This window comes from Saimiri boliviensis, chromosome 4 (assembly GCF_048565385.1).
Source record: "Saimiri boliviensis isolate mSaiBol1 chromosome 4, mSaiBol1.pri, whole genome shotgun sequence".
Classification (NCBI taxonomy): Eukaryota; Metazoa; Chordata; class Mammalia; order Primates; family Cebidae; genus Saimiri; species Saimiri boliviensis.
The window spans coordinates 102,115,145-102,258,467 of NC_133452.1; the positions used below are offsets into that span (position 1 = coordinate 102,115,145).

The 143,323-nt window shown below is 50.5% G+C and overlaps 1 protein-coding gene across 5 annotated transcripts; it reads right to left on the minus strand.

Annotated features, from left to right (window-relative positions):
- Positions 1–13,408: 13,408 nt before the first annotated feature.
- Positions 13,409–77,621, minus strand: MDGA1 (MAM domain containing glycosylphosphatidylinositol anchor 1). Of its 5 annotated transcripts, none has more exons than XM_010334109.3 (17): positions 76,452–77,621; positions 44,365–44,504; positions 39,687–39,861; positions 37,076–37,272; positions 36,258–36,390; positions 35,737–36,006; positions 33,485–33,814; positions 31,291–31,587; positions 30,171–30,452; positions 28,385–28,536; positions 27,432–27,609; positions 27,163–27,186; positions 25,732–25,884; positions 25,070–25,204; positions 19,430–19,560; positions 19,101–19,209; positions 13,409–17,863 (listed from the first exon to the last, which is right to left on the minus strand). In XM_010334109.3, the coding sequence occupies exons 1-17, from the start codon at positions 76,516–76,518 to the stop codon at positions 17,718–17,720; spliced, it is 2,919 nt and encodes a 972-aa protein (XP_010332411.1). In that variant the 5' UTR covers positions 76,519–77,621; the 3' UTR covers positions 13,409–17,717. The 5 variants fall into 5 exon arrangements, with proteins under 5 accessions (XP_010332411.1, XP_074254090.1, XP_003923278.1 ...); XM_003923229.4 differs by having other exon boundaries at positions 17,770–18,354; XM_074397989.1 differs by lacking the exon at positions 27,163–27,186.
- Positions 77,622–143,323: the final 65,702 nt, after the last annotated feature.

Here is a 143,323-nt window from a genome sequence, read left to right on the forward strand (position 1 = left end):
ACATGAGAGGTTTATAACCTCCTCCATCGCAGCCTGAGTCTAGGGTGGTGAGCAGCTGCCTTCCAAAAGTGATGTGGAGACCCTGGCTCCTTCCATCTTGTGCCTCCATCATCCCCCTAGGGTGAAGGACAGCCCACTGTCCTACAAGCTCTGGACTGAAGGAGCCTCTATAATTTCTTTTCATTTGTGGTTGGAGAGAGCTGGGAAGCACGGCGCAGCTGGGCAGCCATGAGCACCTGGCCTGCAGTTCCATCAGCTTGAGGAAGGGAGAATGAATCTGCTTTGTCAGCTAGCAATCTACTCCAGGGTGAGCCTTGATTCGCCAGGCAATCAGGTCTTGGAGGATGAGAATCTTGTCTTCTACTATGCCCATCCCCACACCTGGCACAGCCCCAGGCACTCAAAATACCTCTTGGTTCATAGGTTGATTGGGAAATAGGGAGTTGATATGATCACTTATCTATTGATGTGTACTAAGCAAAGTGGCTTAAGGCAAGAACCATTTTATTTACTCCCAATTTGGTGATCAGTGGTCTGGACTGGGCTCTTCCTGGGATCACTCATCCGTCTGCAGCCAGTAGCTTGACTGGGGCAGGATGGTTAATGTGAACCCACTCACATATCAGGAGGTTGGTGCTGGCTGTTGGCTGGACTTTGATCCAGCAGGATAGCTTGGCTCTTTCACATGGCAGTCCCAGGGCAGCAAGAAAGTGAAAACAGAAGTTGCACAACATCACTGCAGGTGTATTCTATGGGTCAAAGCCAGTCCAGATTCAAGAGGTAGGGGAATAGACTCCATCTCTTGGTGGGAGAAGCTGCAAAGAATGTGTGACCACTTGAAATCTACCACACTGTTCTGCAGAGCAAACCCCTACAAAAACTTAGTGGCTAAAACAACAGCAACATTTCTTTTGCTCAAGATTCTTCAATTTGGGCAGGATTTGGTGGGGAAAGATCTGGCATCATCCGGGCTGGCTGGAAGAATCATCATCTGGGCTGGGTGGAAGGATGGGGGCCTGAAATGATCTCAAACTCATCCATTCACATATCTGGGGGCTGATGCTGGTTATGGGCTGAGACTTTATTTGGGCTTTATCTAACATGTCTACATGTGGTCTCTCCATACAACCTGTGCTTTCTCCAGCATGGTGACTGGGGCGTCCTGAAAGACCGACAGGCAGTACCAGGCAGAGCTATGTGACTTTTATGACCTGCCCTCCAAATTTGTTCAGTGTCACTTCTGCAAAAGCATTCTATGGATGAAGGCAGTCACAAATCTGCCCAATTTTCAAGAGAAGAGAAAACAGATCTGCTTTTTTTTTTGACAGAGTCTTGCTCTGTTACCAGGCTGGAGTGCAGTGGTGCAATCTCAGCTCACCGCAACCTCCGCCTCCCAGATTCAAGCAATTCTCCTGCCTCAGCCTCCTGAGTAGCTGGGACTACAGATGCACACCACCACGCCCAGCTAATTTTTGTATTTTTAGTAGAGACAGGGTTTCACCATGTTGGCCAGGATGGTCTCGATCTCCTGACCTCGTGATCCACCCACCTCGGCCTCCCAAAGTTCTGGGATTACAGGCATGAGCCACCGTGCCCAGCCCAGATCGACCTTTTGAGGAGGAGTTGCCAGATCATGGAAGAGCTAACATAGGACCAGAAATATTTCTGAGGTCCGCATTGAAAAATACAATCTACCTACCATGCATTCACTGATTCTTCATTCACCCATTTATCAAACTCCCATGGTGCACTCACTGTGTGCCAGGCATGCAGTAGGGACCCTTCTCACTGACTCTCTGCTTCCCACAGACACTGAGCCACCACAGTACCCCAAGGGTGGGAAACTGACAGCCTTTCTTTGGCAGGCAGGATCCCTGCTAGGAGGTCGGTGTCTTCTCCACCACCCCACACTGCTAGCATCTGGAGTCCCCAAGGCAGAGGCCAGTTCCAATGCCCGTCATACCCAAGAACAAAACGTGAGAGCACATCTCAGCAAGCAGGATGCTAGTCAGGAACCAAGAAGGATTCTTCTCAGCACATATTTGTTCTGAGGGGCATGCTCTCACTTGCTCTTGTCACTGTCCTCCCTTCCTGGGCTCAGTCAGGGAGAGGGGACACGAGAGGGCAGGTAGTCAAAGGGGACAGTGACTGATCTAAAATGTAATGTCACTGGTGCTTTTTGCTTTTCAGGTTGGATGTATGTCTGGGCAGAGCAGGTGCTCACAAAATTTGTTGGATTCGAATGTCTAGACTTGCCTTATCCTCCCACTAAATCATGAGGAACCTGAAATCTGGGACCCTGGCTTCTAACCCAGTGCTTTTGACATAGTATATATTCAATATGTTTGTTGAATGAATGAATGAATTAATGGTGTGAATGAAAAATAGTAGTAAGTCTGCCAATTGCCCTCCTCCCCCTACCAGTATCTGTTTTCACCTTCTTTTTTTTTTTTTAGGATATAAAATAAAAATATGGAACGCTTCACGACGGACAGCAACCTAGACTAGAATATGTATTTCCCAGCCTCCTTCGTAGCTAGGAGTGGCCATACAACTAAGTTTTGGTCAATGAGATGCGAGTGACATGTGGAATATTTAACTTCTGGGTCATATCTTTAAAAAAGAACCAGGCTCTCCCTTTACCTTTCCCTCTTCCCTCCAGTTGAACTGTGACATGGTGGTGAAACATGTTGGATCATATGAACAAGAGAACACCCCAGGGATGTTGGAGCAATGAGCTAGACATGTCCTGGGTCCCCGATATCTTGGAGCTGACATCGTGGCCCTTGATTGCTTACAGCCAGACTGTTATGTAAGATAGAACTACATTTATATTTAATTTGCCACTGCTATTCAGAGATCTCTGTTAGGGCATCTGAACCTCTATCCTAGTCAATACAACAAGAAGGTGAATACATGTGTGAGTGAGTTCATACGTAACTGAATGGCCAATTGAGTGAATGTTTAAATTTTTGCTTTTATAGTGATAGCAAAAGACCACAATACTTCATTTATGAAGCTTTAACTGTATGACATTTGCGTACTCAGCAGGAAGTGTGGAGGGGCATGGTTTCAGGGTTTGTTTGATAGCAAAATCAGTCATCAAGGACCCCAGGCTCAGCTTAGCTTAGCTCCTGGGCTGGGGCGCTTTCAGGCTGCTCGGTGCCAGGGGGCTGCCTGGGACCCCAGGCTCATTCCACCTTTTTACTTCACCATCTTCAGAGTGTGGATTTTTATTCCTGAGCTTGATGCATCATGGTCACAGGTCGGCTAGCACTGTTTCAGGCATGACGTTTCACACAGTCATGCCCATGGGCAGGAAGCTGGGGGAGGGCCGGAGGGACAAGATACGATTATCCTCCCGAGCCTCCTCATGAGTGCAACCAACAGTGGCTGCCACAGTGACTAAGTGAGTGACTGCATGAACAAACCCCATGTAGTGAAAAATGCAACTACGTCCTCCCCCGCCCCAGTAGGAAGGAGAACTCCCAGAGTTAGGTTCCAGGAAGGGAAAAGCAGACAGTGGAGAGAAAGGAGGTGTCCCTAGGGTTTAGAGGCAAGAAGGAGGCCAGAGTTCCTGGAGTCAGAATGAGGGTGGGATCCAGGGCGCACAGCGCACCTGGGAGATGGGCTGGGGTGACTCATGGGACAGTAGGAGAGTGAGAAATCCACCATGGCTTGAGGAGGATGCAATTCCTGGAAGAAAGAACATGACTTAAACAAGCCTAAGAACCTGGACAAAGCCTATGGGGACAGGCAAAGGTGCTGTGTCCCACATGCAGACAGTGACCCTGGGATTAAATGTGTGTTGCAGAAATCCATCTCTGCTAACCAAGAAATACAGACAAAAAAAAAAAAAAAAAAAAAAGATACAAAACTATTTGGGGCTATTGGTGATGATTTCTTATGCCTGATCCTTTACCCAAATAGCAAATAAAACACAGAACACTGGAAGTCGGGACTTTGAAGGCTCTAAGGAAATCATTCAATCCTAACTCCTCCCATTTTGCATGTGGCAAGATTGAGGCCCAGAGACAAGAAGTAAATCTGTGGCAGGGTCCAGACCAGAACCCAGATCCCAGGATCCCAGTCTCACCTCTCCCGCTGGGCATTACACTATCTCTCAAGACAGAGTGAGAGCCCCCATGGAGTGACTCAAGGGCAACAGCCTGGGGTTCCTGAGTGCATCCCGGAACACTGAGGGGTGCAGAGCAGGGCTCCTGCCTCCGCTCTTCTGTGCCCTTTCCCCTAACATGGCCCAGGATATCGAGGGTCGGGAGGGGAAAGTCCTCACTGCTTACTGGCTGACAGTGAGGAAGCAGCCTGGCAAAGCGCTGAGCTCCTGGTCACTGGCAGAATTCAAGTGAGGCTGGAAGGCTATTGTAAGGGGGAATCTGGCGGGCCTTTGGTGGGGGTGACTGCGGATTCCTTCCACTCCTTATTACCTTAGCAGGGTCTCGAAACTGACTCAATTCTCACCAGCCAGGAAAGGCCAGACCCTGCTCAGGTCTGAGGGCCACAGACTTCAGTCACCTCTGCCAGACCTGGAGGCTGTTCCCATGGAGACAGGTGAGTAAGAGAGACAAGGAAAACGATGTGTGGGAACCTCCGAAGCTGTGGCCCTGAGTCAGACAGGTCCTGGGGGCAAGCTGTGGCCAAGGCTGGCAGAAGAGGAAGAACAAATTCCTCAGAGCCGGGCCTGCTCACCAAAGATGGAGATCTGGACCCTTCCTCCCTCCAAGCCAGAGGCCAGAAGTCACCTGGATGCCGCATCCTCCCCAAACTCCCCTAATACCACTTCCACCGGAGCCCCCAGGGGGGTCGTGTCCTGAAGGAGGGTAGTGGCAGGGAGAGACTGGTCCATCCAGAACCTTCTCCAATCTTCAAGTTTTAGATAAATAAAGGACCTCAAATTCCACCCTAGGGAGAGTGACAGTGGGACTTTCCATCCCCCAACCCACATCCTGTCCTTATCTCTGGACTCAGGGTGATGGGATTGAAGGGACAGGCTCTACTCTTCTCCAACCTCCACCCTCACTCCTCCTTCCAAGACAGGGTGTCCAGGGCAAGGCCAGTGACCTCCTGGGAACCTCCTGGATGTACTGTGCCATGCCTGCCACCAGGGTAGAGGGTCCTGTCAGGACATGGCTTTTCTGATGCCCTGGGGCTTCAAGGAGGGCAGGAGTCTTCCTCCATGCCCCAATTCTAGCAGCCCCCAGCCCAGGTCCACCTACAGCCTCCCACACCCTGCGGCTGTCCTCCCTGTAGCTCTGTCCTTCCTAAGTTTGGCTCGGCTCTCCACTGCTCCTGACACCCCACCACCTCGCCAAGACCTGGCTGCCTCAGGATGCAGCCAGGCCCCGCTCATCTCCGACCTGACACCTCTGGCGCCGAGCAGGCTGCCCCCCACCCCCCACCCCCCCGGGCATGCAGCCTGAAGCCCAGAGTCCGAAGCCTGCTCTGCCCACGCCCCCTCTGCCGGCCGCAGGGCACTCGGTGCCCACACCCCACCGGGATCCCAGCCACGATGTCGGTCTCGCAGCTCTTGCCACCTGCCTGCATCTTGGCGGGTGTGGGTCCTGGTTCAGGGATTTCGGTGGCAAGCAGAAGAAAGTTAAGGACCTTCCACTTAGGCCTGGGTAACGTGGGTCCCCAGTGTTGGAGTGGGGACAGTTAGATGCTCAGGATGACGAACAGAAGCAGGGCTGTGTCCTGTTTTCCATTTACCCTTTTGTGGGGGTCCCCTTTCTCTGGATTGCTTAGAAACTCACACTACTTCATGTCACTGAATCCCAGAGCTGAAGGAACCTTCAGCTTCAAGCCTCCCTAGTCTTCTCCCAATTTACCAGGACATTCACACCCAGGAGGGCTGGCTTATTCAAGTCACAAGCCAGAATGCGGGTCCAGGCACTCCTCACATGTGGTGTTGTTCCCAATCTGGGCTCAGCCTCTGTTTCTATTCACCTCTTCTCCAGCTTCTCTCCCTCTTCCCTCCCTCTTTCTGTGGAAACAGGACCCAGCCTCTAGCTCTCGTCTTCAGGTAGAGATCAGCAGATGCTTGCAACCCTCGAACCTGCTATGCACAGAGCCCAGTGCTGGGCTCCACAGGGGATGTGGGACTCACTCAGGCAGCCAAGCCTGCAGCCCCCTCCCCATGGGCAGGTCAGCCATGGGGGATTCTGGAGGGATGGAGTAGCTTGGTGTGATAGCATTTGGCCAGGCTGCTACAGAAAAGATCAAATTAGATTTTAAAAAGAAAAAATTTCCTATGAGGAGTGATACAACAAAACAAATGAGTGTGGGACCCTGGAAAGCCCTGGAAATCTCCTCATCTCCTCTTGAGAACCTTTAACGTCAAGAAAAGCCCTGGCTGGGCACGGTGGCTCACATCTGGAATCCCAGCACTTTGGGAGGCTGAGGCGGGTGGATCATGAGGTCAAGAGTTCAAGACCATCCTGGCCAACATGGTGAAACTGTCTCTACTAAAAACACTAAAATTAGCCGGGCATGGTGGCACACGCCTGTAGTCTCAGCTACTTGGGAGGCTGAGGCGGAAGAATTCCTTGAACCTGGGTGGTAGAGGTTGCAGTGAGCCAAGACTGTGTCACTGCACTCCAGCCTGGTGACAGAGTGAGACTCAAGGAAAGGAAAGGAAGAAAGAAAGAGAGAAAGAGGGAGGGAGGGAGGCAGGGAAGGAGGGAAGGAGGGAAGGAGGGAAGGAGGGAAGGCAAAGCCCTGGACATTGCTAATCAAGGCCCTGAGCGTTTCCAAGGGAACTTTCTGCCTGTTGGGTGGAAGAGGAGTCTAGGAAAGGGGTGGCCCCAATTCTTGCCCCCTCCCCTCCTCCCTGCAGGCCCTCCTCAGGTTGTACAGGCTAGCCCATCCTGCCCTCTCACTGTGGGGTGAGTTTGCCCACACACTCAGCTTCTGTGGAGCGAGGCCTCACGAGACGGCTCACATTCATGAGAGGGAGGGAGATGCCAATGCTGCCTGGGGCTGCCAATGCCCCGAGTGTCCTAAAGAGGAAGATGGGGAGCGAGAGGCTCCTCTAGACCCTTGGTTGTCTCCAAGGCCCCTGGTCTCCCTCCAAGTCAAGCAGTTGCCTCCCTGCATCTGTGTTCCTGGCCTTTGTCTATCTAAACCTTGAGGAGGACCTCCTTCAGGCAGCCTTGGGGAACTGGCCTAGCCATGGGGGAGGGGGAGTTTCCTCCCACTCCAGTCCGTGGATACCCACCCAGTTTTTCACATCTGTGGACATGCTGCAGTGGCTCCTATGTGCTTTAAATGTCGCCCTTCCAACAGGACGACGGTGACGATGATGATGACAATGACGATGAGTTAACACTTGCTAATCACCTATTCTGTGCCAGCTACTGTGCCAAGTGTTTTAAACAAGCTATCTCATTTCATCCTCACTCTTATTCTCACATTACAGATGGAGAAAAACACTTAGGCTCAGAGAGGTTCAGTAGCTTTTCCATGGTCACCCACACAGCCAGTCAGTGGAGGAAGGGCTTGGATTCAGATCTGGGTCTGCAGGGCTCTGAGGCCTGTGCCATTAACCAGGCTACTCTTTCCCAACCTCTGTCTCTATATGGCCTCTGCAGAACCCACCTGCTGCCTCCAGCACCCCTTTCTGGACTAGCTCCAGGAAAAAGTCAGCCCGGGGCGCTGCCAATGGGAGCACCATTCCTTCTGGCCTCCCCCATCACATGCCCCGCCTCCCACACTCAGGAGCCCCCAAACTTCATCTGAAAGCATTGTAATTTTCATTTTTCTTCCCTTAGGGGTTATCCCCCTAATGAACACATGGTGCTTGGGTGATAATACTTCTGAAACATGTTTTTTAAGACATAAAGGTAGCTATGGAAAGCTCACAAGGCAGTCAGCTAAGAGACATCTCCTGGTCCCAGCTCTAGCCTTTGCAGCTGTGTGACTCTAGGCAAGTTTCTCCTCCTCTCTAAGCCTCAGTTTCCCCACCTATAAAGTCGGCATTATTGACATCTTCTCAAGAATAGTGTGAGGGTGAGGAAAAATCAATATAAACTTGGAAGTGCTGTGCATATTATTATATTTTATTCTTTTATTTTTAAATGCAGGTAGGGATTATTCTTTTATTTTTAAATGCATATTCAGGTTTACTAACTAGTAGTCCAGAATATTGATCCTCAGTTGACTGATTCTTCCCTCTCTCTCTCCTGCTTTTGGGGAGTTCCAGTGACCTGAGATTCTTGAGTCAAAAGAGGGAGAGGGTAAAAGGGAGGCCTGGGATAGAGTCACAGAACACAGGAGTTCTAGCTGACCAGATCCTCTTCCCTGCTCCTTCCCTCACTCTATGCCTCAGTTTCCCCTCCTGAGCCCTGAGTCTAGGTGAGGACAAGAGAGGCTGAGGAGGAAGGTGAGGAGTTGGGCAGGCAGAGAAGCTGTAGTTTTGTTTTGTTCCGTTTTGTTTGAGATGTAGTCTCTCTCTATTGCCAGGCTGGAGAGCAGTGGCACCATCTCAGTTCACTGCAACCTCCAACTCTCTGGTTCAAGTGATTCTCCTGCCTCAGCCTCCTGAGTAGCTGGAATTATAGGCACGCACTACCACGCCCAGCTAATTTTTGTATTTTTAGTAGAAACGGGGTTTCACCATATTGGCCAGGATGGTCTGGATCTCCTGATCCACCTGCCATGGCCTCCCAAAGTGCTGGGATTACAGGCATGAAAGTGTAGTTTTTACACTTTCTTGGGCCCTTTCCATTCTGACGACAGCAACCACTGACCTTGAGCATCTCAATTAAGGCTTACACATGTGGGCATGTACACACACTCACACGTGTGCAAGCATGCATGCATCCTCATGCACACACAGTTGCACACACTGCATGAGCATCAGTTGTCACACTAAATGTTAATGTTTGTTGCAGAAGGTCCTGTTATTTTCTTTAGAATTTCTCTTATTCAAAGCTTGGCTCAACATCCCCTCCTTCTTGCCCCTGGTAAATCCAACCCAATTCTTCTCCCTCACCTACCCCATTGCATGAGCGTCTTTATTTGAATAAATCAGCAGGAAAAGATTTCAAGTTCAAAGCCCTTTCCCAAACTCTGTGGTGTACAGTTATAAAAATAATGCTAAGAACAGAAAATGACCTTTATTTCTAATCTATAGTCCTTGATGACTTCTGGCTTTTCTTTTCACGAGAAAATAGATTTTTTCCCCTGGTTATTAAAAATAATACATGTTCATGTAAAAATATTCAGACAATACAGAAGGCCTAAAGATGTGAGTTAGAAGCATCTGAAATTTCACTACTGAGATAACTACTATTCACATTCCAGTGAATAGCCTTTCAGACAAAAAAAAATGCATACACTCATATATACACAGACATTATTACATAAAAAAGATAGTAACAGCCATGTGCTTTCTAATCTGCCATTCTCTCTCAACAATATATTATGGACATCTTTAAATGGCAGCAGAGACTCCCACTGTGTGGACGTTGGGCACTTTCGGCCTCTCTGACTCACGTTTTACTCTGCTTCTCACCGCCTCTCAGATGAGAGTGAAGTGGCAGGTGGTTCTGGGGGAACGGCAGGGGGGTGACAGAAAGGGAGGGCAGCGTATATAGATGGAATGAGGCCTCACAGAGTGCTGAGTCTGAGTTGCGGCTGGCCCCAGGGGACCTGAGAGAAATGGGCAATTCAAAACATCTTAAGAGAAGACCAAACAGCTAACAAGACAGGGTGATGGGTACGGTGGATTTGTGATCGGGGGCCCTGCCAAGCGGACCTCAGAGCAGGAAGCCACGCTGGGTGCTGACAGGACCACATGCCCAGGAAAGATGAATTTGGGAGTGGGGGTTCAATAAGCAGTATGGAAGGATGCCTTCACCGGGTTTGGGATGACTTCAAGGAGAAGAGTTTCGACTTTTTTCTTGGATTTATTTATACCCAACCTCCTTCTAAAAAGGTGTTACAGTAGCTTTCAACAAAGGACATTCAAAAAGGTCAGGCAGCTAGAAATAGAAAAGCAGGAACAGGGACGGTCTCCATCTGAAGCAAAGGACTGAAGCCTGCATCTCACAGGAAAGGGCCCTGCTTCTCCCAGCCCCTGGGGAAGAGCTGCTGAGAACAGCAGAGTGATCCCCAAGGAGAGGAAGAAGAGAAGAGACTCTGGCTGATGTGAACACACATCTCACCAGAAGTCAAAAACCTAGATCTGCCTCTAGGTTCTTCCTCTTCTGAATTTTCTGAGCTAGGGTAACCACATCACCTTTCTGAGCCTCTTTGCTCATCTGTAAAATGAAAATAAAATAGAGTCCTGGCCAGGCACAGTAGCTCACACCAGTAATCCCAGTACTTTGGGAGGCCAAGGTGAACAGATCACTTGAGGCCAGGAGTTTGAGACCAGCCTGGCCAACATGGCAAAAACCCATCTCTACTAAAAATACGAAGATCAGCTTGGTATGGTGGCACATGCCTCTAATACTGGCTACTTGGGAGGCTGAGGCACGAGAATCACTTGAACCTGGGAGGTGGGGGTTGCAGTGAACCGAGATTGTGTCACTGCACTTCACCCTGGGTGACAGAGTGAGACCTTGTCTTAAAAACTAAATAAATAGGTTGGGTGCAGTGGCTCACTCCTGTAATCCCAGCACTTTGAAAGGCCAAGGCGGGTGGATCACCTGAGATCAGGAGTTCAAGACCAGCCTGGCCAAAATAGTGAAACTCTAGCTCTACTAAAAATACAAAAATTAGCTGGGCATGGTGGCACGTGCCTGTAGTCCCAGCTACCCAGGAAGTTAAGGCAGAATTGCTTAAACCCAGGAGGTGGAGGTTGCAGTGAGCCAAGATAGCACCACTTCACTCCAGCCTGGGCGACACAGTGAGATTCTGTCTCAAAAATATAAGTAAAAATAAGCTAAATAAATTGGCTATGTTCTTTAAAAATATATTATATGTCAAAGTCCTGATAACACAGGACTTAATTCCTGTAAGTTACCTGACCTACCTCTAGAGTTTGCATTGGGACCTGCCCTTGGACAGAGTCACTTGGAGGATTTTCATGGTGCATAAATTGCATTACTGTGCCTTGAGAATGAATGGACACTAAAGGAGGGGAGAAAGAGGGAAGATGCAAGAAGGTGCATTCACGGCGCTTGCCAGCCGCCTGTCCCTCCTAAGTGGGTCCACCCACAAGCTGCCTAGAAATGGCAGCCCTCAGGTAGCCTTGTTTTATGTCCGTGACCCCTTCCTCCAGCTCAGCTGGTCGGATCAGGGTGGCATCTGATCAAGGGCAGCCAACCCACAGATTGCCCGATGATGTATATGTGGCTGGACCTGAAATGGGGGCCTGTCCAATCAGCCCATTATCCTGAGCGGCTGAGTCAGTGAATGCAGGCAGTTGCTACCGGAAGGCCATGAAGGAGAGTTGAACTGGAGAGGTCGTAATGCCTGGAAAGCTGAAGTTATGAGGAAGCAGACACCATGAGTCAGGAGAGGAACTGCGTGGACAAAAAGCAGCAGATGCTGGGGAGTGACTGAGTCATGCCAGGGTGGTCATCTATTGCTGTTGTCACAAACTACTCCCAACCTCAGGGGCTTACAACCATAACTATTTTATTATATGATATGATTATGGGTCAGGAATTTGGACAGAGCTTGGCTGGGCAATTCTGTTCCATACACCCACAGAGGTATTCAGGTGGCAGACGGGCTGGTCTGGAGGGTCTGGGGCAGCTGCACGCCCACATCTTCTGGTGCCTATGGTGGGGATGGCTGGAAGGCTGGACTCAGCTGGGATGGTCAGCCGGAGCCGCTCCAGCATGGTGGTCTCAGAGCAACTGGACATTCTGTGTGGTGGTTCAGGGCTCCCAGAGAGAATATTCCAAGAGGCCTGAGCTGAAGCTCCAAGGTATCTTCAACTCAGCGTGTCACACTCTATTGCACAAACAAGGCACTAAGGGCAACCCAGATTCCAGAGGAAGGGAGTTAGACTCCGCCTCTCTGCAGGAAGGATAACAAAGGATTGGCAGCCGTCTTTACCACAGGTGAGGCACCATGAACTTCTGTAGATGATGATCCTAGAGCTACCTTGAATCCAAAATGCCCATCTTGTTCAGGAAAAGCCTTGTTCCAACTCCCATTTGGATTTCTGAGTGCTCGTCCCGTCACTGTGTATGTTGTCACCATAACGCTCCTGTACTTGAGTGAGCTTGACCGAGTGTCTCTTCCTGTATTCAAGGATCCAACTTACAGCGGTGGTCAGTCCCTTAGACCCGTTCTCTTCCATTAGAAGAGAAAGCCCAGGTGTGGCAGCAAGAGGTTACCCAACGTGAGAGCCAATAAAACCTAGGCAGGAGAGGGAGCCCTTGGTCTCGTCACCTGAGCCTCAGTTTCCCCATCTGGAACATGGAAGCAAAACTACCCAACCCCCTGCTGAATCATTGTAACCAAGTAACCTGAAAGACTCCCTTCCTGTCATTTGCCCGATATAATGTAGTCTGTATCATGACACCCATGCCCTTGATTTGGGGTCACTTTGCAAATGCTCATCACTGCCTCTCCCCATGACCTTGGCAAGTTCATCTCTCCTATAATATAGGAGTCAATGGTTGAAATAAGTGACCTTTAAGGACCTCTTAGCTCTGAAATTCTAGAATTCTGAGAAGTCTGGGGTAAAGGGAAAAGCTGGCCTAACATGATTTTGGGGCAAGGATGCAGCCAGCTGTGCTAAATAAGGGAGGCAGCCCCAAGTAGGGTACAGGATGGGGTCTATGGAACCAGAATAGAGATTAAGAGGGAAGGAACTCTGAGCGTGTAGGAGGGACGGTAGGGTTGGGTGCTGAGAAGAGAAAAGGGCATTTTAACCATCATGCTAGCTTTATTCCTCCTCCTTTGCCCTTCCTCCCCTTCCTTCAGACTTCTAAGTTTTTGGCCTCTCTTGGCCTTTGCATATTCTGTTCCCTCTGCTCAGAAGCCTCTCCCAGCCCCAGCAGGCTAACCCCAATCATTCTTTCTGTCTCTCCTAAATGTCTCTTAGAGAAGTCTTCCCCGAAGCCCCAACTCAAATAAGAACCCTCCTCTTACCTTCTTTCATAGCACCAATTTCCCTTCACAGCCCTAACTAGACACATAATTATGTATGCCCTGGTGTCATTATTAGCTTACTGTCCATCTCTCCCATTGAATAGGAGCTCCCACAAAGGCAGTTTTTGGTTGGTATTTGTTGAATGAACAAATGAATGAGGACACAAGTTCACCAGGAGCAGAACAGGATGCAGGTCCTCACCACCCAGGCCGCAGAGCAGGATTCCTGTCGACAGGTGCCAAAGAGAAGAAAGGCTGCCCCCAGGGAGCTGAGAGGAGCCCCCAGTGCCCCGGCCCCCACCCTGGCCCAGTCTGCCCAGCCAACACACACGGCTGACGCTGAGCGCTAGAACACTGCAGCTTTATTGATACAACAACCGCGTCTGCAACTGGAGGTTACATTTGGGGGCCTGGAGGTGAAAGAGAGGCAAAGGGGGAACAGAGGCTGGGGTGGAGACAGACGGCAAGGCAAAGGGGTGAGGACGGGGTCGTGTGGCTAAAAAACAACCCCAGTACATTTCACCCATTAATAAGGGGTCTCCTGTTGTGCTTTTACCTTGGTGGTGGGGTGGGCTGGGGTGGTCAGACATGTAGGCCTGGGCATGAGTTCTGGCTTTTTTCCCGAGTCTTTGAGGCCTCAGGGCTGGAGCAGCCCCTTCCCTCCCTGCCCCTTCTCCTGGGCTGGGGCTAAAGTCTAAAGGCCTTGGTGAACTGGCTACTCTGGGGTAGGAAGGATGCATGGAGAGCACTGGGGCCTAGAGGGTCACCGGAGTCGGGCTGAGATGGTGATTACGTGGGTGGCTCGGAGGAGGGTGAGGGAGGGCTCAGAAGGAGGGCATTTCTAGGAGGGTCCCTGGAAATTGAGAGCAGACAACAATAGGGCGAGGGGTGGGGTGGGCAGATGCCATCCCTCTGGACCTTGCCTGTACAATGGGGCCACCAGATTGGATGCCCCCTAATGTCCCTTCTAACTATAAGGGTCAAGGAATCCCCAGGAAAGAGTGGTCCTTCTGCCCCAACACACACACACACACACACACACACACGTCACACACCACAGTCTCAGACACAACACTGACTCGACAGAGAGGCAGGTGCTTCCTGAACCCAAAACCCAGACTCAGCCAGTGGCTCTACAGGGACTCTCCAGAGCAGAGGCCAGACCCTGGGAATACTCCCCAGCCCCTCCAGCTGCCCAGCGAGAAAAAAAAACAAGGATTCTACAAGCCCCACTGGAGGCCCTCCTGGTCTTTGGGGAAGTCAGGAGGATGAGGACATGAGGACCTGCTGACCTCATTCCCAGCCCAAGCTCTTGTGAAGTCACAGGGGAGGGGAGGGGAAACAGGGTCTCTTATCTGGGGGCCTGGGAGAGGGGCGGCAGCTACAGACACTGTGGTCAGAGGCTGGCCGCCTCCGTGTGGCACCCAGGCCTGCCGTGGGGCAGAAGGGTCTGCAGCCTGGGATGAGAGGCCAGAATTTGGAGCAGAGAGATAGCACTTGCCCCAAGGCAGGATCCCAGCAATATCTGTAACATCCCCACCAGCACCCTGGAGACAGGACTGTCAGCCAAACTCCCTGCAGCTGTCTGGCAGGAGACCTCAGGGGCAGTGACAAGCAGTGTGACAGCCCTGGGGCTATAGTACTTGGCTCTCCCAAGACTGGCTCCACTCAAACTGGCTGTGTGACCTTGTGCCACTCCCTTCCCCACTCCGGGCTTCAGCTTCTTCATCTGCATCTTGAGGGGTTTGAACTTTAGAAGTCCGTCCTTGCTCTGACAGCCTGAGCCAGGGGTTTTCCCAGAGCACAGGTAAAAGGAGAATGGATGAGAAAAAGGTGTCAGGCCTATCTCTGAGAGGACAGAGGTGGAAGGAGCATTCCAGGAGGAGGGGACTTGGTCTTCAGGCTTCACTAAGCACCCTAGGAAACCAACTCTGGTCCCAAGGGCAGGTCAGCCAAGCTGAGGCTTCCATAAGCTGCTATATAGCACCTGGCCCCAGGAGTCCTTTTCACCATCCTAAAAGGGACAAGGGATGGAAGGGCCCCAGCACCCTGAGGGCTGACCTTGAACACCCCATTTTAAGGCCACAAAATGCCTCAGTCACCCTCAGTCACCCAGAGGGCGAGGCTGCCACTGGGGAGATGTGCTGGATGCAGCAACTTGGTCTCCCCTGGCGGGGGTCACTCATGGGCCACCCATCAACACAGACACTGACACACCATGGCACATAAAGAACACAGCATGAGCAACACTGATACAGAGATGCTGGCTGCCAGGCACACACACACAAACCCTGACATGCAAGTCACCTAGTGATACACAAAGACACTCATTCCCACTGAGGAACATGCACACACATAGATCACACGTGCCTAGACACTCACAGCGCCCGCTGGCATACACTGACACCCACATCCCCCCACCCGCCTGCTGGCATTCACAGACACACAGATCAGCCTCACCCATTCACACAGGGGACCTCAGCGTTCCAGCAGACACACTTTGTCAATTCCAGGTCAAGCCACCCCCAAGGCAGGGCCGTCTGCACCCACTGAGAGCTCCAGCAGCATCCCCCTGCCTATCCCCCCACCTTGTGCCATCCGTCCATAAAGACCAGGAACTTTGGGGCCACATGTATGCAGTTCAGCTCAGCCAACATGTACTGAGCACCTTCACTGTGGCAGGCTCTGGGTCCTGAGGTGAACAGGGGAGACAAGTCCCCTGGTGGAGCAGCTAGGGTTTGGGTCGGTGGGCAGATGGGACTGGAAGGTCCTCTGAGGGAGGCACGCATAGGGTGCCTCAGGAACCCCAAAGAGGAAGCACTTGGGGCTATTCATCTGTGGTGCTTTAATGCCTACCCCAGCAAGGCACAGAGGAAGCACACACTAGGTGAAAGGCCAGTGGTTCCTACCGTCAGGCGATCCCAAGGAGCTTTTCAACATTTCTGATGCCTGACTGCGCTCCAGTCCAATTAAATCAGAACCTCTAGGTGGGACCCAAGCAGCAACGCTTTTTAAAGGACTCTGGTGGTTCTATTCTGCAGCCAAGGCGGGGAACTGCTGATGACAGAATCCATTCTACTGGGCAATGGAGTGGTTTCCGCACCAGGCTCACTTGTGCTGGGCATGAGCGGGAGGTGGCGGAGGTGGAGGGAGGACTTGGAAGGCTCGGAGGAGGAGCTCACAGTCTAGTTGGGGCAACAGACTCTGCACAGATGGGACGATTAAGGAACAATACCCGACAGACGCGACGGAAGTGTACACTGAGAACCCGGAGCGACTCATTTCGGACGGAGGCCTTGACTCGGCCAGGAAGGCAGCCATGCTGATCAGGCATCAGAAGGCCCCGCCGCATCCTGGCCCGGCCACTCACCAGCTGTTGGTGATGATGATAACACAGGCCTGGCAGAGGGAAGAGATGAGCAGCCTTTGCCTCGGTTCCCAGCCTGCCTCCTGGCGCTGCAGTGCTGCCCGAGTTCCAGGCCTCTTCTCTGCAGCTGTCCCCACCAAATGCTCCAGGAGGAGCCCTATGATGCCCCCCACCAAAGGTGCTTGCATTCAATCAGTCATCTGTAAGCTCTTTGTCATCCATAGGGGATAAAAGGTGAAATTTCAGGCCATCGCAGGCAGCTTGAGACTATGGTACAGGGCTGGACGTAGTCTATTCAGCCAGCACCCAACAAGCAAACACATCACTAAGGAAGATGGACCACATACTGATGTACATGGACACTCACAGAAAGGTGTATCAGTACAGCCTCACAGGCAGATATGGGCAATTGCACACATGGACCTGTATTTGTGCACACTCCTGCCCAATGATGTACCCACAGTAGTACCCAGACACAGACGGGGACACACACACACACACACACACACACACATATGCATAAAGACTCATTCTAGAAGGGGCTGGGCCTCCTCTGTCCCATGGATGGCTGGGTGGGGGCTCAGGGGTGATGTCAAGGAGGAAAGATCTAGATCCCATCATGTCGACCTCAGGCTCCTAACCCAGGACCCAAGGACAGGGAGCCCTTTCACAGCTCCCAGGGAGTGAGGGGATGGACGCCTACTCCCTCCACCAACCCCAGCTCTGTAAGCCCCTCCTCCTTCACTGCCCCTGGGTGGGGAAGGGAACTTTCAACTAGACAGTGCTTTGTGGCACTCTGCCCTGCACACAGCCTCCTGTCTAGGGCACCCTTTCATGCCAAGTGGATAAGAAATGGAGGCTCCTCTCCAATTCCAAATTCAGTGTCTGATATGGGGGCGTCACATCACAGGAGCAGGACTTCTCTTCTGCCTTTCTCAAAGTCAAGCCTCACCCCAGAAAATGGCCTGGGCACCACCACTCCCCCAGCCTCTCTGACACCCAGCTGGGGGCTGAGGCAAGGAGGGAACCGTGTTCTCAGGAGTCCCACTGCTTGTGGGGCCGAGTGGGGAAAGTGTCAGTCTTCAGACCGTCCAGGCCCAAGACCCTGTGCTGGGTCCCTTCAAAGGGTGCACACTGAGGAGGGAAATATGGTGCCCCAGAAACGGGTCAGGGGATCTGGGGTGACCTAGGGTCTCCACCATCCGGCGCTCACTCTGGACAGAGTTGCATACAGCAAATGCCCTACCTTCCTTGTTGTCCCCTGGACGTGGGACAGTCACAGAGCTTGCAAAGTCCCACCTGGTCCTCCTCTGATCCCTGCATCTCCCATCCCAGGAGTCCCAGAGACTGACCGAGGGAGGGGCTCCATGTCTGTCCCACTTCTGGCTCCCTTCTGGCAAAGCCGCCGGGCTGGAGTTCGGCCTTGAGTTAGGGGACAGGAGAAAGTCAGAAGCACACCACGAGTGCAGCCAGGACAAGGCATACGTTGTGCCGAGGTCCCTGGGTTGGTGGATGCCGTTCAGGCAAGTCCCCTGTCTTTGCAGTAAAGAAGGTGCTTGCAGGTCGGATAGAAACTTGTGCTTTAATATATCTCCGTGTATGTGAGCATGAGTGTGTGCGTGTGTGCGTGTGAACTGCCTCCGGGGCCTCAGTGCCCGGCCTCAGTCCTTGTTCTCTGCTCATCCTTGCAGCCAGCGCAGGCCCCCTCCCTGGTGGGCCGGCCCTGCCCCTGGGCACCCCGGCAGGCGGGGGTCAGTCTTTGGTACAATGTGGACACTTTGGTGTGCCAGGGGGCAAGGTAGGGGGGCCACGCAGCTCTCATCATCTCTGCAACGCCAAGAGGAAGATGGCCATGGGCCCCCACAGCTGGGGGCTGGACTGGCAGGGGGCTCCACTGCCCGGCATCACCACCACTGCGACAGGAGAGAAAGAGGAGACGGGCCAGGGTTCTGGTCAGCTCTGGCAGGGGCATGAAGTGGCAGGCAGGTTGGCAGTGTCAGGGTGCTGTTACTCTGCCCACCTCTTTGAAGGGCCTGAGGGTGGGCACTGGCCTCAGTGCACACAGACATACTCACAGCACAGACATGAGGTGGTGTGGGGTGGGGTGCGGGTTAGCTTAGCCTGCTAGGGTTCAGGTTCACTGAGACTCAGAACAATTTACTTGACCTCAGTGGGCCTCAGTTTACTCATCTGTAAAATAGGTCCAACGGTGTGTGCTACCCCGAAGGACTGTTGTGAGGATTAAGTGGAACATGCATATACAAGTTTGTGTGCCTTGCCTGGTACACATAATTGCTCAGTAAGTGGGAGTTGTTAGTACTGGAAACATCTGGCCCTGGAAGGCGCACGTTCACTCTGGAGCCAGAGGTACACATAGGTGTATTCAGACACAGGCACAGGAGGCGCTCTGATACTGTAAACAGGTCATCACGCTAACCACCAGGGTGGGGGCTGGGCTTCTTATTGTTTACATATGTCCCACAGCCTGAGTGAGGGTGGGGCACATCTTTACACAGTCAGAGCCACGTGATTCTCATCACTCAGCCATTCTGAACTCCTATTCAGATACAAACACCCTCCCCCAACAGACAGGAACCACCCCCCCGCCACACACAGCTGCCCCTAGATTCAGCTCCCCCGCCTCCTTCCCGTCTTGCACCTTTATTGGGATCCATCTGCTTCCGGGGACACTCTCCCTTCTTCAGTGTGACGTCATCTATGGCAATATCCCCCAGGTAGCCTGAGCCTCGAACCCCCTCAAAAATAATCTGGGGTGGGGTCAGAAAGCAGGGAGCAAGGGTTGAAGAGGTTCTGCTGGGCACCAGAGTGCACCCCCATCCCATCTTTCCCCTTCTTCTACCTGGAAGTTCCCCTACCCTGTCTCTTTCCATCCTTAGCCCCAGGAAGAAGGACGAGGCTTTCTGAAGTACTTCCTGGCCACAGCAACCACCGATGCCTGGCAGGGTCCTCTGGGCCTTGCAGACTCACCTGGAAGGGCCCACTGGGGTTGATGGGCACATGGGCCTGCTGCCACACATTGCCCTTATTGCCACTGAGGGACCAGGCGTGCGTGTCCAGAGCCCCTTTGTTCCGGGACCGCACCAGGAGGTTGAGGGAGCCTGTGAAGACAGCAGGCAGTAAGCTCTGATCAGGGCACCCTCACCTTTCCACACTTACCAAACCCTCCTCTCCCACCACAGCCTGCAGCCCTGTCCCTGTTGGCAGGACCTCCTCCCCATGCCCAGATGGATGCAATGTCCCATTCCTGCAGGGACACCCTCAATGTGGGAAAGAGAAGACTTCAGCAGGATTTCAGTACATCAGGATGACTTGCAAATTCTTTCCTTTCTTTCCTGCCCTGCTAATCAGCTAATCTCCCCACTCCCAAACACAGACAAGTGCACACACCCCACTCTTCCCCTCTAGATAGGGGAGTGAGACCTCTCTCCAGGGCAGTGAGACCTCTGTCTGGGCACAGAGCAGGATTTCCAAAGAGCACAGTGTGTCCCTGCTGGCAGTATATGACTTGCAAAGGTAGATGAAGGGGGTTAATACTCATTAAATATTTAGAATATTTAATACCCAGTCGATGTGCCCTCTGCCTGGCTTTGCCATGGGGGAGAGGATGCTTCTTGCTATCCTAGGAGTATGTTGGGTCCAGTAAGGCCCTGGAGAGAGAAGGCCAGAGGGGACCGTCTGTGCTCTGCATTCCTCATGGGACAGAATAAACACCAGCAAGTGAAAGCTGGCATGAGGCAGATTTGAATTCCACCTAAGGAAGAGCCTGGATGCACTGGATCTGCCCAGCAAAAGGGTGGGCTGTCTTGGGGAAGCATCCTGTCCCTTGACAGGAGGACTATCCAGCAGGGGTGCTGTGGAGGGGCCCCTTGTCTCCGATCATGTTACCCCCAGCTCAGTCCCCTCTGAAGCTTCCCACCGCTGTCCTCTCCTGGCCTTGCACACCTGATCTGCGCCCTGTCAGCTTCTCTGGCCTCATTTGCTGCTCCCACTCGGCTCTAGTGAACTTGTCTCCTTGCTTTTCTTTAAATACCTGAGGCCAGTTCCGGCCTTAGGGCCTTTGTGATGTTCCCCCAGCCTCGAACATTCTCTCCCTCAAGGAAGTCCCTGATGGCCCCATGTAAAATAGCCCTGTTCTTTTTTTTGCATTATTTTCTTTATAAGGCTTGGCACAAGTAGAATATAAGCTCCTCAAGGGCAGGGGTCTTTGTCTTGTTCTAGTGTCCTAGAACAGTGCGGGGCATATAATGCTGCTCAATTAGTTAAGTGAATAAATAGAAGGATGAATAAATGAATGATAGGATTTGGGCTTCATGAACCCTGAGGTCTTTCCAACTCTGAGATTCTGTGAAAGTCCTTGATGATAGCTATGGAAAGTTCATTCAGAATGTAACTATTGGGAACTGATAAGAATTTGACACAGACCTTCCTATAAGGAATAAATAGGAAAAGAAGATGTGAATCCCAGGGACTGACTGCCATACTGTAGAGCAGAGTGGTCTGGGCCTGGGGAGCTGTAGGTTAAGGATTCAGAGTTCACAGGAGTGACAGACAGCTTCCAGTTCAAACCCAGGAAGACTTCTGAAGGAGGTGGCATTTTAGAGAGGCTTTGAGGAATGGGAAGGATTTGGCCAGGGGAATGTGGTAAGAGAGGGCATGTTAAACAGAGGGGACAGCCTGAACAAAAGCCCAGACACTGGAGAGCTGGAGTCTATCAGCCTGAGTGAGGGTGTGGCACATCTTTACACAGTCAGAGCCCCGTGATTCTCATCACTCAGCCATACAGTTCTGTTTGGGGTTAGATGTGGCAAGAAAGATATGGAAGAGTGTAGTGAGCAAAGTTCTTTTCTTTTTTTTTTCTTTGAGACAGGGTCTTGGTGGTACAATAATCGCTCACTGCAACCTCAAACTTCTGGGCTCAAGTAATCCTCCCACTTCAGCCTCCCAAGAAGCTAGGACTGCAGGCATGCACCATCACACTCAGCTAATTTTTAAAGTTGTTTTGTAGAGATGGTGTCTTGCTATGTTGCCCAGGCTGGTCTGGAACTCCCGGCCACCCAAAGCGCTGGGATTATAAGTATGAGCCATTTAGCCTGAGCAGGCCATTTTCAAAAGGGAGGTTGAGGGTCTTGGGCCCCAGATGTCCTCTGTATTAGGAAGCCTCTGAGCAGGGGGGACATTGGAGCTGATGGGGTGCTGAAGGAAGGCGATGGTGAAAAAGCAGGCTTCCCCATCGGGGCCCTTGGGGCAGGGCAGTGGAGGAGGAAGAAATGGTATGGGGATTGAGGCTAGATCCCAGCAGGATGGGGGCAAGGGCCACATCTCCAGGAGGGAGAAGAGAGAGGCTGGTGAGGATCCTGGCCTCTCTCTTCTTCACCCCAATATCTTGGTGAAGATATTGGGGCTTGAGCCTTGCGAAAGCCAGGGTGAATGCCTCCTGTTCTACCAGGTGCTGGCGCAGCCTCTCAAGGTTCCATCCCCTACTGGCGAGGGTGTCCCCACATGCCTGGAAACTTCGAGGTACCCTCTGCCTGGCTTTGCCATGGGGGAGGGGGTGCTTCTTGCTATCCTAGTCCCTCCTCCCTCCTCCCTCCCACCTTGCCTGGCAGCTCTGGGCTCCAGCTGTCCCCAGACCTTGTGTCTCGCTGGCTCTCCTTGGTCCAAGCCAACTCCTTTCATCCCAGGCAGGTAACATTTGGTGGCTCTGTCCCACCAGGGAGGTCTGTCTATCTGGTGTCACAGATGGTACAGCTTTGTCTGTGGGAAGTGCCATGGAAATGCCAGCCAATAGGCACCATATAAGATTGATTCCCCTTCCTCAGAGCCAGGTATTTCATATCAGCGGGGGCTGGAGGTAAGCTGGAAAGGACAGGGAGGGGCCACTGATTCGGCCTGGGCACTCTTAACCAAGTCATGGTCGCCTCCTTCTCCTCCAGCACCCTTCAATAACCACAGAATTCCAAGTCCCCATGGCTGTGGGCAAATGGGCTGAGCACCCCCAGGCTAATGCCTCCAAAAATCTCCCCCTCACTATCTTGACCAAGTTATGTAATGCATGTGCCAATATCTTTCTTTAAACTCAGTCACTTTTTCTTTCTTTTTTGAGCTTTGTCCTAAGCATCACTATTAGAGAAATCCTGAGTTTGAAGTGCTAGCTTTATTCACCACATAAAATATACCTAGTGCTAAAACTGGGGAAGACTGGGGTAAACCTGAATGAATTGGTTGCCCTACCTGGGGAAGCCAAATGGAAATGAGAGGACTGGGCAGGGTGGGGAAGTCCTGGTCATCCACCCTCACCCACCCCAGAAGAAGCTTCTTATGAAGTCTAGACCCAGCCGTGGACAAAATGATTTGCGCAGATGGTTTGGGGGCCCCAATGGATGCAGAACCTTCTATCCCACACCATTCTCGTTCATGAGCTCAGCCTGAACCATCACCCTAGCTGTGGAAACTTCTCCGTGACGAGCCTTTAGATCTACATTTGCTTAAAGTCACTCTACCATCACAGCTGAGGAAAACAATGAAGACGCTTTCTGCAGACTGACAAGGAATGATTGCCAAGATGATGTACAATTCAGAGGGAAAAAGGAAGCATGGACCCGTATGTGTAGAATGGGAGGAAATAGAGTGTGTGTGTGTGTGTGTGTGTGTGTGTGTGTGTGTGTGGTGTGGTGTGTGTGTGTGTGGCGTGCGTGTGTGGTGTGTGTGTGGTGTGTGTGTGTGGTGTGTGGTGTGTGTGTGTCTGTGGTGTGTGTGTGTGGTATGGTGTGTGTGTGTGGTGTGTGGTGTGTGTGTGTGTGGTGTGTGTGTGGTGTGGGGTGTGTGTGGCGTGTGTGTGGTGTGTGTGTGTGGTGTGTGGTGTGTGTGTGTCTGTGGTGTGGTGTGTGTGTGGTATGTGTGTGTGGTGTGGTGTGTGGGTGTGTGTGTGTGGTGTGTGTGTGTGTGTGTGTGTGTGTGTGTGTGGTGTGTTGGTTTCTTTTCTTTTTTCTTTCTTTTTTTTTTGAGAAGAAGTCTTGCTCTGTCATCCAGGCTGGAGTGCAGTGGTGGGATCTTGCTCTCCACCCCCTGGGTTCAAGCAATTCTCCTGCCTCAGCCTCCTGAGTGGCTGGATTACAGGCATCCACCACCACGCCTGGCTATTTTTTGTATTTTTAGTAGAGACAAGGTTTTGCCATGTTGGCCAGGCTGGTCTCCAACTCCTGACCTCAGGTGATCTGCCCACCTCAGCCTCCCAAAGTGCTGGGATTAGAGGCACGAGCCACCGCGCCCAGCCATAGGTACTGGTTTCTATTAAAGTATCTCAGAAAATTTGCCCTAAAACCTAAAAATTTGTCTATTGATCACCTCTGGCAGGAGGACTGGGATGGGAGGGTATATGCATTATGTACCCTTTTGTACCTTTTGACCTTTGTGGAATGTATTACCCTTCCTATAACAAGTAACAAAAACGATTTTTAAAATCATCATGTCCTCAGCAGAGACTTTCATGACCATGCCATGGGGTCAGGCAGGTCTCCCTATTACCACTAGTCTCGGTCCCTGTCCTCCCCCTGCCGCAGGGCTCACTAACTCCTAGCTGGTACCATGGGTTGTTTAATACCTGCCTCTCCCACTTGCCTGTAAATGTCAAGAGGATGGGGAACTCGTCCACATGGTTCACTGCAGCACCTGCTACCTGGACTGAGCAAGAGCTCTGGAAGTGATGACTGACAGATGAGTTCACTGTTATGTGATATTCCTACCAGTGCCATCACTTCCCAAAGGGCATTCCTTATGTTCACTCCCACACTTGGAAAGCAGCTCCCTTCCCATCTCATGTTTAGGACTTGGAGAAGTCACACAGACCTGGCTTCCTGTGTGGTCTTGGGCAAATGCTTGACTTCTCTGAGTTGTATGGTAACACCTCTCTCATCTGGTGGCCGTAAGGGTTAATGCAACCAAGGATGTGGCACACCCAGGACATCACCTGGCACCTAGCAGGCACCCCACATTTGCATCCTCTTAGTGGCCTTCTCCAACTCCTTCACTTCCATCTTACCCTGCTGGAGTCTTTTTTTTTTTTTTTTTTTTTTTTTTTTTTTTTGAGATAGAGTTTCACTCTTGTTGCCCAGGCAGGAGTGTAATGGTGCAATCTTGACTCACTGCAACTTCCACCTCCTGGGTTCAAGTGATTCTCCTGCCTCAGTCTCCTGGGTAGCTGGGATTACAGGCACCTGCCACCACACCCGGCTAATTTTGTACTTTTAGTAAAGATGGGGTTTCACCATGTTGGCTGGGCTGGTCTTGAATTCCTGACCTCAGGGGATCCACCCTCCTTGGCCTCCCAAGGTGCGGGTATTACAGGTGTGAGCCACTGCACCCGGCCCCTGCTGGAGTCTTTTCTACCTGCAGGCTCAGGACTCCTTGATCATCTCAAAACCTCTGACAAGCTGGCTTTCAACTTCTCCTCTTGCCAATTTTCCATGCAGACCCCCTCCAAGGACCTCTCGTTTAGCCAAGTGGGGAAGCTCAGGCCTCACCTGGGCCAGCCCACAGCCTCCTGTGGACCCCGCTCCCCTCCCATCCCCCAGCACACACTCGGTCAGACTACCTGACCCCCAAACTCACCAATGTGTTTCCCGTACATGTGGTAGAAGAAGGAGACACAGTAGAACTTCGCGCTGGCATTGTAGAGGGGACTCACCAACCTTGCACGGTCCCCCAGCTCCCGAGGCCTCGATGTCTCGATGAACATGTAGTAGCCTGTGGGGAAGGGGGAGATGCACTAGCAGCCCCCGAGACACCCGGGCCTCTTCCTACCTGATTCCCTCTCTGCCTGAGCCTCTGCTGGCTGAACCTGAGGTGCCTCACCCCACACACCCTGCCTCACAGCATAGCACAGGAGTCTGGTCAGCATTCATGAGTCCTTGGCTCCACTGTAATTCCTCTTCTTGATCCTCTATCAGGACGGGGCTGTGTCTCCCCTCAGACTGGGGCTCCCTGAGGATAGGGCTGCATCTCCCCTCAGACCAGGGCTCCCTGAGGATGGGGCTGTGTCTCCCCTTGGACTGGGGCTCCCGCTCCCTGAAACTGGAGCTGTACTACCTCCCCTCAGACCAGGAATCCCTGAGGATGGGGCTGCGTCTCCCCTCAGACTGGGGCTCCCTGAGGACGGGGTTGTGCCTCCCTCTGACTGGGGGCCATCTCCCTTCATCCCCAGTCTGGGGTGCCCTGGGCCTGGACACCCCCCGAAGCAATCCTCCATTTCTGGCAGTAGGCCAGGTCCTCACCCTCAGGGGTGCCACTTATGTCAGTGGGGGGACCAGTGTTGGGGGAGCGTTTGGGGTTCTGGGTGAGGGCGTTCTGCCGAGTCCAGTCAAAGTTGTCTGTCTGGTCCTGGGTGTAGCCACAGATCTTTTCATCCTCAAAGTGGCAGGTGTTGTCTGCATTTTATAGGGTGAGTGAGACAAAGAGTCAGCCTTCTCAGCCCCTCAGGTCCAGCCTTGCCCCCATCACTACCCCGAGGCATCGCCCATGCATCCGAGCAAGGCACCCAGGATTCCAGGGTTCAAAAGACCAGGCATGGGGCTCACAATGAATTTGTTGCCGTAACAAGAGTTCTTAACCCTTTTTGTACCATAGGCCCTTCTGGCATCTAGTGAAGCCTACGGATCATCTCAGAATAATGATGTTAGACACATAAAATGAAATATATAGGATTATAAAGAAAATCAATTATATTGAAATACAGTTGTCAAAATATTTTTCAATTTGTTATAAAAACATAAGTAGGCTTCTTTATTATCTAATTAAATCACAAGCTCTAGTATCAGGTCTAACAACAACTGTAGTTTTGAAATACAAATGGACATAAATGATATTTAGAGCTATCTGGAACAGCTGTCAAGTAAGGTGAAAACATGGGATTTCTACTGCTGACAGAATCACAGGTGCTGATTTTATTACTGTGGTTTGGGTCCTCTATTCATCATTGAAGGTGATGTTTAATTTCGGCTAGAAGATGGGGAAAATAAAGAAACAATTGAGGCCAGGTGTGGTGGCTCATGCCTGTAATCCCAGCACTTTGGGAGGCTGAGGCAGGTGGATCACTTGAGGTCAGGAGTTCAAGATCAGCCTGGACAACATGGTGAAACTCCATCTCTACTAAAGATACAAAAAATCAGCCAGACGTGGTGGCACATGCCTGTAATCCCAGTTACTTGGGAGGCTGAGGCAAGAGAATCACTTGAACCTGGGAGGCAGAGATTATAGTGAGCTGAGATGGTGCCAAATGCACTCTAGCCTGGACAAAAGAGTAAGACTCTGTCTCAAAAGAAAAAAAAGAAATAAGTGTATGCATTTCCATGTTAATAGATTGCCTGGATTCTATACATAGATTTTTGGGAGGTCCATGGGTCACAGACTAAGAACCATTGACCCAGGCAATAGTGGGTATAAATGAGCCTCCCCTTTCCTTTTTTCTTTCGGGACAGTGAGTCTCTCCCCTCCTGCCTGGCCTTTAAACCCCAGAATAAATTCCAGATACAAACATCTCCAGCCCAGCCCTGCTCCTCCTTCTAGCTGCTGGCCCTATCCCATGGAAACACAGGGAGAATTCATTTTCTTTCTGACCATCTCAAGAATAGCCTATCTCCTTTCACCAGGAGAGCCTTTGTGTCCCTAAAGGGAAGGGTAAGTCATGGGGGATTGGGGAGTCTCACCTGAAAGGTTCGGAGAGTTGATGGCTGAGAAAGCAAGCAGGGAAACCAAGTCAGAACTGAGATGTGGGGCTCTACGGAGGATACCCTGCTTGGGACCAGAGGACAGGGTCCTCAGAGCAGGACTAGGGGCCAGCGGGTCTGGCCTGCAGTGACAAGGTAGGAGAGTGCATGGTGGGAAACCCCAAGCTTAGGAACCACATGGGGATGGTGGAGGGGGTCCCTGGGCATGAGATGGGCCCATCCTTCCTACCACCACCACCGTCACCTACGCTCTGTGTAGTGGATGATGCGGGAGGCCATGTCACCAGCCCCGAAGGTGGTATAGGGTGTGAGGCGGACCTCATAGCTGTGGGGCATACGGAGATCGGTCAGGATGTACTCCAGCAGCTGCCCCTTCTCCACACGCCGGACCGGGATGGCCTTGACCACTGCATTGTGCTGGTTCAGCTGTAAGCACAGGGAGTTCCCAGATGCCTGGAGGTCAAGTGCTCAGTTTCCTCATCTGTGAGACAGGAGTCACCCCTTCCCACCTCCCAGAGCTGCCTTCATAATAAAAGTGATGATAGCAACACCCTGAAGCATTAAGTGTTGGGCACTGTTCTAAACATTTTCCATTAAGTCATTTAATCCTCAAAACAACAATCCTATGAGGCAAAATATAATTACCCCCATTTTACAGATAAGGAAACTGAGGCCAAAGAGAGTAGCCGGCTCTAGCTCACACAAAGCTGGGTCCTGGCCTAGGCAGTCTGCCCCAGAGTCAAACTCTTACCCTCCCACTGACCACCTCTTGGGCTGAACAGAACCATATGGAATCAGACTGGGTACGAGAACAGCAGTGACCCTGTCCTTGCATGGTAGAGGCTCCCTGGATGAGACTGACCTCCCCTTTCCCACACCACTTCTTAAGCTCTTGACCCAAGAGTAGCTTCTACGTTCTGTAAGCAGTGCTGTTTCCCTCCCCTATGAACCCAGCAGACCCCTGCCTGCCAGTTCTCAGAGCTGTGCCTAGAGTCTCCCTCCAGAAGGGACAGATCCTTAGAACCTCCGATCTCTTGCTGCTATATTCAAAACTTCTCTCCCTGCCCCTGAAGAGTCATCTCTAAGAAGGTCAGCGTGTCTGAGCCCCATCTGCAACCCTTCCTCTGGCCTTGATGAGCATTTCCAGGGTCAGCCACGCCACCCTCCACCTGCCCCCAGGCCCCCACTCTCCTTGGCCCACCTGGCGGACACTGAGTCTGTAGTTGAGCACAGGGTCGACAGCATCGGGCTCCCTCTGAGTCCACTGCAGCACGTAGGAGTAGTTCTTGGACAGCTTGTGGCTGCGGGTGGGGTTGGGGGTGTCGAAGTAAAACTCCGGGCTGTAGGCTTTGGCTAAGAGGGTGGGGAGGGGGGCATTGGGCCGTGAAGGGTTGGGGGAGACACAGAGAGGAGGTGTGGGAGAGGGAAACGGAAGAGGATGAGGTGGAAAACGGACAGAGGGGAAGGAGAAACAAAGAGAAAGGGAGTATTGTGAGGAGAGGAATGTTTGCAAGAAGAGGGGATTGGGGAGAAGGAGGATGAGGTAGGAAGGAAGGTGGGAGATGGAGACAGAGAGATTGGAAATTCCAAGAGGTGATATGGGTGAGAAGGGGAAGGAAGGCCAAGAAAAACAGAGTAAAGAGAAATTTGGGAAGACACAGATAAGGGAAATGAGGGAAGGCATGGGGAAAGAGTCCGGGAAAGACAAAGAAGGGTCCGGGATATTTCGAGGAAAGAAAGAGAAGGGAGCAGAGGGGAGGAGAGAGAGGAGAGAGGTGGGGAGGCAGGGAAAGCGTGGGAGAACAGGGGAGAAGGGAAGGAGGTGGGAAATGTCACAGGGGCCTCTGGCTGGCAGGGCTGGGTGTGGGGGAGGTGGGGAGAGGGCCAGTGACCTGCCATCCTATCCCCCTGCTGTTGAGTGGGGGATTCAAAAAGAAGCTGAAGGGGCTTCTGAAGACAGTTGGGGGCTGCTGGGAAAGCTGTATGTGCCATGGAATGGGGGACAGGTACGCCCAGTCTCTGCTCCAGGGGCGCTGCCACCAGCTCTGGCCGGAGGTGGCTCTACCCACAAGGAGGAGGACCATCAACAACCCAGGCAGCCCCTCCGTGTTCCCCTAGGCCTCCCTCACTGCCACCTCCGCCCTTTTCTGACCCACCCATGGCCATCTGCAGCCCGACAGCCCACCTGAGAATGCCTTGAAGAGGTGGGGCTGAGAGGGGTTTCTGGGCACCGATGGGTGCCAGCTCAGGAAATGTGTGCTGTCTGGCCTAGTGCCCCGCAACGTTACAGAGAAGCTGTTGAGGGGCGTCTTCTCTCCTATAAACTACACCTCAGGCTCCCGAAGTGGTTCCCCATCTGTAGCCTCAGGGGTCAAGGACGAGGGATCAGGGGCTGAGACGGGGCCCTGGCCAGGGCTTGACGCTGGTGGGAGTGGGGCTGGAGAGGACCTGCCTGCTACTGGAACGCCTGAAGCGCAAAGCTGGGATTGGGCCGAGCTGAAAGGGATGGAGCCTATGCCTTACACAGGTTGAGCGGCTCTGAACCGGTCTCGGCCTGGTTCGGGTGCGGGTAGAGAGGCGAAGCCTGGGCCTGGGGAAGGCTGTGTTTGAAAGGGGCGCGATTCTCACACGCCCAGGGAGCGCAGGGCTGAAATGGGCGGGGCTTAAGTCAGGTACAGGCACCTGGCGGGCCTTGGAAGGCGAAGGCCTCAACCTCCAGGGACGGTGTGAGTGGGGGGGCGTGGCCCGCCCCTGGAGAGCGGGGCTAGGAGGTCCAGGTTGGGATCGGGGACGCGAAGCGAAGCGGGGCCTGGCCTTGGCCTGGGCGGGCCTTGGAAAGGCTTGGGCTAAAGCCTGGAGTCGGCAGACTTCAAGGGGCCACGGGGGCGGGGGGGCACCAGGGGGAAGGAATCACCCGGGCTGGGATGGGAGCGGAGCCTGGCACCTGGTGGGCGTAGTGGGTGGGGCTGGACCCTCTGGACGCTCACCAGAGACCTGGAAGAGGCAGGCAGCCGAACCCACGTCGTTGGAGACACTGCACTCGTAGCTGCCGCTACTGTCGCGAGTTACGGCGTCGAGGTGCAGCTCCGCGTGGTCCGGGGCCTCCGAGGCAGGAACGACGGGTGGCGGCGGCAGCAGCTGCCCTTTGAAGCGCCACACGGCCGAGGCGATGCGCTGGGGGCTCCCCCGCAGCAGCGAGCAGCGCAGGAGCACGGGCCGGCCCAGCGCCTGGCGCACGTCCTGGGAACTGGGTTCCACCTCCGGCGGGACTGGGGGCGGGAGCAGCGGTCAGCGAGCGGGGCCTCTCCCCAGCGAGCGGGGCCTGAGGAGCAGCCCGTGGGGAGGCAACGCGCTCGCCTCTACTGCCGTGAGCCCTCGCCCAGAAAGATCCCAGGGCGGATGCACACATCCCTCCAATGGCTACTCTCTTAACTCCCAACCTGCAGATACCCACTCCCTCCCGGCCATTCCCACCAGCCATGCTTCCCAGACCCGGCCTCCAGTCATGCCTAAGTGGGCCCCTCACCCCACCCCCAGCCCAAATAATGAAATGCAGGATAAGGCAGGAGTTTTGTGCACAATCTCTGAAGCTAGATGGGCTGGGCTCAAATCCCAGCCCTGCCTCTGTGAGACCTTAGGCAAGTTACTCAATCTCTCCGTGTCTCAGTTTCCCTATGCGTAAAAATGGGGGAATGATAGCATCTATTATAGGGCTGTGGGGGTTTAAATGAGTTAGCGCATTAAAACTCTTAGAACAGTGTTTGGCACATGGTGATAATTTTCATAATCTTGTTAACAGACAGTGTTCCCCTTGAGGGTCTTTCCTCCTCCTTCAGAATCCCATTTCCACCTGTCAAAATCAAGTAATTTTTTTTGTTCACCAGGTCCCTGAAAACGAAGATGGGAGATACTTGATGGAAGTGGAGAAAGAACACCGACCTCCGTGTCCTACAGCACGGGGGTGTCAAGGAGCGTTAGGGGTATCAGCAGTAGGTCATGGGGCCTGCGTGGACTGGGGTGGGGGAGGGGATGAAGAGGGGACAGGCCGGCTGGGAGGCGGAAGGAAGCCTGGGAAGGTAGTCCGGGCGGGCGGCGTGGTGGACTCACACTGCACGTTCAGCTGCACCTGGGCTTCACGGGGGCGCACGTTGAAGCCGTTATAGCGGGCCGTCTGGCAGCGGTAGGTCCCGCTCATGTCTCTGCTCACACGCTCCAGCCGCAGCTTCCCGTCCGGAGTCTCCTCCAGGGGCAGCCCCGAGGGCAGCAGTGCAGCCTCCTTGTCCACGCGGGACCAGAGCACGGGCGGCCTCGGCTTGCCGCGCACCTCGCATTGCAGCTCGGCAGGCGATCCCTCGCGCACAGTCACCACGGCCCGACCCTTGGGCACACTGATGGTGGGCGGCACTGCGGGAATGAGGGTGGTCCGGGGAGAGGTGGGGCTGGAGTTAGAGCTCCCCTCCTGGCCTCTGCCCTCCAGCTCCTGCTTACCTTCTCCTGCGTGCAAGCCTCCCTCTCCCATCCCAGACTTCCCACTGGTCCCCCAGCATTTCCAAAGCAGAACTCACTTTTCCAAATCCTCTCCATTCCTGGGTCTCCACCTCAGGTCTCCCAACTCAAAAAGAGACCTGAAGTCACCCTGGCCTATATTCCTTCTTCCCCAGCACTAGTAAGTTCTGGGGATTCCACCTCTTAAACATTTCTGAATATATCCATTCTCGGTCCTTCTCTCCTACTCCTGGCCCTGGCCTATTTGAAGACTTCATCTTCTCTTGCCCTAGTGTGTTATCATGGGCTGCTTGTCTGTCCTACAACATCCTCACCCTTTCTTCCTAAGTAATAGGATACCTGCTTTTCAGCAGGGCTCACAGCCACCCAGAATAAAGACTACATCTCCCAGCCTGCACTATCATTAGCTATAACCATGTGACTAAATTCTCGTCCATGGGATACCAAGGAAAATAAGGGTGTTTAAAAGAAGAAGCTGTACCCCTCTTCTCCTTCCTGCAGACGAGAATGCAGGTTAATGGCTGCAGCTGGAACTGCCATCATGGGCAAGGTGGCACATATTAAGGATGACAGAAGAGCAAGCCAGAAGGAGCCTGGGGCCCTGAGGACTTGGTGGAGCAGAACCCCCATACTAGCCCTGACTGCTCACCAGCAGACTTTGACATGACGAAGAAGTACACATCTAGCTAGTTTAAGGCACTGTTAATTAGGCTTATTTCTGCTAAAAACACTGTTAATTTCTTAATTTTTTTTTTTTGAGATGAAATTTCACTCTTGTTGCCCAGGCTGGAGTGCAACGGCATGATCTTGGCTCACTGCAACCTCTGCCTCTCAGGTTCAAGTGATTCTCCTGCCTCAGGCTCCCAAGCAGCTGGCATTGCAGGCATGCACCACCATGCCCAGCTAATCTGTATTTTTAGTAGAGACGGGGTTTCTCCATGTTGGTCACACTGGTCTCAAACTCCCAACCTCAGGTGATCTGCCCACCTTGGCCTCCCAAAGTGCTAGGATTATAGGCATGAACCACCAAGCCCTGCCTAATTTTTTTATTCACCTAATTCAACCAACACATTGCCCAAACGGAGGATCTTTTGAAGACTTCCATGGGTTCCATTGCACATCACATCAAGCAAACTAAAATGTACCCATGTTCTACATTAAATATAATTTAAATATAAAGTTCTTATTTGTAAATAGCTCTACAAGGCAGGCTAAGGCCCAGTGATCTAATTAGTGTAATATATACTGTATAAACATTTATGCATTCGTTGTCTTTAATTTTGCAGTTTTCTCTTCGTATTTTGGAGCCAATTAATTTATTTTTCCAGGGCCTTAAAACACTTCCATGCCCTAGGCATCAGGCCTGTGAGCCAAATGGAGGAAACAGCCCTGGGTCCCTGCCCTGACTTTAACACATTCCAACTCCTATGCCTTCTACATACCCTACAGGCTAAAGAGGATTCTCTCGCTTTGAGGTTGTACCACCCTCAGGGAACTCTTTCCAGACTCATGTATTGCAGTTTGTAATGATATATTTATTTGTGAGACTATCTGAAACATGTTTGCCTTTCCTCCTAAGCTCTATGAGGGCAGAACCTGTTTTGCCCACCACTCTACCCCAGGACCTAGCACAGTCCCTGGCATATAATAGGGACTCAATAAAAGTGTGTGACATGAACAAATGGTGGCCTCCTCACTCTGGCTTCCCTTTCCCAAGCTGCTGCCTCCCCACTACCTCCTGTCTGTGGGCCTCTCCACCCCTTCACGTTTCCCCTGTGCCCCTCCAGCTGCCCACCTGTCTCAGAGGAGATGTTGACCTCGACGCTGAGGTCGGGCACAGGTGCCCCTGGGAAAGAAGCTATGCATAGGTAGGTGCCATAGTCACTGAAGTGCAGGTCAATGAGCTCTAGGCTGCTGGTGACCGCAGGAAGCTCAGGGTCATTGCGAGTCACCAGCAGCCGCTTGGACATGCGTGCCGGCTTGCCATTCTTGAACCACTGGTAGGTCACCTTCTCCTGGGGCACTGCGTCCACGTGGCACGATAGCTTCAGGTCCTGGCCCAGCTGGATGTTCTCGCTCTCTTTGATCACGTCAGGCGTGATCTGGAATGTAGCGTTCTTCATGGCTGTGAGTGGATGGGGAGGGTAGGGTAGCTGGGGTTGACCTGACTCCAGGGGTCCATGTCCCACCCCAACCTACACCCAACTTCTCCCCTCTAACTGGCCCTTCTGGAGGTAGGGGGCTACAAGTCCCCCAGGTGAAACTATCACTTTTCTGTGCTTGGAAATTGTTTCGTTTGTTCAGATGAGCTTTAAAAGTTCACAAAAGGCCACTGCAGAAAAGCAGGTTTGGTAATAACAGAACATACACTATGTGAGAGGCACTGTTCTAAGCACTAAACATGGATTTACTAGTTTAACCCATCCCAGAATCTCTGAGGGAGACGCGTTATTACCCCCATTTTGCAAAGGAGGGAACTGAGGCTCAGACAGTTTAAGTAACTTGCCCAAAAAAGCAGCCAATGTTGAATTCAAACTGAGTCTGAGCTCTTGACCACTACACTACTTTGTTTTTATCATTGTTTTAAATCTTAAATAAACAAACTACACATCTGGAAGCATGCACTAGAATATAATAGTGCTTCTTTCTAGAGAGTGGAACTGAGGAGAATTGATAGGCAATTTGGTTCTTACATTTCACCCTTTTGTGCTGTTTGACTCTTTGTAACGTGTGTGTAATTTTTGTAATCAGAGACCAATACAATCGCTTTACATGCACTTATAGAAAAACATAGCATTTAGAAAGAAAATAAGTATGGCCTCATTAAAAAATGTGGATCATATTTGAAATAAGTCAAGAGCTAAATAGAGTTTTTAATCAGTTACCTAAACTTCTGAACAGGAAACTGGCAGAACAGCCATAAGCCAGGTCTGTGCTGGGAAAGGCGGGCTCTGCAGTCACCGTAAGAGGTGACTATAAGCATTTGATGTAAATTGAGATCTTACCAACCAGGCTTAAAAGGCCAAATGGAATCAGGTGGAGAAAAATAATCTTCTGATGGGACAGTACCATCGAAGGAAAAAGTAGTCATTAGCCACAGTTTTTAACCTTCTTTCTTGTTCTGACTAAGTAAAAAGTCATAGAGAGCTAGTTTGTTTCTGTGAGGAGAGTCAGAAAAAGACTGACTGGTCAGTGAGAGATGAATGAAGAGAGTCCCATGTAATCAGTGACTCTCAGTGGAGTTCGGCAGAAGCTGTGTGTTACATTCAAGTGCTAAAGAGCTGGAAACAAGCCTGGATCCTTAAAAACAACAACAGCAACAAAAATAAACAGGGAGTGTATACTCAGGGCAACTTGAATCTATGCTCTCAGGTAACCAAAATATTTTTTAAAAAAAGAAAAGAAACAACAATAACAAAAATCCCTAAAGCTGCACAAGCAGAAAAATTTAAAGTTTTCTCAATTCGGAGTGTCAAAATCAACATCATAGTGTGCAGTCAATGATAATTAATGAGGCTGAAGTTTAGTAAGAAAAATGTTTATACTCCTTTAGACTGAGCTCCAAGTTTTATATTATTTTTATATTTAGTAATGAACTTCATATTCACTTTCCTAATAAAGATTTCCACATAGGGCATATGGAAATGTGTGTTATTTTCACTTAAATTCAGTTAATCACACAGAAACCACTGTACAGGGAGAAAGCCAGGAAATTACTCTTGAAACCAAGAATGTCCCCATTTAGGTTTTTGCAGCCTCAGTTTCCCAATCTTAAAAAAAAATAGGTAATCAATCGTAGCCCTTCCTACTTTTTGGATTGTTGAGGGTAGATTGCCAAGTCATAAAGCTTCATACAAATTTTAGTTCTGCCATCTGCTGGCAGTTAGCTGAATTGCAGGGAAATCAAAGTGCTTGGAACATCCTCTGCGTGCCTCACCTACCACGGAGAAGCAGACGGGCCCCTTTCCAAATTCACTGGGAGCTCCCAAAGACCAGGGAACCTGTCTGCCTCACAACTTCCCTCCCACCCCTTCTGAGGCCACGTACATCGCACCAGCAGGTTGACGGTCTTCTTGGCAGGGTTGCCCACATTGTTGGTGGCTGTGCAGTTGTAGTAGCCAGAGTCCCGGGCCTGCACTGAAGGGATGCTGAGGGTGCCTCCCTGGGCCAGAGCACCCAGGGGCAGCGGGCCAGGCCCATGGGACCACTGCAGCTGGGGGAGGGGATCACCGCCTGTCAGCAGACACTGCACCGTCACATTCTCCCCAGGGTTCACCACCAGAGTTTCATTCACAGACAGCTTCAGAGCTGGTGGTGCTGAGGACAAGGAGGGGGTTTTAGGGGTCTGTGAGGCAGGGCTGGATGTTGGGGAAAACAGGGGCTAGGAAAACCATAGAGGCGAAGAAGTCCTCAGGGAAGATGAGAGGGGAGAAGACAGAGCAGGAAGAGGAGAGGGGGGACCAGACATTAGTGGCAATGTGCCTGCAGTCCCCGTGGGGTGGGGCATTATCCCCTTGTCGGGAGCTAGCTCAGGTAGGCAGGGAGTATGGGCAGGGAAACGCCTGTACCCGTGGTGTTGGTGAGCCGGAAGGTGATGGCCTTGTCTGGGATGCCGCACACGTTACGCACAGACACCTGGCAGGTGTAGCTGGCATAGTCCTGGGGCCGCAGGTTCTTCAGCTTCAGGACCTTGGTCTCCCCCTGGGCAGCAGTGGACCACTGGGGTGAGGTGCCTGCTTGAGTCTCCAGGGATCCCACATACTCATTCACCCAGCATCAGCGCCTACCACAAATGCCTGTGTAATTCCTATCTTCCCAAGCCCCCCCACCCTCACCAATTAGCCCAGGGGTCCTGAGCCTGGGCTGGATGCTACACTCTCCATAGCCGTGGCAGTGCCTCAGCATGGGCTTCTCTGGGCCTGAGGCTGCCCTGGTGCACACTGGCAAGGACCAGGCCTTGGTTTCTCCAATCTGGGAAATGGGAGGAGTAAGAAGGGAACTTTTTTTCTTACAACCCACACAGACATGAAGCCGGCCCACAGCCACTGCTGGTCATCTCCCCACTCCCAGGTCCTGCTGTGCCTGGCCATAGGTTCCCAATACTCTGCCAGCAAGCAGCAGGCAGGAATGACCTGTCTGCCCTTACGGGGTGCCTTTTCCTAACTAGCAATGTTCCTAGAGGACACGTTGCCTCATTACTGCTCCCTGGCCTATTGGTCCTGATTTTTCTGTCCCAGGCTATCTGAACTCCAGTCAGAGTATGTGCCTTCAAAGTCAGAATAGAATTGTTGAAGTCAGGGCAGTCTCAAAAACTCAGCCCCCATGCCCTCCTCCCATGTTGGGTGCAGGAGAAAAAGTGTGGGGCGAGCCAGCTGCCCATCCTGACCTGAGTGTAGAGGGGCTCATAGATGTCGACCCCATTGTCTTGGCTGTGGGACAGGGTATCGGAGCCCCGCTTCCAGATGAAGCGGGCAGGTGGGTTGGAGTTGACAGTACAGCGCAGGAACACCGTCTTCTCCTGGTAGAAGTTGCCTCGCACATCGCTCACCGTCTGGTGCACCGTCAGCACTGGCTCATCCAAGTCTGCAAGGGCACAGTCCCCATGAAGTCAGGACTGAGTGACCCCAAAGTAGGGGGCTCAGGCTCCTAGCAGCCCTCAGGAAAAGCTGAGCCACCCTCAAGAGATGTTTCCAGATTGCCAGATGCCCCTCCCCAGCCTTGCAAGCTTGACCAACCTGTTGGAGGCAGCGGACACGACTGTTTCTTTTTCCTTTTCTTTTTTTTTTGTTTTTGAGACAGAGTCTCTCACTCTGTCACCAGGCTGGAATGCAGTGGCGCCATCTTGGCTCGCTGCAACTTTCAACTCCCTGTTTCAAGCGATTCTCCTGCCTCAGCCTCCCAAGTAGCTAGGACTACCGGCACGTGTCAAGGGCCAAGAACTACTAAGCTACCTTCATTTACCAATGAGGAAACGTGCCACCATGCCCAGTTAATTTTTGTATTTTTAGCAGAGACAGGGTTTCACCATGTTGGCCAGGATGGTCTTGATCTCCTAACCTTGTGATCTGCCTGCCTTGGCCTCCCAAAATGCTGGGTTTACAGGCATGAGCCACAGCACCCGGCCTCTCTCCCTCCCTCCCTTCCTTTCTTTCGAGGCAGAGTCTCACTCTGTCACCCAGGCTGGAGTGCAGTGGTGCAATCATGACTCACCACAATCTCAACCTCCTGGGCTCAATCAATCCTCCCACCTTAGCCTCCTGAATAAGTGAGACTACAGGCATGTACCACCACACCCAGCTATTTTTCGTATTTTTTGTAGAGACAGGGTTTCACCGTATTGCCCAGACTGGTCTTGAATTCCTGGGCTCAAGTGACCCTCTCACCTCGGCCTCCCGAAGGGCTGGGATGAGAGGTGTGAGTCACCGCACCTGCCAAGGGGACAGGACTTGATGCCTTCCCAGACTTCCTCCGAGCTGTGCTTCCCAGGGACCTGCATGAGGGCGTCTAGCTTTGCAGTCTCCCACCATGGGATGGAGGAAGTGCTGCTTCCTCAAATCCTAGTTAAGCTGTTAATTTGTAGTGTGACCCGCCTAAATCTCTTCTCTCTCTGGGCCTGTTTCCTCATTGGTAAACTAAGGTAGCTTAGTCGTTCTTGGCCCTGTTCGCACAAGAGCATTACGTGGAGATTTCCTTCTTAATACCGATGCCTGGCAGAGCTCATTGATAGTGTCAAAAGTCAGAACAATGATTGTCTCTGGGGGGAATTATTGACTGGAAAGGGGCATGAAGGAACTTTCTAGAGTCCTGGAAATGTTCTATCTCTTGTGTTTACACACATACATACATAGGTAAAAAATTCATTAAACTTTGCATTTAAGATTAGTATACTCTACTGATCAATCCTCAATTTAAAAAATAATTTAAAAGTTTAAGAAAGAATCGATATTTGGCACCACCCCTGATCAATTACATCAGAATCTCTGGAAGTAGGGCCAAGGCATTCATGTTTTTAAAGCGTTTTCTAGAGATCCTAATGTATGGTTGTGAGTCACAGGCACTGACAGTCTACATTCCAACATCTTCCATCGAATGTTCCAACAGCCTATCATTCTGACCCTTCCACAGTCCACTGGAATAGAAGTCACCACCCCAGCCAGGAGAGGAGGTGGGCATTGGTGGGGACCAGGCTATGCCTGCCAGCATCTTCCAGGGCCAATAGCCTGAGAAATGGCCCTTAGCTCCAAGGGGTCAACAGGACCCTGGGTGGCTGATGAGGAACAGAAGAGAGGTCTGGGGTGCCACTGTTTATCACTCTATTAAGTCCCACTTAGGGAGTGGGAGGGTACATAGCTAATAGGTAGGTTCATTCTAAGCCTTAAGATGGTGCCAGACAGGCTCCTGGGCCTGGGCCAAGAGCTTCTGGGTACCTGAGTCAGCCTGATGGATGACTCAGGAAGAGAGGCTCCTGGGGCTAAAGGGATATCCATGGAGACCTGGTAGGGACTGGGGGCTTCTCATTCAGCTAGCAGCAAGGACTGGGGGAGTGGGGCTTGGTCCTACATGTAATGTAGTAGGGAAGGAAATCTCAGAGCTGCCACAGGACAAAAGCAGAGGCATGAGGTACTGTGGAAAGGGCAGTGGACCACAGAGAAGAGATCCGTGTCCTCATCTCAGATCTGAGGCTACCTCGCTCCATGCCTGTGGGCAAATCACATGGGACCTCAGTTTTCTCATCTGTGGAAGGGGTGTAAGTCAACCCATCCCGCCCTCCTTGCTTACTTCACAGGGATGTTGCAAGGTTCATACGGGATTACAGGTGGGGAAGGCGTAGGTGGTAGAGGGTGGTACACACCGCCCCATACCTCTTAGGCACCTCCCTTGAGGTCTACTTCTCCATCTCACCCCATCCCCACTTGCCCGCCTCACCTCAGCCCCGGGGCACCCTCTGGCCTGGGCTGGGCTGTCAGGGCCGTGGGAGAGAGGGGGCCTCGACTCACACTGCACGTCCACGCGGATGGATTTGATGGCCGGTACGCCCACGCCGTTCTCCGCCTTGCAGTAGTAGCGGCCACCCTGCGTGCGCGCAATGCGCTCGATGCGCAGTGTCTCGTTGAACACCGACGTCTCCTGGAACTTGTCCGAGGCGCTGCCCGCCGTCTTGGTCCACCGCACCTGGGCCGCCAGGAGGGGCAGAGTCCAGACTGTCAGACTCGCACGGGGTGGGGACCTCAGCGCTGAGTACCCTGCAACTGCACCCCCTCTCCCCTCTACTTTTTCACAAGCGCACATGGGGCATATGCAGGCCTAGGAAACAAACGCAGGCAGACCCGTGGGAATGCACAGATTGGGTAGGACGCCATGGAGTCAAGAGGTGGGGAATCCGGGATCAGAAGGAAGAGCCTTTAAATCAGCGTGCAGTGCTGGGGTTAAAAGCATGGATTTGGCCGGGAGTGGTGGCTCACGCCTATAATCTCAGCACTTAGGAGGGCCGAGATGGGTGGATCATCTGAGGTCAGGAGTTCAAGACCAGCCTGGCAAACATGGCAAAACCCCGTCTTTACTAAAAATACAAAAATTAGCCGGACATGATGGCCTGAGCCTGTAGCCCCAGCTACTCAGGAGGCTGAGGCAAGAGAATCTCTTGAACCCGGGAGGCTGAGGTTGCAGTGTGCCGAGATCCAGTCACTGAACTCCAGCTATCAGGACCTGAGCAGCCAATGGAGGGGCTCACTTGGCTCATTGAATTGAAGCCTCAGGCCAACAGCCAAGTGAATTAGCTTGGAAGTGGATTCTCCAGCCTCAGTTATCCTCCAATGACTGCACCCCTGGCTGACGCCTTGTGAGAAACCCTGAGCCACAGCCAGCCAGCTAAGCTGCTCCCGGGTTCCTGTCTCACGGGAACTGTGAGACAGTATGAGTGTTTGTTGTTTGAAGCTCCTAAGTTTTGGAGTATTTGTTATGTAGTAACACATGACTAATGCAGCATGATACCCACTCTGCAAGATTCTTACGAGGTTTACAAAGAAAGCATATAAATCACCTATGTGTGATGTCCCGTTATCTCTTCCAATATTTAGAGTTTTTTTATTTTGAAGATCCTTTCAGATTGCTCTATTTTCTCTAATTCCTCAGTTGTGAATTATTCACCTTGTTGGGTCTACGGACTGACTCTCTTCACACTGTATTTTTTTTAATGTGTTAAAAGTTAACTCCACAGGTTTGTACTCAGTGGGATTATTTTCCATAGAAGTCCTAGTTGGACCTTTATGGTCCTCTCTGTGGTGTAGTTCTCATTCACTACCTGAGTATAGGTGGCTGCCGACACCCAAGATCATGGGTTCATAGATTCCAACACATTTTTATGTTGGTTTGTCAAGTTAGGCTTTCCTCATTATTTGGATATTCCAAAACACAGACAGGTTTAGGGTTACACTATCCCATAGGTGATTGCATTTATATCCACACCCTGAAGGAGAGTCTGTTCCCTGCAGTGACTCTGGGCTGTGGGACAGAGATCTTCTGGTCCTCATTCATGGACGATGCCCCTCTTGTTGAGCTTCCAGCTTTAGGTAGAGTTCAGTTCCGGCTCCCATCCCTGGACAGACCTGTAGCCTGAATGCAAACCTCTCGTGTGTATGTTAATACGACTATCCATGCAGTGTATATGCAGTGTCAGTCTCTTCATGGGCCAGGTTCCTCAACTTCTGCTCCCTGCCATCACTGTAGATTCTGTCTGCATTTCTGGCCCCCCAGTATCCCTCCTTCTCATGACTTGTCTGGAGTGAGGCATTCCATGGCCCGTCAGTCCCCCCCCATCTTGACCACTAAGTGGGCCATGAGATGGTAGTTCCCTTGTCCCCAGTAGTCTGGATGCTCCATGAGAACAGAAACAATAGGGGCATCTTCAGGACCCATAACTTTGCTTGGCATGTAGCAGGTGCTCAATAAATATTTCTTAAAATGAAACAAGCAAAAAAGCTAGAGGGCATTTTAGGAGAGGCAAGCAACTTTGGCTAAAGCAGGAATGAACAGGTTGTACTTGGGGATGGCGGGGAGGCAAGTCTGCCTGGAGCACAGGGTGTGAGGAGGGTGGCAGCGGGAGATCAGACAAGAGAGGCAGGCGGAGGCCAGACTGTAGAAGGTCTTTGATTCCATCCCTAGGAGCTTGAATGAATCTGGTAAATGAAGGGGAGCCATTGAAGGTCTCTGAGCAGAGGACTGATACGAATATATCACTATGCAGCACGATAGGGGTTATCATTCTGGTAGCAAAGTACAAGAATGGATCAAAGGGGGCTGGGTGCAGTGGCTCATGTGCGTAATCCCCGCACTTTGAGAGACTGAGGCGGGAGGATCACTTGAGCCCAGGAGGTCAAGACCAGCATGGGCAACATAGTGAAACCCGATCACTACAAAAAAATAAAAATAAAAAAATATAAAAAAATTAGCCAGGCATGGAGGCACATGCCTGTAGTCCCAGCTACTTGGGAGGCTGAGGCGGGGAGGATTGCTTAAGCCCAGGAGGTTGAGGCTGCAATGAGCCATGTTGCACTACTACACTCCAGCCAGGGCAACACAGCAACCCTGTCTCAAAAAAAAAAAAAAAAATTGATGGAAGAAGGAGGGGTGAGGTGAGAGACTGAGAGGTCAGTTAGAGTCTACAGCAGTGGTCCAAGGGACAGGACCAACAGGCTGACCTAGAGGGAGAATGAAGAAGAGAGGGGAAGACCCATGTAAGAGACATAAAAAGAAAGGCATACCGGTTCACATCTCAGCACTTAGGGAGGCTGAGGCAGGAGAAATGCTTGAAGCCAGGAGTTCAAGACTAAAACACGCCTGGCTAACATAGGGACACCATATATCTACCCAAAAAATCACAAATAATCCAGGCATGGTGACACACACCCGTGGTCTCAGCTACTTGGTCAGATGAGGTGGGAGGACCGATGGAGCACAGGAGGTCAAGGCTACCGTTAGCTGTGATCATGTCACTGTACTGAGCCTGGGCAACAAAGTGAGACCCCATCTCAAAAAACAAACAAAGAACAAAAACAAAAAGAAAACAAGTAAGGCCTCAGAGTCTGGCTAGACGTGAGGAATGAGAAGGTGTAAGGTCAAATATGAGCCCAAGGGTTTGAGCCTGAGTAGTGGAATGAATGAAAGCACTGGTGGAACTAGAAAACCAGGTCCGCAAACACACAGCCACAACCACACACGGCCCGCAGGGACACGTGAGGGGACACACACAGATGGCCCGTGCAGCCTGAGGGAGCAGTGACCCGGCGGCCTCAATGGCTTTTGGGGAGGACCATCCCCGCTTTAATGGTCACGCCTGACACAGACATTGACCTAAATCCAGCAGCTTGTTTTCCCTCCTAAAACACGCCTTCGAGAAGCCGCAGCAGTAGTCACAGCTTCTTGTCCATCTTCCTGTCTCCAGGCCAAACCTACTAAAGCCATCTATGTTCCCAAAAGTTTCCAGAAAAAAGAATTTTGTATTTCGCTGTCCTTTCTAGGATCCAATTGTCACCCTTTCTGCTGCTATTAAAGGTCACAGCAGCTCACCGGCAAATTCCTCCCATCCCTTCAGTCCACCTCCTCCCCTCAGCTCTCAGTGATAACGGGCCTGTGCTTCCTGCCCAAGCCATATATTTTGTCTGTGACAAAATTCATCTGGCATTTCCAGATCCTTGTTTTCTGTTTGTTTCTAATTGCTTTGGATCTTTGAACCTCAAAGGTGTGAAGCTTGCCTGTCAGAAGCCTCCTGAAGTAGAGATCATGTTTTCTTTTCTTTTTTTTTTTTTTTTTTTTTTGAGACAGAGTTTCGCTCTTGTTACCCAGGTTGGAGTGCAATGGCACAATCTCACTGCAATCTCCAACTCCTGGGTTCAAGCAATTCTCCTGCTTCAGCCTCCCAAGTAGCTGGGACTACAGGTGTGTGCCACCATGCACAGCTAATTTTTGTATTTTTAGTAGAGACGGGGTTTGACCATGTTGACCAGGATGGTCTTGATCTCTCGACCTCGTGATCCACTCGCCTCGGCCTCCCAAAGTGCTGGGATTATAGGTGTGAGCCACCGCGCTCGGCCAAGATCATGTTTTCTGTGCTGCTGGTCACTCCTGGAGCCCTCAGCTCAAAGATGGACATGCTGGGAGGAAGCAGACTAAGCTAAGAGAACACTGGTTCTGGATGCAACATCTGCTTCCATCCTCACAAGAACTGTGTGCCCTTGGAAGTTTACCCCAACCTCATTGAGTCTCAAATTCCTCAGCTACAAATGGAGGCACTAATGCCTTCCTCACTGCACAGCTGTGAGGCTCCAAAGGGAGAGCACTAGAGAAAGTGCCCGGCACGGCGCCTGGCACATGGTCTGCCTACAGACACATTAGAAGGATGTACCTGCTCAACAGATCCGTGGAATGGAGTGGAGCTGAACAACCGGCATCCCATTGTTCCCCTCAGCTGTCAGTGTTTTCAGGTGAATGAGCCCAGAGCCTCCAGCCCTCCCCCACAGAGTTCATTTTCCAGCTATTTCCGCAGCCCGAGTCTCCTGTTCTCTGCCTCCATGCTGCGGTGCATTCTGAGTCCTAATCTCCTGCTGCCTCTTCTTAAGTGCTCAGCCAGGCAGGGAGAGGGCAGGAGGGGCCTGAGCAAAGCCTGGGCTCGGGGCTTACCTGGGGTCGAGGGTGCCCGGTTACAAGGCACTGCAGCATGAGGGTGTCCCCCTCCCGGATGGTGTAGACACGCTCGCTGATATTGTCCTCTTTCACCACACACGCCTGACCTGCGTGCACGATCTGGGCCTGGGCCGGAGCTGGTGGGAGAGGATGGAGGAGGTTTAGAGAAGAGGCCCCAAGGCGGAGGAGCTCTGGGGCTCCCTTCTAAGTGTGTTGGGGAGACCTCCCCAGACCATTCCTCAGAGGTCTGACCCTGCTGAGCCCAGGAAATAATCCTCCCAGGAACCCCAGGCCAGAACCAGGAAAGCCAGGAACTCAGGAAAGGGGCAGTTCCCCTACCGCCTGCAAGAGAGCCGTGCTTTCCAATGGGCTGATTGTGTGAAAGGGCTTTGTCATCGGTACAAACTGATCGTCACTCAGTTAATATCATTATCTTAGCCGTCCTGACAGCGGATGCTGTGGCTGCCCCGCTCAGCTCCCCAAGGTGACAGATGCATCCATTCCCAGCTGCCGATAGCTCAGGGTGCTCACCTTCCCCAGGGAATTACTGCCTTGGCCAGAGGTGCCTAGGAGATGACTCCCTCCCCACCACAACACACGCACACACACACACACACACACACACACACACACACACACACACACACAGAGGTGGGGTGACTGTGGCGCTGTCATAATACAGAGCTGCCCTGGGAACAGGCTGAGGCTGCACTTCCTGAGCCACCTCTTTGCTTGGCTGCCTCACTCATTCCCTCAGTTTCTCTTGAGAGCATTTTCCCAGCAAATCGCTTGCCTAAACCGTAACTCCCCAGCCCCAACCATCTCACGCTTTGCTTCTAGAGAGCCTAAGCTAAGACATATAGACACAGACACACACACACACACACACACACACACACACACACGCACACACACACACACCCAGCTGCACATTGCCCTCCCCGAAGGCCTTCATTGTTTTTCACTGCTTTCTGAGCCTGTGTCCAGCTTCCTGTCCAGGGGAGAGAAGTTCTCACAGAAGTTGGGGCCTGGGAGCTCGCAAAAGGCTGTGGCTCCTCCCTGACCTCTCCCACAGTGCCCGGGGCTGGGCTGTAGCCCACATCAGGGGACCAAAGCTAGGATATGCTGGATGGGCCAGTGGGAGATGACTGAACTTGCCAAAGTCACAGCCCCTGCCTCGGTGTCCAGCCCCACTGTTCTAAAGGCAAATCAGCTCCCAGCCCACCAAGGCTTACGCTCTAGGAAAAGGAAAAGACCCCAACTTCACAGGTTCTGCTCAAAGCTGAGAGGGGAGAGAGCAGAGGAAGAAGAGCTGATACTGGGCATGAGGAACACACGGAGGTATAAACAACATCCCTGCTCTGAAGGGGGTACGGGGATGTTAAAATAGAAGTCATAAGAGTGACGGAACAGAGTCTCTGTGGCTAAGAAATAAAAAATTATAAACAGGACCTAAGGCCATGCCAGGCAAGGAGTAAGTCACACCCCTTACACTTAAAGAATAACCTATGTTCTAGCTGCCACAAGGCGTTCCTTCTTCTCTAGCAGCTGAACAAGCACTGGCCTGGAGATAAGCAATATTGGAACAACTGCAGACCATCCACAGCCAGACACCGACTACCTGGCCTCCTGTTCCACCAGCCTTAACTACAGCTTTGATCAGACAAAAGACTGATTTCAGTAGTTTTCTCCCGATAAAAGACCAGCAACCATGGACTGGTTCTGACCAGCTGCCAGAGGCTGCCCACTAAGTGCGTTTGTGTCTTCTGTGTCACCTTTTGACACATAGGCCAGATTGTGGTACATTTAAATGTCTGCACCCCAAAGTGAACATGAGGTGTATGTAACATGCACGTTTGCTTACTACGCATCTAAGCATCCCCCCTTTGTGAATATTCATAGCTCCTCCCATAACCTGTTGAATGTATACCTGACTCACCTGTTCAGCAGAAATTCCTGTCTCACCTTTCCTCCTTCAAAGTGACTGCTTTCAGTCTCTGCCAGAGGCTACACTTCCCAGCCTGTCAGGATGGCCACCCCGTGGGATGCAACCCTCTATAAGAAATAAAGCTCTCTTCTCCAAATGTATAAGTCTCATGATTCTTCAGTTAACAGAGGTAAGGAGATAAAGCCTGTACAGAAAATGTACAACTTCCTCCAGAAAACATCCCATGACTGACAGGCGCCTTCCTTCCTTATGTGTCTAGAGAGTCATCACTCCCCCAGGGCAACAACAGAGCATCAGATCTGTGTTTCTGTCAAATTCAGGATTCTTGTCTTTCTGCCTGCCAGACCGTGAACTTCATCTCGGGATCCCCAGCACAAGGCCTTGAACATAGCAGGTGCTCAGTGAACCTTGAATGAATGCATTTATAAGGATATCCCATGGTGAAGTTGCCTGGTGACATAAGAGAGACAGAATGCCCTAGGGTATCAGAGGACAGGCATCACCATCTTCTGGAGGAAGAGCCACAGAAGGCATAGCTTTTGAACCAGGCCTCAGGGAACAAAGAGGCTCCATGCTAGTTGACAAGGCAGAGTCCCAAATTATATTACACAGGGTAAACCACTAGTGATCTTTGGATGTTAGTTTTCTCATCTCTAAAATGGAGAGAACACTACCAACCCTAAGAACTCACAATGGTAGATGTGATGATAACATAGGATAAATGAAAAATGCTTAGTGGAGGAGTCGTATTACAGATGCTGCAGGTAGGGCCTTCCACCAACACTGATGGGACAGACATAAGCTAATCCCAGAGGTAGAGTCCACAGAGGTAGCCTGGCAGCAGGGCCATAAACTTGGTCAGCAATTGGGAGTGACACAGGCTATGTTTAACCATGAGGGTCTCTGCAAACAGCAACGGGTTCTGTAAACAGTGGTAGCTGCCACCAACCCAGAGTCTGAGTGTCCAGGTGACCATCCTGCCTGACTGGCTACCCCAGCAGAATGAACCTGGCTGGCTGTCAGGAGACAAGCAATGTAAGCCTTGGGCAAGTCAATTCACCACCTTGGGCCTCAGTTTCCCCACCCATAGGAAGGGTAGATTAGATGACTTCTAAGATCTTTTTCAACTCACAAACTCACTTGCTATGAATTTTGTAATCAGCACATAGTCCCTATATAAGATGCACTCTAGAATCTGGGAACTGGGCCCAAAACTGTTACCTCGTGCAATAAAAATGCATGAGCATCACTATACGTGAAAGCGATAGCCATCTGTGACCAAAGTCCTCAGGAAATCTCATCAAGAAACAACCCAAGAGATGATGTGCATGCTGGGTGCTGATAAGACCAAGAGGCCTGAGGTGCCTCTCAACAAGAAGACATCGATTTAGCAGGCTCCAATGGAAGATAAGCTGTAATCTTGGACACTGTGGCTTGCCTGTAGCAAGGCAGTGTTGTAATGACAGAAGCTTTGGTGACAGATAAGGAATACTGAAAAAGAGCTGGAGAGCTGGACTTTCTTAGGGCACGGCCAGAAGAGACCAGGGAAGACGGGGCCTGATCAGTAGACACAGGGCCTCTGGTCACCTGACAGGTATATTTCCCCACTGGAGATGGGGCCATGAGTAGGTATCAGACATGACACTGTTAAGATTATCCAGCTCCTGGCCAGGTACAGTGACTCACACTTATAATCCCAGCACTTTGGGAGGCTAAGGCAGGAGGATCACTTGAGCCCATGAGTTCTAGACAAGCCTGGGCAACGTAGCGAGACTCTGTCTCTACAAAAACTGCAAAAATTAGCCAGGCAATGGGGGCGGGGGTGTGCCTGAAGTCCCAGCTATTCAGGAGGCTGAGACAGGAGGATCATTTGAGTTCAAGAATTCAAGGCTGCAATGAGCTATGATCATGACACTGCAGGCCAGCCTGGACAACAGAGTGAGATTCTGTCTAAAAAAAAAAAAAAAACAAAAAATGATTCATCTCCTTTTGATGACCTTAAGTATTAAGACCACCCAACTCTAAAAGGCTAGAACCACTTTGGGAGAAATATGGGCAGCACCACTAAAGGTAAACAGGTGTATGCCCCATGATGTAGCAATTCCACTCCTGGGTAGAATGAGTACTTATGGCAACCAAACAGTAAGTACGAGAATATTCATAGTGGCTTTATTCGTAACAGCTAAAAAAAAGAGCAGCCCATATGTCCATCAAGAATAGTATGAGTAAATAAATTCTGGTATCTTCATACAAAGGAGTTATTACCCATACGTGAAAAAAGTGAACTACAGATAGACGTGACACTGTTGAATCTCACAGGCGCAACTGGAGTGAAAGAACCCAGACAAGAACATACAGTGCATTGTCATTACACAGACAGAAAAGAATAGATGGTGTGTGATCTCATTTATTCAAAACTGAAAACCAGAAAAGCATATCTTAGGGTAACAGAGGCCCAACAGTGATTGCCCTTGGGTGGGGTAGGAGATTGTTTGCTGGGAAGGACACAAGAGAACTTTCTTGGGGAGAAGAAGGGATCCCATCTGGTGAGATGGAAATGTTGGAATTTTGATCTGAGTGGTGGTTACACAGTGTCCGGATACACAAGTAAAAACACATCGAGGTATCTGCTTTGGACTTCACCATATTACACCTTCTAAATTACACCTCAATTCTTAGAAAAACAGCATCCGCCATCCTGGGATGATATTAACTATTGAGATTAGCCAGGATAATCTATTTACTATTACAGTTACTCAAGTCGCTGATTCTCACTCTTACTTGATGAGCCACTTCCCATTGCTGGTTTGGCTCCAGGCAGTTTTCCTTCTGAAATGAGTCCTCACTAGTAGCAAATTACCTAGTCCCCCTTGGCCTCAGCCTTTCAATTGGTTCATCACCCACCATGGAGTTTCCTTAATATAAGTCAGCCTCCCAATGGCTCAGGTCACCCCTGGAATGGCCAGAACCATGTCTCTGACCCTAAACCCCAAAAAGGTCCCTGCCCCACTGAACCTCAGCCTCCATCCAGCTCCACACACCCTAGGAAGACACTGCTTGCAGCAGCATCTCCTGATTCGGAAGGGAACCAAGGCAGGGCTGATTTAAGATGCATCATGACATAATCCCTTCATTCAGTCTGTCGAACAATAAACGCTGCTAGTCCCAGTGCTATGCTGGGTGCTGGAGATACTGTCATGAAAAGCAAACAAGGGATGGCTCTCAAAGACCAATGCTGGGGAAATGGATCACAAAAAAAGAAACAGAAGTGGACAGGATGGTATCAGAGTGTGTTAGAAATGTTATGACGACTCGAAAACAGAGGGATGTAATAAGGAACCGTGGGGCAAGGAAAGGTCTGCTTTAGAGAGATGGAAAGAGCAGAGCTGTGGAGTCAGATGACTCCAGGGACCCGTTCCTGGCTCTACTACCCACTAGCTGGCTGATGCTGGGTGATGCTGGGCAAATTACTTAACCTCTCTGAGCCTCAGCCTCTTCATTTATAAAATAAGAACAATGATGCCTTCTCCCAGGGCTGGTGTGAGGGGTTGATGCAATATATGTAACACACCTGGCCAAATAGTATGTGCTCTCTCCATGAATGACAACTCCCAAGATATGAAGTAGGAGCAAGAGATAGGGACAGGGGACCACCTGCTGTGTGCTCTTACACATGCAACCCAGGGGTGGAAATGCTCAAAGCAGACATTAAACCGGTACGGACATTTCATTAATATGTTCAAAATTCATGCTGGGGGCTGTTCAGGGCTTCGGAGAGGCTGGGAAGCGGGAAGGGCTGGAGCCTTCTCTGAGTATCCCTCTTCTCATGGAACTAGTACACTTTCAGAAAGTTACTTAAGCCTTAGTTTTCTCATTTGTAATATGAGGTTGTGAGGAATAAATAAGGAAACTCACATAAAGTGTTTAAAAGAGGGCCTGGTACTCAGTATGCAATCTAAAACTGTCAGCCAGCCTTATTATTCTATAAATGATCCTGTGCTCCTCCCAAGAACTCACGTCCCCTGCAGCGTGCAAGCCCTTTGCATGAGAGGACCCGGCCTTCTCTGTCACAGATGATGGTTGGTACCTTCCTGGGGTCCACTGTATATTTCCAAGCTCTTTGCCTCAGTTCTGAGAAGCAGAAAGGGAAAGTCATATTTAGCCCCACTGGCAGAGAAGGGGACCAGTGCCTGGAAGGGGACAAGGAAATGCCTTGTCCAAGTCAGCAGCACAGCCGAGACTCAAAACCAGGCCCTCCCCTGCTAGCCTGGGACTCTGTTTACTGTCCCCAGGAATTTCAGAGGCACAGCTGGATTTGATTACCTTTGCTTGACACAGTGGATAGAAAACTGAACAGGATTTCAGAACCAAGTGTGTTTCCTTGCCTCTGGTCTATGAGATTTTTCCTATTTTACTCTCCTGATTTCTATCAACAAAACCCCACAGAAAAGGAAAACAGCCTCTCCCAACCTGTGTGCCACAGAGTGTTCACTGATAGTCCATCACAGATGATTTTCACTGTCAAGTAAGGATGCTGCATGTTCTTTCTCCCGCTCTCACTCTCTGAGAAAGACTTAACACACAAAGTATATTATTAAAGGCTCTGAAAAGTCCTGCGGTAAACACATCCATGTAAATTGGTTTAACTCAGTGCTTTCTAAACGTATTTGGCCAAAAAAAAACCCTTCTTCACAGAGTACCTCAACACCTTGAGAGGCAGCAATGATCTGTAAAAACCAGTGGAGAAAAGCTTAATATAAAACTAACAGCTGAGGGGTTAACATGTCACCCCACCCCCAGTGCCTTAGTTGAGAACAGCCAAGAGGCATGAGAGATGTCACCCTTGGGGCAGCATCCTAATGAGAACAGCCGAGGCAGAATGCTTCTGTTCCAACAGCTTACTCTTTCCCTTCCCAAAAAGTATATACCCAAAACATATACGTATGGGCAGGGGCTTCCAGCACCCAGCAGGCCCAATGAGGAAGCCACAAACTCTCAGGGAGTCAGATTAAGACAGACTCCAACTTGCCAACTAAGGATCCGAAAAGCATACCCACCGAAATGGGGGAATTTCATCAAAGACCCCATTCCCCATAAGAGAATCCATGCCCAGCTGCTAGCCAAAGGTAGGGGTGCTGTCAAATGCACATAGATACGACACCAGGGTGAGGGCCAAACAAGACCGACAGTAAGATGAGTGGAAAACCTGGATTAAAAGCACCATCAGGCCTGTAGTCACAGACTTTGGGAGGCCGAGGTAGGAGGCTCGCTTGAGCTCAGGAGTTAGAGACCAGCCTGGGCAACATGGTGAAACCCCATCTCTACCAAAAATATAAAAAATTAGCCAGCATGATGGTACACACTTGTGTTCCCAGTTACTCAGGAGGCTGAGGTGGGCGGATGACTTGAAATCAGGAGATGGAGGTTGCAGTGAACCGAGATCATACCACCGCACTCCAGCCTCAGTGACAGAGTGAGATCCCATCTTTAAAAAAAAAAAAAGTTCCTTTAGGCTGGGCACAGTGGTTCATGCTTGCAATCCCAACATTTTGGGAAGCTGAGGCAGAAGGATTGCCTGAGGCTAGGGGTTCAAGACCAGCCTGACCCCATCTCTACAAAAGAATTTAAATTTAAACTTAAATAATTTTAATTAAAAAATTTTTTTAGCCAGGCGCGGTGGCTCACGCCTGTAATCCCAGCACTTTGGGAGGCCGAGGCGGTGGATCACGAGGTCAGGAGATCGAGACAATCCTGGTCAACATGGTGAAACCCCGTCTCTACTAAAAACAAAAAATTAGCTGGGCATGGTGGCGCGTGCCTGTAATCCCAGGTACTCAGGAGGCTGAGGCAGGAGAATTGCCTGAACCCAGGAGGCGGAGGTTGCGGTGAGCCGAGATCGCGCCATTGCACTCCAGCCTGGGTAACAAGAGCGAAATTCCGTCTCAAAAAAAAAAAAAAATTAAAATAATTTAAATTTTAAAATTTAAATTTTAAAAAAATTTAATTAAAATAATTCAAATTTTTAAATTTAAATTTTTTTAAAAAAATATGTAAAAATTTATGAGGTATGGTGGCACATGCCTGTAATCCTAGCTACTTGGGGGGACTAAGGGGAGGACTGCTTGAGCCCAGAAGATCGAGGCTGCAGTGAGCCATGACTGCACCACTGCATGCCAACCTGGGTGACACAGCAAGACCCCCATCTCAAAAAAACAAAAGCTCAGCCAGTTATCGATGAAGAGGACTGTTGCCCTCTTCCTGCTTCTGGCTCCTTCCAGGGAAGTGAGTCTGCAGGCTGGAAAACAACCAGAGCAGGGTGAGGGCAGGGTAAGGGGACGAAAGGAGAAGGAGGGGCTGCAAAACGCCTCGCCCAGAGTTGGATCTATCTGCTGACAGATGACAGAGCAGGTGCCACCACCCCCGCCACCTCCCAGAAGCATCACTGAGTGTTCTGGATGGGGTGGCGCAGAATTGGGGTCTGTGTTCTTGTCCTGACTTCCATCAGGCAGTCATTCAACAAGCCTTTAGCAGTATGAGATGCTAAACTTGGTGCCGAGGAACAGGGAGCTATGGCACTCAGACTCTGCACTAGGGAAGCGAACAGCTAGAAAAGGTGAAGAAGAATAATGCCTATAAAGGCCTGCTGAGAGGTAGAGAGGGAGCAGGGAGGGATTGCTGTGAACTAGAGACTTGTGCTATGTCTCAGGTCTCCCCCCACCGCCATCTGCAGATACATTAACTGCAATAACTACCCTTTATTGACGTTTACTCTGCCAGCAACATATTGAGTGCTTTATATCTTTTTCATCTTATTTATTGCTCCTAACAACCCTATTGTGGTTTGGACTTTTCAGATGAGGAAGCTGAGGTTCATCGAGGTTATATAAGTTGCCCAAGGACACCCTATTGGCCTGGAGTCTGTCTGACTCTCCGTCTTTCACACTAACCGCCACGCATTTCCACTTCCCAAGTGCCTAGCCCAGTGCCAGGCTCACAGCTCAGGATGGAGTCTCCACATTCCTGCTGCATCCACAGAAGCCGCTCCTCCCTCACCATGACACCTCTCACCCTCCCAGATCCCGGTATGCACGTGTTTATTGATCCTTTTATGCATATAATGCAAATGGACACTTAATAATTTAGCGGAGTTAACAGTGCTGAAATATTAACAGGCTTTTCTCTTTTAATTAGCTGCTCAGAGAATGGCGGCCTGGGGCCTGGGAGGAGGCTTTCCCGGGCAGGCGCCTGGCCTGCTCTGCCTGGGCCTCTTTCTGCCAGGGATGGTGTTCCGAGCCTCTCTGCAGACTGTGAGCCATCGAGCGTGGGCCCCTCAGGAAAATTAACCCTGCCCTTCTGTGCTCACTGCACCGGGGGCTGCTCTGCCCTTACCACAGCCCCACTCTCTGCAGAGCTGACTGGAGCCTGTCCTTTGTTCACTGCCAGCCGGGGGTGGACCAGGTGACTTCTCAGGGGTGCTCTGAGGCTGGGGGAGGCTCCAGTTCTGTGCTCAGAAAGCCAGCTTGAACGAGTCCCAACCCCCCCCACACACACACACTGTCTCCCCCAGCCTTGCCCTAACGCAGAACATCTTGAGGGAAAGCAGTGACAGACTTGTGGCCCATCCAGCTCCGGACATTCTCTCTCAGGTCATTAGACCCATGTCCGAGTCCATTCCCTCCCCATCCTCCCTCTAGCTCCCTGTCCTCCCAGTCCTTCAAAGGGCACACACAATCACCTTTTAATTTGCCATTGATTCATTGATTTGCTCTGTAACATTTTCTGAGCACCTATTACGTGAAATCTCTGCCCTCAGCGCTGGAACGCAGAGCTAAATGAGGCACAGCCCTTCTGGGCAAAGAGCCTCTGCCCTCTCCCTGCTGCAAACCATATTAAAGCCTGTTCCCCACCACAAGGCCTTTTTCGCTAATCAAAACCAAACTCATATTCAGCCAACCTTCCCTTTGGCTGCAAACATCTCTCCCTAACCAGAGTGCATGAGTCTCTGACCTCTGGTGTATGAGGGCGCTGTCGCTGAGTACAGCAGCCAGCCATAGCTGAAAGGATCAGTGTGCAGGCCGCCACCCTGCCACCAAAATTGAGAGAAAAACAAGCTCTGCTTTCATAGTCAGATGCAGGCCTGCTACAGTTTGCGGGGCCTTGTTCCATTTGCAGAGCCTCTCACTGCAGAGCCTGGAGCTTCTGGGAGGGGCTAGCGCCCTTACAACTCTCCTCTACTGCAAGGGGTGGCCCGTCCATTATGTCACATTCCCTGGGGATGTTCAGCACCACTGCACCCACATCCTGGTCTCATTGGAAGGCACACAGGTATTGAGAGTGGCAGGTGATGTTCACAGACTCTTCATGCTCTGTCTATCAGTGGAAGTCTAATCTGCACACCACTTACAGAACTAGAGGATGTCTGCACAGGTCACCAGAAAAGCCCTTTAATGAGGACTCTTAGGTCTCCGGAGGAAAACTATAAAGGGACTTTCTCTCTGGTGGGCTCCAGGATACCAGGATTAAAACTGTTAATGATGGCCAGGCGCCGTGGCTCATGCCTGTAATCCTAGCACTTTGGGAGGCTGAGGCAGGCAGATCACTTGAGGTCAGGAGTTTGAAACCAGCCTGGCCAACATGGTAAAACCTTGTCTCTACTGAAAATACAAAAAAATTAGCCGGGTGTCGGGGGCAGGAGCCTGCAATCCCAGCTACTTGGGAGGGTCAGGCAGGAAAATCACTTGAACCTGGGAGGCGGAGATTGCAGTGAGTACAGACTGCGCCACTGCACTCCAGTCTGGGTAACACAGAGAGTCTCTGTCTCAAAAAAAAAAAAAAAAAAATTCTTAATGATGAGGGAACACAGGCCATCTCTAACCAGTACAGGCAGGACACTCATGAAAGAGGCAGAAAGGCCTATACCTCAAGTTGGGGACTGCTTGATCAGAGTCTTTAAATGCAAATCCGAAGGGGCTGCTCAATGGTGTAGGATGAGCAGCAGAGAGGAGTGCTCTACCTTTTACTTAGTGACCAAGTGACGTTGGGCAGGTTGTTTAACCTCCTTTAGCCTGTTTCTTCATTTGCAAAATGAGGGTAATAGTACATCTCAGGCTTCCATGGAGATAACTTCTGGGTTGTCGTGAGGATTTGATAAGACAATGCACATTGGGTACATCACAGAATGACTTGTACTTGACAGGTACTTAATAAATTTCAGTTCTATTTCCATTTAATAATATAGACCAGGATGCTTTGGGAACCTATTCCAAAGTCCTGCAAGAAAAAAATGTGAAACCAAATGAGGTCTACTTTGGAGGATTATGGAAAGTTTGTAATCCTGAGAGATCAGAATATCAAGGTAGGCCGAAAGTAGCAATCCCTGGGAGGAACACTCTCCCCATGAGAATATGCAGGATGATGGTGGGAAAGAGAGGCATCTACCCATCAGGGCAGAGAATGGCTCCTAGGATCCCAACGTCTGCGCCTTCCTGGCCCAGGGATATGCAACCCATGAACATAGGGTTACTCATGGTTATTCATGTAAAATTTCCTTGCCTGGATCCCAGCAGGGAAAGTTCCAGCCCCAACAAGCTCTGCTGGTCTTGGAGGCCCCATCACTGTGGCTCACTTGGCGCTGGTCCCTGGCAGCAGCCCAGGGTCTAGATCTGACCAGGCCTGCACCCGTCAAAGCATACCTATTGAACCAAGCCCACAAAAACAGTAATTTCTGGGTGACTTGAGGCAAAATCATTTACCCATCTAGTCTAGAGCCTTAGCTTCCTAATTATACGACGAACACAACAGGGCTCCCTACTGTGAGTGCAAAACCCACTAATTCCACTAACTGGAATGCCTTGTGCACAGTGCACGCTGCCTAGTAGATACGCTAGAAGTACAGTTAGAAGGGACTGAAATAAAACCAGACTCATGCTTCAGAGTGTGCCTGCCCTGAGAAGGCCCTCCTATTCCAGGGTGAAGCCTGTCAGCCCCCAGTCTCTAGGAGTCTGCGGCACAGTCGCTAGGGATAGGGCATCACCAGGGTGGGGCTGGAGACACACTGCCAGATCCAGGCCTCCAACCCAGAAGGCAGAGCCTGAGCCAGGAAGTGGAGACGGGGCAGTGGCTTTGCTAAAGTAAGGAGCCCCCAAAGCCCAACCTGATCAAAGAGTCCAGTGGGGCAAAGGGATGGAACATGGCTCCCTCCAAGACCCACAGGGCTAACCCCCAACCCTCAAGCACAGACTCAGCTTGGGGTTCTGGCACAGGCCCAGATGTAGGGGCCAAGGGGAGAAAATAGATCTAAGACACTGGATTTGGGCTGAAGTGGGCATCTGGGGATGCTGAGCACTCACGTAAGAATGGACAGAGGTAGGTGGGAGGGCGTCTATTCCACACAGTGCAGCAGAAAAGCAACCAAATCTGCCAGAACTGGCAAGACGCTCCACTCCAGCACCGAACTTGCCTAAACCCGCATTTCCCCATATAAAACAGAGGCCAGTAACTTTAGGTTTACAGTGTCTTATTAAGTGAGATGACATTTAAGAGAGTATCATGTAAACTGTAAAGTTCTGCATAGATCAGGTCTTATTATTATTAGGCACCGAAAGACCCAAGTATGGCATCAGGAGGTGCAAACTGGAAGTTAAAAAGCAGGCCGTAATGCACCTATTAAACCAGTGAAAATGAATGAAAACGGTGAAATCCATTGCGGCTGGGCTGTGCACAACAGCACCTCAAACTTTCTGTCGCACAACCTGGCAGTGCAAAATGAGAACCATAAAACTGTTCCTATCCTATGACCTATTAGGCAATCTCACTTTGGGGAATAGGCCCCAAGGAAATAATTTAAAAGGAAAAAGTAATTCATATAAGGATATTCATGGCAGAGCTATTTAAAAGAAAGGGAAATTGGCTCCTGCCCAAACCCTCAGCAGCAGAGAAATGGTGACCTGAACTCCAGCACGTCGATGCAGGGGGTGCCCTGAGGCCATTAGAGTTGACAGGTCTGAGGGCTCAGTCAATAGCAGGAGACGTGTGTAGGAGATAAAGTCAGCCGAGAAAGCAGAACGGACCACTGTTTACTGCTATGTAAAAATATATTGACAGGTATGGGCAGGGAATTTAGAATGAATGGTTAATGTGTGATGGTCATTGAGCTTCTTTTTTTTTTTTCTATGAAGTTGTTTAAGTGGATAATAATAACAATAACAATAATGAAAGCAAAATTGATGTTGCAGCTTGAGAGCTGGTGGGGCCTTAGCCCATAGTAGCACAGAAAGGGAGGGAAGGAAGGACAGTATCTCTGGGTATTCTCCCACAGCCAGGCAGGCTCTGACCCCCCCAACCTCTGGTCACTGTGGGTCCCTAGGTAGAGCTCCAGCTCCTGGAAAGCACCCCACCCAGCAGCAGCGGGAGACAGGGGTGCTGCAACCCAACTTCTAGCAACCCCTAAAGCCATTTCTGCATATGAAGTTACCTTGCTCCTCCGTGCCAGGCCTTGGCCTCAACCCAGGAGACCACAGGAAAATTAGCTCTGAGGTTGAAGGATCAGGGAGCAGAAATGTAAGGGGCACCTCGTTAGCTTTATGCCCCCTCTATCCATTGACCTCCAGCAGTAACTTTCACTGCCCCCCAGTACCCACAAGGCTTTGGAGCCACTCCTCACCCCTGACATCTCTACCAGTGGGAACACATTGATTAAGTATCAGCCAGAAATCTGGGAGTCATCCATGACTTCTGTCCTCCTCCCACACCCCACACCCAATTCACCAGCAAGCTCTGTCAGCTTGACCTTCAGAAACAATAGGGAATCTGCCCTCTGTGATGCCACCCTAGTCTCAACCCCACTACCGAGGCCTGGCTGGTCTATGACAGCAGCCTCCTCACCGGTCTTCCCCGAGTCGTCCCTTGCCTGGGGCACTGTTCTCCACCAGCAGGCAGGGGACCCCATCACTCCTCTGCTCCCCCTGCCATGACTGCCATCTCACTTGGGGTCAAAGCCAGTGCTTTTTCAACAGCCCACCACGCCCTCTGCCATCTGCTCCCAGCCCCACTTCCAGTTCTGCCACCCTCCCCAGTCCAGCCACATTGCCGTCTTCCTCAGTCTTCAAGCAGGCCCGGCCCTCTCCCACCTCAGGGCCTTTGCACTTACAGCCTGCCCCGCTGCTTGGATTGCTCTTCCCCAGCTCTCAGAGCCTGTTCCATCCCTTCCTTCAGCGCTCTTCTGAGAGGCCTTCCCTGACCACCCCGTTTAAGACAGCATGCCTGCCCCACCTCTATCACGCTCAATCCCTTTCCCTGCTCTGTGTGTTCGTAACACTCATCAACACGCTGCATATTAAACAGTCACTTGTTTATTCTCTTTCTATATCCTTTGCAAAAGGCGAGCACCCCTGGGAGCGAAAGCACATTAAATCCCTTAAAGGGATGAACAATCTTTTTTTCGAGCATCAATTCAGGAAACATAATGTTCAGGAACATATTTTCTTTAGCATCAGGTATATTTATAAATCGGGAAATGCAATACCTGCCCTCCTGCTTAAGTAGCCTCTTATTTCTTCTCCATCACTGAAGGGTTTCCTCTCCTTTTTTGGCTAAAATTTTAGAAACCACATAAGTGGCAGGCTCCATAAGATCTGATTATAATGCTGAGCCTCTGAACAACTTGTAAATGACTTGGAATCTAGTAGGTTGGGGGAGAAAAGTGAAGGACTCGGGGATGGGGAAGGACGACTGGACCAAGGTTCAGTCACAGCCAGGGACAGGAAAGCCCCTATCAGGAGATACCCGGGGCCTGTGGATGTGGGAGGAGGGAGGCTGTCCCTTGGGAGGAAAGTCAGGTCTGGAATGGACAGTGGGTGGGTGGCAGTAAAGAGCTGGGTGCAAACACCTGTTCCCAGCCTGGTAAAGTAGCTAACAGGGACGATTCTTGCTATAAACTTCCCTGAAAGGAAAATGGGAGGAAGTCTGAAATTCTTCCACCCTTCCTCCTGGGCCAGGGCCTCCGTCTTGTTCCCTCTCTGTCCCAATATTGTGTCACATGGCTGCACACAGAGCCTCCCATGTGGCCTCCCTGGTGGCAGCCTCTGTGCCTCAGCCAGTGACAGTGGCAGCTTCCTAAGCCAGGCCTCAGCAGTGGAATGCCTCGCTCAGCAAAGCCTCCTCCGAAAAGCCGTGGTCATTGACTCCCACAGGCCAGGCACCAGGCTGAGAGCAGCTTCCCACATGTTCCTCATTTCCCCTTTACCACAGCCCTCTGAGGAAGGTACCAGCATTCGCCCTGTCTTGTGCATGGGGAAACTGAGGCATAAAGCAACACCCGCCCATGATCACATGGCCAGTGAGCGGCCGAGGCAGAACTCCACCCCAGATCTGTTTCAGAAGCCTCTTCTCCTAGCCTTCAGGCCACACTGCCTCCCTGCACTCCCACCGGAGTGAGAGATGGTTATTCATCAACTTCGTTATATTTACTTACTGAAATTAGACCCCGATGGTGTCATGAAGCCTGGCAAGTCATGTGCGACAGCTGACCTCAGAGCTGCTAGTTGCTGACACCTGGGTGTGAAGAACTTCTCTGGTTACTCCCCTCCCTGATGGCTGGGGTGGAGAGGCGGGCACTGACACACCAGGGAAGGCAAAGGTGGGGATGGAAGGTGAGCTGTGCGGGACCACTTGCCTGACCCTTCCCAGAATCCTCCTCTCCAGCTGCCATGCCACCACGTCTGTGGAGGCCTCCGCTCTGATGGGGAGTGCAAGGTGGGGCCAAAGGAAGCCACTAGGGAGAAAGGAAGCCAGCTTGCTCAGAGGCATCAGCCCTGAGACCCTCAGCCGCTAGGGCTTCAGAAGGGAGAAGCACCTTCCAAGAGGAAGTGAGCAGGGCTGAGCAGATATGCATGGAGGTGACAGAGGTATGCAGCGGGTGGGAGGAGCACCAGTGAGGAAACTGAGGCACATGAGGAAGGACCCTGCAAGGACCAGACGCGTGGCAGCGTGTCTGGCACGCTGTCTGGCAAACAGGTACTTAATAAATGTCAGCCAGAGCTATAATTAATGTAGTGCTCAAAAGACTTCCTGGTGAGGACACCAGAGAGCCCCCGTTTTCTCAGGATGGGAAAGAAGCATGAGCCCTGGATCGGAAAGCCGTGCTCGGGGCTCTCCACACTGCACCCGCACTTTTCAAAGGTGCCAGCTCCCCTCTGAGCCTCAGCAGACCCCTGCCACTTGGCCCAGCTGAGGCTACTGTCTCCATGCACCCAGCCCAGCCCCCAATCTGGCACAGGCGCAGCGAGTGAGCGCACACCTGGCGCAGGCCCCAGTGCCCGGGAGAGAGGCTCCGAGCAGGCGGCTTTGTGTTTTGTGAAAACCAAATCCACAACTGAGCTCTCCAGCCAAGCAGGGCCTGCTGGGAAGGCTGGCAGACCTCCCTCCCTGTCCCACACTGGGGCCTACCCTTCTTCCTCAGCCCCCCACCCCCAGGAACCCTGGGCAGGACCAGCTGCCATGCCGGCTGGCATGGGGGTTAAGGGGGACGGGCCTGGGCCCAGCTCTGGCAGTGCCTCCTACACTGACCCTTCCTGCCTGGAATAAATTGGAATACAAATCAGAGGGAAACGCTTTCTTCTGTTTGAACAAATTGCTATGGATTCCTCCCTGTCTCAGGTCAGGGCTCTCGATGGGGGATATTTTCACTTGCGGACTGCTAATAGACTCAGGAGAAGCTGCTGGATCGATCGAGACCAGGAAAATTAGCCAGGAGCTCCAGGCCAGCCTCGGCCTGCCCCTGCCCGCCACTTCAGGTCTCCTGGGATGGGTGGTGGGGGCCATACCTAGGTTGGACATAAGTCTCTGACTGATGATCCAGGGCGTTGGGTGTCCATGCCCACCCCCTACCTTGGACACAAGGCAAAGGTGACCAGAGGCCATCTGAAGGGACAGTGGGATAAAGGTGGACCTAGAGAAGCCCCCAAACAGGTCTACAGGCCCCCCTGCCACACACACACATAGTTCCCTGCACATACATACATGTTCTTGTGGGCAACATCATCACACATATACACACCTACAGCGTACACATGCCAGTGTATAATTACATGCACAAAAAATACAAATAATGTGCACTTGCTTGGGACAGAGAGAACTGGGAGAATATATTACCGCTTCTGTCGAGGTACCCAGTGAGAGCAATTTCTCTCATACCAGTGGTCCCCACACACAGATACACACATACACATACACACAGACACACACACACACACACTGATCTCCAACAGAAGAGGGGGAGGGGACAATGGGGGGGGATGAAGCCCACCCTCACCACAGCCAGCTTTGCAGCCCCTGCTCCCTCAAGTCCCCAGAAAGGAGGGAGTGACCCAGACAAGGGTGTCAGTCAGTGCATTGGACACATCAGGGCATCCCTCAGTAGCAAGCTCTTCCTAGTATCACTTGAGGCCACTCTGCCAGCAGGCACAGTAGCAGAGGTGCATGGCTTGATCAAAAAGAAAGCTACTCATGTCTCCTGCCTACTACTCACACCCATATCACAAACACACACACATCCCTCAGGAAATGAGAATCTAGATCTGGCTTGGGAGATGGATGTGAACAAGGAGAGAGTATTCACTGCCACATGCAGCAGGGTCACCAGCTTGGTGAGACCCTTCGGTTCTGGCCATTGGCTCCTGCCTCTAAAAACTGAGCAGGTGGGCCTGGTGCAGTGGCTCATGCCTGTAGTCCCAGCACTTTGGGAGGCCAAGGTGGGAGGATCACCTGAGGTCAGGAGCTCAGTTTGAGACCAGCCTGGCCAACATGGCGAAACCCCATCTCTACTAAAAATTCAAAATTAGCTGGGTGTGGTGGCAGGTGCCTGTAATCCCAGCTACCCAAAGGCTGAGGAGGGAGAATCAATTGAACCTGGGAGGTGGAGGTTGCAGTGAGCCAAGATCGCGCCATTGCACTCCAGCCTGGGCAACAGAGAGAGACTCTATCTCAAAACAAAAACAAACAACAACAACACCAACAAAAACTGAGCAGGTAGAAACAGGCAACCTCTAAGCCCATTACCTCTGACCTTCCATGATTCCGAGCTGAGCCCCCTCTCTGCTGTGTGGCCTGAGGACTTCACTCTTGCTTTCTCTGGGCTTCAGATTTCTCTCCTGACAAATGATTAGATGTACCCTAAAATTCCCCCTGGGTCTGTCACTCTATGAGTCTGTGATTCTAGAACATCTCTTTGTTTTGCTCTTTGCTCTATCCTCAGCACCTAGAATGGAGTCTGGCACTAGAGGGGTTCAATAAATATTGAATTAGTTACTTAATCTCAGGTCCCAGTTACTGGTGAAGAGATAGCAATACACAACAGGGTGAAAGTGCTGCTCTGAACTGGACTCATGCGGCTCAGGCATGTTCAGGGGTACAGGCCACTCTGGTCATAGCCCATGGCTTGGCTCCCAGGCAGGGAAGTAGAGAGAATGCAGTCGACCTTATTACCCTCTAACCCCTAACAATTGGTTCACCCATAATCCTGCCCACAGCGGGGAGGAGCAGTCTTCTAGTCTAGACTCTCTACACTTCTCTGGTTTTAAATTCAGCGAGATGGAGAACATGGGGCCTCTCATGGCAATGCCCAAAGGACCCTGTAGATTCTGGGTCTGTTCTTAGCAAAGCTCAACCCTGTCCTCCGCAAGTATAAGCCCTCCTTCAGGAAGAGCCTGAATTCTATTAGGAGAGTCTTGGAGAAATCGACACACTTGGGTCCTGGCCACAAAATCCAAGGAAGTAAATGAGCAGTGCACAGATCTGGTGGCTGCAGGGTTGAGTTTTCAGTCTGGAATGGAGGCTTTACATGCAGCCCAGAACATAAGACCTAAAACAAAGAGCTCCACATAGCAGGCCAGCTCTGAAGAAGCAAGGCCATGGCTTAGGCAAGCTGTAATACAGACTGTCGGTGCCCCACCTGCACCCCCTCTCCTAAACACGTCAGTGCACTACCAGCCAACTGCAATTGCCAATGCCTGCGGCTGCCTCTCTGCCTGAGGGCCGCCTCTGACCACCAGAGCTCGCACTGCTTGTGTGCACAGTGGTTTAGGAGTACTGGGAATTAACACCCCCAGGAGCAGCCTCACCCAGTGACAGATGCAGGGTGGGTGTATACATGCCCCAGCTCCCTCACCCTGTGGTGGGATAACTGTGAAGTGTATGTTTCACACCATGTGCCTGAGTTCTCCATGGGCCGCCGAGGTAACTGACTTGATACGGCATCTTTCCTGGTTTCCTTTGCTTCCCTGTCGTGCCTCTCCGTTCCTCTACCAGAGTTCCCTGCACTTGACTCTTAAATAATTGCAGCATTCAGCTCCTTATCTCAGTCTGCTTCTGGGGGAACCCAAACTAAGACTACGAGTCCAAGTGTGTTTTGACTGTCCATGCTGTCCACTATGAAATTTCGCCACAACACAGAGTCCACATGTTACCTAATGACCCCTCTCCACACTTATCAAATACCCCTCCATCGTCCTCTTCCTCCACCCATCACTCCCCTGGAAACCTCCTTGCCTGAATCCCATAGCTCAAGATCCAACTCAACTGATCAATCAACCTGTGCCATGGGAAGAAGGCTTAGGGCTGCTGGGTATTTCCAGAGTAACTTCTGGAAACAGTGGCAGTGCTTCTGCCAGCTAACTTGTTAATAACTCTAAAGTGGAACTTGTAGGCAGTGTGACAAGATGCTAGACCCGGTGGAGACTGGCAGCAACCTCCAGTTCACACTACGGAGCAGGCTCACCTTCCCACCCACAGCGGGGAAGGGGGGTGCCCCGACACTTCCAACAAGGGCCTCTAACATCTAACCAGAGCTCTAGACCCAGAATGAACCCCGGATCCCATAGTCTGGATGCAATGAGGTCTGAGAATAAAAAATGAGGTTTATAGGGAAGGGGGAAGGATTATAGAGGTGCAGGCACAAATGAGCTTATAAATGCCATGTAGACGCGCCCTAGATTCTCCTAAGCCTAGGAGTTGACAGGACAATGAGAAAGATGCAGTTGTAGGAAGTCCTTTGACATGGATTTTAACTTCAGCCTTGGCTCCTACTTGCTGTGTGAACTTGATGAGCCACTTGCCTTCTGTGGCCTCACTTTCTTTGGGCACTGAATCTGGAAGATCTGCTTTGGGTCACTGAAGGCCACTGGCTGGCGGCTGAGTCACTCCCTGCCACATCCTTGTGCCCTTCCTCATGGCCTTCTCTGTGTCTACGCTGTGGTTTTATTCCAGAAAGAAAAGGGAATTCAGGTCTTGCCATGGCACAGACCTTCAGCTTACCTTCTGGGCTTTATGCCTCTTGCCAGAAGGTAACCTGGCCTCCTCAAGTCCCCTGCATTTTACTAGAACACTAGAACCAAACCCAAGTAGATGAGGCCACTGAAATTCAGTTCATTCCCCCATCTCTACCCGTTATCCCTCTCAGTATCCCTCTCAGAGATGGGGGAAATGCCTTCACCAAGAGTTTCTAAAGAATCACTTGGCAGCCGGTATGAGCAGCACAGCGGCTCATACCTATAATCTGAGCACTTTGGGAGGCTGAGGCGGGCAGATTGCTGGAGCCCAGGAGTTTGAGACCAACCTGGGCAACATAGCAAAACCTTATCTCTACAAAAATACTAAAAATTAGCTGGGTGTGGTGGCACATGCCTGTAATCCCAGCTACTCAGAGGCTGAGGCACGAGAATCACTTGAACCCAGGAGATCGAGGTTGCAGTGAGCTCAGACTGCACCACTGCACTCCCGGCCTGGGTGAAACAGCAAGACTGTCTCAAAAAAAATTTTTTTTAACCACTTGGGGAGAGTCTCAGGGCCAAGGAGTTACTCAAGTTCAACTCAGAGTTCTGAGTTCCTGAATCTTTCTTTCTGATAAGTTGTTGCCACAAGTTGGAAAAAGGTCAATTAAGAAGAACTTCCCAAAATGAAGGAACAGAGACACTGAGCAAACAGCAGTGGGGCTGCCTGGTCTCATGTAGGCATGGGCCTGCTGAGAGGCAGAAAGATGAGCTAGACCACCTCCAGCCTGCGGTCTCTCACACAGCCCCTCAGTTTCTGTTCCCAGAAATCAGAAGGCTGCTTTTTCTGGAACCACAGAGCCCTTCTGCTATTGGGGCTTAAAGAAGACACCTGCTAGTGAAGAGAGGTACCAACCGGTCGAAATCAACAATCCCATGGATGTGTGAACAGACAGTGTCAGGAGGCACCGGCAGATGGGAAGCTGGTGGGACTCTCACTTCAATGTCTGGGTGATGCAAGCAAGTCACCTCCCTGCTCTGGGTCTCTGTCTTCCCTCAGATCTCTTCTGGGCATCTTCAGAGCAGCCAGGACCCTCCCACCCCCACCCCTACCTGAGCTAGGCTGGCAGAGTTGGGTGAGGTGGGGAGGAAAGCAGCCACATTGATCTAAATCCCCTCTCAGTCAAGAAACACCAACTGTCCCTAAAATGGGTGTTTGTGGCAAAGACTGCTCATCACCCACCCAATATCCACCCTCCCTTTCTTTCTAACTGAATGCAGGCATTTTCTCAGATGGGAATGTGCCCATCTAAAAACCCCTATTTCTCAGACTCCCTTGAAGCTAAGAACGGCCAGGAAGATGTAAGCAGAAGTCACTGTACAGTGTTTCTGGGAAAGCTCTTTAAGGACAGTAGCCTCCTCTGATGGGCCCTTTAAAGGTTCCTTCTGTCTTCCTTCCTGGAATGTGTCAGGATGGCTGAGCCCCATCAGCCTTTGATGACCTTGAGGCAAAATGTTAAAAGGCAGGGTTCCCAACCTTGGCTGCGCACTGGAATCATGAAGGGACTTTTTTTTTAATTTTTAAATGCTGATGACTAGTTTTCAGTCCCCTAGACATTCTGATTTAATGGATATGATGTGCAGCCTGGGCATCAAGTTTTTTTTTTTTTTTTTTTTTTGAAATGGAGTTTCACTTTTGTTGCTCAGGTTGGAGTGCTGTGGCACAATCTTGGCTCACTATAGCCTCGGCCTCCCCAGTTCAAGTGATTCCCCTGCCTCAGCCTCCCAAGTAGCTGAGATTACAGGCATCTGCCACCATGCCTGGCTAGTTTTTTGTATTTTTAGTAGAGACAAGGTTTCACCGTGTTTGGCCAGGCTGGTCTCGGACTTCAGGTGACCCATCTGCCTCAGCCTCCCAACCTGTTGGGATTACAGGTGTGAGCCACTGTGCCCTGCCAGTATCAGGATTTTTTAAACTTTCCAGGTTATTCTAACATGCAGCCAAGTTTGAGAACCACCACTGTAAGGACAGCAGAGCAAAAAGATGAAAGGAGCCTGAAGAACCCACCTGGAGGCTTGAGAACATCGACAGCATTTGTTTAAGTCTCTCTGGTAACATCCTTGTTTCTAGCACACAGGCCTGGGGGGCCTCATGCTGCTCCCTGGGGCTAACCCATGTGCCACAGCACAGGCTAGGGAACAAACACCTGCCAGGGAATGCCTTCAGAAACCACACCTGGGGAAGTAGATAGGCACTAGATTTTGCATTGGGCAGTCTTTTTTTTTTTTTTTTTTTTTTTTTTTTGAGACAGAGTCTCACTCTGTCGCCAAGCGCCAGGCTGGAGTGTAGTGGCACAATCTCGGCTCACTGCAACCTCCGCCTCCTGGGTTCAAGCAATTCTTCTGCCTCAGCCTCCCAAGTAGCTGGGACTACAGGCGCACACCACCATGCCCAGCTAGTTTTATTTTTAGTAGAGATGGGGTTTCACCATGTTGGCCAGGATGGTCTCGATCTCTTGACCTCGTGATCCGCCCGCCTCGGCCTCCCAAAGCGCTGGGATTACCACCGCGCCTGGCCTCATTGGGCAGTCTTGAGTTCGAATCCTGGCTCCACCACCGGCTAATTGTAGGGCCCTGGGCAAGTCAATCAACGTGAACCTCAGCTCCTCCATCTGGAAAATGAGGGCATTAGAAAAGCTCACAGCTGAGTTCACCAGCTCAGTTGTGAGCTCCTTAGGGACAGATGTCATTTCACCTCTGCAGCCAGGACCCACTACCCTTTCAGACACCTAGTGGGTACTCATTAAATGTCTGCTGGTTTTGATCAGGCATGGTGGCTCACAACTATAATCCCAGCACTTTGAGAGGCCAAGGCAGAAGGATCACTTGAGCCCAGGAGTTTGAGACCAGCCTGGGCAGCATAACGAGATCTCATCTCTACTAAAAATTAAAAAAAAAAAAAATTAGCCAGGCATGGTGGCGCATGCCTGTGGGCCCAGTGTCTGATGAGGCTGAAGTGGGAGGATTGCTTGAGCCCAGGAAATCAAGGCTGCAGTGAGCTATGATCACACCACTGTACCCCAGCCTACAAGACAGAATGAGACCCTGTCTCAAAATAAATTTTGCTGATTTTACATTGAATTGCTACTTTGTGCTCCAGCTCTGAAATTTTCTTTTCTTTTTTTTTTTTTTTTAAATAGAGACAGAGTCTCACTATGTTGCCCAGGCTGGTCTGGAACTCCTGGGCTCAAGTGATCCTCCCATCTCAGCCTGCCGATGTGCTAGGATTACAAGTGTGAGCCACTGCACCTGGCCTCACTTTATTATTAACCAAACAGAAAAGAGAATAAACAAAAGGCCCACATTTCAAAAAGGTAACATAATTTACCTAATAAAAATAAAAGAAAACTAGGTTTCTGAAGGAGACTACTTCAGTCTCTCTAGGTTTAGGACTGGAGGTCCCTTGGTTAGAAGCCAGAAGAGGGGCCAGTTTCCCGAGCTCTTGGCCTGGACCTTCCAGTCAGCACCATTAAAGTAGGAAGTCTCCCTGCTCACAGTTAAGAAAATAATCAGCGGAACGTTTTTTTCCCTAAGACTCCAGGGTCCAGATGAACTTGGCTGAAACTAAGCTGGGGCAGTGACCTGGAAAACCAGGAAATGCCCTCAGAAAGCCCAAGGGAAGAAGACATCTGTTTTGGCCTGGCTTTTCCAGACACACTGTCTACACCAGCTGTGCGCAAGCATCGTCTAAACAGCTCTTACGACCACAGATGCCTTGATGCCACCTGCAGGGTTTCTGATTCGGGAGGTCCGGGGTGGAGCCAGGCATCTGTTGTTGAGAAAGCTCACCAGGTGGTTCTGACATGTGCCAGGGCTGAGAACCACTTCTCTACACAGCTACCGATCCTCCAGATAATTAACGTATCTCGGCTGAGTTTCTAGGACTGGAAAGGAACCAAGAAGAGCCTGGGGTGGAATCTTCAAAGCCAGCTAAGCAGTGCCCTCGAGCCTGCTCAAGCCACCACCCAGCCACCAAGGTCACCCACCCCTGCAGCTCCAGCCTTTCACAGGCAAGAGGCTGGGCTTGGGTAAGGGGAGCTGCTATTCCAGCCTCCCTGGCCCGCCACATTTCTCAAAAGCACAGCCTATACCTCCTGCTTCCACAAACCACCCACACCCGGAGCTCCCTGCCATCTGCCTGACACCCTTTCTGCGCTCGTGAAACAGAGTCCCCAGAGTTCACTTTCAGGTTTACAAAATGCTATCACTCCTGGGCTTCTCTGTAATTCCAAGAGGTATGTGTGCCTGAACCAGCTTTCACACGGGGAAACTGAGGCTCAGAAAGGTGAGGCCACTGGGCAAGGACCCTCAGAGGCAGCAGGCTGCCCACCTGGCCCTCCAACCCGAGTCCAATCTTCTTACTTTAAACCCTTATTATGCACAGGGCAATCCCCGGTCCAGCAGCCATCGCCACCACCCAGATTCACGCAGAATCTCAGCCCAGCCCCAAGCCCCAGCCCCGCTGAATCAGAATCTGCGTTTCCACAAGATCCCAGGAGAGACCTGTGTACAGGAAGGTTTGAGGAGCCCCACTCCGTGCTGCAGCTGCACCTAGCTCCCCAGTCCCCCACTGGCCCTTTCTCCTTCTGCCTCCTCCTCTCACGGACTCTGTCTCAGACTTTTGGGTCCACGTCCCCCTCAGGCTGCCTCCTGCTCCCTAAACATTGGTGCTTCCCCAGGCTCTAGCCTCAGCCCAGTCCCTTCTCTCTACTCTCTCCTCCCTGGTAATTGTTTTCCACCTCATAGCTTCTACCCACATCATTCTGCAGACATAAATCCATAAAACCTACCTCTCCCGAGCTGATCTCTCTCCTGAGCTCAGTGCTCATGTCCACGCGATTTGCCAATATCCTGCCCAGATATCCTAGCGCCAGAATCCCATGAAGTTCAAAACTTCACTCACATTGTCATTAAAACTATTTACTGAGGCCTTGCTATGTGCCAGGCATGGCGCTCAGAGCTTCCTAGGCACCGTTTCATTACAAGCCCACGCAGTGAGTACCATTATCTCCATCTGACAAGTGGACAAGCCACGGTTTAGAAAGCAGATGTAACTTCCTGGGCTTTTACAGCTGGTGTAGGGCAGAGCTGGAATTCAGACCCAGGTTTCTTATGCAGAAGTCGAGGCTCTTGACTACTTCACTTCCCCAAACCTGCCTGCCTTCCAGTGGCTTTTGTTCACCCTGTTATCACTGTGTGCTTGTCTCCCAGCTCCAAACCTCAGAAACGTTTGCAGCTACTATTCCTTGCCTGAACTCTTTCCAATACACTTTTGGTGCTTAACAATGGTACAATCTTGTGTCTTGCCTCTTGCAACAGCCTCAAACCCCTACAATCTATTTTCTACATGGCAGCCACAGAGGTTCTATTAAAAAGGTATCAGTTCATGTCCCTTCTCTGCTCAAAACCCTGCCATGGTCGCCTATCTCATGCGGAGTAAAATCTAGGGTCCTTGCATCACCTTCAAGGCTCCAAACAATTGGACCTACTAACTCTCTGGCCCCACCTTCTACCCCTCTCCCGCTGGTTCACTCTGCGCCAGCCACACTGGACTTCTCACCGTTGCTCAAACAGGTCAGGCAGGTTCCTACTCCAGGGCCTTGGCAGTGGCTATTCCTCAGCCTGGAACACACTTCCTGCAGATGCCCACAAAGCTCCCTATGACTCCCCTGGACACCCGCAAAGCCGACTGACAGTCTCCTCAGCATGGCCTCCTCCCACACACAGCGGCATGGCCACCTGGCCCATAATATGGCTTGCATCAACCCATCTCCCTATTCAACATCCTCCTTACAGCTTTGCAATGAGCAGTTCTGGGTTCAAGTACAGGTCTGCCGCTTGGACAAGGGAATGACAAATGACTCTCTTAAGGAGTTGTGATGAGAATGAAGATAATGCATACTGATCACAGCCTGCACAGTCAATGTTAGTAACTTTTAATGTTATCCCTTTACCGTTCCGGCCCTAACCGCCCCAATTCCCTTTCAGCTTATGCTCCAGCCCAGCTGAACAGCTAACTCCTGACACGCTCAGGTTCCTTAGCTTCCGGGCCTTTGCCACAATGTGCCCGCCACCTGGGATGCCCCTCTCAATCCTTACTTCTATTTGTCAAGGCCAGTTCAAATGCTTCCTCTTCCACAAAGCCTTGGAAGCAATTACTTCACCCTTCAAATTCTCACAGCCTTTCACCTCCCCTTGCCACATGGCATTTATCAAAATCTTCCCCCATCTCATATGGGATTCCCCTTCTCCTTCCATCTTATTGCTCTCCCTGCCAATGCCCAGACTGGGTCTTGTTCAAGGTAGTGGCTCAAAAACATTTAATGAATGATGAGTGAACGCCACACTGCTTTCCTTCCCTAGAAATCAAAAGATCCGCAGGGATTGAGTCTTAGGGCTACTTCTTACCAGCTATGCAACCTTGAGCAGGCCAATAAAACTCTTGGAACCTCAGTTTTCTCATCTGTTAAATGGAGACAATAGGACTCACTGTGCTGACCTCTCAGAATGTCACGGAAGCAAAGGCTACTGAGGCATGAAAATGCCTGGTAATTCATATGGCATTTACACACTTAAAAGGGATTGTTGTCAAAATCAACAATCCTCCCTGAGAGGTTCACTCCCCCTCGCACAAAAAGATGCCTGAAAAAACCATGACCAAATGAATGATGGGTTATCGAGTGAGGTTTCCTTTCTTTCTTCATACTCCGATGTATTCCTTGATTGTTTTGCAAAGAGCACATGTTACTCATAGTAGTTACTCATAGTGTTATTCATAGACTAGAGTAGAAATGAGATTTCATTGTTGAAAAACAAAAACGTTTATTCCTTTGAGCTAGGCATTGCTCTTGCCTCCTGTATCAGCATTTAAATACCAGAGAAGCCCCTTGGTACATAGTACCTTCCAGCAGCAGATGTATGCCCGCAAAGCAGGGTCTTCTGACCACGGGAAGGAGATGCAGAAGAGGGACTATGCCCCAGGTTTATACAGAGGCATTTCTGCAAGGGCGCAAGCACCCCCTGCGACAGCCTCAGCAGGGCAAGAGCCCACGCGGGCCTGGGGAAAACCTGATTCCGCTGGGAGTACAGGAAGTGTGGCTTTGGCTATGGGCAGGTGTCTAGGGACACCGGGGTGGGTATGTGGGAGCTGGAGGGAGGCTTGGAGTTCCAGAAGGCCCTTTCCAGTCCCAGGTTGAGGAATAAGCATAACTCATCCCTCAGACAGGGTGAGGCCCACGGGAGACCAGGAAAGGCAAGAAGTAATGTGGTGGCCAAGCCCTCCCCCTGCTGGCCACATCTGGAGCAGCAGCCGCCGCTGCACTGGGCAGGGCCCCTAGGCAGTTACACACACACCCCGCACCTGGGACTGTGGCAGGCTTAGGTGTCCAGAGGTGGGAGGTGAGGCAGGGCTCTTCTGGGTCTGAGAGGCCCAAGACTCCATCTCCTAGGTCCTCTGTCTTCACCGGATGGGTCATCTCCTAGCCCACCCCTCCATGAGCCCAGCCATGAGATGAAAGTAGGGAAGAGGGGTGGGGGGGGGCAGTGGCATTTGGTGGGGTGGCCTCCACATTCCTGCCTCTGTTTCACTCCTCCCAGGCCCTCCCCCGTGCCTCCTGGGCAGCTGGGAGAAGCTGAGGCTGCTACCACTGCCCGGATTTCCACTCCCGCCCCCAGGTATTGATTTCCTGCATCATTCATTTGCCAGGCCTTGGCGGCTGTGATTAGCTCCCTCCATTCTCCCTACAGATTCCACCCCCTTTCCCCCCAGCCTCCCCATTTCAGCAAAGCAGAGCTAATATACCAGGCTCTAAATGAGGCTTTGCCACCTTGGCCCCAGTGGCTCACAGTCAGGCCTAGCCAAGTAGCTCCCAGCTATCCCCTGCTCACTCCCTCAAGGATGCTTTCCTAATAAAATCCCCTCTAACCGACCTCTTCCCCTGACCTAGAGCCCCCGCCCACCCATGAAGCACAGATTCACGGCCTGTAATGTATAGGATGGGACATCTTGGGATGTTGACCTGAGGCGGGGGGTGGGGGGCTCTCCAGCCTGACACCAAGGCTCTCGGGAGCCCTCAGGCTGGCTAAGGGGCCAAAATCAACTTGGGGTGGGGAGGTTAACACTGGCAAAGCAGCTTGGATTTGTGGTCACAAGGTGCTCTCCCTCGCTTGTGCAATTTCTGTAAGTGAGAAGAAAGAACAGAAGCATGGCTCTTCTTGAGGACATTAAGAGAACTCTGAGCCTCTGTTAGCCCCGTGGAACCAAAGTTTCAAGGCATGGGCTAGGAACGCTAGTGAAAAACCTCAGGTGCCCACACCCAGATTGACACCCAGGAGACAACACTGGGACACTCACTTCCTGAAATTCCTTCTCGATGCTCCCCAGAGGAGGGGAAAAAAAACCTGACTTGGTGATAATTCTGTAAGCTATGTTGCTCTTGTCAAATTATTCAACATCTGTCTTCATGTTCCTATAAAAATTAGCATAGGATAGTAGTTTCTGATGACACCTTTGGTGAAATATTTTGACTTCCACCAGTAAGTTGCAAACAACCTGTCTTAAGGATAATGTCAATTCCCACTTCTGCATATTAAATAATTCAGAGGTTTGTTGTGTTTTTGTAAGGGAGAGGAATCCCACTGACCTGCCCCTGGCTGGAGGTCTGGCTGCTATGAGAGTAGGAGAAGCAGCCAGGACAGAAGGCAGGGGTGTTCCTTGACGCTATCCGAACACGAGATATTCTTCTTCCATCACTTGGCTACTGCCTTTGCCCAGAACTAGGCCACTGGGGCCAGCCCAGCCCCCTGGCCTGCCAGAAAGCAGATCAGAAGATCTACCCCAGAGGACAACGAACTGGGCCAAGAGATTGGGAGGCGAGGAGGAAGGGGGGACCAGCTCCAAATGGACCATCTGGTCCAGCACTTGGCTGTTGTAGCATCTGTGCCCCGAAGAAGAACAAAACCACCTGGCAAACTGAGGGTGCTGCCTCCCCAGGCCTATTGCAGACCATGAATCCTAGGGCAGGCGGTGGACCTCAGCGGGAAGCAGGACACAGGGTTCCAGGCACCTGCCTCCCACCAGCCTCAGCAGAGACATACAGCTTAGGCCGAATGCTGTCAGGTTCGCCTTCCACTGCCTGCTCGCCTTTCTCTATTCAGCCTCTGCGTTAAACCTGCCTCTCCCTCAGCCACACAGGCCTGGAGGCAGAGGGGCAGGGGCTCCCTCCCCAGTACACACATTTTTCTCCTGTGTCTTGAGTAACACTAGGCTTCCAGCCTCTTCTCTCTTCTAGGGCTGCCAGCCTAGGACTCTGTGACTCACCCTAAGCAGAGACCCCACTGCACTGCTGGAAACCAAGTCCTAGAGAGACTTCTCGTGGAGAAAGAATTTCCAATCTGCCCCCAACTATGGCCCTTCCTTTATTCAACAAATACTTGCCCAGCTCCTGCTGTTGGGCCAGGGACCACGCTGGGTACTGGATGCAATGCCTGGCCAGATGGCCATTCCTGGTCCCTGCATGCCACCTGGACTCTCATGCCATTTCTTCTGATTTGGGGGTACAGAGAGACTGCTGGGGAGCGGGGGCAGAACTAGTCCCAGCTCTTTGACCTACTTCTTAAACCAGTCCTGGTCTTACAAAGATCCTCCCTTCTGCTATATCTGGCCAAAGCTTCTAGCACCACCAGGAATTCAGTGACCTCCTATCATCCTCCTCCTCCTCTTAAATCTTCTCCCTGCCTTCATCCACCTCAGTACAGACTTTTTACCCAGCAATTCCCCTGAGGCCCCAACACTCCCTGAAGCCAAGCTCTCAAAGGAAAAGTGGAATGTCACCCAAGGGACTGGGGTCGGCCCCAGCACACCCAGCCCACTTTGATTGGCTCTGAGTGAGAGCAACTGGTACCTAGGCATAGGAGGAAGGAGAGAAAACACAGGGAGAAAAGGGTATAGATAAGCCTATGGCTGAATCCCGGCCCTAGAGTACTCTGAAATGAGGGTCCACAGAGACTGACTCCAAAACCCCACTCTCATTGTGGGGTTTACTAGATAGGAAAAGAGGAACCTCCTGAAGATGAGCTGACCCCCATGCAGTCTAGAGGTTAGAGAAGCTGGAAGAGATGGGTAACCGGGATGAGCAGGAGCCGGTCTTGCCAAATGTACCCAACGGCGCAGGGAAGGAAGGGTAGGGCAGAGAACAGGAGCACGTGAGGAGGGCTCTCCATCATGTTCCCCAACCCCCAGGGCTGTGGTGAGAAGGCAAAGAACTCAGCAGCATCTCTCTTAGGCACCTTGAAGGAGGCAGTGGAGCTGTAGGGAAGACTTGGGGAGAAAGAAGAAAGAGAAACCCCCAGTCCACTGGCATCTTCATCTGCCCTGGAGAGGCAAGGCCTCCAGGACCTGCCTCGTGGCCTCCTCCCCACAACCCAGCCTCTCCCAGTCCCTGCTGCATTCTTTCCTGCCTTTCCTGGCCTCTGTGAGGGGCCAGGCAGTAAGAGATACACAAACTAATTAAGAAGCAGAGTTTGGCCAGATGCCTGGGCTAGTCTTACCAGAGAATTAAGCCCAAGTCAGCTAGCTGGGTAGGGCCAGGAGCATGTCACCTCCCAGACACCCTTCAGGACACGCCTTCCTCTTGCCAGGCACAGGCAGACAGGCCAGGCACCCTCCAGGATGCTTTAGCCTCAGCACCTGAGGCTGGCAGCCGGTGGTCAGTGACTACGCCACCCCACAAAGAATAGGTCAGACTCCCCTGATCTAAAGAGGAATCATTAACCCCTTGACCCAACAGAAAAGGAGAGAGAGAAAATCCTGCGCACCCAGCCACACATCACTAAAAAGGGATCTAGACAAGCCATCCTGCAGTCAGGATAAAGCAAAGGAAGGGCCCCTGGGCCCCTGAGAATGATTTTTTTGCGCTGTGGGGTTAAGGCACTGCCGGAGTCTGAGCACAGGTGACTGAATGAATGATGCCCTGGGCCTTCCCTGGGAAAACCCACGGCATGGAGGAGGGAAGGGGTAACCAGAGTCTCCCTTGGTAACCGGAGCCAGGCGTGCGGACGCAGGAGCAAGGCTGCGTGGCAAGAGGCAGAGTTTGGACACGTATCCCGTGGATGCGTGCCGTGTTTGCGTTTTCTGGGGATGGTGGCTGAATGTGTGTGTGTGTGTGTGTGTGTGTGTGTGTGTGTACTCAGGAAGAAGGAAGGTGGGGCTGAGGTTTGTAGCTAGGAACTGGGGACAGTAAGAACTGGTTCAGGGAAGGTCTAAAAAGAGATGCCGGGGTCGTCGGCACTGGAGCCAGGAGATGCCGGCATCTGAATCAGGCTATCAAGCCGTGAGCAGAAGCAGCAAAGCCGCAACGGCAGCAAGGAAGGCGAGCCCGCCGCCCGGCCGCGGTGCTGACAGCCGGCTCGCCCGCAAGCCGCGCGCAACTCCGGAACATGCATCGCTTGGCTTCTACTCCGGAGGCCGTGCCAGGATGGGGTTTCGGTGCGAGTCGCTGCACCAGTCCTGAGCTGGGTCTGTCCGGGTCTCCCAAATGCTCTCAAGGGTTCCTAGTGATCCCCGCCTCTAGCATGGTGTGGGAAAGTGGGTACCTCCCCCTGACATCCCGGCTTCACACCAGACCCTAGGACGACCCCTGTGCTCCGAAGCAGCTAGCTCGGTCTCCTCCTGCCCTGGAGAGGGCGGGAACGCGGGCATCCACTCCAGAGTCCGAGTCGAGGTCTCCACCGAACCCCGGCAGCGCGCACTTCGCGCCTCTTGCAAAGTTTCCGCGCCGGGCTAAGCCGAGGTGGAGCGGGACGCGGGCTCTTACCGTAGACTCCTTGTCCCCGGCAGTGGAAGGGGATCAGCGCCAGAAGTAGAAGGCAGGTCACCTCCATCTTCACGGCCGGTGCTTCATCCCCGCGAGGCGGCGCAGCCCGAGAGGCGGCGGGGGACGCATTCGCCGGGGCCCCGCGACGCCCCTATATCCCCCCCTTTCTCTGAGAAGTGACAGACAGCGCGGCCACGGAGACCAGGAGGCTGAAGAGGTGGAGGTGGCGGCGACCCGGGTTTCTCCTCTGGTGGGGCCGCTGCTCGCGTGGGGACGCAGGGGGCGCTGGCCCAGCCCCGGGTGCCTCGGCGCGCCCGGCACAGCCGCCAGCGCCCTGACCCGAGGAGCCGGCCGCAGAGCCGCCCCGGGTCCCCAGGGCTATCCGCGCGGGATGGTGGGCGCCGGGGACCTCTCCGCGGCGGCGGCGGCGGCACTTCGATCCAACAGGCCACGGACGACTGACAAACTTGTCGTTCCCCTCCCTGGGGCCGCCCCTCAGCGGAGCGGAGTCGGGGAGGCCCGGGCTCCGCTCGAGTTAATTCGATGTTTCCAGTCCTGCGGCCGCCGCCGTGGCCTCAGCGGCCCGACTCCAGGGGGCCGGGCTGAACGCCCTCGCAGCGGCCGGCGAAGGAGCCCCGGGCCCGGCCCTCCAGAGTCGGGGAGCAGCGCGGGCTGGGTTCGGCCAAGGGGCGAGCGCCGCGGGTCCCCGGGTCCGCGAAGTTAGCCGAGCCGCCGACAAACCCGCAGGAGGAATCGCAGCCCGGCGCCCCGCGGGAATCTGGAGAGCAATTCCAGGCGAGAGGGGCCCCAGAAAATGGGGAAAGGAGGAAAGTTTGAGTCGTTTGAAAAATATTCGCGCTCTCGCCCAGGCCGGGGCTGCGGCTCGGGCGCAGCTCGCCGCCTCTGCTCGCTGCGCTCCGCTCCCGCTGTCTGGCCGCGGCCGTGGCGCTCCCGGGCTCCGAGCTCTCGGGAGAGCGGGGCTGCGCCGCGCCCCAAGTTGGTCGTCCCCGCCCCCGCCCGGCGGCCTCGGACTGCGGGGGTCCAGAGCGGGCGGGGCCGGGCCGGGCTCCGGGGCGCGGCGGCCGCTCGGCTCCGGGCCGCGGGAGCGCTCCGCTCGCTCAGCAACTTAGGCTTTGCTGTGCTGCTTTTTCGCCCCTCCGAGCTTTTCATTCCGCGCTCCTCCCGCCTCCCTCCCTCCCTTCCTCCTCCCTCCTCCCTCCTCCTCGCGTCTCCTCGTTCGGTCTCTCGCTCTCCCACCCGTTGTCGCTCGCTCTCGTGTTTGATTCCCCTCCAGTTAAAAAAAGGAGCCAATTAAAGGCAGCCCAGCTCGCCCGGCCCAGCCTCTGTCCAATTTCCTCGCCTCCCCCAGGACCAATTAGAGAAAACAAAACAGGGCTGGGGGAAGCAGACTGCCTGCTTTCTCTCTCTCCTCTCTCTCTCTTCTCTCTCTCTCTTTCCTCTCTCTCTCTTCTCTCTCTCTCTCCTCTCTCTCTCTCTCTCTCTCTCTCTCTTCTCTCTCTCTCTCTCCTCTCTTCTCTCTCTCTCCCTCCCTCCTCTCTCTCTTCTCTCTCCCTCTGGTCTTTCCCTTTCTCCTCTCCCCCACCTCTCTCTCTCTTCCTCTCTCCGCCCCCTAACATTTCGCCCCCCCACCCCGCCCAGCAGGAAAATGTCAGAAAGCAGAAATGGATCCATCTATCCAGAGGACAGTGGCGGAGGGACGTGGGTTTCGGCGCGGGCTGTGCAGCCGCGCGCTCGCACGCTCTCGGTTCGCCCTCCTTGCACACCCAGCCTGGCTGGCCGAGCCGGGTGCACCGAGGCCAGCACGCCCCGGGGGCGCTCGCTTAGGGGATCCCAGCCCGCAGGGCACTGCACACTTCGTATATGTTCAGCACTTTCGGGAGGCGGGACTGAAGCGGGGATCCTAGGAAAAGGCCGGGCGCCTGCGGTTCCTTGGTCCTGCGGCCGCGCGAGCCGGGCCGCGGCTGTGGGTCTGCTAGGCTGTCTCCCGCGCTCCGGAGGCCTCCGCCCCTTTCCAGGCATCTGGGCCTCTCCCTGGGTCCGGCGCGGGGGCCAGGCCCGAGCAGCTGGCGAAGAGGTCGCGCTTAGAGCTCCTGCCCTTCCTGCGGCCCACAGGTTGCCAACAGGTTTGCTCGCGCGACCCCTCCGCCAGAGCTCCCCTAAGTCACCCCACATTCTCCTCGGCTCGAGGCTCTCCCCATCCTACCTCCCCCTCGGGACCTCAGGCGCCCCCAAGCGCCCCGGGGGCACACCTCCTTCCGGCTGCCGAGCCCGGGCCGCGCTCCAGCCGCGGGTGTCCGGCACTTGGGTCTTAGCCGCCGCGAAGGGGCTCTCGGGGAGCAAGGGTGCGGAGAACGCTCCTCCCAAACGCCCGCGGGGAGGGGCGTAGGCTGGCCGATGAGGCGGGTGGCCTCCCCGGCGCCTCTGATCGCGCCGGGCGCCCAACCCGGGTCCTGCTAATCTCACCTGCTCCACCTGTCGCCGTTTTTTGTCTCAGCGTGTGTGCAAGGATTGTTTTAGGGCGGCCGATGGGAGCGCGGACAGTCGCAGCAGCTAACAAGCGGGGAGACTACAAACCTCCCTCCCCTCGCCCCCTGGAACTGCTAATATCTTGATCGTGGTTCCATGACTCTATGCATTTGTCAAAACTCAAAGATCTACACACCCAAAAAGGATTAATTTGTCTGCATATAAATTTTTTTAAATATAATAATAATGAACCGCCCCTGGCCCAGGCCCATTTCCTGCTGGGTCCCTCCTCCCAGGACTCTCCTAGGCTTAGCCCCCTGGGAGAACGCACCCCGGACTGCTGGGAGGGGAGCGGGAGGGTGGGAGGTGTCGGGAAGTGCCTGGTGGCCTGGGAGGTTCCATCGCCGTTTCTCAGTCCCCTTTCTGGCCACCTCGGGGAAGCCGGAGAACAACCCAAGACTCCTCCTATTCTCTAGCCCACCTCCACTCGTCTGCGTCTCCCTTGTGCCCTCTTCCCTCTTCTCTCTCCTTCCTACCCTGTGGAGCCAAGGTTGATGTTGGGGGTGGGGGTCCAGGCTCAATGCAGTGCACCCAGCAGATGCCAGCTGCAGGCGTGTTCAGTGAATTCACGAATGATGTCCATCATAGCCAGCTATCACAGACCTGGGATACCCTCAGGGTAGACATCCTTTCACTCCCCAGCTCCCACTGTTACCTCAAAGGAAAAAAAATCATTTTCTGTCCCACAGAGATACACAGCCACCATGCCTCTTCCTACCCACCGCTCCCATCCAGGCAGAAAAGGAAGTGGTGTCAACTGAGGGAGTGATGAGGAGTAGCTTTTTCTATTGTCATCCTCTTCCCCTTATTAGAGGGTTCCTGGAAGTCCCCACCTCTTCCACGAAGCTCTCAGGGAGTGATCACAGTGACTGTGGCTCTGCCTGGCTTTGCCCATTCTGAGCTGAATGTGTACTTCTCCATGTCATGGAAAACTGCCTTCTGATTTTCCAATTAGCTGTTCCAACACCAAACAGCAGTCAACTGCTCCTCTTTGGCTTTGGGGTGAGGGAGCTGCACTGACTCCGATGACATTCTCTTGAGTTTGCCCTCTCTGAACTCACACACTATCCTGGAGGAGAGAGAAGTTTCGTGATGGAGGGGGTGGGGGAAACAGAGAACCAAATTAGCCAGGCTGGGATTGAACATTTGCTGTAGCTAATCCACTTGTGAATACTCTGCAGCTAATTATATGCAGTGTAAATACCTTGACAGCCTGTTTGTGTGTGCCTGTAAATTCAGCCATCTCCTCCCCCAAGTGTGCCCTGCCTGCTGCCTTGGCAGAGCCCAGTGTCTGATAAAGGGAGGCAACCTGAGAAAAGGGAGAGAGCCCTAGACATCAGTCCTGTGTTCCAGTCCTAACCTCTCTAGGCCTCAGTTTCCCCAGGTATACACTAAGATCCCTCTCTCCCAGAGACGCTGAGAGAAGTGGAGTAATAACAGCTGACACCGCATGCCAGGCACTGTGTATGTGTTAACTATTTAATCCTCATACCTACTACATGAGACAGGGCTATCATTCTCACGGAGATGTTGTGACTCACTTGGCTGCTGAGGGGCAAACTGAGCTTTGACCTCAGTAGCTTGGCTGGGCGATTTTGCCCTCTCCCACTGTTCTTTACCGAAGAGGCGCACGGGCCCAGATACCTAGGAATGTTTCCACAAGAAGTGCTCTTTGTTCCCTTTGCAGACGAAGAGAACAATACTCTGGCCCCCAAATTGCACCAAGGGTGAGGGGACAGGAGAGCTAGACTGTTAGAGCTAAGATGAGCCATAGGGCACAGGATGAACCTGAGGCCAGGCTCTCTGGAGCTTGGTGGTCAGCACCCAGCTGCCAAGTCTTGGGTTCCACCCAAGATCATTCTGAGGTCACTTCCCACTAGAAAGAAAAATTATTTTTGCCTCAAAGAAAACCTAGCCCTTGGGCCCCAGGAGGTTTCAGGAACTCGCTGCTGAGCACCAGGCTGCATCACCAGCCAGGGGCCAGGGAACCAGGGGCTCCAGGCATTGACCAAACAGGGCAGCTGCAGTTTGTTGTCATAGCATGTTACTAGAAAGCTCTCCCATCTCCTCCTGCCACTAGCTCGCCTCCGGCGAGTGACAGCCTGGAAGAGGAGAGAGGGAAGGAGAAAGAGAGGAAGAGTCTTTGCTAGATGGTGTCATTGCCTTGCAAGAGAAATTGTCTCTGAAAATTATACAGTGGCAGGTATTGATTCAATCTCAGAGCAAGACGCTTTCTGGTCATGTGGGGGATGGATGACTGGGAGGGGACGAGGAACGGGAGAGTTATGACCCCGCTGAAAGACCAGTTTATTAATTCGGGCTCTAACAAATAGCCAATTAATGGCTCCAGCTGCTAATTAGTAGGCAGTGAACTCCTGTTATAAACTGTGGTGGCTCAAGACTGGTGATATTGCAATCCCATGACACCCTTGGAAAAAAGGGGCCCTGTAGACATATGTCACTCAGGGTGTGTAGCCCACACCACTCCCTCCTCATCTCACACCCCCAGCAGGCCTTCTGCTAGTAGAAAGCAGGTGGTGTGAGAGCAGGGACCTTGTCTATGTGTTCACCATTCATTGATTCAACAAATATTTAATGAGTGCTTACCATGTGCCAGGCACTGCCCTAGGCACTGCAGACTCAATATTAACAAACCACACAAGAATCCCTGCCTTCATGGAAGCTGTAAGCTAGTGAAGAGACAGACCATGGGCTACACAAATGGGGAAAATATAGTATTTGGCTAGTACAGAGTCTGAAGGAGAACACTAAAGATAGGGAAAGGAGCAGGAAATGTTAAGAGCTGAACTGATGGAGAAGGTATCCAGAAAGACCCCACTAACATTTGAGTCATGACCTTAAAGAGGACAGGGACCTAACCACACCAGTATCTATGGGGAGGACATTGCAGAGAGAGGGGACGGTGAGGACAAAAGTCCTGAGGTGGTGAGGAAGATGTGGCTGCTGCTGAGAAGGTGAGGGACGAGTAGGAGGAGCTGAGATCAGAGAGATTTAGGGGGCAGGTCTTTGGGTCTTGGGATTATCTATCACAGGATGTTGGGTTTACTCTGAGCCTAATAAGAGCTGTGACCGGGTCTTGAGCAGAGCAGGGAAGGGATCTAACTAACTTAGCAGGCTCACTCTGGCTGTGCAAGGAAGGGGGTGCCACAGTATCCCCAGCAGCTGGCACAGTACCTGGCCAGTAGTAGGTGCTCAGTAAATGCGTATCATATGAGTCGATGAATGAATCTGTTATCCTATCTGGTCCTTAAAATGTTCCTGTGAGGTAAGTTACAACACGTGGCCCCCTCCATTTGACAGATGTGAAGAATGCGGTGAGCAGACATTTGCTGACTAGCTTAACAGGGCGTGACGGAAGTCACCGGTTCTAGAATGTTGGATGTTGAGAAGAATGCAAAGGAAACAGGAGTCCCTCTCCCACTTCTGGCCACTATGTCACGACCACACCCTGATTCACTGTGTGACCTTCCCCTTTTGGCCTCTGGATTCTCATTTCCACAACCAGCAAATGTGCCGGGATCACCTCTGAGATTTTTCACAGCACCAGACTCCAAAGCCTTTGAACTCTCTCCAAGGCCTGATATCTGGAGCCACCATTTCCCAAGTGAGGGTCACCTGGGCTTCCTTTGTCTATGCTAATGTTGGAAAAGGGGAGATTTTGTTTAACTTTTTTGAGTTGATGGCTCAGTAGATCACAAGTTATTTTGTTTTAATACTGACTTTAAAATATATGGTCTTCCCACTCTGAGCAGATATTAGAAACACTGGTTTACCAGGCTCTGCTTCCCCACTGGGTGGGTCTGGGAAGAAGGAAATGGGTTGGAAAAGTGGAGTTCTTCTGACTATTCATTAACTTAACAAGTATTCATTGAGCCAAGCATTGCGCCTATCTCATCTGGGGCACCCCATTGAGCTGGAGGCACCCTACAGATAAAGGTACAGCCCTGCTCTCAGATAGCCCAAGTCTGATGGAGGAGACAGCCCTGGCCCTAAGGGCCTGCAGTCTGATGGGGGAAGACTGCTATTATAGGGTTATAGATCCTGGAATAAAAATCGAGCCAGGCTATAGATCTAGGGACAGATACACTGCAACAGCAACCAAGTGTTCGCTACATGGGCAAAGGTGAAGAGGATGGAGAACTAGGAGGGTACTAGGTGGTTACTCTGGCTTCTAGGCTCTTACTGAAAGCTTTTTGTTTTTTCTAGACAACATCCCACTCTGTTGCCCAGGTGTAGTCAGAGCTCACTGCAGCCGCAAACCCTCAGGTTCAAGTGGTCCTCCCACCTCAGCCTCCCAAGCAGTTGGGACCGCTGGCCCACACCACCACGTCTGGCTAATTTTTATTTTTTTGTAGCAACGAGGTCTGTCTGCATCACCCAAGCTGGTCTTGAACCCCTGGCCTCAAGCAATCCTTCCACTTTGGCCTTCCACAGTGCTGTTATTACAGGCAAGAGCCACTATACCCGGCCTCCTATCCTTTGTTTAAGCCTAGTTGCCTGAAGCCTTCCAAATTTCGGCGAAGCCCAAGGGAAGTAGCCTGATGTTTTTTTGGGCATTTTCTCCTAATGCAAATGTCTTTCTGGGCTCCTGGGAACGAGGCCTGTTTGAAGGAGATACTGTGAAGCTGGCATGCAGCCGTTGGCACCCACAGGGAAGAGCACGCTCTCTCTGGAAGCCAGGCTCCACCCCAGCAAGAAGTCCCAGCCCCATCTGACTCCACTGGCCTCCCCTAGGGAGATACCTCTGACTAAGGAGACTGCAGGACACCTAGAGATCAGCTCCTCTCCAAGGGCCTCACCTGCTACTCTGGCCTGGTGGATGACACCCCCTCACCCCAGGCTTAGAGTGGGCATTCGTCCACTGTGCTCTATTTCCATGTGTGCTGTGAGCTCAAGGGTAGAGTGTCCTACTCATGTCCAGACCACTCACAGTGTCCAGTGCCAAGCTAAACAGAAAGTAGCTATTTGATTTATGCTCATTAAAATGAACTAGGGCAGGGTGCGGTGGCTCACGCCTGTGTTCCCAACACTTCCAGAGGCCAAGGTGGAAGGATTGCCTGAGCTCAGGAGTTTGAAACCAGCTTGGACAACATAGTAAGACCTGATTTCTAAAAAAAATAAAAAAATTAGCTAGGCATGGCGTCGTGCACCTGCGGTCACACCTACTCGGGAGGCTGAGATGGGAGGATTCCCTTGAGTCCAGGAGGTCAAGGCTGCAGTGAGCCATGATCACACCACTGCTACTCAGCCTAGGTGACAGAGTGAGACCCTGTCTCAAAAAAAAATAAATAATAAAATGAACTGAGTTGGTTAACTGACCAACTCAAACAAAAGTAGGCTTTGGGGAAGACCTAAATTTCGGGGATAACGGAGCCCCAAATTATCCACACAGTATGTAGGTTAGGGACAAATACAAATAATGAAGATATAAGAAGAAATGTTTAAGTTATGTGCAGGCTAAAGGAAAACTGATTCTCGGGGAAGGGCAGAAGGCAGGTGAGGCCCAGAACTCCTGGGAAACCCCTGTGTAAACAAGTGGCAGCGGGCAGGGACCCCCACTGCTGCCTCCTTCCGGGATGCTGTCTGGGAGGAGAGGTCTGAATCAGGTGCGTTCCTGGAGGCACTGGGGGCTCTGCCAGGCTGAGGGTGGCTCTGTCCTCTGGCATCTGCTCCCGGGCCTCAGCAGCCCCAATGGAAAGCATCAAGTTTCGCTGAGCTGGTCTTTCTCACTTTCTCCCCGGAGCTCCTCGGGAAGCAGGATCAAATGTTCTCTAGCTTGAAAAGCCCGGCTGGGGTGTGAGGGGAAAGGAGCAGGGGAGGAGAGGGGGCCAATCTGCGGTATTGGGAGGGGAGGGGCCGGGGCCGGGGCCGGGCCCCAGGGACAGGGCCCGTGACTCTCCTTGTTCCCTTTCTGTTTAACCCTCCCAGCCAATTCTTTTTCCTTTAGCCATTACCTCTTTTTGATCCATGTAAAAGGGGGTAAGGGGTGGGAAATCTGGCGTAGACTCGGAGGCGTTCAGCACGCCCGCGACCGCTGTGTGGCATAAACTCCAGGGGGCGCTATTCACATAGGATACGACAGGCTTGGCTCCCACCTGCCACCCCCAGTGCAACGTGGGGGCCCTGCTGCCACTCCCTCGGCTCTGACCTGACCCCAGGACAAGCTGGCAGGTCATCCTACTGTGTACCTCACTTCCCTCGCTCCTTCTCTTCCCAACCCACCCTCAAACCTCCGCCCCCAATTCCTGACTTGGCCCCTCACCCTCCAGGTCACCCTTGGTCTGGCCCCCATTCCTGCAGGGTTCAGAGACTGGGGGAAGGAGCCATCGCCGTTCTCCCGCGCATGCTCGCTGTGAGAACAGAGCTGTGAGCCCTGGGGACTCGCTGCCCTTTTGATTAACTCGTCTTATTATGTGGCTCTCCCAGCTCTCCTTGGGGATCCTCCATGCCCACCATCCCAGGGAGCCTTTGGGATCCATGCCTGGTACAGGCTTGGAAGGAACCCCCAGGGACCAGCCCACTCAGTCACTAAAGGATGGTCTGGCCTGCTCATCTGTCCCCTTTTTTATCCCCTAACCCAGGCATCCCCAAACTACGGCCCACGGGCCGCATGGGGCCCCCTGAGGCCATTTATCCAGCCCCCCGCCACACTTCAGGAAGGGGCACCTCTTTCATTGGTGGTCAGTGAGAGGAGCACAGTATGTGGCGGCCCTCCAACAGTCTGAGGGACAGTGAACTGGCCCCCTGTGTAAAAAGTTTGGGGACGCCTGCCCTAACCCAAGACTTATCTGAAGAAGGGTGCTACAATTCATAAGCAACAGATGCCCAGCATAAAGGCCATTTGCTTTTATGCTTTGTCATCTTCATTTTAGAGATGGGCAACTGAGGAACAGAGAGGTTCAGTCACACGCATCTGGTAAGTTGTGTTCAATCAAACTAGAGAATCTGGCTCCAGAGACAGAGTCTATACTCTTTACTCCTTCTTGGTACCACCTGTCACGTAGAAGGCAGACCAAAAGCTGGCACACTAGAGCTGCACTGCCCAAAGCATAGCTACTAGTGGCTATTTATGTCAGTTGCTCAGTCACACTGGCAACATTTCAAGTGCTCACAGTTACCCTCGTGGTTACCTGTTGGACAACGAAGATGTAGAATGTTTCTCTCATCACAGTAGTTTTATTGGACAGCAGTGCTCAGGAGTCCTTAATTTTCATTCCAGCACTGCTTACTAGCTGGGCAACCATGGGCCGGCCACCTAACCTCTCTGTATCTCAGGTCGTTTACCTGAAAAACAGTGGTAAGAACAGTGCAAGGCTCATACCTGTAATCCCAGCAATTTGGGAGCCCGAGGTGGGAGGATTGCTTGAGCCCAGGAGTTCAAGACCAGCCTGGGCCACATAAGGAGACCTCATCTCTGTGAATCAATTTAAAAAATCTAGCCAGCCATGGTGACACACACCTGTAGTGCCAACTACTTGGGAGGCTGAGGCAGGAGAACTCCTTGAGCCCAGCAGGTCAAGGCTGCAGTGAACCATGATCAAGTCACTATACTCCAGCCTGTGCAACAGAGTGAGAACTGTCTCAAAAAATAATAATAATAATAGTGCCAACCTAGCTGGGCACGGTGGCTTATGCCTATAATCCCAGCACTTTGGGAGACTGAGGTGGGCAGATCATAAGGTCAGGAGATCAAGACCATCCTAGCCAACAACTAAAAATACAAAAATTAGCTGGGTGTGGTGGCACATGCTTGTAGTCCTAGCTACTCAGGAGGCTGAGGCAGGAGAATCACTTGAACCAGGGAGTTGGAGGTGGCAGTGATCTGAGATGATGCCACTGCACTCCAGCCTGGTGACAGAGCAAGACTTCATCTCAAAAAAAAAAAAAAAAAAAAAAAAAAAAGAATAGTGCCAACCTCATAGGGCTGTTAGAAGAATTAAATGAGAAAATGTATATGGAGCATGCAAGGCACAGTGCGTGACATATAGTAAGCATACTAAACATTATTCGTTTTGCTAGGAATCATAATGAAATCCTTTATTTAGCAAAGTGGGTAACTAAAAACCAGAGAAACTAAGGAACTGCCTCAAAGTCACACAGCAAATTAAATGCCAGAAGCGGAGGCTACTAATTCTTTTTACTCCACCACATGGCCTAATGATAGCACTACAGCCAATAAAGGACTTCCGAATCTGACCCTCCCAAAAATGTTGTAAGGTGGTTAAATGAGGTTTTATCGACCTCAGTGTACAGATTAAGAAAACGAGGAGCGTGGTGCAGCGGCTCATGCCTGTAAGCACAGAACTTTGGGAGGCTGAGGTGGAGAGGCAATTTGAAGTCCGCACAGGGCAATGAAGTTAGTATGAGGTGACAGAGGCTGGGTACCAACCCATCCTAGTGGAGCAGATATGACATGACCCATTTAGTGTGTCTTACCCAGTAAAATGGAACTTCTGTCAAGGAGGATCTTTGTTGTGTTCATTGCTGTATCCCACATACCTTAAAGGGTGCCTGGTAATCAAGTCATTGTTGACAGAGTGGATGTCCATTTTTCAGATAAAGATGGTAAGGCTCAGAGATGTGAAGGACTGTGTCCAAGATAGGATTTATTTATACGAGAGAAATTTACTGAGCATCTACTTTGGGTTTGGGTGTCGAGTCTCTCTGACTCCAATTCCTGGGCTTCCCTTCAACACCTCCCTCTCCAAACCCCATTCCACAAAGCGGGCGGTGGGACTGCTCTGACTCCATTCTGTACCCGCTGCATGGAAGTGCTCCTCTGTCTTTGGTTGACCTGGCAAGGAGAGGTCTGAGAAGCCTTAAATTAAGGTTCAGGCCTGAGTTGTGCAGCCAGGATCTATGCTGAAGTTTTGTTTTGTGTTTTCCCTTTGCACAAAACAGTAATGACCTTCCATCTTCCATCCCAAGAAAAGAACTGAAGTCAGTGTCTGAGTCTGGGTTTTTTGGGGGTGGGAGTTTGTCTTAAGTAGCCTTGGGTTTTGTTGTCAAAGCAGAGGGATGCCCCAACTCAGTTAAGTTTAAGAGGTGGAGGTCTCCTGATGGAGAGTGAAGTGGAAGGAGAAGGGAGATGGGGCCTCCCCAAGCTGGGAAGTGACAGAGCTGGGGCCTTTGTGTGCCTCTGGCCTGCAGTGGCAGATGGGGTTGTTTGTGTGCTGAGGTGCTAAGGGTCTTCAGGGCCCACTTGTGGTCGTTGAGAGGGCTACTGTGAAGACCTCTCCAGGGCAGTGGGGCCTGCCTGAGGCCTGACCCAGGGTTCAGGAGCCACAGCAACAGGAATTAATTACCATGGCAACCACAGGCACAGGGCCTCTTTTCCTGGGTCCCAGATTCTTGTGACCCTAGAGAATCCCCCTAAATATAACTAAGTCTGATTTCTCAGCACTGTGGCAATTGGAGATTTGGGATCAGAATTTATTTGACTTAAAAAAAAAAAAAAAACAGTATGACATTTATTGCATGCGGATCTTGCAGAGTAAATTCAAACCCACTCCAATGCAGAGGGATCTAAGGGCCTCTGGATGAAGGGGTCTGAGCTGAGAGGCACACGCAGGAGACCCCCCGGAGGACTGGTCAGGCAAGCAAACCCCATGTGAGGCCTGACTGCCCCTCACATGGGGGAGGTTGCAGGGGAAACACAGAAAGAGCTTATTTTTTTTTAAAAAAACTGTATTTGAAAATAACATTCATTTATTTCTGATTGTAAAAATAATACATGCTGCTTGCAGAAAACTGGAAACAGAAACATATAAAAACAGAAATGTAAATCACCTGTAATCCCATCACCCATGACAATCATTAAAATGGTATTATCGATCCTTTCCATTTTTATTCTATACACAGCTTTTTACATAATCAAGATGATATTAACATTATTTATATAATTTATATTCAATCTATAGAGGACAACAGGTCCCTGAGCTCTACATGATGAACAAATGAGCAAATGAGGAACACACACATAGATTCTCTCCAACACATGCTTACATGTTCATTTGCACAGACCGTGGGGAATGGAACACGAGAAAGAACATTAAACAGTAATAAGTACCAACCTGCTACTCAACAGCATCATGACCCTGAGGACCCCTCTGGGCCTCAGTTTCTTTTCTTTTTTTTTTTTTTTTTTTTTTTGAGACAGTCTCACTCTGTCGCCAGGCATCAGGCTGGAGTGCAGTGACACAATCTCAGCTCACTGTAACCTCCGCCTCCTGGGTTCAAGCAATTCTCCTGCCTCAGCCTCCTGAGTAGCTGGGACTACAGGCCCACGTCACCATGCCCAGCTAATTTTTTTTTGTTTTTTTAGTAGAGATGGGGTTTCACCATGTTGGCCAGGATGGTCTCAATCTCTTGATCCACCCGCCTCCGCCTTCCCTTCACTTTCTTTTCTTTTTTCTTTTTCTTTGAGATAAGTTTGCTCTGTCACCCAGGCTAGAGTGCAGCAGTGAGATCCCAGTTCACTTCAGCTTCAGACTCCTGGACTCAAGTGATCCTCCCACCTCAGCCTCCAAAATAGCTGGGACCACAGGTGCATGCCACCACACCCAGCTAATATTTTAAATGTTTTGTAGAGGCAGGGTCTCCCTGTGTTGCCCACACTTGTCTTGATTTTGAGGGGACCACTTCAGCCTGAGGGTCTGAGACTGCAGTGAGCTGTGATTGCACCATTGCATTCCAGCCTGGGCAACACAGTGAGACCTTGGCTCAAAAAAAAGAAAAAAATAGTGCCTATCTCATAAGGCTGTTAGAAGGATTAAATGGGAAAATGGGAGGATCACTGCATGCCTCTGTCCAAGGCCTTCTTTGCTTGCCCACATAGCAGCCAGAAGGGGCAGGGACCCCGAGGTCCCCAGGAGCAGCCCTCAGACAGTGACCCACAGGAGCTGCATAAATACCAGCTCCCTCCCCGCTCAGGCAGGATGTCCAAGAGGTTCCCCAGTGAGACTGAGCTCCAGCTCCCCATGGTGGTAACTGGATAAATACTGCACCTCTTATGGGCTTCCTTCCCTCCCCTGTCTCACTTCCCCATTCCCCTGTGGGTGTTTCCCGGAGTCACCAAATATCACTTGCCCTACAATTCTTGTCTTAGGGCCTTCTTCTGGGAAAATCACCCAAGACATCAGGTTACGACGGGTGCCAGGAAAATGAAATGACAAGGGGGTGGAGAATGAGGGGTGATATCACTTTAGGCAGGGTACACAGGGAAGGTCTCTCTGGGAAGTTGAGTGAAGTGAGGGAGTGAGACAGGTGAAAAGCTGGAGGCAAGGGCGTTTTAGATGGAAGGGGCAGCAGGTACAAAGGCCCTGAGGTAGAAACCCCTGGAGGAGTGGGATGTTAATGACACCACCCAGCCAGCCTGTGGAGGATTCCTGGAGAGAGTCTATGCAAACTGTAAGCCCTGGGCACTAGTCAGCATTGGGGTGCTTTAGATCCCCTCTTGCATGACGGCTCTCTTCAGAGACACGCTCAGCCTCCTGTCCAGCCTTGGCTGCCATACCCGGCACCTCCCCCTCTGTGCTCACCCAGCCTATTTGGCCTGGAGCAGGGCTTGGTTTTTCCAATAACTCATTAGTGCAGCTTTTGTCATGACTGAAGAAACAAAATCCCCAACAAGAAAACCGCATTCAGCAGCATTACAGGTTATTTATGAGGGAATGCAAAGCAGCCTGGCATGGGAGAAGCCTAGGGAGGCAGGAGGGCTCTCTGGGTGGGGGGCTGCGACATCGTGGATCTGCCTGGTGCCAGCCACCAATGCCTCTGCCCAACAGATACCATCCCCTCTCTCTTGCCCCCACCACCTCGAAGCCAGCCATGAGTCACCACTGCTCTAGCCACTTGATTGAATTTCACCTATCCAACCAAGGCTTCATTCATTCATTTATATAATCATTTATTCATTCAAACACACATTGAAGGCCTACTATGTGCTAGGCATTAGCTGGTGTTAGCATTTATGGTTCATGGAGATGAATCAGCAACTGTGTACTCTAAGTCATAGCAGCTCACAAGCTGGCAGCGTCTCTTCTCCGTTTCATGCTCAGGCTGCAAAGCAAGACCTTTCCCCCAGGGAGATGATTGTTGAACGCTTACCAAGACACCACTGTAGCAGGCCCTGGTGTCTCAGGACACACAAAGTCAAACTGTAAGGACTGACAGTCTAAAACAGAGAAGCTCATTTGTCCAATTTATGGTGTAACATAGTCTGGCCCACCCAGATTTGTGGGCCCCAAAGCCGTATGCAGCTACTACATAATCACCTTTGCAACCTGGGAGCACACCGGTAACAGAGAAATCAGTTCTATCATTCGAGACCTAGGAAGCCGTAACCAAGGAGGCGCGTCTGAGGCTGAGGCTTTAAGGTGAGATGTCCGTCTGAAGGGAGGGTGTTCCAGGTGGTGGGGACAGTTTAAACAAAGGTCTGGAGGGAGGCCAAGCAGGGTATGTTTACCCCACCTAGATTAAAATCCCGTAGGAGGGAGTTTTTCCCACTCGTTACCTGCCCAATCATACGAGCAAAAGTGAACTGCTTTCTGGAGGAAAAAATTGATACAGCAAAAGCTGGGCTGTCAGGGAAGGGCTGCTGTGTGAACACGAGGTACTGAGAGATAAGGACACCTCTCCTCTGCCTTGCTTCTCCTCCAAGCCTCCCCTCATCACCATTCCTTCTCGAGGAAAGGCCTGACCTGCAGGAAAAATGGCTGCAGTGTGTGAAAGGGGCAGCCAAGAGGCCACCATTGACCCACCCTCAACACCACCGCCATCGGCACAACCAGCGCAGGCCATGATATATAACCACAGCAGTACAGTGATGACAGTGACCCACAGTGGCCACTCCCTGTGGGGCTCACTGGCACTGCTACTTGGCCCCTACAGGCCCACAGGCACAGGCGCAGCTTATAGACACCAGGACAGACACCCAAATAGACCAAATGCTCCAAGGACTCCAGCCACCTTTACTGAACGTCACAGGAGGGCGGGATAGAATTCATCTGAGAAGCAGGTTTCCTGATGAAGACTTCACACCTGCTGCCTCCTGACTCTGGAAGTTAGCTGGGGCTCCCTGCTGTGTCCGTGCCCACACACATGTACACACACATGTGCAGAGGCAACAGCACATCCAGGATGCAGCACCATGGAATGTCACACTGTTCAGCTTGAGCTAGGAGAGGCATGGGGGAGGCCTCAGTCTATCAGCCCCAACCACTCTTCCCAGGTCTGGTGAGCCGGTGCCGGCCCATACCTGGCCTGCATCCTCCCAACCACCCTGCTGACCTCACCCAATTGCCTGACGAGGGACTGCGCTGCCCACTGGTTAAAGGCAGCCTCCCACTCTCCTTTCCCAATCCATTGCTGGAGGACGGCTATACTCCACCTTTGTAGAACACTCCATAGTCCTCAAAGGACAGTCACGTACTGGCTCATGTCACCGTGGGAACCCCGTGATGTGATTAGGGTCTCCAGTCTATAGAAGAGGAAACTGAGGTTCTGAGTGGCTGGAGATGTAAACACAAGCACCACTAATCCTAATAACTAAGCTTTACAGGGTCCGCGTGCAGCGCTATCTTCCTCCATCCTCATTGCAGCCCATTAAGACGTGCTGTGGTTATCCGCACTTTCCAGCAGAGGACCCTCAGCACCGAGTTCACTGTGAGCTCCAGGATCTCCATAGGTTGGCCCAGGGCCTTGGCCCCCACTTTTATCCTTTTCACACTGCCCCCTCATGAGCTCATCCATCCCATGGTTCCGATTACCATAACTCAGTGACCCGCAGACAGCGCGGTGTGGGGCCAGGAGCTTTGCTCTGGAGTCAGACTGCCAGCTTCTTAGCTGTGTGACCTTAAGCAGGTTACATCACCTCTCTGTGTTCCAGTTTCCTTGTCCATAAAACAAGGCTAACAATAGTAAAAATCACAGCAAATTCTTCCAGAGTACTTATTTTTTGAGAGGCACTATTCTACACCAATTACAAGTATTAACTCTTGAATCTTCACCACATCCAGTGAGGTAGGCCCTTAGCCCAGCCAGGAGCTCTGCCTGCACTTGGTAATTATTTAGCCATCATGAGCTGTATCTTCTGGCTGAGCCCCCTGAGACTGCCCACCTCTCTGCTTAAAACACAATCCCAGCCAGGCGCGGTGGCTCACTCATGTAATCCCAGCACTTTGGGAGGCCGAGGCAGGTGGATCATGAGGTTAGGAGTTCAAGACCAGCCTGGCCAAGATGGTGAAACCCCATCTCTACTAAAAATACAAAAAAATAGCCGGGCATGGTGGTGGGCGCCAGGAATCCCAGCTACTGAGGAGTCTGAGGCAGGGAATTCCTTGAACCCGGGAGGTGGAGGTTGCAGTGAGCCAAGATCTCACCACTGCACTCCAGCCTGGGCAACAGAGCAAGACTCCGACTCAAAAAATAAAAATTAAAAATAAAAATTAAAAAGCCCACAACTCCCTTCCTTCTCCCGTGTTTCTCATCTCAGTGAATGGCTGGTCACGCCTTCATTACCCAGGCAGAAGCCTGGAACCTAACCCTGGGCTCTTCCTTTCCTCTTCAAATGCACGTTCAACTTCAGCAGCTCTGCCTCCTCCAGCTGTCATCTCCATCCTTCCATCCATTGCCTCTTCCCATCGCTGAAGCTTCGGTGCAGCCCTGCTCATTTCTCCCCTAGATTATGCAACGGCTTCCTGCTTCCAGCCCACACATGCTACAAGCCAACCCCCTGTGCTGGCAGAGGAGATTTCTGAATCACAAATCCACTGAAAATCCCTCTGTGTCCCTCCACAGCCTCCAGGATCAAGTTCAGACACTCCAGCTTAGCACCAGGGCTTGTGGGATTTGGGCCCGCCTTCCTCCCCTCCGCTCCCCGCCCACACACTGCAATATGGCCACTAGGGTCATGCCAGTTCATTCCTCTGGCCCTTTGCATGTGCGATTTGCACAGTCTGGAGTGTCCTCCCCATCCTCCTTCATCTGACCAGCCCCCTACATCCCTCATGACTCAGCTCAGGCAACATCTCTTCCCAGAAGTCTTGCTGGAGTTCCACTAAATGCTTCTCCTTCATGTTCCTAGAATAATACTCTTAACTCACTGAAATTGTAATGACATTATCTGTGTGTTATCCCACCAAACACAGATGTTGCCTGGAGGCAGATGGTTAAAAGCAGGCCTGGCAGTCAGATGGTCACAGGTGCTGATTCCAGCTCTACCATTTACTAATGGTGTGATCTTGGGCAAGTTACTTTACCTCTTTGAGTCTCAGCTTTCCGGTCTCCAGTGACAAGAGGTTAATGGCCGACCACAGAAAGTGGTTTGAGAATCTTGATGCAGCAGGAAAAGTGCCAGGCATGGTGTCTAGCTCAATCCAAGCGCTCAATAAATGTTACCTATTATTATCTAATGCAAGATTCTGTCTTACTCATCTTCCTATTACTATTGCCAAAAATATGGCCAGCCATGTGCCAGATAGTTAATGCCTTTTGAACTGAATCAAAGTGAAATAACCTGGAGCCAGTTTCTGTCTGAATCAGGGTTTCTAAGTTTCAAGCAACAGAAATCACACTGGCTGTTTTAAGCAGAAAAGGAATTTACAAAGGAAATCAGGTAGTTCACACAATCTCTGGGAGGACCAGGGGACTTAGCCTGGAAACCACAGTCAGGAACAGTGTCCAAATGACACCCTAGACCTGTTGCTGTGGATGCCCATTTATCCCCACAACTGGCACAGACTCTGCAGCCTGTACTAATGACACTGGGCACTGAACTGTAGAGATCGTCCCTAACATTTGGGAGGCTCTGGGAGAGAAGATAAATGGAGGCTCTCACACTTTATATCAAAGTATTTCAAAATTACAGCACTCACAATCTATTAAATGAAATTCCAGCTACTTGGATTTCAAGGAGGATCTGTTCCTGTTACAACGGTTGCATAAGAAGTGCCGAAACCTGATGGTATCAAACTAACAATTACTGTGCTCCTAGAGTCTGTGGATCAGGAAGTCAGGTCCTGAGTGGCTTGTCTCTGCCCCGTAATGCTGAGGCCTCGGCTGGAGGGTTCAGAGGCTGGGAACTGGAAGCATCTGTAGGCTTACTCACTCACATGTCTGGGGGAGTTGACTGGAGGCCTCAGTTCCTCTCCACGTGTTTCTCCACGAGGACAGGTCTGGGCTTCCTCACAGCATGATGGATGGATTCCACGGGCAAGTTTCCTAAGAAAGAGACACCCATAAGAAGCTGGATTGCCTTTTATGACCTAGCATCCAAAGTCAGGCGGTACCACTTCTGTCACACTCTATTCATCAAAGCAGTCACAACGTGCTTCCCAGATGCAAGGGGAGTGGAAGTAGACTCTGCCTCTTGGTGGGAAATGTAAAGATCTGAAAGAACAAGCGAGATGACACGCCGCCGTTACCGTTTTTAGAAAACGCAATCTTCCACAGAGTCTACACCTTGACACATAAACCTTTGTAACAGCCAGGAAGGTCAGGTTCAGACTTAGAATCCTCAGAACTGTACCACGAAAGAGTGGTGCTGGGAATCTACCTCCAGCCCCGGCCCCTTCTCTTTCTTCCTTTTGTTTGGCCCTGCAGGGGGTCTCTGTGCTTGCAGTGTAGACACTCCCACCTACAGACCCAAGCTCTCTTCACGTCCCCCACAAACATCTGCCCCTGGGCTGCCTCTCAGGCTTTAGGGAACACCACTGCAGTGTGATCTACCTTAGGAAGACAGATTCAGGAAAGAGGCCTGTACAGGCCCTGGAAGTGGGCATGGGGCCATTTGGACAAGAAAGCTGGGATCCTGATTCTCAAAGCATGATGTAGAAGTGGAGGTGGGGGCTGGGCGCGGTGGCTCACACCTATAGTCCCAGCACTTTGGGAGGCCGAGGCGGGTGGATCACAAGGTCAAGAGATCGAGACCATCCTGGTCAACATGGTAAAACCCTGTCTCTACTAAAAATACAAAAAAAAATTTAGCTGGGCATGGTGGCACACGGCTGTAGTCCCAGCTACTCAGGAGGCTGAGGCAGGAAAATTGCTTGAACCCAGGAGGCAGAGGTTGTGGTGAGCCAACATCGCACCATTGCACTCCAGCCTGGGTAATAAGAGCGAAACTCAAAAAAAAAAAAAAAAAAAGTGGAGGCGTGGGCTCTGGGTAGGCATGTGCCTTGGTCCCACAGATTCCTGGCCCTGACGGGAGGAGTGTGGCTGGAGGAGGACCAGAGTAGGACTCTATAAATACGTGGGCCAAAGCAGGGGCTCCCCTTGCCCAGGTCTAAGGGGTGGTGTTACTCCTTGAACTTCTTCCATCACAGCCTCTGGAAGTTGGGTGCTTCTGCTGCTACACTCACCCAAATAGAGACCATGCTCCTTCAAGACTTATCTGGACACATTTGTCTGGGGCAGCCTAAGTTACATACCTGGTATAAGGGAGCCCAGGAAAGTGAGCTTCTGGCTTCTACTTAGAGGAAAGGCAGACACATAAGATATGGAGGTTCCAAATAAAGAAAGAAGGTTGAAAAGCCCCAGGCAACCAAGAGGAATGGCAGATATCTGCTGCAGTCCACTCCTTGGCTGCCCGACCTCAACATATACCCTTCTTCCTTCTCAGACTTACCCACCATGATGGCCACCACCACAATGCAACATGGTGTCATTTTTCCCCACAATGAAAACTTGCCCTTTTCCTCAAAGGGGGGCAACCCATGTCCATATCAGTCATGACAGCCGGATAACCAGGAAGATCCATTCTCCCTCTACTTCTGTCATGATTCCATTTTGAAATTCTACAATCTAGGCAATAAATTGCAAATATAACTATCAAAAAAATATCCTTATATAAAAATAATGGGGAGCGAGGATGGGAGAAATAAGGACATTTTGTTAAAAGAGATAAATATATCCATAAGAAAAGCAAGGAATACACTCTGGGCGGAGACTATAGTTCTCGTTTCTGCAACTGATCACAGGCTATAGTTGGTATTTGTCATTTCATTCCATGTCCCATTTGTCTTCAAGAGTACCTCAGCTGGTCAGAGGTCTTTATCTGGTGGGGTCATCTTAACCTTCTTTCTGGAGAAGGCTGAGCCTTGGATGGTGCTGCCTGTTTGGGGTTGGTATGGCCTTCCATTATCTTTTGCCACCTGACCTAGAACCACATGTCCTTCAAGTCCTGTTCGTCCCTGCCCCCATTGTTTCTCATTCATAATTAGGGTAACTCATCCCAGCCAACACTATGATCTCCCTTTTTTTATGACGAAGTAAAAGGGCCTAGTGACAAACTCACCTTCCGGTTCAATGTCTTGCAGTGGAAGCATTCCTACCTTGTTTTCTAAACCAGTAAAGCCTGGAGTCATGCGGATGGGAAGGAAAAGACTCACAAGTGGGTCTTTGGGTAAAAGAATGGAGAGATCTGGGCTGGGACCATGAATTTGAATTTCATCGGTGCATTGAAACCAAGATCATGGATGCGACGACCCAGAGAACATAAAGATGAAGACAAGGAGAGAGCTAGAGACAGTCCCTGGGGAACGTTGCCTACACTTGCTCTCAGCCAAAAGGCCGAAAAGTGATGGGAACACTGCCTTGTAAGAGTCTAGCACGGGAGGCGGGAGCCTGGGGGAACCCGTGAAGTTGGGTGGCCATTTTACCAGAGTCCAACTCTCTCTTTAATGACGTTCTCCAACCCTGGGCAGCAGCATCACATCCTGTACCTAGAGGCAGGCATGTCAAGAGTTCACACTCCTTGGATGAAGCTCACCTCCCTTCAGTCATGCTTTGGACCCAGTGTTGCAACGTAGCATTCCTCAGGAGGTTTCCTTCCCTGGATCCAAAATCCCCAGAAAATCTAGTCAAGAAATCTGAAAAGTGGGAAAAAGTATTACAATTCTCCTGTGAGAATTAGAGCTTCGTAATCAACATAGAGATGTTACTCGTTCAAAAGAGTCAAGTGATGTCAAGTTGAAATCGAGAGCCAGAAACCCTGATATGTGGCATTGAAGGTTAAAGTCGACATTTCTAGGAGCTGGGACTAGAGTTCATAGGCAAGAATGTCACCATCTAATCGGTCAGTCTTCCTGACTGGGAGTTGCTGCCCTTCTATCTATGCGTGTTTGTGGCCCTGTCTGCTGCCAATGGTGAGTCATTCTTACAAATAAAATAAATATTAATAAGTTATAAGCATAGTATGCTTAACACAAATCCCGTGAACAATATTTTGAGAAATAAGTTTTGGAAGCAAAATAAGTCCTTAAATTGGCAATTGTAGTACATGTAGTACTTACTGCTAACCTTGGTAGGAGATCTGAATATTACATTCTTCAAATACTCTGCAGTCACGGCCGCTGCCCTTTTCCAGAATTTGAATATTTGCTATGGAAGAAATGTAAAGAGAAGATGATAGGAATGTGGTAGAATTCTCAGACACAAAATCAGAAATTGATCTAAAGTCTGAATGAGCAAAAGCACTATCTATTTCAGTGGTAAAAAGAAAATCAGGGCAAGCAAAGTACTTCCATTGTTAGAAGATAAATAAATCAGCTTACATGAAGCATGTAACATATAGCATGCCCGAACTTCCAAATTGAAGATGTGTTTAGACACGTGCTTAACGATTCAACCAATATCAACACAAAATACATTTTTTCCATATCTGGGATATTTGTTACAAAACAAAGATCAAGACTGTCGTGCTAAAAAATTAGCTGAATATGGTGCCCCACGCCTGTAGTCCCAGCTACTCAGGAGGCTGAGGTGGGAGGATCACTCAAGCCAGGGAATTTGAGATGTCAGTGAGCTATGATTGTGCCACTGCACCCCAGCCTGGGCAACAAAGTGAAAACTTGTCTCTAAAAATCAAATCAAATAAAAGCCTTTTTTTTTTTTTTGAGATAGAGTTTCGCTCTTGTTACCCAGGCTGGAGTACAATGGTGCGATCTCGGCTCACCGCAACCTCCACCTCCTGGATTCAGGCAATTCTCCTGCCTCAGCCTCCTGAGTAGCTGAGATTACAGGCATGTGCCACCATGCCCAACTAATTTTTTGTATTTTTAGTAGAGACGGAGTTTCACCATGTTGACCAGGATAGTCTCGATCTCCTGACCTCGTGATCCACCCGTCTTGGCCTCCCAAAGTGCTGGGATTACAGGCTTGAGCCACCGTGCCCGGCCATAAAAACCTTTTTTAAAAAGACTGTTGGGTTAATTCATGCTTTGTGTGTTTTAAAGTTTTCATTTTTAGGCTGGGAGAGGTGGCTCATGCCTGTGACCCCAGCACTTTGAGAAGCCGAGGGAGGCAGGTTGCTTGAGCTGAGGAGTCTGAGACAACTGGGCAACATGGTGAAACCCCATCTCTAGAAAAAATACAAAAATGCAAGCTGGGCATGGTGGTGCATACCTGTAGTCCCAGCTACTGGGGAGGGTGAGGTAGGAGGATGGCTTGAGCCCAGGATGGGCAGGTTGCTGTAAGCTGAGATCATGCCACCACATTCCATTATGGTTGACAGAGAGAGATCTTGTCTCAAAATAAAAAAAAGAATACAATAGAATTTTCATTTAAGATGACAAAATTTTAATATTACAGATTTCTGTTAGCTTTCAATTTTTAAATGACTTTGATTTGGCATTAATGTTGTATGAATGTTCCCATACTTTAATGTTTTTTTATATTAAATGTCTATATCAGGTAGGGAGCAATTTTACATGTTATTAAAATATATAATCTTGTCAAAATATATTCGTTCATAGAAATAATAATTCATGCATTTAATGTCTTATTTTATAAATGAAAGATCTCTGAAACTCTTAACCTATTACAGAAAAATGATTCACTATCTATTATTTATGGTTGCTCATTATTTACAATCATTTTATTTTTATTTTTATTTTTTTCAAGACACAGTTTCACTCTGTCACCCAGGCTGGAGTGCAGGTGACGTAATCATGACTCACTGTAGCCTCAAATTCCTGGGGTTCTGCCTCAGCCTCTCAAGTAGGTGGGACCACAGGTGTGCACCAACATACCAGACTAACTTTAAAATTTTTTTTAGAGACAAGGTCTTGCAGTTGCTCAGGCTGGTCTCAAACTTCCAGGCTCAAGTGATCCAGTCACCTTGACCTCTCAAAGCACTAGGATTACATGTGTGAGCCACCATGTTTGGCCCATAGTCATTAATAATAATAATTATCATCACCATTTAAAATGTGTAAAATGGGCCAGGCAAGGTGTCTCACACCTGTAATCCCAGCACTTGGGGAGGCAGAAGCGGCTGGATCACTTGAGGTCAGGAGTTCGAGACGAGCCTGGCCAACATGGTGAAAACCCATATCTATTAAAAACACAAAATTAGCCAGGTGTGGTGGTGTGCACCTGTAGTCCCAGCAACTCAAGAGGCTGAAGCAGGAGAATCGATTCAACCCAGGAGGCAGAGGCTGCAGTGAGCCGAGATTGCATGACTGCACTCCAGCCTGGGCAACAGAGTGAGACTCCATTTCAAAGATAAAATAAAATAAAATGTGTAAAATAAAGTATTATGAGAAATGCAGAATACCATATGATTTCAAAAGTTCCCAAGAATTCTTAGGGATTCCAGTTTCTCATTTTCCAAACCCCTAAATTAGTCTCAGAAATCTGGAAACACTGTGCAGATGGGTGGCATCCCCTGTGGTTGGTACCACTGGATTCACCCAGGCACAGGGGCACTGGATGGATGGGGAGGGCACTTTTGCCAGACCGCAGCCCCAGACAACCTCAGCTGGAGGATGCCAAGCTCGCCAGCAGTCACCCCCTCATCCTGCAGAGACCAGGTGCCTAGAACCCCAGCATCCTTGCTAAACTTGAAGCAAATAGAACTCTGGGTGTCTGCCACCTCCTTCCCTGGGAGAAGAAAAGAGTAGCATTTACCTTCCTTCCAATTTCATCCTTTCAAATGTCAACAGGGAAGGGAGGGGGGCTCTGTTCCTCTCTCAGTTCCACACCAGTCTCCCCAGAAGAATCCTTCACTCCACGTCTCCCTGTCTGTGTATATGAGATGGGGGATGGGTGTGACTGGGGACACTTCTTGGGATCCCTAGAAGATCAGGGTGGCTCAGGGGCAAGGGAGGTGCCCCTGTTGGGGTGAAGAGAGCTGGGGAATTCTCCTTTGGGCTTCCTGGAACTCACATAATGCAGAAAGGGATGAGAAGTCACAGAATGAAGAGACCATCACAGGAGACATGGGGCCACCTGGTTCTTCGCCTTGGAGATAGATGGATCAGTTATCTGTACCACACGTAAAGCACCTCAAAACATAACGGCTTAAGACAGTAAGTGTTTTATTTGATCAGAAGTTTGTGATTCAGGAATTCAGACAGGTGACAGTAGGGACAGACTATCTTGGATCCATGTGATGTCCCCTGGAGCTGGAAATTCATGATTTCTTCATTCACAGATGGGTGCCTCCACTAGGAGGGCTCAGAGGGCTGAAGGTGGTTGGAATGGCTCTACCGGGTCATATATCTGGGTTCCCTGGTTCTCCTCGATGTGGTCTTAGGGCTTCTTCCTCTCCACTGGGCTTCTCCTTGGGTAGTCTTTCTCGAAGAGTAGCAGAGCATCTTAGGTGGTGGTTCAGAGCTCACCAGAGTTCTAAAGTGAAAGCTACTAGGTAATGCGGTGCTGGCATCTGACTCTACAAGAAAGGAAAGAAAAAGGAAGGAAAGATTGGGGAAAAAAAGAGTTTTCCCAATCTCTGTGGTGTGACTATTTCTACCAGTACTAATTTCAAGCTACCAACTTGATGTTGATATGCTCATAAAATTCTAGAAAATTTAACTATTAGCTCTTGCAAGCTGGTACATCACACCAGGGCGGCCAGGCCTTCTTGTTACCCAGGCTGGAGTGCAATGGCGCGATCTCGGCTCACCGCAACCTCCGCCTTCTGGGTTCAGGCAATTCTCCTGCCTCAGCCTCCTGAGTAGCTGGGATTACAGGCATGCACCACCATGCCCAGCTAGTTTTTTGTATTTTTAGTAGAGACAGGGTTTCACCATGTTGACCAGGATGGTCTCGATCTCTCGACCTCGTGATCCACCCGCCTCGACCTCCCAAAGTGCTGGGATTACAGGCGTGAGCCACCGCGCCCAGCCGGCCAGGCCTTCTTAAGGCTTAGGCCAGGAATTACAACGTCACTTCTGCCATGTCCTATTGATTCAGGCAGGGCTCAAGGCCAGCCCAGAAGCAAGGTTAGAGAGGAGTACACAAGGGCAGGAATACTGGAAGGTATGCCTCACTGGGGACCACCAAAGTAACCGATTACCAGGGACAATAACACTGATCACACAGGTACAGTTCCAGTGGGCTCACCAGGTATACTAGATGTTTCACCAGGCATTTAGCAAATATGACTCCTTTTCAGCCTGGTGAAGTGGGTGTCATTAACCCCTTTTTAATGATGAGCATGCTGAGCTCAGGAAGGTGGCACAGTGGAAGGTTTGGAGCCTACTTGCCTCCAGTAGTAGGCATCTTCTCTCCAGGAGGGTGGGAGCGCTGTAGTTTTCAGACGGTATTAGAGTGTATCCAGGAGCACAGGAAATCAGTTCTCACTAAATGAGCCCTCGTCAAATCTGGGAGTGTGGTGGAGAATGACATGAATGAACACAGAGACGAAGGGCAGGAAGAATGAGAACTGAATCATCAAAATCCTGAAACATTATCATTGTTATTAATACTTAATATTGAGCATTTACTATGTGCTAGAGATCTGTTAGAAATTTTACATACATTATCTCATTTAATCCTTACAGTCCTATGTGGGAGGCTTTGTTTTTGTTTGGTTGTTTTGTTTTCAGACAGGGCAGCCTTGCTCTGTTGCGCAGGCTGAAGTGTGGTAATGCAATCACAGCTTACCACAGCCTCAACCTCCCGGGCTTAAGTGATCCTCCCATCTCAGCCTCCTGAGTAGCTGAGACTACACGTGTATGCCACCATGCCCAGCTAGTTTTTATATTTTTTGTAGAGACAGGGTTTCTCTACTTTTCCAAGGCTGGTCTCAAACCCCTAGCGTCAAACAATCTGCCCACCTTGGCCTCCCAAAGTGCTGGGATTGCAGGTGTGAGGCACCACACCTGGCCAGGCTCCACTATTATCTGTTTCACCTAGGAGGAGACAAGCTCAGAGAAGTTACCTGGCTCACCCAGGGTCACACAGCCGGAAAGTAACAGAAACAGGGTTTGAACCCAAATCTACCTGATGCTGAAGTTTAGGCTTCTTTTGAGTGCTAGATCTGGGGCAAGAAGTTGTTCTGGGGCAGGGTTCCAACCCTGGATGAGGCTAGAACTATGTTTTAACACATTGCAGTCCTGTGTGCTTTATTTTATGCATTTGAAATATTACACTGAGAAGGGGTTCTGAGACTTCCCTAGGCTGCCCCAAGGTCCATGACTCAAACAAAGTTAAGAATCATGTTCAAAAAGCAAGTAAGAGGTGTTTGGTGTCCAGAGAAGTGGTACTGACTGAGAGAAGACACACAGCCAATTTCCATGAGCTCCTCAGTGACACAGACAGGCGCACGGGGATCTCGTTCTCATCCTCGAGGGTGGTGCTGTCACCCTAGCACTCCACATCCACGTCAGAGACCTTGAAGCTGACCTGGACCAAGGACTCTGATCTTCCAGTGCTGGTAAGCAAGCAGGAAGTTCCAACTCTAGAGGCCAGCTGATCGACCCTGAAGCCCGCTGGCTGCAGCCTCGGCCCTCATCCTGGCTCTCCACCCCTCTTCCCTGGCACGTGTGGGCAGGCTGGGCATCTCCAGGAACCAGGTGCCTGCTGCACCGAGAGGCAATTTATGAACTGTGGATATTTTGTCTGTTTACTTGAAAGCACAAAAATTTGTCACTTGTGTGGGTAATTTGCTGCTAATTACGAGCTTACAATCTGCAGATAGGAAAATCAGGGCCAACGTGCGCTTCTTGAGGAAGAGGAAAATTACCCCAAGTACTGTGTAATTATACACTTAGCGGGCACAGCGCTCCCAACCCTCACCCTTCCCACGGAGGGCTGACGGTGCAGGGTGTTTGCACACATGCCCACCAAGGCTCCCTCTCTGGGGAGGGAAGGGCTGGCCGGCTGCTGAGACCCGGCGCCAGTTTCCCTCATCCCTTCCTTTCTCCATCACACACAGGAGAACCGAGAAAGGACTCAGGCACTTCCTTAGAGCTTCCAGTCTGAGTAGGGGAACACAGCCTCTGCCCTCAGGGTTTCCCGAAGCTGATGGAGAGGGCACAGGCCAAGACCTGACGAAGCCCCAGTCTAATAGAGGAGACACCATCCCTGCAGACAGGGGCCCTGCTCTGATTGAAAGGGCAGACACTTGGCCTCCAAGAATCCCGGTACTCCAAAGTGCCTGCAGTCAGGTCATGCCCTGCCCTCAGGAAGCCCCAGGTCTGTAAGGGATGGTACAGCCCCTGCCCTGGCTTTGGAAGGCCCCAGTGTAACCAGGGAAAACACAGTTCCTGTCTGTAGAGCTGTAGAGGTTTCGACTCTGACCAAAAAGGCACACCTCTTGCCCCCAGGAAGCCCTTGGTAGACTGAGCCTTGCAGCAGAGTTCCTTTCTGTTTGATGGGGAGACGTAGCCTCTGCTTCCTGCTTGTCTCCAAGCTTCTTTCTGTTCATGGCCATGTAAAATGAACAATGTGACAGTGAGACTCAGAGCTGGCCTATTAATCACCTTCCCAGCTCTGGAAGATGTGTCCCCAGCCCCCAGCACCTCCCTGGAAATATATGCAGTACCCCTTCCCAGGGACCCTCACACCTTCCAGATTCCCTCCAGCCATTCCTACATGATGTGTCAGCCGACCTTAGAAGAATCCCTGTCTCTTTCTCTTCCTGACCCCCTTTATTTGCTGGCCTAAATCATTCATGACTTGCAATAAAGGCCTCATGGCCCCGCCCAGCCCCCTGCAGAAAATATTATTTAACAGAAAGGTGACAGTTATGTAATTTAGTCTCCGTCTCCATTATTGATGAATTTGACCATGAAATATTTAGGCTCCTCTGTGTTCTGCCGCTCAGGGTCTGACGGTATCAGTGCTACATTCCAGTTTATCCTCCTGAAAGATGTGTCCATTAGGAATGCCCAGCCTCACCCACCCAAGGCTGCACCCCACCTTTCGGCACAAACACCAGGTCTCCCCAGCTCTTCCCACTTGGGGCTCCACCCAGCACTGTCAACAAGGGTCCTTTGCACTCCGGGAGCCTCCCCACCTACCAGCAAACTGGCCAGATTCCATGAAGACATCTATGAATTCAATAGTCAGACAGAACGGAGGGAGGAAGGTGGGGGAGGAAAGCATTGTGTCTTAAGTGCTGGCCCAGTGTTAATTCATTTCATTCTCAACCAACCCCATAAAGTGGATATTATTAGAATCATTTGCATTTGAGGTAATGGAAGCTCAGAGAGGTTGGGACACTTTAGCAAGATCACTCAGCTAGGCTGTGAGGGAGCTAAAATGGATCACAGAGCTTGTAAGCCTCTGTTGTCCCCACCCCACTTTGGTGAAAACATATTCTGCCAGAAGACATGGCTCCATCAACATTACATGTTCAGTGACTCCCAGTCCAATGCCCTTCCTGTTCTGGATCTTTGTTCTTAGCTGGATTCTCGGTGGAATGGGGAAATGACAGAAGAAAGAGAAGACAGGATTCTTGTCCTCACAGGATTCCCAGCCTGTGTGGGGAGACAACATCCCTGGGGAGCTGATGTTAGCAGCAGGAAGCCCTAGCAATTCTGCTGGCCCAAGTTGGGGTAGAGCTGCAGTGGGGATACTGAAGCCTGAGCCTCATTTTCCTGCCCTGGAAGCTGGAGGAAAGCAGGTTAGTACTTTCAACAATGGCACAGCGCTGCAGGCTGCTCCAGAACCCTCTGGGGGTGCTGTGACCCTGAAAAGTTACTGACAAAACCTTCTTCCTCCTGACTCTGCAGGCCGACTATATGTCTATCTGTTGTCTGTCTGTCTCCGGCTGCGGTTGATTGATGAACAGCTCTGGTGCAATGTTAAAATATGCATTAGGCTAATTGTATGCTAATTAAATAGACAAGACCATTACGGTTGCTCAGGGGCCCAACTGTGCTCTGGTGTCTCCCCAAGCAGCAGACAGGGTTGGGGGCCTCAAGACACTGAGGACCCAGGCTGGCAGGGGGATGGACAAGGTGACCCCTCAGAGGGGCTGAAGACGGCTGGCAAGTGGAGACTGTAGGCATCGCTATCCAAGGGAAAGCTTCCTCACCACAAGTCACCAGCTGTTAAACAAGGGGAGTGAGCTCCCTGTTGTTGGCGTTAAGCAAGCAGATAAATGAGGATCCCTGCAGCATTGTGAGGAAAGAGGTGTGGATAAATTCTGATATTGCTTTCCTTTCCAAGATTTGGGTTTCTGTGACATAAGTCAAGCCCCTCTCTGTGTTCCTGTCTCACCGCTCCCCCTAACCGTGCTCTGCCAAGGAGAGACATCTTGCCCTTGTGGGAGGGTAAGAGGGTGGAGGCCGCACAAGGGGCAGGAAAGAGGCCAGGGATCTGATTATCCCCACCAAACAAGGACACTCAGTATGTGCCGCAGAGGCCCCAGAGATGGGGACCTGCAAAGATAGTCCTAGTCCCTTCCCAGCCCCATTCCTGTCCCTGCAAGACAGAGATTTCTGCCAGGGTCTGGGGACAGGCTCGTTTCATTGTCTGGCGCCTCGTGTAAATATTTCATATCCCCATTGAATATTTTGGGATGATTATGAATTCTTGATGTGATAAGAACCTTGGTATGTATGAGATGCAGTCAGCTGCCACGGGGAGGGAAGGCACAGGGGAAGGCAAATCAGATAAACCATTAGACACCCAGAGCCCAGGAGAACTGGCCGACACCCACAAGCCAAGCACATGGCAGTACATAAACGCATGTCAGCCACACTCTACCCACATACCACCAACACAACATGCACACGTCATAGCCACATGCCACCCACATCAACAGCATGCCACCCATATGCCATCCATTTACTCTCTGGTCCCAGTAACCGTCACTGTCATCATCACTGTCATTATCACCATCTCACCCATCCACCTGGCACAAGACCATATGATGCTGGTCCGCGGCCAGCCTCTCATACAAGGTCAGAGGACAGGGATCATGACCTTGTGTTAACTACAGCACAGAGAGGGGAATTCACTGTCCCTTGGCCACACAGAGACGAAGCTACTCATAGGCAGTAAAAACCCTTTGTTCACTTGCATTTTAAAAATCTGTTTCAGGCCAGGCACGATGGCTCACACTTGTAATCCCAGCACTCTGGGAGGCCAAGGCAGGCAGATCACTTGAGGCCAAGAGTTCAAGACCAGCCTGGACAACATGGTAAAACCTCATCTCTCCTAAAAACACAAAAATTAGCTGGGCACGGTGGCACGTGCCTGTAATCCCAGCTAATCCGGAGGCTGAGACATGAGAATTGCTTGAACCCAGGAGGCAGGAATTGCAGTGAGCCAAGATTGTGCCACTGTACCTCAGCCTGGGGGACAGACCAAGACTCTGTCTCAAAAAAAAAAAAAAAAAAAAAAAAAATCTGTTTTAGGCCAGGCACGGTGACTTACACCCATAATTTCAACATTTTGGGAGGCCAAGATAGGAGGATCGCTTAAGCTGAGGAGTTCAAGACCAGCCTAAGAAACATGGTGAAGCCCCATTACCTTGTCTCTACTAAAAATACAAAAATTAGCCAGGCATGGTGGCACATACCTGTAGTCCCAGCTACTCAGGAGGCTGAGATGGGAGCATTGCTTAACCACGGGAGGTTGAGGCAGCAGTGAACCAAGACTGTGACACCGCATGCCAGCCTGGGCGACAGAGTGAGACTCTGTCTTAAAATGATAAAAAATGTAAAACTTTCATTTGGCAATTAAGACATCCATTAGGCCCGGTGTGGTAACTCATGCCTGTAATCCCAACACTATGGGAGACCAAGGTGGGAAGACTGCTTAATCCCAGGAGTCGGAGACCAACCTGGACAACACAGCAAGACCTCATCTTACAAAAAAGAAAAAAAAAAATTAATGGAAGAGGAAGGAGAAAAAGTGGGGTGCAGATGAAACAAGGCTGGCCCTGTGCTGGTTACTATTGACGCTGAGCCCTGGAATAAACGAGTCCCTGATAGTATTCTCTGTACTCAGGGATATGTTTGAAATTTTCCATGATAAAGCTTGTCTGTTTTTTTCAAATCCAGTCTACGTATTGCCAGAGTGGGCCCTTTCATATGAATTCAAAGGTCTCCCTGGTGGCCCACCCCGGGTGGGGGATGACCTGGCCAGCCTCCTGCTGTGGGAAGGTTGGGACATATTTTCCTTGTTTCTCTTCACTTTCCCCAGTAGAGCTCCTTTTCTCCTCTCCCACTCACCAGCCACTTCCGCCCCTCCAAGTTTAGGACAGAGGAAAGATGGAGCAAGAGAGGTTTTACTTGCCCGATATCATCACACAGTCTAGTGAGGCTTTCTGTGGGCTCGGCGTGTGGATAACCCTGCCCCGTCCTGTCATGGGGGCCTTCGCAGGTTCTTTGGAGACACCCGCCCCCAACGCTTTGCTGAGGGTTCTCGCCTGTCACCAGTCCCGGACATGGGTGTGGCACTATCCCGCTGTCATTTCATCCTCCTGCAATCTCAGCACCTGCTGGTCCACCCCTTTGGAAAGAATAAAAGCCAAGCCCAGCCAGCCCCCAGGCGCTCCATGAGAAATCCTCGGTGCCCTTTGTTCCTAAAAGGGCAGACACTAACCTGCCGTCAAAGCAGGTGGCCAGGTGCTGCCCCAGGCGTGAGTCTTAAACCCAGCCAGCAGATCTCACCTTCCGCACATCTCCATGATGAGGCTCGACTCACCAATATCTCCCTCTTCAGAACCTCCAGCTCCAGAGCCTCCCAACTTCTCTATGGCCTAGAGGTGAATAGTCCGAAGGAGTTCCAGCTCTCGGCACCTTCTTTGAAGTGCTGCTGAGGTTGCCTCCAACCTCATTTTGGTGGTGGACTAGTTGGCACCTGTTGATTTTGGGGCCTCAACTGAGACAGAAATAATGCAATTTAACTTCCTGCTACCCTGGGTGTGCACGGATGAGGGAGGCAGAGGAGGAGGCCAGACAGAAGAAGATCATAGCAAAGGCTCCAAGGTGGGAAGCGGAGGAACAAGTTTCCATCTCAGCATGCAGTTCAATGATCTACTGTGCTCAGCACTTAGAGCAAAGGAAGAGGGACGTGAGGACAAGGTGGGGAAAGGGGGTGCCCTGGGTCTGACCACAGAGGGCCTTGAATGCCACGTGAGGGAGTGCAGGTTTTACTGAGGAACCCCATTGCTCTATTGAGGGTGTTCTTACATGGGCTCCCCAAAAGCAAAGCCTGAGACAGATACTCACATGATGTGATCACTGAGGAAGAACTCTCAGGAGAAGGGCAGGCAGGGAAGCAGGGGAGGGCAGGGGGGCAGGGAAAGGGGTTAAACAAGGATGTGGTCTCCTGGGGAGCCTGGCTTCAGCCCCATTCCTCAGGGGAAGGCAAATCAGATAAATGACTACACACCCTGAGCCCAGGCAGACTGGCTGACACCCACAAGCCAACCGCATGCCAGCACACAACCACATGTCAGCCACACTCTACCCACTTACCACCAACACAGCATGCACATGACATAGCCACATGCCACCCACACCAACGGCATGCCACCCATATGCCATCCATTTACTCTCTGCTCCTGTAACCATCATTGTCATCATCACTGTCATTATCACCATCTCATCCACCTGGCACAAGATCACAAGATGCTGGTCCGTGGCCAGTCTCTCACGCGAGGTCAGAGGAGAGGGATCATGACCTTGTGTTAACTACAGCACAGAGAGGGGAAGTCACTGTCCCCTCTATGGAGCATGAATTCCTTCACAGATTCAGCCCTGCTTGAGGCAAGAGAGATACTCTTGTGTGCCCCACTGGCTATGGACCGCCCCAAGGCTATGCATAACTTCCTGGAAACAATGGCTCCCAGGGTCCAGGGCAGTTCTCCAAAGATGGAGCCATTCTGCATTGTTATCAGTCAATACCCACAGCAGTGGCACGAGCATCCCTGCCAGGGAAAGGGGAGCCAGCGGGCCAACAGCAGGGGCCCCTAGAGAGGCATTTGTTTTGCATTTCAGCGGGGGGCAGTGGGGCATCACATGACAGTTATATGATGGAAAGTTATTTATTCACTCTTATGTGAGATGGTTTGAAGCAGGGATTATAGGAGTCCAGATTAAGAGTCTAAATGGAGAGAGTGACAGGGGAGAGGGAGAACAGAGACAGATGGTTGGGACAAAAGGACAAAACATGGCAAGGATTTGCCGAAGAATGAATGAGGATGGAGTTGAGACCTTTCAAGCCTGGGTAAAGGCCAGTGGGATGCCATGAGAAGAATTAGTGCACCTGCAAGAGGCGCGGGCTTGAAAAGGAGAGTGGTTATCTCTGGAATATGTTGCATTGGAGGGTCCCACAGATCACTGTATAGGTTTCCTAGGGCTGTCATCACAAACATCACCAACTTGAGTGGCTTAAAAGAACAGAAACGTATTAGCTCACAGTTCTGGAGGCCGGAAGTCCAAAGTCAAGGTGTGTCAGCAGGGCCGTGCTCTCTCCAAAGGCTCTAGGGAGGAGTCCCTCCTTGCATCTTCCCAGCTACTGATGGTTGCCAGAACCAACCACTTGGTTCTCCTCCGCTTGTAGATGCATCACTCCAGGCTCTGCCGCTGTGGACACGTGGCATTCTCCGTAGGTCTATGTCCAAATCAGTGTCCAACTGTCTCTCTTCTGATAAGGATGCCAGTCATTGGCTTAGGGTTCACCCCAATCCAGTATGACCACATTTTAACTTGACCAAATAAGGTCACATTCAAGGGTACCCCTGTCATATCTTTTTGAGGACACAGTTCAACCCCCAGCAACCCTGCAGGAGGAGATGCCGAATGGGCATTTGAGAATGTGGACCTGCAGCTTGAAAATAGCATCTTCAGAAGAAAAAGCCCCAACAGTGGTACCAGTCTGTGGCCGACAGGGAGGGAGAGTCTTTGACTGCTCTCCTCAATCTCTGCATTTACAGGGGGGATGGAGCAAAAGAGACATTTGGGGGGAGGGCAGAGCAAAAGAGAGGAGGAGGAACGCTCTTTACACTCTTGTGGTGGAGCAGATCCAGCTGGAGAAATTCTAAGGCGAGGATATTGAGGGAGGGGGACTGAGGAAGGGCCGAACTGTCTTCCCAGGGATCACTGGCAGGGAGTACAGGATGAGTGTGGGGAGCATAGGAGGAAACCCTCAAACAACTTCCCTAACCCAAACCCGAAACATCTACCATTTGATGCATTTTGTGTCTAGAACATCATCTTCAACAGGCTTCTGGTTTCCAAGGAGGAGTCACTGATAGAGCTCCACTGAGGTGTTGGGCACTGTTGCGGGTGCTACGGATACAGCGGGAAACAAAACAGATGGTATCCTGGGCTTCACGGGGCTGATATTCTAGCAGCACTGTGCGTTACGCCCGTGTTTTTGTTTTTATTGTTTTGTTTTTGTTTTCGTTTTTGTTTTGTTTGAGACAGGGTCTCACTCTGTCCCCCAAGCTGGAGTGCAGCGGTGCTATCACAGCTCCCTGTAGCCTCCACCTCTGTGGCTCAAGCAGTCCTCCCACCTCAGCCTCCTGAGCAGCTGGCACTACAAGTGCCTGCCACCACATCCAGTTAAGTTTAAAAAAAATTTTTTTTTAGTGACAGGGTCTCGTTATGTTGCCCAGGCTGGTCTCGAACTCCTGGGCTCAAGTGATCCTCCCACCTCAACCTCTGAAAGTGCTGGGATTACAGGTGTGAGCCACTACACCAGGCCTAAACCCATGTTTTGATGAAAATTCACCTCTTGGTTCACTTGCAAGAGCAACAGGTAATCCAAAGCACAGCCTAAAGGCTGTGACAGAATGAGACAGAACAAGTGAGTTTTGATCTGGGTTTGACGTGGGAGACAGTTCTCATTCAGGAAAGAACCAGGTTGAAAGTCCAGAGGCTGGTTGGAAATAGAGCAGGAACCTTAAGCAAGTCACCTTCCGTCTCTGGACCTCAGTTTCCTCATCGGTACGGTAAGAGTGCTGCACTAGGTAGGGGCTCTATTCCAGCCCTGACATTCTCCAGGCCTCTGAGAAATTTGACAACTTCTGGTCCAGCTCTGTCCTCACATCCCTGTTTCAATCCCGTAGGACCTCTTGAATCTGCCTCCCAGCCTCTATTCCCCTCCCTGAGCTCACTGCAAATACCTCCAGAGTCAGTTGGTCCCCTCTCTCAGACCATAGCTCTCCGTTGTCTTTAAGAGGAGAGTCCATGGGATAGACTGTCCTGGGATTCTTCTCCCTCCAGAGAAAGCTCCTGGCCCTGGGTAATATCTCCAGTGAACTCACAGGGGCACTAGAGGATATTTTAAATTTTCTTTTTTTAATATGTTGAGACAGAGTCTCACTCTTGCCCAGGTTGGAGTGCAGTGGTATGATCATGGCTCACTGCAGCCTCGACTACCCTGGGCTCAGGTGATCCTCCCACCCCAGCCTCCTGAGTAGCTAGGACCACAGGCACGAACCATCTTGCCCAGCTAATTTTTGTACTTTTAGTAGAGATGGGGTTTTGCCATATTAGACAGGCTGGTCTTAAACTCCTGGCCTCAAGCGATTCTCCCACCTTGGCCTCCCAAAGTGCTGGGATTACAGGTGTGAGCCACCACACCTGGCCTTAAATTTTCAAAGAAAACAGCAACACCACACAAGCTTGAGGTAGTTCACATTCATACTAAATATTAGATTGCACTATATACATTTCTTTTGATGATGTCGTATCTTTGTGAAGACAGATTTTCATTAAGGCGAAAATCAGTGCTGAACAACAAATGAGAATGAAGACAATGGTGCTCAACCTAATTTCAAGGTTTGTCAACACGGCTGGGTGCAGTGGCTCACGCCTGTAATCCCAACACTTTGGGAGGCCAAGGTGGTTGAATCACTTGAGGTCAGGAGATCGACACCAGCCTGGCCAACATGGTGAAACCCCATCTCTATTAAACACACAAAAATTAGCTGGGCCACGGTGGTGTGCATCTATAATCACAGCTATTCAGGAGGCTGAGGCATGAGAATCACTTAAACCCAGGAGGTGTAGGTTGAGATGAGCTGTGATCATGCCACTGCACTCCAGTCTGGGTGACAGAGCAAAACTGTGTCTCAAAAACAAACAAACAAAAAGTTTGCCAACAGGCACATCAATTCTACAAGTTAGTAACTACAATTTAGAATGAAATAAGGCCAGGTACAGCGACTCACGCCTGTAATCCCTGCACTTTGAGAGGCCAAGGAGGGTGGATCACCTGAGGTCAGGAGTTCAAGACCAGCCTGACCAACATGGTGAAACCCCATTTCTACTAAATATACAAAAATTATCTGGGTTTGGTGGTGGGCTCTTGTAATCCCAGCTACTCAGGAGACTGAGACAAGAGAATCACTTGAATCCAGGAGGCGGAGGTTGCAGTGAGCCAAGATTTCACCATTGCACTCCAGCCTGGGTAACATCTCAAAAAAAAAAAAAATTAATCAAATAAAAATATTGGCTGGGTGCAATGGTTCGAACCTACAATTCTAGCGCTTTAGGAAGCCGAAGGAGGACTGCTTGAGCCCAGGAGTTTGAAGCTGCAGTGAGCTATGATCACACCACTGCACTCCAGCCTGGGAGACAGAGTAAGACCCTAAAAAAGGAAAAATTAAATAAATAAAACTAAAATATTATTTTTTCTTTCAATTTATGTGTATTATTTTTTCAAATGACTACTAAATTACTATGATATAAATACATATTAAGTTCCCTGGATAAAGCTACTTAATAAATGGAAGTGTTAGGTATTTCTTTTGATCTAGGGCAAGCGTCCCCAAACTTTTTACGCAGGGGGCCAGTTCACTGTCCCTCAGACCGTTGGAGGGCCGCCACATACTGTGCTCCTCTCACTGACCACCAATGAAAGAGGTGCCCCTTCCTGAAGTGCGGCGGGGGGCCAGATAAATGGCCTCAGGGGGCCGCATGTGGCCCGCAGGCCATAGTTTGGGGAAGCCTGATCTAGGGGCATCATGGAAAAACATTAAGACACTAAAGGAACTGTGACCCAAGAAAGTTTGGAAACCTCTATATTAGAGAACAGAGATATCTGCAATTTAGAACAAGACAAGGTCCCTGCTCTTTTTTTTTTTTTTTTAATTTGAGACAAAGTCCCTCCCTTTTGCCCAGGCTGGAGTGCAGTGGTAAATTTTGGCTCCACCTCTTAGGTTCAAGAGATTTTCTTGCCTTACCCTCCTGAGTAGCTGGGACCACAGGTGCATGCCACCACACCCAGCTAATTTTTTGTATTTTTAGTAGAGACGGGGTTTCACCCTATTAGCCAGGATGGTCTTGATCTTCTGACCTCATGATCCACCCGCCTCGGCCTCTTAAAGTGCTGGGATTACAGGTGTGAGCCACCATGCCCAGCCAAGGTCCCTGCTCTTAAGGAGCTCATTCTAGAGGGAAAGGAAAATGGACTTGTTTTCTATTGCTGTGTGAGAAATTACTACACACTTAGACACTTAAAACAACAAAAAAAGATCCGCTTCCAAGCTCCCTTAGATCCTCAGCAGAGTTTATTTCCTTGCTTGGTGGCTTGATCCTTCAAGGCCAACGGGGGTCTTTCACCTCAAGGAGGGCGTCAGTGTCTCCTTTAGGGCCTTTCTCCTGATCAAGTCAGGCCCACCCAGGGTAACATCCCTTTTTTATTAAATCAAAATTAACTGATTTTGAGCTGCTAAATCTCTTCACCTTTGACACAGCCTATGGACTAGGGACAAGTCACAGGTCCCACCCACACTCGAGGGGAGGGGATTATACAAGGGCATGACTCACTGGCACAGGGTCACTTTAGAATGTGTTCGACCAACATGCCAGGAATTGTGGAATTACAAGGGTGATCATTGTTTCAGAAGGAAAAGTTCAGTGTTCTGTGGGAGTGAAGAACCTAGTCTGAGTGGGGGCAGGGACAGTCTCATAAAGCAATAATGTCTGAGCTGGGACCTGAATTTCAAACAGGAATGAGATCGGCCACATGTGGGGGAAGAGGGCTCCAGGAAGATGAAATGGCACATGCAAAGGGTGCCGCAAAGAAAAATCAGCACTGAGACAAAGGATCTCTCAGCAAGGCAATCTTCACTTTCTGCAGAAAGGGTGCTCCTGTTAGCGATCTTCCCACGAGAGTATAACGAACAAAGGAAAAGCAGACATATTTATCCTGTATGCATTTGGAGTCATCCTTACTGCTGTGTCTGATCTCCGTTGGTTGGAGCTAGGCTTCACAATCTAAACTAAAACCTGATTGGCTCACAACTTAAAACTTTTCTAAGGCCGGGCGCAGTGGCTCAAGCCTGTAATCCCAGCACTTTGGGAGGCCGAGGCGGGTGGATCACGAGGTCAAGAGATCGAGACCATCCTGGTCAACATGGTGAAACCCCGTCTCTACTAAAAATACAAAAAATTAGCTGGGCATGGTGGCACGTGCCTGTAATCCCAGCTACTCAGGAGGCTGGGGCAGGAGAATTGCCTGAACCCAGGAGGCGGAGGTTGCGGTGAGCCGAGATTGCGCCATTGCACTCCAGCCTGGGTAACAAGAGCGAAAACTCCGTCTCAAAAAAAAAAAAAAAAACTTTTCTAAACAGGTAAAAGCAATGGAGAACAAAAGGAAAAGAGGAAACCCAAACAAGGAAGGGAAAAGAAGTTGGTTGCGAAAGGACTTAGAAAAGTAATCGCATAAATATCTTGGTTAAAGTACAGAGACATAGAATTGTATTTATTCCTTTATATCTAACAGCTTCTAGGATAGGGCTTAACAAAGAGTCACTAGTAAAAAGCAAGAAGGCTTTGAAGAAAGTCTTTTAAAAAGACTATTATTTCTAAAACATTTATTACTATTATTGTTATATTATTCTTTAACAAGAAAGGAAACTTTGAAGAGGAACTTTTCTACTTCCCATGGGTCAGAGAAAGCTAAGTGAGTTAAAGGAACTTAAAGTCTAGTTTGACAGCATCTAGAGAGTTGGGGAAGGACTCGGAGCTGGAGAGAGAGATGCTTCCCAGCCCAGGCTCTCCTCACAGCCACTAAGCACCCTGTTGTTGCTGCAGTTAAGACAAGTATCAATAAAGCCACAGCCACACACAAAATATGAACAATGGTTACTTCGGCAGGGGCTATTACTAAGAAAGGGCATAAGGGCACCTTTTGAGGTGCTGGAAATGTTCTCTCTCTTGCTCTGAACAGTAGTAAGATGAATGCGTACATTTATAAGAAGTCATTGTGCTCACACTTCCGATGAGAGAACTTTAAGGTATATAAGTTATACCTCCATAAAGTGCTGTTAAATGAAAGCAAATAAACTATAAACACAGAAGAGAACCTCGTGTGCATCAGCTCTAGGCTGTGATCCTGACACCTACCGGGCACCTCCGAAGCTACACCACTGGTCCCCAGGGAGGAAGGACCTGCGATGCTTAGGTGCCAGTTCCATTTGGTCAACACATGTTCCCTCCCCCATTTGCAACAGGCTCAAGGTCATAGAAGGTTATAGAAGCAAGAGGTTCAAGGTTATAAAAGGCACCACTCCTGTCTCCCAGGGGTTTATAACCCAGGAGAGAAACCAACTCCGGAACTGCCTGCAGTGGATGACAGAGAGATCTGATAAACACTGCAGGCAAGGGCTCAGGAAGGAGTGGCTGATTCCATTTGGGGATGGGGGAAGGCACTTAAAGGAAGAGGCATTTGAATGAGCCTCTGTCAAATGACATTAGAGAGTTCTAGTTCTTTCCTAATATGCTCTCTCCCCTTCTTTCATAGTAATACAATCCCAAATCAGATTTTTAGTCAGGTACATGGTTCAAAATAAAGACTAAATGTCACACTGCTTCTTTGCAGCTGGCCAATGGGATGGATGTGAAAATGTAGCATGAGACTTTGGGTAGATCTCCTTCAAAGCAGCTGCGCATGCCCTTGTCCTCTTTGATGCTTAGAACACAAGAGTTAGGCTGGGTGTGGTGGCTCAAGGCCTATAACCCCAGCACTTTGGGAGGTTGAGGCGGGTAGATCATGTGAAGTCAGGAATTCAAGATCAGTCTGGCCAACTTGGTGAAAACCCCTCTCCACTAAAAGAAAAAAAAAAAAATTAGCCAGGCATAGTGGTGGGTGCCTATAATCCCAGCTACTTGGGAGGCTGAGGCAGGCGAATCACTTGAACCTGGGAGGTGGAGGTTGCAGTGAGCCGAGATTACAGCACTGAACTCCTTCCTGAGTGAAGAAGCAAGACTCCATCTCAAAATAAATTAATTTAAAAAAAAAATTTTTTTTTAAATTTAATTTTATTTTATTTTATTTTATTGCATTTTAGGTTTCGGGGTACATGTGATGAACATGCAAGATTGTTGCATAGGTACACACATGGCAGTGTGGTTTGCTGCCTTCCATCCCCTCACCTGTGTCTGTCATTTCTCCCCATGCTATCTCTTCCCACTTCCCCACCCCCCGCCCCTCCCCCATTTCCCCCCAACGGACCCCAGTGTGTAGTGCTCCCCTCCCTGTGTCCTTGTGTTCTCATTGTTCAACACCCGCCTATGAGTGAGAATATACGGTGTTTGATTTTCTGCTCTTGTGTCAGTTTGCTGAGAATGATGGTTTCCAGGTTCATCCATGTCCCTACAAAGGACGTGAACTCATCGTTTTTGATGGCTGCGTAATATTCCATGGTGTATATGTACCACATTTTCCCTATCCAGTCAATCATCGTTGGGCATTTGGGTTGGTTCCAGGTCTTTGCTATTGTAAACAGTGCTGCAATGAACATTCGTGTGCACGTGTCCTTGTAGTAGAATGATTTATAATCCTTTGGATATATACCCAGTAATGGGATTGCTGGATCAAATGGGATTTCTATTTTTAGGTCCTTGAGGAATCGCCACACTGTCTTCCACAATGGTTGAACTAATTTACATTCCCACCAACAGTGTAGAAGTGTTCCTATTTCTCCACATCCTCTCCAGCATCTGTTGTTTCCCGATTTTTTAATGATCGCCATTCTAACTGGTGTGAGATGGTATCTCAATGTGGTTTTGATTTGCATTTCTCTGATGACCAGTGATGATGAGCATTTTTTCATATGTTTGTTGGCCTCCTGTATGTCTTCTTTTGTAAAGTCTCTATTCATGTCCTTTGCCCATTTTTGAATGGGCTTGTTTGTTTTTTTCTTGTAGATCTGCTTTAGTTCTTTGTAAATTCTGGATATCAGCCCCTTGTCAGATGGGTAGGCTGCAAAAATTTTTTCCCATTCTGTTGGTTGCCGATTCACTCTACTGACTGTTTCTTTTGCCATGCAGAAGCTGTGGAGTTTGATTAGGTCCCATTTGTCTATTTTGGCTTAATTTTTTTAAAGAACACAGAAGTAGGCCAGGCACGGTGGCTCACGCCTGTAATCCCAGCACTTTGGGAGGCCGAGGCGGGTGGATCAGAAGGTCAAGAGATCGAGACCATCCTGGTCAATATGGTGAAACCCCATCTCTACTAAAAATACAAAAAATTAGCTGGGCATGGTGGTGCATGCCTGTAATCCCAGATACTTAGGAGGCTGAGGCAGGAGAATTGCCTGAACCCAGGAAGCAGAGGTTGCAGGGAGCCGAGATCACACCATTGCACTCCAGCCTGGGTAACAAGAGTGAAACTCTGTCTCAAAAAAAAAAAAAAAAAAGAACACAGAAGTAATAGCTGGAGCCCTAGCCACCATCTTGGATCGTGAGGATGGGAACCATATCCTTGAGACAAATCAATAAACTAGAATGAGCCTGGGTCCCTAAGGAATATATGGACTTTTGTATGAAAGAGAAATAGCGTCTATCTTAAGTTACTATTATGTGGGGTCTCTATTGCTGGCAGCTGAACCTAATGCTAACTAATAAAGGGAGTAGGAATGGGGTAGGTAGAAATCACAGTGGCTGAGGGACAAATGTGTGCCCATGCCCTGTATGTTCTGGGAAAGATGCCACATCCAGGGCGTCTTAGTCTGTTTTGCATTGCTGTATAAAGAAATATCTGAGGCTAGGTAATATTAAAAATAGGCCGGGCGCAGTGGCTCAAGCCTGTAATCCCAGCACTTTGGGAGGCCGAGGCGGGTGGATCACGAGGTCGAGAGATCGAGACCATCCTGGTCAACATGGTGAAACCCCGTCTCTACTAAAAATACAAAAAACTAGCTGGGCGTGGTGGCACGTGCCTGTAATCCCAGCTACTTAGGAGGCTGAGGCAGGAGAATTGCCTGAGCCCGGGAGGCGGAGGTTGCGGTGAGCCGAGATCGCGCCATTGCACTCCAGTCTGGGCAACAAGAGCGAAACTCCGTCTCAAAAAAAAAAAAAAAAAAAAATTAAAAATAGACGTTTACTGTGCTCACAGTTCTGCAGACACCAGCATCTGCTTCTGGTGAGGCCTCAGATTGCTTCCACTCATGGCAGAAGGGAAAGAAGCAGGTTTGTGCAGAGGTCACATGGTGAGAGAGGAAGGGAGGGTTGGGGGAAAGGCAAGGTTCTTTTTAACAACCAGCTCTGGAGAAAACTCTCATGAGAACTAATAGAGTGAGAACCCATTCATCACTGTGAGGATGGCAGCAAGCCATTCAGGAGGGATCCGTTCCCAGGACCCAAACACTTCCCATTAGTCCCCATCTTCAACACTGGGAATCACATTTCCATATGAGATTTGGAGGGGACAAACCTCCAGACTATAGCACAGGGTGATGCCTGGTGCAGGGCTCAGGTGATGCCTGAGAGGGAAGTGAATACAGGAAGATGAGGGATGGAGCTGGTTGGAATTCGTCTTGGAGAGCTCACATCTGCCTTCCTGAGTAGCCTGGACTTGATACCCTGGTTAGGGTTTGGAGGGTGGATGGAAGGAGGACAAGATGAGAGGCAGAGTCTCTGTGAGACGTCTGAGGCTCCAGCTGGGAGAGTGCTCAGTGGGGAGAGTGAGAAGGGAGTAGAAGGAAGAGAGGTATGGAGCTAAGAGCTGAATCCCCATGCTTATTGTGGGGACAGGGTGTGACTCCCACAGTTCTGGATTGAGAGACTAGCAGGCAGTGGTGCTGGTTGAAGGCTTGGGTGCAGAAGGATAATCTAATTTGCAGAGGAAGAGTCTGACAAATTGATACAGACAAATTGAATTTGAGTTTCCAGCAGGACAGCCTAGTGGAAGTGTCCGGTACACAAGGGGAGCTGCCGTCTGGTATCCTTGGAGAAAGATTAGGAAAAGGGCTAGGGAATTATTTGGGTGTTGTCTGCTTGATGGTAATAAAAGACTTGAAGACAAGAGGATCAAAGAGATCACACAAGGGGGCATTTGTGCGGGAACTGAACTCTGCTGAGGATGGAGTCACAGGGGGCTACCTGCATTTAAGGGGAGAACAGAGCAAGGAGCTGATAGGGAAGAGCCATCAAAGAGGCATGAGGGGAAGTGAATGAGTTCAGGCCGGGCATGGTGGCTCACACCTGTAATCCCAGCACTTTGGGAAGCCTAGGCAAGTAGATCACCTGAGGTCAGGAGTTCGAGACCAGCCTGACCAACATGGTGAAACCCTATCTCTACTGAAAAATAAAATTAGCTGAGCCTGGTGGCACATGCCTGTAATCTCAGCTACTTGGGAGTCTGAGACAGGAGAATCGCTTGAACCCGGGAGGCCAAGATTGCGCCATTGCACTCCAGCCTGGGCAAAAAGAGCAAAACTTCGCCTCAGAAAAACAAATGAGCAAACAAAAAAGTGAATGAGTTCAGTGTCCACAAAGTGGAGGGCACCAGGTTTTAACAAGGAAGGAGATGGATACAAAATCCCACGCTGTGCAAAGGAAGCGGGCGAACCCCGTTCCTCACCCATGAAAAGCGTGGCCTACCCACCGTCAGGGAGACGCTCCTGTGCCTAATCGCTCAAGCTTATTTTCCTGTACTCACTGTAAATCGGCCATGGGAGCTTCCCGAGCACGGAAAAGAGCTCAATTCTTTTAAAATAAAGGCCATTTTAAAATTCTTTTGTGGAGTTTAAATTATTTTTTTTAATGCAGCTAGTCCTACAGTCTCACCTATTTGACAGAGAAGTGTTTCTACTTCTTATTTCTCACCCCAACAAAAGCTTCTCTGTGACAGGTATTCCTTGACGATGTGTGCACAGGACAGCTCCTTTGCAAGCCAGGAGTGTGAGTCCACGTGTGTGCATACAGGCATGCATACACACGTGCACACAAACACCAGCACACATGGCATTCCCATGCTCAGGGGTGAGGGCCCTAGCAGGCCAGGTACGGAAACTGACTTGGACAATCACACACCGCCACATGACAATGCTTGCCTTGGTATAGGTCACTGCTTAACTCACTGTGTCCCAAACAGGTTGTGTGCCCCGCGTGGGCAGGGGCAACAGCTCCCATCATCTCTCTCTCATCTCCCTCATTACCCAGCAGCGTACCTGGGAGCAAATACGACACAGCACCTCTAGCACTCCAGCACAAAGGGGTACCCAATGGGCTGCCCAGATTTCCCAACTCAATGCCCTGATGTTCCTCCTGAGAGAACTGGAACTGGTCCTCCAGTGTCCCTGATTACCAACCTGTCTTCATACCTCACTTCTTCAAGCCAATGGAGGGAACTGGAGGTGAAGGAATGTACACTCTGAGTCAGATGGAGCATGCTCGGGGCCTTAGCTCAGCTGTGAGGATGCAGCATCATCTGTGATCCTTCCCTTGGTCCCTCTTCACAGCTCCGCAGTCAAATCCATTGCAGCCCTGAGCATGCAGCATCTCATTAAATCCTTGCAACAACCCAAAGGCACAGGAAATGCTAATAACAATCACAGCAGCCTTGCCTCTCTGTGCTCCCAAGACCTGTCTGAGCAACTCCTGCACCAACACCTGGAGAATCTTGCCCACGCCTGTGTAGGACTGTTCTCCAGGTGGCCTTGGACCAGCCAGCTCTCTCCCTTTTCTTCCTCATAGTTCTCAAAAATAACTGCAGAACGTGCTGAGAATGCAACAGTCTGAGAAAAGGAGGGACTAGCTAAACCAGCTGGGTCCCTCTTAAAAACAGAATCTCCATCCTTAATTAACCCACAGATTACCACATCCCCCAGGACATAAAACTCAGGGCAGGCTGCTTTCTGGAATCTCTCAGCTATGGTACACGTGCGGCACACACAGACATACCCAGACAAGACTTCATCCACCCAAGATAGCTTTCCTGGGTCTTGGGGGACCACCTCATCATGGCGCCTGGGCTTCTGTTGCCCCTGCTGCCTATCTGTAAGTAATAAACCTGCTTCATGGAAATTGTGCATGTGAGTGCTTAGTCTCACCTGACTTGGGCAAGTAACCAGAGGACAGAATGCCCGCTGCACACGCTGGCTATCTTTCGCTTTTCCTCTAGACCCTGCAGATTTAAACAGGTAAGCAAACTTACACTCCCCCACTGCTTTAATAATCATAACCAATACCTACGGAGTGTCTGTGTGCCTTACGATCTAAGCATGCATGATCTCATTAAATCCTTGCAACAGTCTTAGGAGGAAGAGGCTCTTACTACCTGCATCTCATTTTACCGGTGAAATGAGATGATGTCTGGGACTGGTTTTAAAATGCTTGAATAACAAAAAGGACAAGAATGGAGGGCAAGGTAGACAAAACAACATTAGAACAATGTGGATAACTTGAAACTGGGTGTTGAGTTCACAGAAGTTTATTATTGCAATTCTCTTTGTTTATGTAAAGTTTCCATAATTAAAAATAAAATTTTAGGGTGGGCGCAGCAGCTCGTAGCTGTAATCCCAGTACTTTGGAAAACTGAGGTGGGAGAATCTCTTGAGCTTAGGAGTTCCAGACCAGCCTAGGCAACATAGCGAGATCTCATCTCTACAAAACAAAATAAAATTAGCCAGGTGTGGTGCAGTGGCATGCACTTGTAGTCACAGCTACTTGGGAGGCTGAAGTGGGAGGATCACTTGAGCCCAGGAGGTTGAAACCACAGTGAGCTATGATCGCATCACTGCACTCCAGCCTAGTTAACCGAGTGAGACCCCATCTCATAAAAAGGGGGTGGAGGAAACAAGATTGTAAAAATGAAGCAGTACTGGTACATAGTATGTGCTCGTTAAGTGTTTATTATTATTGCATAGAGATTAAATGAGGCCAGGCACCATGGCTCACACCTGTAATCCCAGCACTTTGGGAGGCCCAGGCAGGCAGATCACCCAAGGTCAGGAGTTCAGGATCAGCCTGGCCAACATGGCAAAGCCCCATCTCTACTAAAAATACAAAATAATTAGCCAGGCATGGTGGCGCATGCCTGTAATCCCAGCTACTCTGGAGGCTAAGGCACAAGAATCGCTTGAATCTGGGAGTTGGAGGCTGCAGTGAGCCAAGATCATGCCGCTGCACTCCAGCCTGGGTGATGGAGTGAGACTCTCAAAAAAAAAAAAAAAAAAAAAAAGCTTAAATGAGATAATGTATATGCAGAACTAGTACAGTTCCTCTACTCCATAAAAGGTGGGAATGATGCTATTTTGCTATTACTATTGTTATTATTTTTTGTTGTTTTTAGAACAACCTTTATTTCTAAAAAGTTAAGAAGTACATTAGAGGAAACTGAAAAACATAAGAAGCAAAGAACAAAGTCATTCGCAATCACAAGCAGTTTATAGTTTGACATGTTCTTCTAGGTCCTGTGCGTATGTAGGCTCAACATTCAATTTTATGGGACTGTTATTATTATTATTACTATCTAGAGCTGACCTCTCCTTTTGGCCCTATCACCCGCCCCTCTTTATCAACTGCCCTTTCCTCCCACTCCAGGACAAGCCTCTTGTCCTGGTCTTCACCTGCTGGTTTCATCCCGGAGGGACCCCCAGCACCTCCGTCTGTCTCCCTTGTGTCCCTGGGAACCCCGGGTAGCCAGCACACAGTGGGTAGAAAACAGTATCCATATCCATCCTCTCCCCATTCAGCAAACATTTTTGGAGCCAGCCAGACATGGGAACCATGGTGTTCCCTGGCTCCGACAATAGGGTTGGGGCTTCCCTGCTGGTCCTGACAGTCCCAGACGCCCACGGCAGAGGGCGGCCTCCTTGGGCTCTAATTTTAACCCCGAGGAAGGTGCCAATCGTTCATTTTCAAAGCTGTTTCAAAGTGACTCTGATAAGCAAATTGCTGGCAGCCCTGGCGGGTGATTATTTCTGCATTAATCAGGGGGAAATTATGCCAGTTACTGATTAACTAATTACAGCAATCAGATCGGCTGGAAGAACAGTGCAGTGGGAGGAGGACAAGGTAAACACAACTTGGGAAAGGTGAAGGAGGCAATTTGGATGTAAACAGAGGACAGGGGCCAGAGGCCCCTTCCTGCCTCCTCTTGGCCCAACCACCCCACCCCAGCTGAGGGGCTCCTGGGGCCAAGCTGGCTGTCCAGCCTGTTGGGGGAGGCAGGGCTCATCCTCTGGGAATTAGTGTCCAATGTGAGAGGAAGAGTTGTCCTCTCCGAGCCTTTGCTGGGTTTCCCATCTGCCAAAGGACACTCGTTCAGGGCTTCAGGAGCCTCCTTTCTGGCAGAGGAAGCTGAAATTCCTATAGCCACACCACCTCCGTCCATCTGAGGGGGCGCCCTGGAGGAACAGTCATGGCTTGACCATTAAGACACAGTCTTGGCAGGGCATGGGCTCCAGCCTGTAATCCTAGCACTTTGGGAGGCCGAGGCATGTGGATCACGAGGTCAGGAGTTCGAGACCAGACTGGCCAAGATGGTGAAACCCCATCTCTACTAAAAATACAAAAAAATTAGCCAGGTGTGGTGGCGCATGCCTGTAGTCTTAGCTACTCGGGAGGCCGAGGCAGAAGAATTGCCTGAACCTGGGAGGCGGAGGTTGCATTGAGCCAAGATCGTACCACTGTACTCAGCCTGGGCGACAGTGAGACTCTGTCTCAAAAAAAAAAAAAAAAAGACACACTCTCAGCCAGGCGCAGTGGCTCACACCTGTAAACGCAACACTTTGGGAGCCCAAGGTGGGCTGGTCACCTGAGGTCAGGAGTTCAAGACCAGCCTGGCCAACATGCTGAAACCCTGTCTCTAATAAAAATACAAAAAAAATTAGCCAGGCGTAGTGGCACACACCTCTGGTCTTAGCTACTTGGGAGGCTAAGGCATGAGAATCATTTGAACCCAGGAAGTGGAGGTTGCAGTGAGCCAAGATCACGCCATTACACTCCAGCCTGGGCAACAGAGAGAGACTCAATCTCAAAGAAAAATATATATATACAATCTCAAGCTGGGAAACAAGTGACAAAAGAGGATGACATGTGGCAGCCAGGGCTTCCAAGCACAGAAGCCAAAAGTCACCCAGGTATCCCGGTTAAGAGTCACCTGCCTCAGGTCACTGGCTCTCCTCCCTCACCCACAAAGGCCATGAGAGGGTAGGGGAAGAGATGAACAGATAATTCTCTCACTACCTGCAGCTGCAGAGCCATGGTCCACCTGAGGAGAGGAATGGGGATCCTTCCAGAATCCTCCGTGCTCATTCCCTGAGTCCTGTCTCCCAAATGCCTCTGCTCATGTTTGTCTGGTGGCAGGGGCTGTGTGTGACCAAAGTCAGAACCTGGTTGCAGTTTGCTGACTGCCGCTTCACACAGCTCAGAAGACAGCCCTGAGTGAGGAGCTGATTCCGGACACAGCTGATGCCAGAGGACAGCCATTTTTATCCCCATACCTACAAGGTATGCAAAGCAGGTGGGAGGCTTAATGTCCTCTGACCGCACAGGACTCAGGAGAGGAGCCAAGGAGTTCCCAAGAGGCCACTGCTAGCCTGTGTGTATGTGGAGTCCAGTTACACATCTACAGTACCCCCAGGTCTGCAGGGTTCCTGCACTCAGACCTGAATCTCCCTCCTCCCCTAAAGTTCCTCTGCATGGAAAACTCTTGAAGGTGTCCCTCTCCCCAATGTTCAGGATGATTTCTCTCTTCTTGGCATGGCAGACCCAGGGAATGGGTACCTGAGGATGGGGGGAGGGCTGCCCAGCCAGAGGCTGTGGGGCAGGCTGCTGAGATGGACATCGGCTGACACTGGGGGCTGTCGGGTAAAGGTCTCTCCCCATTTTGAGCACCTGTTCTCTTCAGGGTCCTGAAGAGCTGTTTCTGCCCAGTGCTTATCCTTTGCCAAAAGGATGATGTGACATCCTGCGGGTAGGATCCCTTCTGATCAATAGGAAGGGACCCGGAGCCAGTACCAGGGACACTGCATAGGCTGTGGCCTCTGGGAGGATGCACTGGGAGAGGGTTAGGTCACCTAAGGGCCATCAAACTTCCATCCTCCTCCTTCTTCTCTTGAACCTCCAGTCTCCACATCCAGGCTGGTGGGAGGGTGGGCTGGGCCTGGCCTGACAAGTCCCGGGACCTGGCCAGAGGGCTGGGCAGGGGATGTGGGTGACATGACTCTACTCAACTGGAAGAGGGGTAAAGACTGGAGGGAAAAGAGAAAGATCCCAGCCCCAGCCATCTGCTAGGAGTCTCTATCACGTCTTGAGTGCCTATGGCATGCTGACCTGAAGTCCAATTTATAATAGGGGAAACTGAGACTTTAGCAAGTTAAGTAATTTACCTAAATATTATTCCTGGAACCCAGTGCTGCTGGCTCTCATCTATAACTACTGCACAATATTGCCACCCACTCCTGTAAAATGGGGCAATAATGATACTGACATCACAGGTTGATGTGAAGACAAATGAGAGCAATGCTTGCAGAGAGCATCTGGCAAATTAACTGAACACCTACTATGTAACAGGTGCTATCATGAGTGCCCAAGGATAGGAACAAATGAGTGGCAGTCCTTGTCCTGGAGGAGCCCCTGGTCTAGTGGGGAAAGTGGATGCAGGAGAATAAACCACCAGACCGCACGATGCATGCTCAGAAAGAGTGCTGAAGACAGCAGAGGTGCAGGCAGAGGAGGACCGCCCAGGCAAGGAGGGAAGATTTCTCCCAGGAAATGACTTTCGGGCGGCATTTGTAAAGACAAAATGGGGAGCAGGAAGGGCATGTTAGAGACAGGAACCAGAATATGCAAAGTCACAGAGGCAGGGAGTTTATTAGGAAAACTGAGGGAATCCGTGTGTCCACATTAAGGCTGCAGGGGGGAAGCAGGACGCTCAAAGGATGACCCAGACAGATCTGAGAGGGCCTTAGGTGTAAGGCTAGGAGATTTAGAATTTATACTAGAATAGTAACAGCCATGAAAGAGGTTTTTAAGAACACATTTGGAATGGGGTAAAATATAAATAACTAAAAAATAACATTATGTTATTAGGGTTTTAAAAATTTCAGAAGTAACACAAATAATACTCTTTTCTTCTCTCTCTCTCTCTCTCTCTCTCTCTCTCTCTCTCTCTCTCCTCTCTCTCTCTCTCTCTCTCTCTCTCTCTCTCTCCCCCTCTCTTTTTTCATATAGAGACAGGACCTCGCTATGTTGCTCAGGCTGGTCTCAAACTCCTGGACTCAGGTGATCCTTCTGCCTCAGCCTCTTAAAGTGCTGGGATTACAGGCAGAGTACAGGCTCATACTTTTTTTTTTTTTTTGAGACCGAGTTTCCCTCTTGTTGCCCAGGCTGACTGGAGCGCAGTGGTGCAATCTCGGCTCACTGCAACCTCCGCCTCCCAGGTTCAAGCAATTCTCCTGCCTCAGCCTCCTGAGCAGTTGGGATTACAGGCATGTGCCACCATGCCCAGCTAATTTAGTATTTTTAGTAAAGACAGGGTTTCTCCATGTTGACCAGGCTGGTCTCAAACTCCTGACCTCAGGTGATCCGGCCACCTGGGCCTCCCAAAGTGCTAAGATTACAGGTGTGAGTCACCACATCCAGCCACATACAGATTTTTTTAAATAGGACCAAAACACACTTATCACTCTGCAACTTGATTTTTTCACATACAACTTTGTGAGTCAACAGCTAGTTGTACCTCCTTTTAAAATTGGAATTTTTTTTTTTGACAGAGTCTCACTCTGTAACCCAGGCCAGAGTGCAATGGCACAATCATGCTTCATCACAACCTTGACCTCCCAGACTCAGGTGATCCTCCTACCTCAGCCTCCCAGGTAGCTGGAACACCACAGGTACATGCCACCACTCCCAGCTAATGTTTTACATTTTTTGTGAAGAAGAGTTCTCACCATGTTGCCCAGCCTTATCTTGAACTCCTGGGCTCAAGAGATCTACCCGCCTAAGCCTCCCAGTGCTGGGATTATAGGCATGAGGCACCACAGCAGACCTACCTCCTTTTTAATAGCATCATAAGATTCAAAAATTGGACCATAAAAACTTAATCAACCGTGCCTCTATCAATGGACATTCAGGTTTCCAGGTTTTTGCTGTTACCAGCAATGTGACAATAGATATCAAGTACGCTCTTCTTGTGGGCTGGTGGTTTTGTTCTATTTTGTTTTGCTTCTGTTCAATACATTCTACAAAAATAGGCTGCTGCTTTAAAGGGATAGGCACTTAGGCCATTCTGCTTTGAAGGCAGAATAGGAAGCTGCTTGAGTGACTTCCCAGTCTAAGAAGGGTCTCTTCTCCACTCCTGCCCCAACTCCTCCTCCTCCTCTTCCCCCTCCTCTTCCTCATCCTCCTTTCGCCCAGAGGTTCTCCCTTTATCAGGATGTAAGCACTTCGACCCCACAGGTAGAGAGAAGACCAGCCACCTCTGGAAGAGGAGGCCGCTGAAACTCACTCGGAGGCACAAACCTTGGAAGCAGATCATTTCCCCAAAGCAAATCCTGATGGCAAAGGGACCCTGGTCCCCTGCAGAGGCGTAGGAGTGAGAGTTCAGAAAGGAATGCTTGGAGTGGGGGCGGGGGTGGTGCGGCAAAACAGAATCTTAAGCAAAAACCCAGAGGACCAAAGTTCGAGATTCCCGTCATCGCTTGCTACACAAACTCAGGCTCAGTTCTCTTAACGCAGGGGTTGTTAGCTGTGAAAAGAGCTAACATTCCCTGGACCTTCGGCTTAGGATGGGCCTGGTCCAGGTCTGTCTTTTTATTTTTGGAGACAGAGTCGCACTCTGTCACCCAGGCTGGAGCGCAGTGGTGCAGTCTCAGCTTACTGCAACCCCCACCTCTCCGGTTCAAGCAATTCTTCTGCCTCAGCCTCCCGAGTAGCTGGGATTACAGGTAGATGCCACCACACCTGGCTAATGTTTGTAATTTTTTTTAGTAGAGATGGGGATTCACTTATATTGGCCAGGCTGGTCTCGAACTCCTGACCTCATGATCTGCCCACCTCGGCCTCCCAAAGTGCTGGGATTACAGGCATGAGCCACTGTGCCCAGCCTGGTCTGGGTCTTTCTAACTCAGGGCTCCACAGTACCCTCCACGCTGCCTCCTTGTTCTCCTTCTGTCCCCTCTACCAAATGGCCCAGAAGAAGGGAAATGCTACCCCTGCCTCAGTTTCCCTCCAATTCAGGTTTGAGGCCATCATCCTGTTCCCTGGGCAGGTAGCAGAAGCATAACTCTGGAGAATAAGCTGAGTGTGTGGTGGAAGGAGCCTCTGGTAGAGCTCTAGCGGGCTGTCACAGAGCGATTTAGGGCGATTACTTTCCACCAGGCACATTGTTTCACTGCAGCAAATATTTCCTCAGCGTTGCTATAAGACGTCTATTTGGCAAACCACAGAGGGCCTGCAGGCCCCACTCTCTACTGGTAAAGAGGCAGGCGGGTGCTGCTGATGACTGGAGTAAATCTGAGCTCACAATTAACATCTCTTTGGAGATTGCAGCCAAGTGACTGATGGATAGGACCCCAGGCTCCATCCGTCCCCTCCACGCTCCTCCGCCAAGACAGATATCGACAGGACATCATAAATAGCCTCACATATCCAGGGCTTGCAGGCTGGCAGGAGATGCAGTGGAGGAATTTAAGGAAAGGGCTGAATTGGTCTCTGTTCTGCAGGGTCCAAGTTGGGGGCTTTGTGCAAATCACCTTGGATGAGTGGGGAAAGTACTTTTATCACCTTTTGATAAATGAGGGAGCTGAGGCCCGGTCTACACAAAAACAGATTTCCTGAACTTATATTTTAGAACCACCCCAAACTATGTGTGGCCTCCTGGGGTCACCACATATTTTGCCCTCGATCACACTTTCTACCTATCTGGAATGCCCATCCCTTCCCCGCGGTACCTGCCATAGCAGGTGATGTTGGTTCTCGGCCCACACTCCTTCATTCCTACGGCTTCAGTACATACTAGCCTGCTAGTCTTACTCCTAACTGCTACAACCTACATTTCTTTGCTTGAAGGCTCTCCTTAGCCACGAGAGTCCATGTTGCCACATGTGCAGCTGGCCAGGAGTGCAGGGTAATTAATGCCTCCCTGAGACAGCTGGCATCAGTGATGGATGCAGCTGACAAGAGTATAAATACCCCAGCTCTCTCACCACTCGGTTGGGATAACTCTAAGGTGTGTTCTACACAGTCTCCCTGAGGATCCCAGAGGAACTGAGCCCCAGTTGCCCAAAATGGCAACCTCTCATTGATGTACTCTGTGTTGATTTCCTCTCTTTCCTCCAGGTCTCTCTTCCCCATTCCCCTGCCAGTGCTCCCCGGGATCCTCCCAGATTAACTAATTGCACTCATTTCCTTGTTTTAGGATCTGCTTCTGGGTGAGCCCAAGTCAAGACATCTATTCACATTTGAAATCTCAGCCCAACTTGCTCTCCTCCCAGGAAGCCTTCCCTACTCCCTTTCACCACATCCAACACCATACACATTGACAGAGCAGCTCTAACATTTGCTGGCAGATACTGGTGACCAAATCAGTTTCCCTAGCTAGATAGGAGCCTCTTGAGGGCAAGAATACTGCTTTATATTATCTTTATGTCCCCTGATATGGTTAGACTTTGTGTCCCCATCCAAATCTCATCTTCAATTATAATCCCCATATGTCAAGGGAGAGACCAGGTGGAGGTAATTGGATCATGGAGGTGGTTTCCCCCACGCTGTTCTCATGATAGTGAGTGAGTTCTCATGAGATTTGACGTTCATTCTCTTTCCTTCTGCCTTGTGGAGAAGGTGCCTTGCTTCCCCTTTGCCTTCCACCATGATTTTAAGTTTCCTGAGGCCTCCCCAGCCATGCTAACTGTGAGTCAATTAAGCCTCTTTCCTTTACCAATTACCCAGCCTCAGACAGTTCTTTATAGCAATGTGAAAATGAATTAATATACTCCCTGAGTCCAGCACAGTGCCTGGTCCACAACTGGGGCTCTTACTGAATAATTTACTGAATGAATGAACCAGTGGGTGAATTAAGTGTTTTTGTCAATTAAGAGAATGTGGTTGAGGAACTTTTTCCTCCTGCAGAGAAAGAAATAAGCAAGGAAGAGCCACACCAACAAAGAACAACTTAACTTAGCTTTGTTTTGTTTAAACAAGAAATATAAAGCATTTTATTGATCTGCCTTTTAAATTAAGAACAGGAAACGGAAATCCATTCAATAAATAAAGCATAATAAAAACACTCCTGTTCCAGAGTATTGCTAATTAAGGGAGACAGAGAGAACAAAGCAGGGGAGAGGAGGGGGAATGAGAGACAGGAAAGAGAGGGACAGAGTCAGAGACAGCGAGACAGAGGCACTGAGCAAGTCTGCTGGGGGCGGTGGGTCATACAGATGCAGTAAGAAACTTGAGGGGGAGGGAGGGCATCAGGACGAATACCTAATGCATGCAGGGCTGAAAACCTAGATGGCAGGTTGGTAGGGGCAGCAAACCACCATGGCACATGTACACCTTTGTAACAAACCTGTACCTTCAGCACATGTATCCTGAACTTAAAGTACTAAAAAAAAAAAAAAAGAAAGAAAGAAAGAAAGGAACTTGAAGCTGGAGGACACAGTGCAGCTGGGCACCAGAGGCTGGGAAGCAGGGGATTTGCAGGAACAGAGGAAAGAGAATCTCTGCAGACATCTGGGAGCCAGGAGTAGAGGTCTGCTGCTAAGAAGGTGCCAACTGCAGATCTGGAAGGAAAGAACTGGGGAAACATTTGAGCCCTTGGAAGCAATATTCTTAACCCTGATCAGGACCAACAGGGATAGAAGCTTCTTTGAGGTTAGAGGTGAGGTCAAACTGGAACACAAAAGGTGAGTCACAGGAGAGCCAGTCACCTGCATCAGCCATTCTAATAACTAATGTGAATGGAGCACTTCCTACCTGTCAGGACATGTGAGCTAAGTGCTTTAGGGGCATAAGCCCATTTAAACATTATAACAACTCTGTGGGGCAGATACTGTTATTATCCCTAATTCACAGATGATAAAACTGAGGCTCAGAAATGTTTAAGTCATGGCCGAGCGTGGTGGCTCATGCCTGTAATCCCAGCACTTTGGGAGGTCGAGGCAGGAGGATCATGAGATCAGGAGTTCAAGGCCAGCCTGGCCAATATGGTGAAACCCTGTCTCTATTAAAAAATACAAAAATTAGCTGCATGTGGTGGCGCATGCCTGTAGTCCCAGCTCTTTGGGAGGCTGAGGCAGGAGAATTGCTGGAACCCGGGAGGCAGAGGTTGCAGTGAGCCGAGATCACACCACTGCACTCCAGCCTGGGCCACGAGCGAGACTCTGTCTCAGAAAAAAAGTTAAGTCACTTGCCCAGCATCTGACCCCTTGTTATCCGACTCCAGAGTCTGTGCCTTAACACCTCCCCACTGCCACTTTGGAGGGAGAAAGGCCACACAGGGAAAAGGAAGAGCAGTTCTGGGGGGCTCATAATCCCATAGCCTCTGAGAAACCCTAAAGTTGACACTGCTAGTTAGAGGGTATTTGGCGAGTGTGGGCTGGGAATCTAGAAAGATGAGGGTGAAGTCTCCTGTGAGCGCCATCACAGTGTCCTTCGAGGCCAGCCCATCTATGGGACCTGCCTGGCCCAAAGTCATCAAGACCCCGAAGCCTCAGGCTTGCCTCTTTTGAACTCAGGATCTCCTCTGCTCTCCCCACCCCCTTCATATCCTGCTCTGGGTCCTTCAAGGCTCCCTTTCCTCTCCTTCTCCATCTTCTATCCAGCCCATAATTGGGTGGTCGGGTGCCAAGAGGATCAGACCCCGGGGCAGAGGTCCAGGTGCTCGGGACACTGCTGTTTCCTTGGAAAAGAAGTTGGGAAGGAGAGGACCGTCTATACCCAGTGTCCCCAGTGAACTTCACGTAGTACAACCTAAAATAATACTTTTGAATTGGGGAGGAGAATGAAAGAGCAAGTCAGTAACTTGGCAAGGATTTTGTGATTGATTGCGTCTCACTCCCCAGCCCCAAACCAACATCAGCCAAACACACAACCCCTCACCAGTATCTTCAGTCCGTCCTAGGTGAGCTCCAGCCAGGGCCTTCACCCCACTCCCTCCCAGCACTCATTCTTGTTCCAGGCCAAGCCAAGCTGCCACAATCTCCTGGGACCTTCGTGACTTTCCCAGTGGAGTCTAATTACCTGACAAAAGTAATACCAATATTTATAAGGGAACAAACACAAATACCATAAATAAATACATTACTGACTCATTGAATTAATTAGTGTTTAATTACTTGAAATTACTGTCGGTTACTAGCAATTACCTGAACAACAAATGCATTCTTTCACCATTACAAACGGCAATTTCCAGGGCGAAACCCAGAGACCTTGGGTCATAGGAAGAGACCTCCCGCCACACTAGCTCTCACCCGGCCCCTACCCCTATTGCCTTCCTCCATCAGTCCCTCATGGACCCCCAAGCACACATTCACTGAGCATTTATGATATACCAGGCATTGTTCTAGACGTTGGAGATGCATTCATGGACAAAACATACAAAATCCCCAGCTTTGGGGCGCTTACAATCCAGTGAGTGAGGAGAAAAATTACAGATATTTTAAGAAGGTATTAAGCCGTATTAAGAAAAACAAGCAGGAGCTGGGCATGGTGGCTCACGCCTGTAATCCCAGCTACTTCGGCAGCTGATGTGGGAGGATAGCTTGAGCCCAAGAATTAGAGACCAGCCTGGGTAACATAGCAAGACCCCATCTCAATAAAAAGAGAAAAATAAGGAAGAGGGATGGAGTCCTGGGTGTGGTATCTAAATAATGTGGTCACTATTCAGATGATGACCTCAACATCCTCCCTTTGCCCTTCCAGACCTACTGCCTACACTTCTGCACCCAGGTTTGCACCCTGGGAGGCTGGCCTGTGTGGACTGCATCACCCGGCTCCCTGCTCTCTGGCTTTCATGGAATTAGGCCAGTGGGGACTCCCCCAGGAGCCCAGAAGCAAAGGGCTGGATGCTTCCCTTGACCAAGGACTTCAGCCCCTCTCAGGCCACGATTTCCAGGCAGCCCTTTTTGTTTTTGGGATTCTCTAACAGCCGCCTTCCACAACCTCCCCACCCTGCCTGGCCTTGCAACAGCCACACCCACCCTTCTCCCCCCAACCCCTCCGCAGTCAATTGCCTGGGGGTCCTGCCCTATCCCTTTGGGTTCCAAACCCCCTGCCCACAGCTGTGTAGACTCTCCTCACAGGATCTGAATCTGCATGGCCTTCTGCTTTCTGCTGGGACCTGGCAGGTAGAGATGGCTTCCTTGATAATGTGACTGGAGCAGAGGTCTGAAGCAGGGGAGGCAAGAGCCATGTGGCCATCTGTGAGGAACAACAGGGAACCTGTCCCAATCACAGGGAACAGCAAGTGCCCAAGCCGGAGGCCAGACTGCGCCTGGCATCTTTGTGGCTGGAGCAGAGCGTGAGGGGAGAGCCACGGAGGCCCGGCCAGAGAGCAGGCAGGGGAGTGACAGGGGCCTGGGAGGCATTGCAAGGACTTCCTCTAAGAGAAAGAAACCCCTTGCAGCATTTCAAACAGCGAAGTGACTTGGTCAACACACACTGAAAAGAGTCACTCTGGTGGCTGTGATGAGAACGGACCGTCATGGAAGGGACAGAGACCTGAGGACTGCAGTCATCTGGTGATAGTCTGGACCAGGGGCTGGGAGTTGTGGAGCTGGTGAGATACATAGGTTGAGGTAGAGCCAAAGGATTCGCTAGTGCATTGGAGTGAAAGAAATGAGCTGTAGGCCGGGTGCGGTGGCTCACGCCTATAATCCCAGTACTTGGGAGGCCGAGGCAAGTGGATCACCTGAGGTCAGGAGTTCGAGACCAGCCTGGGCAATATGGGGAAACCAGTCTATACTAAAAATATAAAAATTAGCCAGGTGTGGTGGTGCACACCTGTAATCCCAGCTACTCGGGAGGCTGAGGCAAGAGAATCACTGGAACCCAGGAGGCAGAGGTTACAGTGAGCCAGGATCATGCCACTGCACTCCAGCCTGGGCAGTAGAACAAAATTCTATCTCAAAAAAAAAAAAAAAAAAAGGAGCTGTGGATGACACCAAGAGTTTCGGCCTGAGCCACTGGAAAGCTTTACTGAGATGGGGAAGACTATGGGAGAGGCAAGTTTTCATAGAAGATCCAGAGTTCAAGTCCAAACATGTTAACCACAGGCACAGCCTGGAATGTTGTGACGCCTCCCAGGCATTGGGAGGTTAGCCCACTACCCCTGGCCCCGAATGCACGCAGCTTCCAAGTCTCCCCAGCTGGGCAAAGACACTCTGACTTCCCCCTCCTGTCCTCTCCTGCCCCCTTCCCTGTTGGAAGCTCTCCCTTCACTCTAACTGAAATTCCTTCTCTCCCTGGACCAGCCCCTTCTGCTCCCCATTTAATGGCCAAGTGCCCAGATACAGCTGTATTTAGGAATAGGGAAGTAGAAGAAAATAAGGAACCCAGAAGATTCCTGGCTGGGTAGAGTGGAGGGCAGTGGGGTTGTTTTCCTCTACTGGCAACTTAAGAAGCTTGTACCAAAAAAATAAATGTGGAGTGAGAGTAACCCCAATCTCACTTGGGTCAGAGTAATCAAAATGTAATTGGGTTTGTGAATAACTAATGTTTACCCTGATGTTGTCCTAATAGGATGATGAGACCTGTAGATGTGACTCTGCCATCTCTGCTCCGTGAGAAACATGAGTTTTCACAGAAACTGGGTCAGGCAGCAGGAGATCTGGAGAGAAGTCACTGTCCTAAGCGAGGTGACCAGGACATCGAGAGGCTCAGGAGATTCTCTGGGCAGAGGCAAGGAGGCTGCCATTTGGGGAATTGAGTGTTTAGGAGAGCAATTGTGCCCTGGAATAATGATAACTATGATCATCATTTTATCTGCCACTTATTAAACACCCACTATGTACCATATACTTAACATGTATCCCTATAGTAACCTAGTGAGGTGAATTTCACTATCCCCATCTTACAGATAAGACTACTGAGGCACTGGCTTCGGGCTTCTCATCTAATTGGTGGCACAAAGGAGTCCAAGGTCAAGTTGTCTAGAGTCCAGCTCTTCTCATGGTCCTAGTCTGCCTCCACGGAACCAGGGATGCTGGACAAGGAGGACACTGCCTTCGAGACTCTTCTGCAGACGTGCCTCATGATGCAGAAGTTGGAAGTGGAGGCAGAAATAGCTGTGAAAATTCCGATTTGTTTGTTTCTCTGAGCCAAGCTAAAGTGGATAATGAAGCCAAGCTGGCGATTACCTTCCTGTGGGTGATAATGGGGGCGGTGGTGACGCTGACTGCAGCAGAATGACGGTGATGTCACCAGTGACACCATTTGTCTTATTGATGGCAGCAGTGCCCGGGGTGGTGTGGGGGTAATAGCATGAGTGGGTACTGGGATGCTATTAGTGATCCTGCTAGGGCCGGGTTAGCTTGAAGGGGAGAGTGATGTCCATCACTATGGTGGTGGCAATGCTGCTAGAGACCCCCTGGGTAGTTGGACTCGGGCTGGCATTGCTGCTGAGACTTTGCCTCACTTCACCAGGAGAGCCTCTCTGCCTCCTCCCCACCCTCAGTGAAGGGGGCAGGGCTCAGAGCCTCCTGTAGAACTGGCTTTATTGCCTTCCCTGTTCTGGACAGTGTAAGCGATGGCCCTGCCTCTCAAGAGGGACAAATGTGATAAATAACCAGGGAGGACAAGCGGGAGGAGGCAGTCCAGCCACCAAAAGTCATAAGTCTCTGTCCAGCCATGTGGCAGGCTCATTATGGGAAGCTTTGGGGCCATCCCGGGCTGCAGGGCCTGGGGCTCAGGAGAGCACCTGATGCAGGGATCCTGATGAATCTGCAGCTCGGGGCTTGTGGAATCACCAGCCTCACCCTCTCAGCCCCTCCCACGCACCAGACCAATCATGCCCGACCCACCCTGCAGCTGCGTCCACTCTTCCACTCCCCTCCCTCCATCCTGGGAAATCCAGGGAAGCATTTGACAAAGGCTTTCCTGATGTTCCTGGAAATAGGATGGACAAATATGAGCTGGATAGCAGTCCAATTAGATGCACTGGACTGCAACAGACACACAGAGGCTTTAGCACTTACAGGTCATGTGATGTTGGCAGTTGTCTTAACCTCTCTTCATCTGCAAAGTGGAGATGACAGCACAAACTCTACTTCATTCAGCGTGAGATGATGTAAGTAAACTCCACATCAATAATTAACATTTGTATGCCTTCTATGAGCCCGATATGGTTCAATAAATAAAGTATTATTATTATTATTATTATTATTATTATTGAGACAGAGTTTCACTGTTGTTGCCCAAGCTGGAGTGTAATGGCACAATCTTGGCTCACCACAACCTCCGCCTCCTGGGTTCAAGTGAATCTCCTGCCTCAGCCTCCCACATAGCAGGGATTACAGGCATGCGCCACCACGCCCTGCTAATTTTGTATTTTTAGTAGAGACAGGGTTTCTCCATGTTGGTCAGGCTGGTCTCGAACTCCCAATCTATGTGATCCGCCTGCCTCAGCCTCCCAAAGAGCTGGGATTATAGGTGTGAGCCACTGTGCCTGGCCAAATTATTTTTTATCTTTATATAAATTATCTCATTTAATTCACACAGATCCTGTGTAGTTAGATACCATCCTATCCTAAGGAAACAAGCACAACGATGCTATTTGCCTAATAACACAGTTAATAAGTGACAGAACTGACATTTGAACCCAGGTCATCTTACATCAGAGTCTCTATCACTAGACTGTCTACCTGGTATACGCCAGAAACGCAAGAATACATATTTATTCAGCAGCTACTAGATTAAGCCAGACTTGTGGGGTCCTGCCAACTGCAAGATATAGATGGCATTTGCATAAAATATACACACTTTTATAAACTTTCTAATTTAACCCCAGAAAACCTTGTGAAATGGATATTTTATCTATTATCCAGAATCCCTTAACAGATGCTTATAAAAGGCGAAGTCATTTATCCAAGATCACACATCCAGAAGTGAAAGGGCCAGGGCCTGAGCTCAGCATTTCTGACAGCTAACCTCAAAGTCTTTCACGATGCCATGATGCCCTCCCATGCCATCTCACCCCACCAACCTATTGGGTTTACCCTGTTACCCTCAACATATTGTTCCTGGACTCTTTCATCTTGCACACACCCTCATCACTCCAAGAAAAACATGGTATCCCGATTATGAACAATGACAACTGGGATCACCAGCTCCTCCATGACTCAGCTTCTTACTGAAAGGATGCTCACTCTCCTCCAGCTGCCTCCTTCGATCAAATATGCTCATTTGCAAAAATAATTGGCTGAAGGGTAGACTCAGCATACATCCAGAATGGAAAAAAGAAACTCCTACAAATCCATAAGAAAAAGGCAGACAACCCAATAGAAAAATGAGCAAAAGATTTAAACAGACACTTCACAGAAGAGGCTATCCAAATGGCCAGTAAGCACATGGCAAAGGGCCCCACATCATTAGTCATCAGGGAAATGCAAGTCCAATGAGACACCACTTCACGATGTAGAAGGGATAATGTTTAAAAGACTAACAATACCAAATGTTGGCAAGAAGATTCATACACTGCTGGTAGAAGTACAAAATGGTGCAACTACTTTCCAAAACTCTGGCAAAGTTGCAAAATGGACACGTCGTGACCCAGAGATTCCACTCATAGGTACAGACTCAACATAGGAGTGCCTACGTGCAAGACATTATAAATAACGAAATATTCATAGCGGCACGATTCATCATGGACCTAAACTGGAAGCAAAGCTAATCACCAGCCATAGAACGGATAAATTGTGCTATATTCATATAATAGAATATTATGCACCCATGAGAGTGAGCATCTATGATAGCATACAATGGATTTGACATACAATGTTGAACAAAGAAGGGCAGATGCTAAAGAATATATTCTGTGTGATTCTGTTTATGCAAAGTTCAAAAATGGGAGAAGCTAGTCTATGGTGTTAGAAGTCATGTGAGGGTTACTCCTGGCAAGGGGAGGTGATGGAAAGGAGAAATGAGGGCACTTTCAAGAGGCAGGGTGGTATTGTTCCATTTCTTGACCTGGGTGATGAATACACGGTGTGTCACTTTATGAAAAGTCATCAAGCTGTACAGTTATGATTTGGGGACTTCAGTGAATACATTCTTCAGCAAAAAGTTGAGAAAAAAAGTTTGGTGTTAGTGGCTGGAAAACAGAATCCACTTTTCTTCTCTTGACAGGGTTGCCAGACTGACAAAAAAGAAACGATGTCAGATGTGATGTGTCTTGTCTTTACTGAGAAATGTGACAAGGCCCCTTGTGATGTCCTTGAGAACAAATGGACAAACATGCCCTGGTGACTGTGTAATTAGGTGGATTGAACCACTGCCCCCAAAGGGTACTGATTAGGAATCTGTGTCCACCTGGAGGGAAACTTCTAGTGCCTCCGGGCTCTGCCCTCGGCCTGGGCAGTCGGACACAGTAATCAGGGACTGCAATGAAGACATAACAGGCAGGCTTATCACCTTCCAGGATGACACAGAGCCAAGAGGGAGAGAGAAGACAGGGCACGCAGAAACAAGATCCAAAATGATTTTGGCAGAATGGCCAAATGGAGCAAATCGAATAAGATGAAATCGAGTTGAGGATCTGTGGAAGGCTCTGGGAGTGGGGCTAAAAGCTAAGTTCGTGGGAACAGGATGGGGGCAGAGGTGGTCATGTGGTTACAGCTGCAGCTATGCAAGTGGAGGGTGTAAGCTCCCCAAGGGCGGGGACTCTCATGTCTGTCTCTGCATCCCGAGGCCCACCTCCGGGCCCTGCACAAATGAAACACTCTGAAATTGTTGCCAGGTTAATCTATGAATGAAGGATGGGCAGTGCCTGATTGTGACACCTTGGCTCCAAGGCCATTTGAGGGAATCAATGGATGCGTGGAGTCGAATATCCCGTTCTGGCAGATGCAATCAGCAAGCTGTCACTCAGTTCCGGGCCCGTCTAAAGAAATGTAGACAAACTACCACCAGATCAGACAAGAAGCAGGGAGCTGTTTCTGAGGAATCACAGAAGCCACTGGTCATGTCTACCCAGCAAAAGGGAAGCCTGGGGATAGGGGCAGGGGTGAGGATGATCAGCGTCAAAAACCCGCAGGGCTGCCCTGTCCTCCAGGGTCTCACGGTCCATGGACAGGGCTGGATTCGACATGTAGCCGATGTAGCTGCCTCTTCAGGGCCGTTCACTTACATAGGCCCCTGCCAAGACCCTCGAAGGGCTTTAGCAAATGTGTGCATGTGGTCATAGAGCTTTGTACAATTCGCAAACGTAGAAACTTCGACCGTGATCAGTTAAGATTCCTGTCTCAGCCGGACGCAGTGGCTCAAGCCTGATCCCAGCACTTTGGGAGGCCGAGGCGGGTGGATCATGAGGTCAAGAGATTGAGACCATCCTGGTCAACATGGTGAAACCCCGTCTCTACTAAAAATACAAAAAAAATTAGCTGGGCATGGTGGCACGTGCCTGTAATCCCAGCTACTCAGGAGGCTGAGGCAGGAGAATTGTTTGAATCCAGGAGGTGGAGGTTGCAGTGAGCCGAGATCGCGCCATTGCACTCCAGCCTGGGTAACAAGAGCAAAACTCCGTCTCAAAAAAAAAAAAAAAAAAAAAAAAAGATTCCTGTCTCTTTTCCACTCTAACTTTCTCTCCATCACATTTTCCCTTGTGTTGGGTGGCATTGGAGTGGCCATGGGCCTTTATGGGATCCAGCTCATGGGAATTCGAGTAAGAGATCCATTTAGGTTGGGTTTAGTGGCTACATTGATTTGATTTGCAGTCACTTCCACCTCAGCTAAGGAATATTCCTGACACCCACTGTGCTGGCTGTCTCATTGGGCAACAGGACTCTAAGGTGTAGAGGCAGAGGGCAAATCTCCGTATGACTGTGCCCTGCCTGGCACCAGAAGTACGTGCCCAGTGGAGAAGAAATAGTTTCAAATGTGCGGGGCTGGAAAACCAAAGCAAATCAAAACAGAGCCCTGCAGGCTGGTCCTGCGTGAGGTGTTACTCATACTCCATGGCCCTGCAGAACAGGGACAACGGGCAGAGGTTGGGACTTCATATAAGGAGACTTTACAGCTATGCAAAGAAAGACAGACGTTCTTCATGTTTGTCTGTGTCTTCTAAGTAACAAGCGTTATCTTGCATTACTTTTCAGCATGTGTAGAGTGAGTGTCCGTCACTAGAAGGCGTTTCCACATAGGATAAAACACCCACCAGGGATGTAGGAGTGCAGGCTTGGCCTTTGCTGACTTCAAGAGCCTAAAGTTCTAACTGGGGAACCCAATCCCCAGTCAGTGCTATTAAAGGCAGCCGCTTATCATCTAGTGCCTCAACTTCAGGGAGCATCCCAAAGCAAGATTTTCAAGGACTTAAAAAAATTTTTTTTAATTGTGGTAAAACACGTATAACATGGAATTTACCATCTTAACCATTTTGTTTATTTTTTTTATTTTTTGAGACACGCTCTGGCTCTGTCATGTAGGTTGGAGTTCAGTGGCATGATCTCGGCTCACTGCAATCTCTGGCTTCCGAGCTCAAGCGGTCCTCCCACCTCAGCCTCCCTGGTAGCTGAGATTACAGGCAGGCCACCATGCCCAGCTAATTTTTGTATTTTTTGTAGAGACAGGGTTTTGCCCTGTTGCCTAGGCTGGTCTTGAACTCCTGGACTCAAGCAATCCACTTGCCTCAGCCTCCCAAAGTGCTGGGAATACATGCGTGAACCGCAATGCCTGTCCCATCTTAACCATTTTTTTTGTATACATCTCAGCAAGTTAAGTATATACACATTACTCAGCAACCACATTCTAGAACTTTTTCCTTTTTTAAACAGAAATTCTGCACTCATTAAACAATAACTCTCCCTTCCCCTCTCCTTACAGCTCCTGGCAACCACCATTCTGCTTTCTGTTTCTATGGGTTTGACCACTGTTGATACCTCAATACATGAAATCATATAATATTTGTCTTTTTGTGACTGTTTAGGGTTTGGTTTCTGCATTTTAAAAAATGAAGTATAATTTACATACAATAAAATGCATAAATCCTAAGTGGGAAGCTCAGTGACTTTTTAACCTATGCATTTGTATGTGTTACCACAACCCAGATATGGTCCCTCCAGTGCCCCCAGAAGGCTCTTGTGTCCCCTTTCCCACCACTACCCTCACCTGAAGGTTACTCACATTCCTGACTTCTGCCAAAGTTATTTCTAACAGAACACACCAGCTGAGCTTGGACTGAAAAGTCCTGATTTCTCTTCTCCTTATTTTATTTATTTGAGACAGAGTGTCACTCTGTCCTGCAGGCTGGAGTGCAGTGGTGCCATCAAAGCTCACTGCGGCCTCAACCACTCTGGGGCTCAGTGATCCTACCATCTCAGCCTCAGGAATAGCTGGAACTACACACACACACTGGAACTACACTCCACACCTGGTTAATTTTTTTTTTTTTTTTTTTTTTGAGACGGAGTTTCACTCTTGTTACCCAGGCTGGAGTGCAATGGCGCGATCTCGGCTCACCGCAACCTCTGTCTCCTGGGTTCAGGCAATTCTCCTGCCTCAGCCTCCTGAGTAGCTGGGATTACAGGCAAGTGCCACCATGCCCAGCTAATTTTTTGTATTTTTAGTAGGGACGGGGTTTCACTATGTTGACCAGGATGGTCTCGATCCCTTGACCTCGTGATCCACCCGCCTCGGCCTCCCAAAGTGCTGGGATTACAGGCGTGCCACCGCGCCCGGCCCAATTTTTGTATTTTTTATAGAGATGAGGTCTCGCTA

Coding starts and splice junctions, on each gene's coding strand:
- MDGA1 (XM_010334109.3), bottom strand. CDS start 76,518: ATGGAGGTGACCTGCCTTCTACTTCTGGCGCTGATCCCCTTCCACTGC. Junction 33,815..35,736: donor CGTCAACCTGCTGGTGCGAT/GTACGTGGCCTC, acceptor ATCCACTCACAG/CCATGAAGAACGCTACATTC. Junction 25,885..27,162: donor CAACTCTCCGAACCTTTCAG/GTGAGACTCCCC, acceptor TATAAAATGCAG/ACAACACCTGCCACTTTGAG.